Source organism: Choloepus didactylus (genome assembly GCF_015220235.1).
Source record: "Choloepus didactylus isolate mChoDid1 chromosome 25 unlocalized genomic scaffold, mChoDid1.pri SUPER_25_unloc1, whole genome shotgun sequence".
NCBI classification, from domain to species: domain Eukaryota; kingdom Metazoa; phylum Chordata; class Mammalia; order Pilosa; family Megalonychidae; genus Choloepus; species Choloepus didactylus.
Window position 1 is genome coordinate 3,811,518 of NW_023637606.1, and position 112,721 is coordinate 3,924,238.

The 112,721-nt window shown below is 50.3% G+C and overlaps 4 protein-coding genes and 1 long non-coding RNA gene across 8 annotated transcripts in view; 2 read left to right on the forward strand and 3 right to left on the reverse strand.

Moving 5' to 3' along the window:
* The window catches only part of TICAM1 (toll like receptor adaptor molecule 1), a 17,806-nt gene extending 10,118 nt beyond the window's left edge, over window positions 1–7,688 (reverse strand). Inside the window, exon 1 of one of the 2 annotated variants that reach the window (XM_037824265.1) lies at window positions 7,609–7,688. Coding sequence is in view for 1 of the 2 variants with exons in the window: in XM_037824264.1 (XP_037680192.1) it covers window positions 4,305–4,441 (137 nt within the window). In the remaining variant the exon portion in view is untranslated. Of the gene's footprint in view, window positions 1–4,304; window positions 4,876–7,608 lie in introns of those variants that run through there. The other variant, XM_037824264.1, reaches the window with a different exon arrangement.
* A 10,869-nt stretch (window positions 7,689–18,557) lies between these two features.
* PLIN3 (perilipin 3) lies at window positions 18,558–42,635 on the reverse strand. Of its 2 annotated transcripts, none has more exons than XM_037823925.1 (8): window positions 42,570–42,635; window positions 39,507–39,640; window positions 35,956–36,154; window positions 35,699–35,781; window positions 28,214–28,499; window positions 22,378–22,577; window positions 20,831–20,956; window positions 18,558–19,372 (listed from the first exon to the last, which is right to left on the reverse strand). In XM_037823925.1, exons 2-8 carry the CDS (start codon window positions 39,570–39,572, stop codon window positions 19,031–19,033), a joined length of 1,302 nt encoding a protein of 433 aa, XP_037679853.1. In that variant the 5' UTR covers window positions 39,573–39,640; window positions 42,570–42,635; the 3' UTR covers window positions 18,558–19,030. The 2 variants fall into 2 exon arrangements, with proteins under 2 accessions (XP_037679853.1, XP_037679852.1); XM_037823924.1 differs by having other exon boundaries at window positions 18,558–19,375.
* Window positions 42,636–42,754: 119 nt separating this feature from the next.
* LOC119525375 lies at window positions 42,755–56,737 on the forward strand. The gene is made up of 3 exons (XR_005214956.1): window positions 42,755–42,923; window positions 52,475–52,624; window positions 55,660–56,737. It is a non-coding gene; the product is annotated as an uncharacterized LOC119525375 (long non-coding RNA).
* Window positions 56,720–70,936, reverse strand: ARRDC5 (arrestin domain containing 5). Its single transcript, XM_037824060.1, has 3 exons — window positions 70,684–70,936; window positions 68,760–68,965; window positions 56,720–59,679 (listed from the first exon to the last, which is right to left on the reverse strand). Exons 1-3 carry the CDS (start codon window positions 70,934–70,936, stop codon window positions 59,146–59,148), a joined length of 993 nt encoding a protein of 330 aa, XP_037679988.1. The 3' UTR covers window positions 56,720–59,145.
* Window positions 70,937–74,590: 3,654 nt separating this feature from the next.
* UHRF1 (ubiquitin like with PHD and ring finger domains 1) lies at window positions 74,591–110,918 on the forward strand. 2 transcript variants are annotated; one of them, XM_037824059.1, is made up of 17 exons: window positions 74,591–74,741; window positions 76,042–76,203; window positions 85,589–85,849; window positions 87,529–87,689; window positions 89,061–89,276; window positions 100,636–100,736; window positions 100,863–101,049; window positions 101,852–101,975; window positions 102,065–102,172; window positions 103,278–103,382; window positions 103,501–103,607; window positions 104,944–105,106; window positions 105,191–105,328; window positions 106,836–106,980; window positions 107,059–107,216; window positions 108,318–108,416; window positions 110,649–110,918. In XM_037824059.1, the coding sequence occupies exons 2-17, from the start codon at window positions 76,051–76,053 to the stop codon at window positions 110,793–110,795; spliced, it is 2,373 nt and encodes a 790-aa protein (XP_037679987.1). In that variant the 5' UTR covers window positions 74,591–74,741; window positions 76,042–76,050; the 3' UTR covers window positions 110,796–110,918. The 2 variants fall into 2 exon arrangements, with proteins under 2 accessions (XP_037679987.1, XP_037679986.1); XM_037824058.1 differs by lacking the exon at window positions 74,591–74,741 and adding an exon at window positions 75,323–75,402.
* The last annotated feature ends 1,803 nt before the right edge of the window (window positions 110,919–112,721 follow it).

Consider the following 112,721-nt stretch of genomic DNA (forward strand, 5'->3'; position numbering starts at 1 on the left):
CAGATTCCAGCTTAAGTGTACCTGGTTACTCGGCCTGAGCGATGACATTATCCAGTTTTAATTTAACTAACCCTCATTAAACTGGCATGTGGACTCCTGTAGAGAAATGGGGATGGATGGCTTTGCCCATAACGCAGGCACAAGGGAGCAATAAACAGAAAGGCAAAATGCATAGCTTCTCTTATCTCGGTGCCCAGCTCGCTGCCAGCCACACAATGAGGTAAAAACGACGACGATCTTACATTCAGGTGGGACCACAAGCCAGCCAAACATTTTGAAATAATCAAGACAACTATTTGAAATATGGCCCAATATCACCCTCGATGGCATTATCCCTTAGACCAACTTTTCTTCCACCTTCTGATGGCTCCTGGGGACAGTTGTGTGTACAACTTACAAAGAAAAACAAAACAAAACAGACACGTGTTGGCATAAACCCTCCAGCTTTTAACTGATTAAAGGACACAGCTGATAAAGCATGGAGAAGGGGTAATCCTTCCTGGGAGGGGGTGAGTGGGGTTGGCCATAACGTTCTGCCACATGCTGTGTTAGCGTTGTGAGAATTCATCAAGTTCAACACCTATGATTTGTGTCCTTTTTCCATAAGCAATTTGTACATCAATAAAACATTAAAGGAAAAAGAAAGTTGGGAGGCCTGTGGACTTCCTGGCAGCAATGTGAAAATCAAATTATTTCCGTATTAGTTGCCAACACTGAACAAAGGCGATTTTGTATAAAACGCTGGCATTCCACCAAACATTCCAAGAAGAATTAAACCAATCCTTCAAAAACTGAAGAGGAGGGAACACTCCCTAATTCATCTACGAGGCCAACATCACCCTCATACCAAAGCCAGATAAAGATACCACAAGAAAAGCAAATTACACATGAATATCTCTTATGAATATAGATGCAAAAATCCTCAGCAAAATACTAGCAAACCAAATCCAACAGCACATTAAAAGAATTATACACCATGATCAAGTGGGATTTATCTCAGGAATGCCAGATGGATCAACATAAGAAAATCAATTAATATGAACACCATGTTAATAGAATAAAGGAAAAAAAAAACACACACGATCATCTCAATTGATGCAGAAAAGGCATTTGACGAAATACAATACCAGTACTCCTTGAAAAAAAACACTTAGAAAACTAGGAATAGAAGGAAACTTCCTCAACATGATAAAGGGCATGTATGAAAATCCCACAGCTAACATCCTTCTCAATGGTGAGAGACTGAAAGCCTTCCCTCTAAGATCAGGAACAAGACAAGGATGCCCACTTTCACCACTGTTATTCAACATTGTGCCAGAAGTTCCTGCCAGAGCAATTAGGCAAGAAAAAGAAGTAAAAGGCATCCAAACTGGAAAGGAAGAAGTAAAACTTTCCCTATTTGCAGATGTCATGATGCTATAAACAGAAAATCCTGAAATATCCACAACAAAGCTCTAGAGCTAATAAATGAATTCAGCAAAGTGGTGGGGTACAAGATCAACACCCCAAAATTGGTACTATTTCTATACACTAGAAAGGAACATTTAGAGGAAGAAATCAAGAAAAAAATTCCATTTACAATAGCAACTAAAAGAATCAAATATCTAGGAATAAGTCTAACCGGGGATGTAAACAACCTGTACATAGGAAACTATAAAACATTGCTAAGAGAAATCAAAGAAGACCTAAATAAATGGAAGGACATTCCGTGTTCATGAATTGAAAGACTAAATATTGTTACGATGTCAATTCTACCAAAAACGATGTACAAACTCAACACGATCCCAATCAAAAATCCAACACCCTTCTCTGCAGAAATGGAAAAGCCAATCATCAAATTTATATGGAAGGTAAGGGGCCCCAAATAGCTAAAGCTCTCTTGAAAAAAGAATGAAATTGGAGGACTCACTCAAGCGTCTCAATATTAAAACTTATTACAAAGCCACAGTAATCAAAACAGCATGGTACTGGCACAAGGACAGACATATAGACCAGTGGAATAGAGTTGAGAGCTCAGAAATCAACCCCCACATTTAAGGCCAACTGATTTTTGACAAGGGGGCAAAGCCCATTCAATTAGAAAAGAATAGTCTCTTCAACAAATGGTGCTGGGAAAACTGGATCTCCATTTGCAAAAAAAAGAGAAGGATTCCTACCTCACACCTTATACAAAAATCAACACGAAATGGATCAAAGATCTAAATACAAGAACCAGAACTATCAAATCCTAGAAGAAAACAAAGGAAAGCATCTTCAAGACCTTGTGTTAGGAAATGGTTTTTTAGAATTTACACCCAAAGCACAAGCAATAAAAGAAAAAGTATATAAATGGGAGCTCATCAAAATTAAAAGCTTTTGTGCCTCAAAGGACTTTTTATCATGAAAATAAAATGACAACCTACACAATGGGAGAAAATATTTGGAAATCACATATCCTATAAAGGTTTAAAATCCTGAATACATAAAGAAATCCTTCAACTCAACCAAAAAGACAAATAACCCAAATTCAAAAATGTGCAAATGACCCAAAGAAGATATGCAAATGGCCAAAAGAGACATGAAAAGATGCTCAATATCAGTAGCCATTAGGGAAATGCAAAGCAAAACCACAGTGGGATACCATTTCACACTCACATTTCACACCCACTAGAATGGCTACTTATTAAAAAAGGAAAATTACAAGTGTCGGAGAGGATTTGGAGAAATAGGAACACTCATTCATTGCTTGTGGGAATGTAAAATGGTGCAGCTGCTATGGAGCACGGTTCAGAAGATCTTCGGAAAGTAAAGTATAGAATTTACCATCTGACTCAGCAATCTCACTCCTGGGTATAGACCCGAAAGAATTGAAAGCAGGGGCTCAGACAGATATTTGCACACCGATGTGCATAGCGGCATTATTCCCATTGCCAAACCCAGTGTCTATCAACCAATCAATTAACAAATACAATGTGGTGTAGACATACAATGGAATATTATTCAGATGTAAAAATGACTGAGGTCCTGATACACGCGACAACACGGATGAACCCTGAAGGCATCATGTTGAATGAAATAAGCCAAAACAAAAGGACAAATATTATATGATCTCACTGATATAAAATGATAAGATTAAGCAAATTCATAGAGTCAGGATCTAGAATACAGGCTACACAGGGGATGGGGTGAAAGTGGGGAATCGGGAGTTCAGGCTTAAAATGTACAGTTTCTATCTGAGACAATGGAAAAGTTTTGGTAATGGATAGCGGTGATGGTAGCACAACATTGTGCATGTAATCAAATATCTGAATGTGGTTCAAAGGGGGAAATTTTAGGTTGTATATATGGTACTAGAATAAAAAATTTTTTTTTAAAAATTCATGGAACTGCACAACACAAACAGAGAACCCTAAGTTAGACCACAGACTGTAGTTAATAGTCTGATTATAAAAACTTGTTTTTATCAGTTGTAACAAAGGTATCACTTCAGTGCAAGGGGTTAATCACAGGGTGGAATTTGGGAATCCTGTATTTTATACAATGATTATTCTGTAAACCTGCAACTTCTCTAAAAACAAACACACACACACACAATAATTCTGGTGTTCTGGATTCTTTTGACCAAAAAAAAAAATCAACAATCGGGCCACAGTGGGCCAATTGGCAAGAGCTCAGTTGCCCTCCTGCTTGGTTTCCCTGAGTTTCTCCATGACAGGAGACTGCAATGTGCTTGGGAGCCAGCCCTTTGGGCTTTAAATCCCAGTCTGTGAGCTTGGACAAGCCACGTGCCCATGGGTGCCTCAGTCTCTTCATCTGTAAAATGGGTGCAATGCTCAAGCCCTACCTCCTTGGGCTGTCATGAGGTTAAATGTGTCAAAGCATTAAGAACTGTGGAAAGCAGTGCCTGGCACACAGTAGGGCTGTCTGAGCATGACTGAGGGTGATTGCTGCCTGCAGTTAGAGACCCCCATAGTCAAAGCTGGAGGATTTCCACAGAACATGCAATGGAGCCACTCGGGCTCAGAATCTGCAGAATCTTAGCTCCTACCTGCATTCCTGGCAAATACCCCGTCAGTCCTCTCCACCCGCCAGCCTGAACTCAATCCTGGCCTGGAGTCTGCCCCAGCTTCAACTGTCCCACCTCAGCCCCAGACACTGGCCCCTGCCGTGTCTTCCGTCCACTCCCTGTGCCCTGCCCGGCTATCTCCACCGCCTTCCAGAAAACCGGCCTTCCATTGGTGCCACCCTCCCTGCCTGGCCTGTAGGAAAAAGTCCACTCTGCACCCTGAGGAGTGGGTGGCAGGTGGGGCAAAAGAAAAACCCACCCATGGCGGGGGGTGGCAGTTCCTGCTCTGCCACCTGCCAGCTGGCTGCCCCTTTCGCAACCTCGGTTTCCTCGTTGGCACAACCGGCGTGAAAATGGCTGTTGGTGATGAACGTGGGGCTTCCGTGAAGATTCCATGTAAACATGAGGCCAAAGAGTTGACAAAAGTGCCCAGCCCGGAGCAAGAGCTCGACATAAGACGATAGCATAACAATAAATATTGGCAGAATTTACTTTTTTCTCTTCCTCTTCTATATATATATATTTTTTTTAAATTTAACCACGTCTGGAAGAAGGCTTATTCATTTCCTTCTCTCCTCCACCCCTCCGCAGGCACCTACATACGTTTTCTGACAGTCTCTTCACGCAACAAGCAAATAATTATCTAGCACCTACTATGCTAGATATGACACTGTAGATCAAGACGGGAAAATTTCCTGCCTTCTCAGAGTTCACCGTCTACTTAAAAGAAACTATAGACAGAAAGATAGATGACACATAAATAGAATGTTCTGGCAAAGATGGCAACTGTTAAAACTGGAGGATCCGGGTTTCTAGGGAGGGGAGGGTATGTTGGAATTCTCTGTATAGGGTTTGTATTATTTTTGCAACCATCCTGTAAGTTTGAAATTATTTCAAAATAATTTTAAAAGGGGGGAAAAAAGAGAGAGAGAGACAGAGAGAGAGAGAATAGTCCAGGATCATCTCAGATGCAAGATGCCCGTGACTGGGGAGGAGGCAATGGAGGATTGGTGATCAAGGAGGGGCCTTCAGAAAGGGGGTGATGTTTGAGCAGAGCTCTGAAGGAGGCGAGGGAGTCAGGGAGCGATCTGGGGGGACAGCTTTCCTTCCAGGCAGAGGGAACAGCCTGTGCAAAGGCCCTGAGGCAGGCCTGGGCCTGGTGAGTTGGAGGAGCAGCGAGGAGGCCCGTGGGGCCGGAGCAGAGGGAGCGAGGGGGAAAGCGGGAGGAGGAGAGGGCAGGGAGGGGACGGGGCAGGGCGTGCAGGGCCTGGTGGGCCGCGGGGAGGACTTGGGCTTTTTCCCCCCCGAGGAAGGTGGGAGCCATGGAGGGTTGTGGGCAGAGGAGGGATGGGCCCTGACTCAGTCTCACAGGCGCCCTCTGGCTGCTGCAGGGAGGACAGACTGTGGGGGGTGAGGGAGGGAGCCTGGGGACCAGAGTGAAGGTGACTACACTTACACCGGGGGTGATGGCAGTGGTGAGGCAGCAGGAGGAGGCAAGAAGGATGCATGGGGTTTTGGCAGAAATACCTGAGACGAGGAGCGTGTGGGAGGAGCCGGTTTGGGGCCAGGAGGGAGAAATCAAGAGTTGTTTTAGGAATGAGTCATTTGATAAATGCTTGCTCTAGGCCCTGAACAACCTGCTCCCATCCCCTCCCTGTCTTCACCTCCTCGTGCTTTACCCCTCGCTCACTCCGTTCCAGGCATGCTGTTCCTTAAACCCAGCAAGCATGGTCCTGCCTCAGGGCCTTTGCACTGACCATTCTCTCAGCCTGGACACCCTTCCCCAGGTCTCCGTTCAAATGTCACCTCCTCAGCAAGGCCAGCCTTGGCCTCTGTGCTTAAAACTGCACCCCAACCCCGACTCCATACCCTCCACTTTATTTTTCTCCTTCATTTTCTCACCACCTGAAACTCCATAGATTTTACTTATTCAGGTTGTTGAATGAATACGCATCGTTTCCTGCAGGACAGAGCACTACTAGAGCATACTAGCGTATCTGTGGCCGGATCTCCAATGCCCGGCACACAGTAGGTGCTTAATAAATACTCACCACCCAATGGATGGGCGGAGCAGTGCCTGGCACACAGTAAGCACATGATAAATGCTCCCTGATTCCAAACGAGCCTCTGAGTTTTATCTGCTCCTGCCATGGCTGGCACTTAGGAGGAATCCAATCCACAATTTTTGGCTCATTAAGAAAGGTTACAAGAAGAGATGGAAGGTAACGCATGCACAAATTGTATCTGATATATATATACTCATATATATATATATATATATATATACACACACACACACAGGACGGAAGGGGTATTTATTCAATAAGCATTTATTGAGCACCTATTATGTGCCAGTATGTGAAGCAAATGACAGCCCTCCGAGATAGGACCATTTGATGCACTTTCACAGATGCCCAAAGGAAGTAAAAAGTGACTTGCTGCAAGTCACACAGGTGGAAAGTTGGGGGTGGGGGGCGGATTTAAACCTGAAGCGTGGCCCCTCCCTGGGCCTGCACCTGCCAGATCCTCAAAACCCCGCCAGTGTGGAAGCCAGGGACTTTAAACCCGCACATTTGACCCTCTTCCCTCCGCCCTTCACAGCTTCTACTTATCTTTTTTATCATCTTGACGGTGGGCTCCAGGAGGGCACGGATATTGTCCCTATCTCCTGCACACAGCAGGTGCTAAATAAGTGCTTCTCCAAGAACGAATGAATGTCCCTTGCTGGGAAGAGGAAACTGAGTCACAGGCGGAGCCAGGACCCTGCCCCGCCCCCTGCACCCAAGGCTGGACCCGGATCCCCCAGGCCTCCTCCGGCCTGCTTTGGTCACCCAGATGCCTCCCGATCCCCCAAAACCCCTGTTTCAGCCACGGAGGGAGGAAGAGACCAGGGTCCCGTGGTGACGGCCCTGGGCTCTAGAGCAACCCGAGCCCCAAACGGCGCGGCCCGGGCGAGCCCGGGAGAGCCTGGGCGAGTGCAGACTTGCAAGGGCTTGGTAAGAGGGGTGGGTTCCAGGAACCTCAGGAAAACAGTGGGGGTTCGGGGCTGGGAAGGGCTAGGGTGGGCTGAGGGGGACGCTCCCTCCGGGGCAGGGGGGAACTGGGACCCAGAAAGAAAGCACCGAAACCAGCAGGAAGAGCGCGGAACTCTCGGGGAGAAACCAACCGAGAACCTTGGGGACGCATGGGCAGCCCCGCGCCTTAATCGAAACCGTCGGGGAGGAATTCAGGATTCGGGGGAGGAATCCGAAACTTTGGGAGTTGGGGGGAGGTAATGTGGGACTTTGGGGAGAAATCTGGGGTGTTGGGGAGGCACCTAGGATGTCGAGGGGGGCGAATCTGGGGATCGGGGAGGGATCCGGGCAGCTGGGGAAGGAATCTGGTGCGTTAAGGGGAGTGGAGGCTCCGAACACGCGGCGCGAGGACTCGGGGAGCGCCAGGGTGGTCTGGAACCCGGGCGAGGAGCCGCGGGAGTGGGCGACCGGCTCCCTGCAAGCCGGCCTGGTGACCCCCCGGCACCCCTCCAGCACTTCCCGGCCAGCCCTCGCCCCTTCCCCACCTACCCGGCATCCCGGGGCGGCCGGCGGCGAGCCGAGCTTCTGGCGACGGTGCCCCAGGGTGGCGGTGCGCCTAGGGCGCGCGGCGGCTCCACCCCGCGGTGCCCGCCCCTTCCGCGCCCCGGCCCGCAGAGCAAGGAGGCGGGCGGAGCTGAGGTCACGCTTTCGGGGCCCTCCTCCCTCCCGGCCGGGAAAAACCCCCAGGCGCCCCGAAGCAAGGCGCGCCGCCCCTCCAAGGGCTGCGGCTATGGGCGAGTTTGCACACCTCCTGTGCGCGCGCCGGGTGCTGGGGACTCCCGCGGGGGCCCAGCCTAGGGGAGCCCACCATCTGCAAGAATGTGACCTCATTTAAAAATCAGATCATCTCATTTAGCGAGAAGTACTTTCCAGGTAATAAATGGGGGATGGTAGTGCTGGGTGGTTGTGGTTGGCGATGTAGAGAATGGGTGCGGAGCGACCGCCCTGGACTGAGAGAAAGGGCGATCGTAGCCTCCCCGGAGAGGTTTGGGGGCGACGATGAGGTTGGAAAGTGGGTGGCATTTGCGTATCCCGCAAACCCGTTTTTGATCCACAGGGGTGCTTTTTTTTTTTTTTTTTTTTTTAGTGCTAATCTTTTGGGGGACCCTGAACCCGGGGCAAACATACCCAAGAGGCCCGGGATTCGTTTAGGGGGCCCACAAAAATGTTTTCAAATTGTCAAGAAAAGAGATGATGGTAATTCAGCCGCGATTATATTAGTCTTCAAAGCACTCAGCTGTAAAATGTAATTTATTAGGTGTTGTATTACTATTATTTTTTAATGGCAGAAGGGACCCAAGAAAGGGCCTGAGAGCACCATTTTGACAGACCCCTCCCTCTCTGGCAGCCAGGGGAAGTTCTGAGCCTGTTCTCAAAAATACCATTTGCAGGTGCATTTTTTTTTAAAATGCAGGTGCATTAAAAAAAAAATACACGAGGTTACAGGGAATTCCATTATGCTGAAATATATTTATTTATCAAACTATTTTTAAAAAACAACTTAGCGCTGTACCTTCATATGGTTCACCACCTTAAGTGATGAGATGGGCGGGACGCCTGTAAGTGATTTTTCCAGCTCTGTGGCAATGCAATCTGATATGAAAGTATTTGTGGTTTCTATTGGGGACAAAGCCCAGGTTCTGCTCCCGCTCTGCTCTATCGCCTTCATTCATGATTAAGGAACTGGGAAATAGCCACTAAGGGTGATATGGAAATGAATGGGCATGGCCCTGTGCCGATAAAACTTTATTTACAAAAAGAGGACTTGGCACTTAAAAGAAATATCACTTAAAAGAAATATCTAGAATAGACAAATTCATCGAGACAGGAAGTAGATTAGAGTTACCAGGGGCAGGGGTGGGGGGCTGGGGGAAATGGGGAGTTATTGCTTAAGGGGTTCAGAGTTTCTGTTTGAGGGGATGAAAGAGTTTTGGTTGTGAATGATGGTGTTGGTTGTAAAAACACTGTGAATTTGTTAATATCACAAGCGTACACTTAAAATGGGGAATTTTTTTCATATGTAAATGTATATAAAACTGCAATACATTTTTTAAAAAGTAATGAAGTGGATACCAGCATCCTGTGAATTTCCTGCCTGAGAAATATTCATGTTAAGTCTTTACAAGGAGCAAATTATCAGCTAAACCCTGAACAGTGACCGTCCCCCAGGCTCCCAGCTCTGAAACTGTGGTCTTAAAATATACTTTTTACAGTAAAAGCACCCAGGACTTCTTGAAGAAAGGACTCGAGAGCCAGTTGGAAGTGAACTTCCTCAGCCAACGATGGGGCAACTTGAATTTGAAAACTGAAAATAATCACAACTGATCGAAACCTATCCAATACATTTAAATCTGCGAGTTCATAGTAATAGTAATTGAAATTCATCGATCCCCTTTGGAATAGAGAATCATTCAATTGTCTGAAAACTTGGAAGAAAAGAATCAAGCATTTACCCTTTTTCTCTTAGATGGCTTACGATACCAGGTAACCGAATAATGAGTTAAAGGAAACATGTCTTTGTAAAATACTGCAATGAACAAATGACACATCCATGTTAAAACTATAGCATCTGCCCTCCCCCTACGTGGGACCCGACTCCCAGGGTTGTAAATCTCCCTGGCAATGCAGAATATGACTCCCGGGGATGAATGTGGACCTGGCATCGTGGGACTGAGAATATCTTCTTGACCAAAAGGGGGATGCGAAATAAGACGAAATAGTTTCAGTGGCTGAGAGATTTCAAATGGAGTCGAGAGGTCACTCTGGTGGACATCCTTATGCACTGTATAGATAATACGTCTTAGGTTTTAATGTATTGGAATAGCTAGAAGTAAATACCTGAAACTACCAAACTCCAACCCAGCAGTCTGGACTCCTGAAGACAATTATATAATAATGTAGATTACAAGGGGTGACAGTGTGATTGTGAAGACCTTGTGGATCGCACCCCCTTTATTTAGTGTATGGATGAGTAGAAAAATGGGGACAAAAACTAAAGGACAAATGGGGTGGGATGGGGGGAATGATTTGGGTGTTCTTTTTTCACTTTTATTTTTTTATTCTTGTTCTGGTTCTTTCTGATGTAAGGAAAATGTTCAGAGACAGATTGTGGTGATGAACGCATAACTATGTTATCATACTGTGGACAGTGGATTGTATACCATGGATGATTGTATGGTGTGTGAATGTATTTCAATAAAACTGAATTTAATAAAAAAAAAACCAAAACTATAGCATCGATCAAGATTGGTTCATTGATTGTACAGAATATACCATCCTAATGTAAGATGTTAATTGAGGGCTATAGGGAAAAACATTCTGTATCATCTTTGCAATTTTCCCATGCATCTAAACGTGTTCTAAAAAATAAAATTTATTAAAACAAACAGGACCTGACCCACGGGCCATAGATTTTGCTGACCCCTGACGAACAGGCTATCAATATTTAGCTGGTTTCCCTCGACAGTATGTCTTCAAGATTTTTCCATCATCAAATGTAGTCCAGCTTCATTTTTAAAAATTATTGATTTAAATTAGAGAAGTTGTGGTTTTGCAGAACCAGCATGCCTCAAACATAGGATTCCATTACCATCCTATGAGTAACTCCTTACATTTATGTGATACCTTTGTTACAATTGATGAAAGCACATTTTATAGTTTGGACTATTAACTGTAGCCCGTGATTCATCTTAGGGGTCACTGTTTGTGTGTCTGTTCCATGGTGGGGTTTTTTTGTTTTTTTTTTTAATTTTATTTTAGTAATACATATACAGCCTACAATTTCTCCTCTTAACCCCATTAAAATATATAATTCAGTGCCGTTAATGAAATTCACAACGCTGTGCTACCAGCACTACCATCCCAAATAGACTTTACATTTTAAGCTTTAACTCCCTATTTCCTATGCCCACCCCAGCCCTTGGTAACCTGTATTCTAGATTCTGACTCTATGAGTTTGCTTAATTTTATTAGTTCCTACCAGTGAGATCATAAAATTTTTGTCCTTTTGGGTCTGGCTTATTTCACCCAACGTGATGTCTTCAAGCCTCATCCGAGTTGTCACATGCATCGAGAATAGCCTCATTCTTTTTGAGCGGGCTACAGTCTCACTAACCACGGCTGTTGTCACAAATTTATTGAATCCCCTGTTGTTGGACACTCTGGTTGCTTCCACCATGTCCCTGAGATCAGCAGTGCCACACTTTTAAAGTGGTGGGGATTCTGTCTGATTCAGATCCCTGCTCTGTCACTTACTAGCTGTGAGGCAGGACCGAGGGTGAGCTCCCTGTCTGAGTTGTGCCTCGGTTTCCCTCCCCTGTAACGTGGAGATGATAATAGCACCTGTCTCGTGAGGTTGGTGAAAAGATTAGATGATAATGTACAGACAGACTGGGATCATGTGTAAGTGTTTCTCTGGGGCAGCTACAGAGAAAGGGGAACTTTTCGGACATGGGGCAGACACAGTCTCATTCTCATTCTTACTAAGGGCTACTAGATTGTTCTCCAAAGTAACACTCCTTGTTTTCCCTCCAACTGGCAGTGAACAAAAGGGCCTGCTTCCCCAATTGTCACCACACATTACTTTTTCATTCTTAATTCATATTGAAGTTTAATTTGTATACACTACAGCATTTAAGCCTCAAATTGACAGCTCCAACAGTTTTCTAAAGGTGTACACTTCTGAAACCAACACCTAGATCAAGAGTAGATCATTTCCAGCCTCCAGAATGCTCCCTTGTGCTGTTTCTTTGTCAATATCCACCCTCACCCCCCACCGTGGAACTGCTATTCTCATCTCTCACACTGTGGTTTGGTTTCTCCTATTTTTCACCTTCATCTAAATGAAATCACAGGCTATGGATTCTTTTTTGTCTGGCTTCTTTCACTCAACACCATGCCTGTGAATTTATCCCCAGGGTTTCGAGCCATCTGTGATTCGTTTTTTTTCATGGCTGCATAATATTCCACTCTGTGGATCCATCACGATTGACTTATCCATTCCCAAGTTGATGGCCATTGGGTTGTCTGCACTTTGGGGTTATAATGAATAATCCAGAACGTTTGTGTGTGAGTTTTGGTGTGGACTCACGCGTACATTTAGCTTGGGTATAAACCAAGAGTGGGAACGTTAGGTTATGGGCGAGCTGTCCCAGGTTGCTTTTTTTAAAAATTGTGGTAGCACATATATAACATAAGTTAGCCATTTTAACCACTTTTGAGTGTCGAATCCAGTGGCATTTATTACAGTCACAATATTGGGCTGCCATCACCACCGTCCATTACCAGAACTTTTCTGTCACTCCAAACAGAAACTCTGCACCCATTGAGTGATCACTTCCTGTTCCCCTCTACCCCTGCCCCTGGTTAGCCTCAAATCTACTTTCTTTCTCTATGGATGTATCTATTCTGGACATTCCATATCAATGGAATTACACAATAGTCTTCCTTTTGTGTCTGGCTTCTTGCACTCAACACGATGTCTTCAAGATTCATCCATGTTGAAGTGTGGATCACAGCTTCATTCCTTTTTAGGGCTGAGTAATATTCCACTGTCTGGGTGGAGCACATTTTGTTTCTCCATTCATCTGTTGATGGACCCGTGGGCTGTTTCCAACACTCGGTGATCATGAAGAATTCCGCGATGAACATCGCTGCACACATGCTGCTTTGTAAATAAGGGTCTGTCGATTCTCATCCACCTGCCCTTGCTAATAAGAAAGCACAGAGGGTCATTTCAGGTACCCCAAAGCTCCCCCTCACCCCTTTGTCTTGGCAGGGGACAGAGACGTAGAGCTGGTGTTCTCCATGGTTTGAGAACCGTGATGGGAATCAATCTTGGCCCCCAAAAGACAAGCTCCAGCCCTAACCCCTGGTCCCATGCATGTCACCTTATTTGGAAAGAGAGTCTTGGAAGATGTGCTTAGTTATAATGAGATCATCCTGAAGGAGAGCATCCTTATAAGACACTTAGAAGGCCCCAGTCCAATATGATCTTGTCCTTACAAGAAGGCGGAGAGGAGATGCATTTAGACCCAAAGGGAGAAGATGGCGCAAGAAGATGGAGGTGGAGCTGGAAGTGATGGGGCTGCAAGCCAAGGACTGCCAAGGACAGCTGGCCACCCTGGAAACCAGGAGAAGGGCGTGGGACAGGTTTCAGAGGGAGCCTGGCCGTCCCGACACCTTGATCTTGGACTTCAGGGCTCCAAAACCGTGAGACGATAAATTTCAGTTATTTCAAGCCATCAGTTTGTGGTTCTTTGTTATGGCAACCCTGGGTTTCAAGCATTTGTTTCCCTTATCTGCCATTTTTATCCGTCCCTGAAGATGTGACCACAACCTTAGCCCCAGCATGACTTAACACTTGCGTTACAGGAATGAAACACATCCCAGCTTCTACACAGTGGTGGAAATATTTAAGCAGTGAGATGCAGCAGGGGAAGTACAGCCAGAGAGCAAATATTTGGGGCTTTGCGGGTAACATACATCTCTGTCACATATTTTTATTTGTTTGAACACCCTTTCAAAAGGTAAACTGTTCATAGCTCAGGGGCCATACAAATAAAGACCCTGGGTGGGATTTGGCCCGCCAGCCATCCTTTGCTAACTCCTAGTCTAAATGATTTTAGCACCATGCCTGGCCTATAACGAGTAGTAATTAATTAAGCCTCCAAAGGTGGGTTTTCTGTTGCATCTCATTTTGCATTTGCAATTGTGCATTCTTTTTTCTTATAGTGCCCCCACATGGATGATCTTCGGGTTCAACCAAAGTTGGATCCACCCCAATTGTCTTCGTCAACCACTCTGTCCAATGTGGGTGACACATTGAGGACGGTGAAAATGAAAGTGATAGCCACATTACATTGACTGCTTATGTGCACTTTATATCCACCAGGCAAAGGCAAGCCTCTTTACACTCACTTTACAGAAGAAGAGCCTGAGGTTCAGAGAAGTGACCTGGCCAAGTCCCATGGAAAGTGGCAGAGCTGCAATTTTAGCTCAGTGCTGATTTTAGAGCCTGGGTTCTTTTATTCCCCCCATGTCTGAAATGTCTTCCTTCTACCCTTATGTTTAATTAATGATTTGGATAAGTATAAAATTCAAGAAAATAAGTAATTTTCCTTCTGAATTTCGAAGGCATTGCTGTATCGAGTTGTAATTTCTAACATTGTTCCTTGAGAAGTCTGAAGCCATTCTGATCATTTGTATGAACACTGCATTTTTCTTCCTGAAAATTTGTAAAGCATTTTTGGTACCTAGTGTTTTGGAATTGTTTGTTCTGAGCACTTGGTGGACTCTCGGGAAATTATGCTCTTCAGATTGGGGAAATTTTCTTGATTTATTTCACTGAGGGTAGTCTTCTCTCCATTTTTAAAAAATAGTTTTTTAATTTTATTTTTTACTTTTAAAACTGTCCTATTATTATTATTATTATTTTAATTAGAGAAGTTGTATGTTTACGAAAAACCATATAAAAAATATGGAGTTCCCATATACCCCATATTGTTGACCCTTTGCATTAGTGTGCTACCTTTGCTACAATTGAGGAAAGAATATTAAAATCACACTATTAACTATAGTCCATAGTTTATATTAGGTGTATTTTTCCCATTATACCACCCTATTATTAACTTCTTATATTAGTGTCATACATTTGTTATAATTCATGAAAAACATTCTTATACACATACTATTAACCCAGTCCATCGTCCACACAGGGTTCACTGTGTTATACAGTCCCATGTTTTATCTTCTAACTTTCTTTCTAGTAAAATACACAACCCAAAACTTCCCCTTTCAACCACATTCACCAACATAATTCATAAGCTGTTAAATACACTCACAATAACATGTCACCGTCACCACCATCCATTTCCAAATCTTTACCATCAACCTAAATGGATTCTGTACAAATAAGCACCAGCTCCCCATTCTCTACCTCTATTGTACCCCCTGGTAACCTGTACTAGATTCTAACTCTGTGAGTTTGCTTATTATAATTAGTTCATATCAGTGAGATCATACACTATTTGTCCTTTTGTGTCTGGCTTATTTCACTCAACATAGTGTCTTCAAGGTTCATCTGTGTTGTCGCATGCATTAGGACTTCATTCCTTTTTACAGTTGAACAATAGTCCATCGAATGCATACACCACATTTTGTGTATCCATTCTTCAGTTGATGGACAGTTGCTTCCATCTTGGCAATCATGAATAATGCCGCTGTGAATACTGGTGTGCAAACATCTGTTCGAGATCATATGGTAATTCTACACTGAGCTTCCGGAGGAACTGCCAAGCTGTCTTCTACCAGGAGTAAATGATTGTTCCCCATGCCTCCATTTCCCCAGAGCCCAAGCTTTTAACCACTGCTTTCTACCACCTACCCATGTTGGGCTTTTCCCACGTGAGACCTACTGTGTCTTTTGGATGAGTTTCTGGAGTGAACTGAGCAGGCGGAGGGGCATTCAAGAGTAGATCTCAGAGGATCTAGCCCCCGATGCAGGGAGATGAATGGACACGCAGAGTTGCTCAGGGACCTCCGCTCAGGCATTGGGGAAATCGTCTAACCTCCAGGAAAAGGATTGAGGCCGAACTGCATGTCTTGGGTGAGGACAGTCGTGTGTGTGTCATCCCCTCCTAATTTGGCAGACTAAAAGCTTGGGCTTCATGGAAAAGAACCTCACTCTTCCCCTTACAAAGAGACAGAATTTCCTTAGGGCTGCAAGCATATATATACATATATATATTTATATGTATGTATTGTCATTGTTAAGGAAAGAAAAGCCTGCCATCTTTTATCCTCTGAAAGAGGAACTGATACAAAAAAGTAGGATAGATGCTACCTGCGACAAAGAAACAGTCCTCTAATTATACCACAGTTGGCTTCATGACCGTGAGATAATGTGTGCTTAGAGCTGTTGAGGCTGTGGTCATTTGTTACGCAGCAGTAGCTAACTGATACACACTATTTTGCAGATTGGAGCAGTGAAGGCCTGGAGTGGGGGAAACCAGTGAGCTAAGCTCATCCAGCAAGCTGGGGTGCAGAGATAAGGACCCAGACTTGTCAGCCAAGTGCTTGCAGGCTCTGGGGCCAGCCTTCATGGATCCAAATCCCAGTCTTACTACTTACTGAGGGTTTTGAGTAAATTATTTGACCTCAACCTGCCTCAGTTTCCCCATCAATAAAACTAGGAGATTAGTAGCACACACCTCAGAAGTTTGAGATGAGGACTGAGATAGCACCTACCAAGGGCTTAAAACAGCCCCTGGCTCACAGTGGTGCCTAATAAGAGCTTAGCATCATTCAATGCAAAAAGAGATTTGGTACCTGCCAGATTAACGGATCCATTAGGGAAATCTCAGTGACTCACATCAGTAAAAGGCAGGAAAATCAGTATTTGGGATGTAACCAGCTAATTTAGTGGTCCTCAACCAGGGGCAATTCTGCTCCCCAGGCAACACTTGACAGTGTCTGGAGACATTTTAGGTTATCACTATTTGAGGGGTGCTACTGGCTTCTAGTGGGTAGAGGGCAGGGATGCTGTTCAATATCCTACAATGCCCAGGATGCGCCCCCAGCAAAGAACTCTCCAGCCACAAATGTCCATAATGGCAAGGTAGAGAAATGCTGAGATAATGCAAGTTCCAGGTTCTTTAAATACACCAGTCTGCTTAATCTTTGCACTATGTGGTCTGCACTATGATGCCAGATCACAGATGACGACACTGAGGGTCAGAGAGGCAAAGACCCTTGCCCGAGGTCCATCACTGAGCCCAATCCCGCATCGCTGCACAGAACCAAGGAGCAGGGGGCGCCCAATGTATGTGAGTGTACAATAAATATAATGAGCACAAATTCTTACCCTGATGGATGTGGCTTACAACAAGGTTTATAAAGAAGCAAGTTCATTTACTGACTGTGCACCTCCATGTCTTCATCCGTAAAATGGGGATAGTAGTACTTACCTTATGACATTAAGAGAATTAAAAGGGTTTGTGCATGAATTGTTTAGAACAGCTCCTTGGCTGTGGCCAGTACGAGAAGAGTATTAGGTTTTAGTGTTTCCCTCTAAGTAAATATTCACACAGGCTGCGGGGAATTTGTGAGTCCCAGAGGTGGATGAGTGACAGAAGTTCAGGAAACTCTTTACTGGATTCCGTCCAGGGGCAACTTTGGAATCCTCACAGCCTGAATGAATTTCCTATTACTTCTATAATAGATTGCTGAAAATGATGCACTTGTATTATCTTATACTTGTGGAGGTCAGAAGTAGAAAAAGGGCTCTCCTGGGACTCAAGCCAAGGTGTTGGCTGGGCTTGTTCCTTCTGGAAGCTTCAGGGAAACTCTTTCCTGGGCTTTTCCAGCTTCTAGAGGCTGCCTGCTTTCTAAGTCTTGTGACTCCTTCCTCCGTCTCAAAGCCAGCAGCCCAGCATCTTCCAAGCTCGTTGGTTCTGATTGACCCTCAACTTCCACCATCACATCTTCTCTGATTCTGACCCTCCCGCCTCCCTCTCGTAAGGACCCCTGTGATGACATCAGGCCCACCATATAATCCAGGATCATCTCCCCATTCCGGGGTCCTTCACTCAATCATATCTGCAAAGTCTCTTTTGCCATATGTGGTTCCATGATCCCAGGGACTGGGACGTGGGCAACTTTGGGGAGCCGTTGTTCTGCCAACCCCACCATCCCTCCCAGCACACCGAGGAGGTTCTTAGTGTAGGTAAAGCAGCGGGCTGCTCATTTCCGCTGGGCACCAGTGACACTAAGCTGGGAGCCCCAACTCCAGCACTGGGGTGGGGGACTCCCATGCCCTGCTCTTCTCAGCAGCACCCAGGCCCAAATTAGAGAACTCGAGGCCAGGCAACTGCAGCATGAGCACAGTTTCTGGATTGACTGTGGCCCCCAAAAAGGATAACTTGAAGTTCTCACTTCTAGTTTCTTAGCAAGTGACCTTATTTGGGAAGAGGCTAATACAGATAGAATTAGTTAGGATAAGGTGAGCCCTTAATCCAAAGACTGGTGTCTTTATGAGAGAGAGGAAAAGTGGACACACAGAGGGAAGACAGCCGTGTGATGATGGAGGAGGCAGAGACTGGGGTTGCAGCTGTAAGCCAAGAGGCACCGAGGGCTGCCGGAAGCTTCCAGAAGGTAGGAAGAAGCAAGGGTACATTTTCCCCTAGACTCTTCAGCGGGAACAGGGTTCTGCTGTCATCTCAATTTCAGTCTTCTGGACCCCAGAACTGGGAGAGAGCAGATTTCTGTTTTAAACCACCCAGTTTGTGGCGCTTTCATTCGGGCCTCTGACAACAAAGTCGGGCCTCGTCCAAGGCCCAGAAACAGGTGCGGCCACTTCCCTCCTGTTCACACCCTCAGTGAGGAAAAGGGCTGAGAAGAGCCAGAGGAGCCCAGAGAGGCTCGGCTGCTAGAATGAATGAACACACACACACCTTTTACTTCACTGCAAGTAAAATTTATTAAGGCATCATTAGAAACATCCGGCACTCGGACAAGGCTCTGCAGGCAGGCATCAGCCTCTGTCTGTTCTAGCATGCGTCTTGGCAGCTTCCCCGGGCACCCCTGGCCTGGTAAGTCCAATTCTTGGACCATTAATAGAGTCCAAACTCCATTAGCTTAAGGTTGATAGTGGGGCCGTAATGTAGAAAAAAGGCAGTGGCAAATAAGAACCAGACCACTGCTTTTTTTAAAAAAATTTCTTTTTGAAATCGGGAATCTGGAACCCTCACCCTGATGAGTGATGGGAAGAGGCTCGGAATAACGTCTTCTCCAAGCTCGGAGAGGGAGAGGGATGGGGAAACCGGCGCGTGCCTCAGTTTCCCGAGTTAGAAGTTCATGTTGAAGGAGCGGCTGGGGGAGAGCTCAAGCAGCCCCCGAGCCCCCCTCCCCGTCCCTACTTCTTCTCTTCTGGGGCTTTCTCGATGATCCCGGGGGCGAAGGGCCCCACGAGCCACGTGACCGGGGCGTTCTGAGCCACGTACTCGACCATCTCGTCCAGGGCCTCGCGGGCCTTGGCGACCCGCTCGCGGCTCTGCGTCAGGATGGCGCTGGACAGGTCCTGGAAGGAGTGGACGCCGGAGAAGGTGGCCTGGAGGTCCTCCACCTGGCGGCGGGCCTGCTGCGCCTTGTCTCTCACGTGGGTGGGCAGGCCCTGGATTCCGGAGGCCAGCGAGGCACAGGTGGCCTGGAGCTGCTGGGTGACGTCTCGGAACATGGTCAGTGCCTGGGACTCGGCCTGCTGGGAAGCGAGAGTGGAATCAGGAAAAGCTGGCTTCGGGGTCAAGGGAAACAGAAGAGGGGTTCTCCCACCCGCTGCCCTCGGGGATGGCCACTCCAAAGGTGAGACTGTCTTGCACGGTGGTTGGTTGAGTAATGCTGGCTCTTGGATTTTGGAACCATGCAAATATAAACTGGCCACACTGAAAAATGGGTATAGACGTTACTCCAAAGAAAATATATGGATGGAGGGAGGGTCAGCGTTAAACCTGCTTATAATTGTGCCTAAGGGTCTCCCCCTGAGAGCCTCTTTGTTGCTCAGATGTGGCCTCTCTTTCTCTTTAGCTAAGCCACCTTGGCAGGTGATCCTTGCTGCCCTCCCCCCTATGTGGGACCTGACTCCCAGGGGTGTAAATCTCCCTGACAATGCAGGATATGACTCCTGGGTATGAATCTGGGCCCGGCATCATGTGATTGAGAACATCTTCTTGACCAAAAGGGGACGCAAAATGAAACAAAATAAAGTTTTAGTGGCTGAGAGATTTCAAATGGAGTCGAGAGGTCATTCTGGAGGCAACCCTTATGTACTATTACAGATATCCCTTTTTAGTTTTTAGTGTACTGGAATAGCTAGAAGGAAATATCTGGAACTGTTGAACTGCAACCCAATAGCCTTGATTCTTGAAGATGATCATGTAACTATACGGCTTACACGGTGTGACTGTGTGATTGTGAAAACCTTATGGCTCACACTCCCTTTACCCAGTGTATGGACAAAAAGGTAGAAAAATGGGAAAAAAAAGTAAATGAATAATGGGGGTGGGAGGAGGGGTATGGGATGTTTTGGGTGTTCTTTTTTACTTTCATTTTTATTCTTTTCTTTTTCTGAGTAATGAAAATGTTCAAAAATTGATTGTGGTGATGAATGTACAACTATATGATGATACTGTGAACAAATGTTGTACACTTTGGATGATTGTAGGGTATGTGAATATATTTAAAAAAAATTGCACTAAAAAAAAAAAAGATAAATGTGTGATACAAAAGTTGTTGAAACCAAACACAAGAGGCCAATGCTTGGGACAGACTGGGGGAGGCCAGAGAGAGTTCATTAGAAATTATTCCAAGGACCCAGTGGGGAGAGGGTGGAGGTTTCAATGGGATCCTGGGAGTAAGAAGAGGGGGATCCAAGATCCAAAATAAACAAGATCTGGCTTGGAATTTAGCAGGTTGAGACATCCAAATTTGCCTCAAGACTGATTCACGCCACTATCAGGAGTCCCATAGTCCAGAAACAACACCCATACCCAAGAGTAGAAATCAAGACAGGCTTCCTGGAGGTGTCCCTGAGTCCTGAAGGCAGTTGACAGGAACAAGGCTGGATAAAGTGCTCCAGGCAGGTGGGCCCAGCAAGCAAAGGTGTGGTGGAGAGTGAATTTGGTGGCCCCAAGCCACCCCCCGCACTCCTAGAAGGTACCTCCGGCTTGGCTGGGTCAGTCTCGGTCCCCTTGAGCTGCTTCTGGTTCCAACTGAGCCACATCTGGTGTAGCTTCTCCTGACCCTCCACCAGCTTCTGATCTACTCCCTGCTTGACGGTTTCCATCTAGAGAAGAAGAAAGAGCAGCAAGAGAAAGAGGCACCTGTCAGCAGAGATCCCAGGAGAGGTGGGATTCCAGAGGGAGGCTGGGAAGTCCTTCTTTTATCTGACTTATTTGGTCAAGACAGGGGAAGGAGGAACAGATGTTGTTGTTCTCCAACAGTTTCCACTGCTACGGTGAAAAGGTAGGCTCAGTGGGCTTCAATTTAATCACCAACTTGCTCATGCCCTGTGTGGCGGTGGGAAAGGTGGCTGCAAACTCTCTGCAGCAACTCCCATCAAGGGCTAGAGTCTATTTCTCCCCCCTTGTAAGTGGGTTTGGCCAGGTGACTTGCTATGGTCACCGAAACAACAGCAGATCCAGAGTTTAAAAAGCTCTTGTGCACTGAGGCTTCTGTGTACTCTTGCTGCACTGGAAATGAGCCTCAGCTAGCCTGCTGGAGAAAACCACAGGGAGACAGAAACACCCAACCACCAACCAGTGCAACCAACCACTCACCAGCCCAACCAATCACCCGCCAGCCCAACTAATCACCCGCCAGCCCAACCAACCACCAGCCAGCTCAACCAATCACCAACCAAACCAACCAATCACCAGCCAGTGTAACTAACCACCAGCCAGCCCATTTACCAACCAGTGCAACCAACCACCAACCAATCCAGCCACCAGCCAGCCCAAGCAGCCACCAGCCAGCCCAGCCACCCCTCAGCCAAACCAACCACTAACCAGCCCAACCAATTACCAGCCAGCCCATCCAGCAGCCAGCCCAACCAATCACAAGCCACCCCAACCACCAGCCAGTGCAACCAACCATCAGCCAGCCCATTTACCAGCCAGCCCAACCAACCACCAACCAATGCAACCAACCACCAACTAATCCATCCACTCGGCAGCCCAACTACCCCCGCAGCCAACACAACCACTAGCCAGCCCAACCAACTACCAGCCAGCCCATCCAGTAGCCAGCCCAACCAACCACCAACCAATGCAACGAACCACCAGCCAGCCCAACCAACCACCAACTAATCCATCCACTGGCCAGCCCAACCACCCCCCAGCCAACCCAACTGCTAGCCGGCCCAACCAACTACCAGCCAGCCCATCCAGTAGCCAGCCCAACCAATCACCAACCAATGCAACGAACCACCAGCCAGCCCAACCAACCACCAACTAATCCATCCACTCGGCAGCCCAACCACCCCCTCAGCCAACCCAACCACTAGCCAGCCCATCCAGTAGCCAGTCAAACCAACCACCAGTCACCCAACCATCAGCCAACCCAGCCCCATGAGTGAGCCCAGGCAATCCAGCAGAGTCGTGAGAAATAAACTGTTACTGTTTCGATCCCCCAAATTTCAGGTTTGTTACAGAGCAAAGGCTGATACGTCATGCCCTCTGTGTCCCCTACCCCCCAACAGGGCCTCACCAGGCTGAGCGCCTGCGACAGCTGCCCCAGGGCCTCCTGGGCCCTCTGCCTGGTGAGCTGCAGTTTGCCCAGCGAGTGCTCGAAGGCATGCTTCTGCAACCGTGACGACAGCGAGCCTAGGCGCACGAAGTAGCTCTGCTCCTGCCGCTGCTGCTGCACGGATGCAATGTCGAAGCCCTCCAGGGACGTGGCGATTTTGGCTGCAGAGAGGAAGCAGAAAACCCACCGTGAGGCCCGGGGTGTGGGCAGGGCCACCCAGACTTCCCTGGAACCCACGACGACAGGATGCAGCCTCTGCAATCACACGAGCCAAGTACAGACAAGCCGTGAGTTCTCGGGCAAAGGGTGTCTTTTTCCCCAACTGCAAAACAGGGATGATAGAAACTGAACCTCATAGGATGGTGAGGTTTTTAGATTAGAGCGGGGGCCTGTCAACTATGGCCCATTGTTACAGAAAAAGTTTGCTGATTTCTGGACACAGCATTGGGGGTGGGGGTGGGGAAAGCTTTACTACTTCACATGCATTCTTGCTAAAATCTTAACTATGAGGAAGGTAGCATCATCCCATTTTACAGACAAGGAAACTAAGGCTAGGCTCAGAGAGGTGAAGCCACTTGCCCAAGGTCACACAGCTAGGACAGGGAAGGGCAGGATTTGGACTTGGGATGCCCAATCCCAAGTTCTCAGACTGGAGAAGTCTGAGACACTCAAGCGTTGTTTCAATAGCTGTTAAGGAAAAAGAAGAACTATCTGGGCCAGGCATTATGAGACAGCAGGATGGAAAAAAGCTTGTTAATGGTCATTTTATCCAATTTTATGCTGTTCCCTTTAAACATTTGTCATAGTGTAGTTACAAGTTTGAGCCTTGGGAGTAAGGGGCTATGGGTTCGAATCCAGCCCATACTTGCTCACTGGCTTTGTGATGCCCTAGGGCAGGGGCCTGCAAACTACAGCCAGATGCTGCCTCTTTTTGTAAATAAAGTTTTATTGGCACCCAGCTACCCCCATTCATTTAAGTCTTGTCTATGGATGCTTTTGCGTCACGTCATCAAACAGACTGTCCAGCCCTCAAGGCTGAAAATACTATTTGACCCTTTAAGAAAATGTTTGCCACCCCCTGGTCTACCGGGAAGCGATTTTACCCAGAGAGCCTCAGTTTCCCCTTCTGTACAACCACCCTAGCCAGAGATGCCTGAAAAGTGACGTTCAGATTCCCTTGTACCCAGACAGGTACGCAATGAACGTTTAGCTATCTTTATCAGCTATTTATAGCAGATTTTACTGCTTTCCATTTACAGCAGTGATAAAACTTCCTTTCTAAAATAATCCATGAAAGTTGATTTAAGGAAGAATGTCAAGCAACACAGCGTATGAGAATATGTGACCAAGATAAGGAGAAAGATGTGCTTGGGCCAGCCAAGAAAGGCAGGCTGAACTGAAGATGCAATGCAATCTCAATTTTAGCCACATTTTTATGTATCGCCTCTGGGACAGATTTCATTCTAGAAAGAGAAGGCAGCAGGAAATAAAGCACTAAAATCCTACGTGCAGCTATCCCCACATGGGTAAGGTAAACCTTCAGTGAGGGGGATTCGGGTGTTTTGATCAACATTACAGAATTCTGGAATTCTCTAAGCCAGGGGTCAGCAACCTTTTTCTATGAGGAACCCAATAGTACATATTTTAGGTTTTGCAGGGCAGACGCAGTGGCAATGACATAGCTGTGCTGCTGTAGCAAAAGCTACACAGAGATTCCAAATGGAGTTGAGAGGTCACTCTGGTGGACATTCTTATGCACTATATAGACAACACTTTTAAGATTTTAATGTATTGGAATAGCTAGAATTAAATAACTGGAACTATCAAACTCCAACCCAGTAGCCTTGACTCTTGAAGACGATTGTATAACAATGTAGCTTACGAGGGGTGACGGTCTGATTGTGAAAACCCTGTGGATCACACTCCCTTTATCCAGTGTGTGGATGGATGAGTAGAAAAATGGGGACAAAAACTAAATGAAAAAATAGGGTGTGATGAGGGGGATGATTTGGGTGTTCTTTTTTACTTTTATTTTTTATTCTTGTTCTGATCCTTTCTGGCATAAGGAAAATGTTTAAAAATAGATTGGGGTGATAAATGCTTAACTGTATGATGGTACTGTGAACAGCTGATTGTACACCATGGATGACTGTATGGTATGTGAATAGATCTCAACAAAACTGAATTAAATTAAAAAAAAAAAAAAAAAAAAAAACAGCCACTGACAACATGTAAGTGACTAGGCGTGGCCTGGTACTAACACAAGGTTATTTATAAAACCAGGTGGAGATCCAGATTTGGCCTTTTGGCCGCAGAGGCTGAGGATGTCGGCAAGGAGAAGGCCGTCATGGAAGAATCATTTCACGCTGACATTTAAAAAATTGAGCATTAAAAAAAAAGTTGGTGGATCTGTTATCTGGGTGGCTGAGGGTGTGTTGGAGTTCTCCGTATGGATTTTATATTAGGTTTGCAACTATCCTATGAGTTTGAAATGATTTCAAAATACAAAGTTTATAAACAAAACCCAACCCAACCCAACCAAAAACAAAACAAGGTGTTTTTGAAGCAGCCACAATACAGGCTTGTCTATTGAGACAAACATATCCATTCACACTCTCCCCCCCCACACCCCCACAGAGTTCTGCCCTTGGATGTGAAAGGCAGATTTGTTGTTTAGGCCAAGGACAGCTGGCAGAGTCTGGACAAGTCTGAACAAGATCGGAAGGTTGTGCAAGGGGTCACTGCTCTCGGCAATGGGGAGTGTCCCAAAGAGGAAGTGTGTGTGTGGGGGATGTCAGCTCCCCAGATCCCAAGTGCATGCCTAGTTCTATCACGTGGCTGCAAAAGCCCACCACGTCTTTACTCATTGATGGGGACAGAATCGGGTCCCCCACAAAAGACAGATTCAATATCTAACCCCCAGTGTGGGATGGGTGTGAACCCATTTGTAAGTAAGACCTTTGAAGATGAGATTATTCTTTAATGGACTCATTTGTGAAGAGGAGTTTCAAAAATGATATTTAGAGGAGGCCAAGTTGAATCAGGATGGGCCTTGACTCGTAAGACTGGAGGCCTCAGAAGCAGAGGAAATTCAGACACAGCCCGTCAACAGAAACCAGACGTCAAAAGACTCCAGAGTATGAGGCCGATCACCCAGTGATGGAGGCTGAGATGCAAAGCCAAGGAACCCCAAAGACTGGCCAACCTATTGTATGGTATTTGTCCCAGCAGCCCTGGCAAACTGAGACATCCAAGGAGCACCCCTTTATCTTCAGCACTGACGTGCAGAGTTCATCTCATCCTTAGTGGACAGACGTCAGGGACCGGCTGAGAATTTGATCAGTGCAGACCTGGCAGATCTGTGCCTGGCCGTGGCTGCTATCCCTGACCTACCCAAGTCCTAGCAGATCCGGCTCAAGACTGGACCCCTAGCAGACCCCGTTTCCCCTCCTGCCTTCAGAGGATGAGCCAAGAACTGAGCCCAAGAACCTCGGTTTCAGCACTGGTGGTGGTTGATCTGTCCTCTCACCCCCAAAAAAGACACATTCAAGTCTAATTCCTGGTATCTGTAAATGTGATCTTACTTGGAAAATAGGGTCTACGCAGGTGTATTTAAGATGAGGTCATTAGGGTGGGCTCTGACCTGACGTGACTGGTGTTTTCAAAAGACGAGGGGAAGTTGGACACCGAGACACACACGCCAGGGTGAAGACGGCTTGCGAAGTGAACACAGATGTTGGGACAATGACCCCAAAAGCCAAGGGACACCTGGGGCCACCAGAAGCTGGAAGAGCCAGGGAAGATTCTCCCCAGAGCCTTGCCGACACCTTGATGTTGGACTTTTAACTTCTAGAACTGTGAAAGAATAAATTTCTGTTGTTTCGAGCTCCCTACCCCCACCCCGAGTTTGTGGTACTTTGTTACAGCAGCCCTAGTACTTGATATGGACCAGCAGAATTTGGGGTGCAGGAAGGCACGGCTCAGCCAAATCCCTTCCCTCACGGGGCTCAGAGTTGGGTAGAAGAACCCGGGACTGACAACCCGGCTTTGCAAAGGCAGGGGGCGAAGGACAAACGCCACTCTGAAGTCAACACACTCGGCGCTCAAGAATGCCAGCTCTTTCTGGAACATCGTGTCTCACCGGAAAACAAGGAGCTACCAAGAGTTCCTGGGGACTCTAGAGGCAACCCAAAGGAGCGCCCACTGGCCAAAAAATGAGACACACGGAGTGTCGATAAAATAAACGCGATGGCTGGAATATGTCACACTGACCCAAGGGCTCAAACCTTTATCGGAAAATCTCAGTTACCGTGATGGTAACATGGCATTATGAACGCAAATAACCCCTGCATGGACAAAATACTTGAAAAAGAGTTAAAAGGGAAATTTTATGTTGCATATATGTCACCACACTAAAAATAAAAATAAAAAGACCCATGGAACCATACAACACAAAGAGGGAATCCTAACGAAAACTATGGGTGACAGTCATTACGATTATAGTAATATCGGTTCATGAATTATAACAAAAGTACCACATGAATACAAAACATGCATGTTGGGAGGAAGGGGGTATATGGAAAAATTTGTACATCCTGCAAGATTTTTCTGTACACCAACAACTGCTCTAAAGAAAGTAAAAATAAGTAAGTTCAGTTATTGCTTGACAGGTAGAGAGTTTCTGTTTGGGGTCTTGAAAACGTCTTGTTAACGGATGGTGGTGACAACAGTGGATATATTTATTTCTATTAAAGTGTACAATTAAACATGGTTACGCCATAACATTCTTTGAAATTTGCTCTCTGCTTGTTAAGCTGTACTTTGAAAGTTATCGCTTTTCTGTATGTATGTTATATTTCACAATAAAAAATGTAAAAGGAAAAAAATGTTAAGATGGGACATTTGTGCTTGTGTATATGTTACCACAACGTTTAAAAAAAGAAAAATCTTCCAAGAGACCTTTGGAAGATGCTGGTGAACCAACTCATGATGCCAAAATAAATGAAGGGGAGAAAATTAGGTATTTACCCTATTTTTCCTCTATGAACTGTACCTCCAAGATAATCATAATCACAGAGAACTTTCTCCAAGGAAGGATGCTAAGCTAAAAGAGAAATGCTGCTTAGAAGAGTGACACTTTGCAACTCCAAAGGAAAAGAGAAAGAAAGGTAATGGGGAGAAGGAGGGTCACACGTGCACCCCCAACCTGGCTAAAACTCTCGACCCGTGCTCCCCAAAGTTGGCCGGGGCCGAATGGTGGGCAGATGCCCCCTACGATGTCTGGCTATACCCTCAGCCCTCGTGGGCCCTTGTCACCAGCTGCTGGGGGTACTGGAGACTGTGAGCATGTGGAGAATCCCCAGCATGTGAGCAGAAGATGCTATTTACAGGATGTGAGGCCAAGATCAGGATGAAAGGAAGTGCATAGACCTCAAGTAGGACTGGCTGCTTTGGTCTCAAAGGTTTCAAAAGTTTCTCTCTCTCTCTCCGTTCCTGCCCCTCCCCCAGATGCAGCCAGGCCACAGCCTCACTGGACTTGTGCAGCCACCTCTGTCCTGGTCCCCCAGCTCCCACCCAAGCCCCCACCTTCAGTCTGTCCTCCCTGTGGCCACCAGAGGGCGCCTGTGAACACTCGAGTCAGGGCCTGTCCGTCCTCTGCCTACAACCCTCCGTGGCTCCCTAGGGCCAGGAGACCAGGGCGGAGGCGATGATGAGGGGCTGTGGTGGTGGGGATGGGACGGCAGCAGAGCTGGAATCTGGGGGCTGCAGGGTGGTCTGGGGATGGGGCAACACTCACCCAGTTCCTCGTCCGTCATGGGCAGGTGATTGTCCGCCCACTCCTCCGACTTGCCCAGCACCGTGTCCACCCCACTCAGGACGATCTGACCCACGCGGGAGCCCACGACGGACTGGACACCGCTGGCCACCACCGACTTGGTCATGTCCACGCCACTCTGCACCGCGCCCCGGGTCACGTCCACCGCCTCCGACACGCGGGTGGCCACGCTGTCCTTGGCGCTAGACGCCATCTCCCGGGCACCCGATACCTTGGACGACATCAGCTCCTTGGTGTCTGCCAGGACCTATGAGACGGGCGGCATCAGCGTCTCTGTTCTACCACCCATCCCTGCTACCCTTCTCCCGCACACCCCAACCGCCAGACAGGCGGAAATGGGGAGTTCCATCTCCCCGGCAACTCCAGAGCTGGGCGGGTTCAAATCCCACGGGCTCCCCAAAAGCGCTTGGCCCCAGTGTCCAATAAATGTGACCACCGAAAGGAAAGCTACCCCAGGTATGTGACCACTCCAAGCACCTACTGTGTCAGTTTATATGTATTATGTCCCCCAGAAAAAAGCCATGTTCTTTGATGCAATCATGTGGGGGCAGATGTATTAGTGTTGATTACGTTGGAATCTTTTGGTTGTTTCCATGGAGATGTGACTCAATCAACTGTGAGTGAAACGTCTGATTGGATAATTTCCATGGAGGTGTTACCCTGCCCATTCAGGGGGGGTCTTGATTAGTTCACTGGAGTCCTACATAAAGAGCTCAAACAGAGAGCCCTCAGAGCAACTGAAAGTATCATTTTGGAGAAAGCTGCAGCTAAAAGAGTCATTTTGGAGAACGCCATTTTGAAACACAACCTGGGAGCAAAGGAAGAAGACACCGGCCACGTGCCTTCCCAGATAATAGAGGTTTTCCAGATGCCAATGGCCATCCTCCAGTGAAGGTACCCGATTACTGATGTGTTACCTCGGACACTTTATGGCCTTAAGACTGTAACTTTGTAACCAAATAAACCCCCTTTACAAAAGCCAATCCATTTCTGGTGTTTTGCATAATGGCAGCTTTAGCAAACCAGAACACCTACTATGACACATTACACTGGCTGGACACACAACCCCGCAGGTCGAGTAAGTATAATTATAATAATATCCTCTTGTCAACTGTAGTCAAGTTTCTGCACTAATACAAGATGTTAATAATAGAACGATGGGGTGGTATGTGGGAATTCTGTATTTTCCGCCTGATTTTTCTGCTAAACCTACAACTTCTCCAATAATAATAATAAGTAAAAAAATGACCTGAGTGGGGCACAGGGGATTTTTAGGGCAGGACGATTATTCTGTATGACACTCTAATGGTGGGTGCATGACGTTACACGTTTGTAACGCCATAAAACTACTTATCCATCTATACACTGGATAAAGGGAGTGTGATCCACAAGGCTTTCACAGTCACACTGTTACCCCTTGTAAGTAGAAAAATGGGGACAAAAACTAGAAGAAAAATAGGGTGGGATGGGGGGGATGATTTGGTTGTTCTTTTTTACTTTTATGTTTTATTCTTATCCTGATTCTTTCTGGTGTAAATAGATTGGGGGTGATGAATGCACAACTATATGATGGTACTATGAACAGTTGCATTGTACACCATGGATGATTGTATGGTGTGTGAATATATCTCAATAAAACAATTAAAAAAAAACAAACCCATAGAACTGTCCATCACACAGAGGTGACCCTCGTGAACTCTGGGCTTTGATTAATAATCGTAGGTTGATATCAGTTCATCAGTTTTATCAAAGGTCCCACGCTAATGCAAGATGTTAATTATGGGGGAAACTCTGGGGGAGGTGGGGAATAAGACAGGGGAACTCTCTGTATGTTCTGTGCAAACTTTCTGTATCCCTAAAACTGCTCTAAACAATAAAGCCCATTACAAGGCTTAAAAAAAAATGAATCTTAGTGTTGGCTGAACATATGGCCCCATATGCTAACGAGGTCCGTCAGCACTCTGATTCTCAACAGGGGGCAACTTTGTCCCCCTGGGGACATTTGCCAATAACTGGAGATGGTTTTAGTTGTCACCGCCGGAGGGGGGTACTCCTGGCATCGAGTGGGTGAAAGCCAGGGGTGCTGCAAAACACCCTGGGATGCCCGGGGCAGCCCCCGCCACGGAGAATGATCCGGCCCCAAATACCAGCAGTGCCGAAGTGGGGAACCCTGCGTTCAAGAGTGAGCTCCTCAAAGCTAAACTAAAACAGGAAGGACTTTATGCAGATGTGCCAACAACCAAACATGCAGTCTCAGTTTAACGCCCAATTTAAAGTGTTAGCTACCTTGAACTCCCAATAGCAAATGGAAGGTGTGTGGCCCCCAAACAGGGAAGTTTGTTTTGGTCTTATTCTGGGTGCCTGTATTAAAACATTAACCGTCCTCACTCGATACTAAAGCTACCCCGAGTCTTTGGGTGATGAACCCATATGAACCCCACAAATGCCCAAGATGGAGGTGGCTTTTCCGTTCTCTAGGAGAGAAAGCAAGGTCCAGAGGGGCTTGGGAGTTTGTCCGAGATTCCCAGCAGCTAAGAGGCTGAAGGGGGATTTGAACCTGGCATTTTTTGGCTCTGCCACCTCTGGCTTTGTCTGGTTAATGGGACAAGCATGAAGTCAACCACTTTCTCTACAAAGGCCTGGAGAGTGAATATTTTCAGCTTTGCGAACCAGGCAGTCTCGGTTGCAGCTATACAACTCTGACTGGGTGGCGTGAAAGTAGCCAGAGATGATGAAAATGAATTGGGTGTGGTTGTGTGCCAATAAAACTTTATTTTAAAAAGTCAAGCACAGTTTTCTGAAGAGGAAATACAAATGGCCAAAAAACACATGAAAAAATGTTCAGCTTCACTAGCTATTAGAGAGATGCAAATTAAGACCACAATGAGATACCATCTAACACCGGTTAGAATGGCTGCCATTAAACAAACAGGAAACTACAAATGCTGGAGGGGATGTGGAGAAATTGGAACTCTTATTCATTGTTGGTGGGACTGTATAATGGTTCAGCCACTCTGGAAGTCAGTCTGGCAGTTCCTTAGAAAACTAGATATAGAGTTACCATTCGATCCAGCGATTGCACTTCTCGGTATATACCCGGAAGATCGGAAAGCAGTGACACGAACAGATATCTGCAGGCCAATTTTCATAGCAGCATTATTCACAATTGCCAAGAGATGGAAACAACCCAAATGTCCTTCAACAGACGAGTGGATAAATAAAATGTGGTATATACACACGATGGAATACCATGCAGCAGTAAGAAGGAACGATGTTATGAAACATATGACAACTTGGATGAACCCTGAAGACATAATACTGAGCTAAATAAGCCAGGCACAAAGAGAGAAATATTATATGCCACCACTAATGTGAACATTGCTGGGGGAGAATGCAGGGGTGTTGGGCTTCCCCACCTCAATGGTTGCTGATGTGCTCGCAGACATTGGGGACTGGTGGTTTGATGGGCTGAGCCCTCAATCACGGGACTAGCCCTTGGGAAGACGGTTGCTGCAAAGGAGAGGCTAGACCTGCTTATAATTGTGTCCAAGTGTCCCCTCCTGAGTGCCTCTTTGTTGTGCAGATGTGGCCCTCTGTCTCTAGCTAAGCCAACTTGGCAGATGAAATCACTGCCCTCCCCCCTACATGGGATCTGACACTCAGGGGTGTAAATACCCCTGGCAATGTGGAATATGACTCCTAGGAAGGAATCTGGACCCGGCATCGTGGGATGGAGAACATCTTCTTGACCAAAGGGGGATATGAAAGGAAATGAAATAAGCTTCAGTGGCTGAGAGATTCCAAAATGAGCCGAGAGGTCACTCTGGTGGGCACTCTTATGCACACTTTAGACAACCCTTTTTAGGTTCTATTGAATTGGAACTATCAAACTACAACCCAGAACCCTTGAATCTTAAAGACTATTGTATAAAAATGTAGCTTATGAGGGGTGACAATGTGATTGGGAAAGCCATATGGACCACACTCCCCTTTGTCCAGTGTATGGATGGATGAGTAGAAAAACCGGAGCAAAAATAAATAAATAAAAATAAAAATAAAAAAATAAAAATAAAAAAATAAAGCACCCAGTGTTCTTTTTCACTTCAATTGTTCTTTTTCACTTTAATTTTTATTCTTATTACTTTTGTGTGTGTGGTATTAAAAATGGTCAAAAATTAATTTTGGTGATGGATGTACAACTATGCGGTGGTGCTGTGAACAACTGATGGTACACTTTGTATGACTGTATGGTTGTGAATATATCTCAATAAAATAGATTTAAAAAAAAAAAAAAAAAAAAAAAAAAAGTCAAGCAGAGGGCCAGATTTGGCCCGTCTGCTGAGCCCTGGAAGAAACGGCTTTTTACTGAATCCTTTGAAGAAGGAGCGAACCCAACATACAGCGGATGCTCACGGGGCAGTGCCCATTATTCTCAAATTTAATTGCACGATCGGGGTTCTCCAAAAAGTTAGAAAACCAAACCTGGCTCTGTTTTTCTCTTTTGAAGTCAGCGTCCCTGTCAACAACCAGCCCTCTTGCACCCACAGGAATTAGTCTTTTTTTTTGGGGGGGGGGAAGGTGCATCTTCAGGTTTCAACATCAGCACTAAGCTAACTGCACACAGGGACACTGCTGAGCTCACGCTGGCCCAGGTTCAAATCCCAGCTCCGACCACGGTGCCATCCCAAAGATCCCGGGGGAAGGAATCTCAACAGGATGCAGAGCCAAGAGTACCGTGTCCGTCACAAAGACGGGTGCTCTCTGTTGGGTGACTTTGGAAAGTTGTGCCCTGAGCTCATCCCCTTCTATAAATGGAAGGAATGTTCTCCTCGCCCGATATCCACAGGACGGAGAGAGAACGCAAGCCCCGGGCCTCAGATGGTGGCTCACGGGTGACAGTTCTCCTTTCATCCAGTGAACTCGGCAGTTTCCAGCCTCCAGCCCCCAGAGCCCGTTTCCCGGTCCTTGCGTGGGTTCACGTCCTGCCCTCCAGTTCACTGGCTGACACCCTTTCTGCACAAACGGGTTGGGGCTGAACCCTGAGGGTGAAATGTGACCAGGTGGAAGCAACATCTTTATCATGGTCCCTGGTACACAGTAGGTGCTTACTAGCCAGTGTGTGAATAAGCCGCCAAAGGAGGCGTTCTCGGTGGAAAGGCTAAGCAAGCCATGGTGGGGATTGGCATGTCTCACTCCTCCTCCAGGAAGCAAATATTTCTGGTGGGACAAACATTGAGGACTGCTGGTTTGATGTGCTGAGCCCTCTGTCTCGGGGCTTGCCCCATGAAGCTTGTTGCTGCAAAGGAGAGGCTAAACCTGCTTATAACTGTGCCTAAGAGTCTCCCCCTGAGTGCCTCTTTGTTGCTCAGATGTGGCCTCTCTCTCTCTCTCTAGCTAAGCCACCTCAGCAGGTGAACTCACTGCCCTCCCCGCTACGTGGGACCTGACTCCCAGGGGTGTAAATCTCCCTGGCAATGTGGGACATGACTCCTGGGATGAGCCTGGACCCAGCATCATGGGATTGAGAAAATCTTTTTGACCAAAAGGGGGATGTGAAATGAAACAAAATAAAGTTTCAGTGGCTGAGAGATTTCAAACAGAGCCGAGAGGTCACTCTGGTGGACATTCTTATGCACTATATAGATATCCTCTTTTAGGTTTAATGTATTGGAGTAGCTAGAAGGAAATACCTGAAACTATCAAACTCCAACCCAGTAGCTTTGACTCTTGAAGATGATTGTATAACTATGTAGCTTACAAGGGGTGACGGTGTGATTGTGAAAACCTTGTGGATTGCACTCCCTTTATCCAGTGTATGGATGGATGAGTAGAAAAATGGGGACAAAAAGTGAATGAAAAATAGGGTGGGATGAGGGGGATGATTTGGGTGTTCTTTTTTACTTTTATTTTTCACTCCTATTTTTATTCTTTCTGGTGTAAGGAAAATGCTCAAAAATAGATTGGGGTGATGAATGTACAACTATTTGATAGTATTGTGAACAGCTGATCATACACCACGGATGATTGTATGGTATGTGAATATATCTCAAAACAGAATTAAAAAAAATATTTCTGGTGGGAGAAAACTCAGATCTGAGTGTGAGCCTCTGAACCACCAGTTCGCAGGAGAGAGTAGAAATTAAATACACAAACACTCCGTAAGCACCCATCACATGCCGAGACGCAGCACGCTGGGCACTAGGACAAAGCAACAAAGCCACGGTTTGTGCCCTGACGGCGCTGACTTCCAGCTGGGGGAGAGGGGAATGAAGCAGTTGTGTACCAGCTATCTGAAGCGTGTGTCTGTTTGATTGCTTTTCAACAATGTAACCTGTACTCAAATGTTCATAGCCGCGTGATACACGACAGTCACAAAGCAGCAACCACCCAAATACAGATCCACAAAATGGGATCTATCCGTACAGCGGAATATTATTCCGCCATCAATGGGAATGAAGTTCTGATCCAAAAAACTTTTAACATGGATGGACCCTGAAGACAGGCTGCGTGAAGTAAGTCAGGCATAAAAGGACCTACATTGTCTGATTCTGCCAACACGGAAAATGTCTCCAGAACAGACAACTCTATAGAGATAGAAAGGCTTGGTGGACACGGGATGTGACCGATAAAGGGTGCGGGTTTTTCTCTGGGGTGATGACAGTGTTCTAAAATTAATCGTGGTGATGGTCGTACACCCCTGTGGATATACAGAAAGTCACTGAACTGTGTGCTTTACGTGGGTTAATCAGACAGCGTGTGACTTGTAGCTCAGCAGAGCGGTTAAACTGAACAACTGTGCTGTCCGCTACAGGAGCCCAAGCCCCAGCCTGAGGAGCCAGGAGCCACATGTGCTTGGAGGTTGCTGATAGAGAACACTATCCATCATTCCAGAATGTTCTTCTGGACAGTGCTGAGCTAGAAGGACCTTCCTTTGGTGGGAAGGGAAGGCCTCTGAAGGCGTGTGACATGAGCAGAGACCCGAGAGTCTGGTCCTTGAAGAAGGGACAGTTTGTGCAAAGGTCCTGAGGTAGGATCTGGGACTGGTGTGAATTCTATTTCCCTCTTCCGGCCTCCGGAATGAACGTTCCCTGAGGGCAAGGAGCCTGTTTCCATCACTGTGTCCCCAAGATGGAAACTGTATCTGGTGCACATGGGTGTGGACGTTCCTGAACAGTGACGAAGGAGGCTGGGGCGGCTGGTGCGGGACAAGCAAGCTGGCTGATGATGGAGGGAGGTGGGGGGTACAGCAGGTGTACGCCCCAAGTGTGTTCCCCAGGTGTGTGCCTGCATTTTAGCGGATTCCTCTGGCTGCCAGCCGAAGGTAGATTTGGGGTGGGGGAGCACAGGAGAGGCGCCTGGGAGGAAACTGTCCCCACTGATCTCGTCTAACAAAACGGGGGGACCAGCAGACGCACTACCCAGCCAGCTCCGCGTCTCGGCCCTTACCTGCTCGGTCGGCTTCTGGAGGATGGGCAGGTTCTCCTCCAGCTTGTCCAGCCCCTTATGGGCATACTCGCTGGCTGACGCAACTGCAGGAGAAGATGGGGCAAGTCAGAAATCGACAGTTGCCGCCCTGTTTCTGTCCCTACCAAACGTGGGCATCCCTCAGGGCTGGGCTGGGGAATGGACCTGGGTGAGGGCAGACCCCCCCGCAACTGACACAGCTGGGAAGGGAGGCTCCAAGTCCCCAGGGCTCCACTCACTCTGGGGCTCCAGCTTGGAGAGGATGGGCTGGGCCCCGCTGACAGCAGCGGCCGTGAGCGTCTTCACGCCCTTCTCGGCCACGTCACACACGGTCTTGACGTGGGGGTAGTTCTCCTTGGTGGAGGCGTAGGCAGCAGACACCATGTCGCACGTGGAGCTGATCAAGGGCATGTTGGCCACGCGTTCCACCACGCCGGGCTGGGGGCAGGAAGAGGGGATGCTGGGAAGGGTGGGCTGGGGGGCTGGGACGGAAACTCGGGGAGCCCTGGACTTCTGTTTTCGCTCCCGGGTCAGTGACACAGCTCAACTCACATCCAAACCCTGGTTGAGTCAACCAGGAACTTCCTGCCCCACTTGGCGTCTCGTTTGTTTGAATGTATTCTCTACGCCCGATACCCACTGGAGAGTGACAAAAGACAAGACCCCCCAAATCGGATGGCCAACTACAGACCAAAGACCCAATCCAGCCCACCGCCTGCTTTTTTGCTATCGTTTTGCCTACCGGCTTTGAGATATAATCCACGTGCTATAAAACCTGCCCTTGTAAAGCATGCAATTTGGCAGCTTTTAGTATCTCCCACAGAGCTGTGCAACCATCACCGCCACCCATTCTAGAACATTCTTGTCCCCGTAAGAATGAAAAAAACAACTCTGGATGCATTAGCAATCGCTCCCCATTTCCCTCTTTCCCCCCAGCCCTAGGAAAGCAGTCATCTGTTTCTGTGTCTACAGATTTGCCTTTTCTGGACATTGAGCAATATGTGTTCTTTTGAGTCTCGCTCCTTTCACTGAGTTTGCGTTTCAGGTTCACCCACATCGTCGCTTGTATCAAGACTTCGTTCCTTTCTGTGGCTGAATATCGTTCCAACGCCACCTGGTTTTGTCAATAAAGGTTTATTCGTGCACAGCCATCCCCTTTGTGTATGGCTTACAACTGCTTTTGTACTGTAGCTCGAAGGGGCTGTGCAGATCAAGTTTGTGAAGTTGCTGGCAGAAGGATTAGCTCTCCGGGAGTGTCTGAAGGGCTTTGTGTGTTAACTCATTTGGTCACCAGTTCTGGGAGATTGCTTATTCCAATGGTACAGAAAAGGGAAACCGAGGCACGGGTGGGTACGTAATTCACTGAAGGTCACAAAACCAGCAAGCATCAGGCCTCCAAAGTTTAAACCACGAGTCTACGTGGTCTCTCTAAAATTAATCACAAACTTACCTTACAACCCCCCCCACCCAGTTCTACTCCCAGGTATCTATCCTAGAGGCAGGAAAACACCTCTACATGAAGACGTGCATGCAAATGTTGTCAGCAATGTTATTCATAATCATAAAGAAAAGGAAACAATCCAAACGTCCATCAACAGATGAGTAGACAAACAAAAATGTGGGTCACCCATACAATGGAATATTATACAGCCACAAAAAGAAATGTAGCAGTGTGCGTGCCTCAAAAAGTTAAAACATAAAATTACGATATGACCCGGCAATTCCACTCCTTAGGTATCTACCTGAAATAACTGAAAACGGGGACGCCAACGGATACCTGTGGGCCACATTTATTGTAGCCTCAGTCACCAGAGCCAAAGGCGGAAGGAACCCAAGTGTCCGTCAGTTGAAGAACAGAGAAACAAAATGTGGGCTGCCATGCGATGGACTAGTATTCAGCCGCAAAAAGGAATGACATTCCTATGGCTGTAAAGGGGAGGCTGAGCCCACCTATAATTATGCCCAGGAGTCACCTCCAGAGAACCTCTTTTGTTTCTCAAATGTGGACTTTCTCCCTCTAAGCCTAACTCTGCAAATAAATCCATCACCTTCCCCCCGATGTGGGACAGGACCCCCAAGATGAATGAGTCTTCCTGGCGATGTGGGACACGGATTCTGGAAATGAGCCTGACTCTGGCATCGAGGGGTTGAGACTGCCTTTTTTGACCAACAGGGGGAAAAGAAAGTCAACAAAATGTTTCAATGGCTAAGAGAATTCAAATAGAGTCGAGAGGTTGTCCTGGAGGTTCCTCCTATGCAAGCCTCACCAAGATCTGCCAAGTGACCACAATATGATAGACCCAAGTCAACAGTAGTCCCGAAAACCCTAAAGAATACCCGGGTCCCTATCTGAGACTCTATAAAGGTTTCACTCACTAAGTTTATTCGTCAGAAACTTAGATCCTCCAAAGAGCTCCTGTGCCAGCTAAGTGCCAAAACCCAGAGGCAACAGCCTCTTCAAGAACATCAACTAGATGTGTCCCCTTTGCTTATAAAGTTGACACCCCTTTTCAACATGAACAGGTTGGGGGGGTCACTGCCTAGACATCCCTGAAAATGGGGAAAGTGAATAAACTAGAGGAAAGGGTAGCAATAAACAAGGTGGAATTTAACAAAGAATCTCTAACTGAATCTCTATATAATTTTCTTTTTCTTAATTGCTAGGGCACTAGAAAAGCTAGAAGAACTGAAATGGTGGAACTGTAACCCACAACATTCTTTGAAATTTGCTCTCTACTTGTTAAATTGTACTTGGTAAGTTACCATTTCTAGGTACGTATGTTATATTCCACAATAAAAAAAAAAAAAAAAAGGAATGAAATCACAGATAAATCTTGAAGACATTCTGCTAAGTTAGAGAAGCCAGTCACCAAAGGCCAAATATTCTGATTCTGAATGCATAAATCCTTAGAGACAGGAAATAAATCATCGTTTGCCACGGGCTGGGGGAGGGGGCATTGGGTACAGAGAAAAGATGAAAAATATTCTAAAAGTATATAGTGGGGATAGTTTCACAGCTCTGTATATACTAAAAATCAGTGAATTGTATACTTTGAAAGGTATGTGAAATACATATCAATAGTTTTGCTTTTTTGTTTTGTTTTATTAGAGAAGTTGGGGGTTTATAGAACAATCATGCATCAACTACAGGCTTCCCATATACCACCCTATTATTAAACCCTTACATTGGTGGGATACCTTTGTCACAATTGATGAGAGCACTTTTTATAATGGGACTACTAACTATAGTCCACGGTTTAACTTTGGGTTCACTGTTAATGCTGGGCAGTTCCATGGATTTTTTTAAGAATTTTTATTCAAGTACCATAGACACAACCTAAACTTTCCCCCTTTAACCCCACTCAAATATATAATTCAGTGCTGTTAATTAGGTGTACAAAATTGTGCTACCATCACTACCTTATGTTACCAAAACTTTTCCATCATCCCAAATAGACTCGTACCTTTAAGCCTTAGCTAAAGTTGTGTTTTTAAAAGGCCCTTTTTAAAAACTGTATTTAATCAGGACTGGCTTCCTGGAAGATGCTGCTAGAAGCTTCAGTGATGTGTAAGCTTCGGCCCCAGGGAGGTGGGCAGTTTCAGGTCCAGGGCACCAGACAGTGGTTTGTTCAATGGCTATTTGTCTCCCACCCACTCAGAAAGGGACACCCCCCACCCCAGGTGCCCCACGGTGCTGCTGGAGGGTCCCGGGCTCCCTGCCCCGGGGCGGGAAACCTCCCTGGGCCGCAGTCACGGGACAGAAGTGTCCCTGGGCCTCTTCCTGCCTTACCTGCTGCACTGGTTTTTCCGGGCCCATCTGGGTATTGGCGCTATCTTCTGTCCCGTTGGCAGACATGGTCACAGTGGCAGGTGGGCAGGTGCTGTTGTCAGGCTCCAGGGGAAAGTCCAGACCCGAGCTGGGAGCTGAGGGGGACAGAGGGCGGATGGGCGGGGCTCCCACAACCCCCCCCCCCCCGCCGCCTCGGGTCACCCCACTTCTCAGAGCCTGGCCTCTCGAAGGTTGACAAGCACAAAAGTCACCAGGGATCTTGATAAAAATAAGCAGGTGTTTCTGCGGGAGGTGCGGGGTGGGGCCCAAGAACCTGCATTTCTAACAAGCCCCCAGGTGCTGGTCTGGGGACCATATACCCAGAGTGGGGCAAAGTCTGGGGGGCAGCCCTTCCAGGACCCCCCTGAGTCAATACTCCGGGGAGAATCGTATGGTGCACAACCTCCGTAGAAAATGCAAAATCAGAACCACCATGAAATACCGCTTCCCACCCACCATGATGGCTATTATCAAAAATTGGAAATTAACCAAGTGTTGGTGAGGATGTGGGGAAATGGGAACCCTCATGCGTTGTTGGTGGGGATGTAAAATGGTGCAGCCGCCGTGGAAGATGGTTTGGCGGATCCTCAGAAAGATATAGAATTTCCATATGACCCAGCAATCCCACTCCTAAGTGTATACCCAAAAGAACTGAAAGCAGGGACACAGATAGATATTTGTACACTGATGTTCACACCGCAGCATGATTCACAAAAGCCAGAAGGGAGAAGAAACCCAAGTGTCCATCAACAGATGAAAGGAGAAACAAAATGTATCCATCCAGACAATGGAATATTATTCAGCTGCATAAAGGAATGAAGTTCTGATCTGCGCTACAACAAGGATGAACCCTGAAGATATTGTGTTGGGTGAAATAAGCCAGACACAAAAGGACAGATATTGTATGATCTCACTTATGCGAAAAACCTAGAATAAGCAAATGCATAGAAACAGGTGAAGGAAAAAAAAACCACCACCACCACCTCCAGGGAGGACAATTTGCCGACAGCTGCCAAGTATTCCCTTTGACCCAGAAACCTGACTTCTGGAAGTTTCCACACCTCTACTGCCATCTTGGCAGAGGCATGTGTGCCAGCAGAAATAACCTGGATGTCCAACCAAAGGGGACTCAACAAAACAGTGATTATAAGGTACTGGTAAGAGCCAAAAGGTGTTGAAATAGGGCAAATTTTTTTTTTTGCTTGCACTTGCAGAGAATCTTTAAAGAGACAAAGGACACTAAACAGTGGAGGACTTTCAGGGTTGACGACCAGGTAACTGGAAGGAGGGGTGGAAAGCAGGATTCTGACTTTTGAGCCAGGTGGATAAAATAACCAATTCGAAGAAAGTTGAGCTTTTCTAACTCAAGTTAGAGATGCCATGCCTGGGAAGCCCTGCAGATCCATAAAGACTCAGAAATGGGGAGAAGGGTCAAGGGAGGTTGGCCAAGTGAGTCTAAGCACACTGTAGCAGGTGAGATGGGAGCCACAGGTGTGCCCCACTTTGCTGGCCAGGTAAGATGCGGTGGGGACAGCATCCTCAGTCTAGATTCTTGGAGCAAAGCCAGGAGTCCCAACTCTGTCCGCTAACTTGGTCAAGGATTTCTTCTCCCTGAGCCTTGGAGCCCTCCCTTGTAAAATGGGGTAAATGGTCATGTCTGCCTTAAAGGCTGGTTCCCCAGGTGATCCTGGTGCTGCCACTCAACCAGAACCCAGCAAAATGACATTCTGAGAAAGCTTGGGAAAGCTCAGCTCTCAAGGCCTCAACTGCTCCATCTGTAAAATGGGGTAACTTCCTAGCTCAGAATTTAGCCTGGTACACAATAGGTGCTCAGTAAACAGAACCACTTCACCCCACTTTGGCTTCCACGTATAAAGAGGTGAAGCCACCCAGGAATGGGCTTCCTGCTTGCTTATGAAGGTCATTCCCACCCCCCACCCCCACCTAAGAAGTTGGTTACCTGAGTTCACCTGGGCCAGGTGCCAGGTGTGCAGCCCAGCCATGGCCCAGCCTCAATGGGCTGCTTACATCTCCAGCAGCTTGGACACCTGTCCTTCCTCCTGTCCCCTGTGTCCATGATCCGTCCCCCCTCCCCGGAACTGGTTAAACCCAGAGCAGCCATCACAGAACCCAGCACCCCATTAACATCCTGGGGTTCACTGACCCTCCTGCAGCTGTCCCCAGCTGCCAGAGCAAGAGCTTGGCTGGAGTAGAAGTGCCACCCCCACCCCCCACCCCTGGGTCCCCCCCAAGTCCACTTTCTCATTTCAGAGACTGAGCCAAGCCCAGAGAGGGGAAGCCCGGGCCCGGAGCCACACAGCAGTGGGGCCTCAGCCAGGACAGGCTAAAACCCAACTTCAGGAGTTCCCAGCCTGTCCTCAGCCCCGACAAGGGCCCCAAGGACGGAGACGCAGGGGCAGGCTGCTCCCGGGGCGTCTTGCGCAATCCGGCAGCCACACCCCCCAGGGAAGGGGCGGGACTGGCCCGGGACGTGACCAGAGTCAGCTGCGGAGTCAGAAGTTGGGACAAGAAGCCCCCAGGCGACAAAACCATTGGCGGAGGAGGGGACTTAGCTAGGCAGAGGGCCTGGCCCCCTTGAAGACCCCGGGGTGGAGGGGGAAGAAAGGAATTCCTGAGCAGGAGGGGTTGGGACGGGAAGGAAGCTTGCAACCTGCGTTTGCAAAGCAAGCGTCCTTTGTAATCAACCATTTGCAGAGTGTCTGGTTTGGGGTGGGGGGTAAGGGGGACACTTAAGCCTTAAGCCCCGCCTTCATACTGCCACTTTTGAGGGTTCTCGTAACTGCCCCCCCCAATGTCCCAAGAATTGAGAAGCGAGAGGTTAAAAGCCTGAGGCTGTTAGAGAAGTTGGATTTTTGGGGGGACGGGGGAACTGACTCAGCCCAGCCGGGGCAAGAGACCCCTCCCCAGGCCGCAGCCCCTATTGAAGCCCCCAGGAGGGCCCCCCCAGGCCCTTCCTCCCCTGGGGCGCCCCAGGAGTGGGAGCCCCCCTCCCCTGCCACTCACGAGGATCCACGGGGCGTCCAGAGCGCGGCGCCCACAACTCCAAGGCCGGGTCTGACTAGTCTTGGGGCGGCCGGGGGCGGGCTTTTATCCTGCCGGGGGGCGGGGTCCTGGGAGTGACGGACCGGAGGACCAATCCGATCGGGGGGATGCTCCCCGCCGCCGGGTCCCGCCCTCTGCCCCGCCCGCCGCGGGTCCCGGGACATCGCGGCCACTTGTGAAGCCCTGGAGGGGCCCGGCCCGGGGGAGCGCGCACGCCCTCGGCGCCGTGCCCCGGGGGACACCCCAGGACGAGTCCTGATCCTGCCAGGGGCCGCCCCTTCTCCACCCTGGGGGCCCCATGGACTGACCAGGGAGGTGAGTAATGCAGGGTGCGCGGCCTGGGTTCTGGGGGTCCCCCAAGCACCCCCATTTCTCCAGCAGCCAAAGTGAGGCTATGGTAACCCAACGATGGTTGCGTGATGCCCCCTACCCCACGGCGGGCGCGAGAGGATGAAGCCAAGCCGGACCTAGCAGTATGAGCAACTTTTAGCACCACAGCATACGTTTTTGGGGCACCTTCTTCCTGTCGTACTGCATCGTGATTCTCCCAATAAGGTCGTGTTCCTTTATTATTCCCATTTTACAAATGAGGAAACCCATTTTACAAATGTAAAACCCATTTTACAAAAGAGGAAACCGTTTTCAGCCAGCGGCAGTGAGCAGATCTGGACCCAGGCTCTCTGGCTCCTTGATCAACCCTTTCCTGAATCCACCACCGCTTGTAAGTTTCTTCTCCAAAGATTCTTTATCCTCTGTCTATAACAAGATCTCAAATTCAGAAGGTAAATGAGTCCGTTAAGAAAGCCGCAGCGTGCCATGCCAGGAGGGGGCAGATCCACGGGAATTCCAGGCTGTAGACGTGTCCTGCCTCTTAGAAGACCCTTGTGCCAAATAAAACCCAATTTGGGCTGTATCCGACCCCGGGGCCACAGTTTGCAACTTCTGCTGAATTGTGTGTGTTGGGATGGGAACTTGTGAACATAGAAAAAAGCATGTGTCTGTGACTAAGTGCATTTTTAAAAAGTTTTTTATTGTGGTAACATTTAACACAAAATTTGCCGTTCTAACCATTTTTCAAGTGTATGATTCGGTGGCATTAATTGCGTTCGCAATGCTGTGCTACCATCACCACCATCCATTACCAACGCGTTTCCGTCACCCCAAACAGAAACTTTGTGCCCATTAAACATCTCCATACTCCCACCCCCGGCCCCTGGCTACCTCTAATCTCCTTTCTGTCTCTATGAATTTGCCTGTTCTGGGTGTTTCTTATAAGTGGAATCATACATTATTTGTCCTTTGGTGTCTTGTTTATTTCACTCAATGTGATGTCTTCAAGGTTCATCCAAGTTATAGCACGTATCAAAGCTTCATGCTCTTTTCTGACTGAACTCAGTGCAGTTTTCTGAGAGGATCTAGACCAATGCTGGGCAATAGCACTTTATGCAATGTGAGGAATGTTCTAGAATTCTGTGCCATCCAATAAGCCCCCCCAACCCCTACCCTGGCTGTGACTCAATGAAGAACTGAATATTTAAACATAAACACACGTGACTGGTGGCTTCCACACTGGACAACACAGCTCTAAAGGGTCTGGCAGATTCTCAAAAGGGTCTGAGACCCCAAAATGATTAAAAATTAAACTGGAAGATATAAAAAAAAAATTACAACGTTTGCTGCAGGCCGTTTCTTCCTACTCATTCATTCATTCAGCAATATTTATTGAGCTCCTCCTCTGTGTCTCTGTGTCAGACTCAGAGGGGAACAAAATCTTAACCCTGTCCAGGAGACAGACAGAAATCTGAGTTTGAGATCTTGTAATAGACCAAGAGGGTAAAGAATCTTTTGGGAAGAAAATTCCAAGCAGCAGTGGTCTCATGTAGGGGTTGATGCAGGGGTCAGAGAGCCTGGGGCCTGGGCTGTGCACTGCCCCTGGCTGACCCTCTCTGGGCCCAGTCGGGGAGACAGACGGACAATCAAGAAGATAAATGAGTGGAATCTATAATGGGTCAGGTGGTGGTAAGTGCCACAGAGACGATTAAAGCAAGTGTGCCTGGGATCAGTAAAGTGAGGGGAGGCATTTGGGCACCAAACTGAGGGAGGTGGGGGAGGGAGCAGCGGAGAGAGCTGGGGACAAGCATTCCCGGGAGCTGGCACAGCCCGTGCAAAGGCCCTGTGGCAGGACCCTGCCTGGTGAGCTGGAGGAGCACCCAGGAGGCTGTGTGGCTGGAGCCGAGTGAGGGAAGGGAAGAGTGAAAGGAAATGGAGGATCAGAGAGGTGAAGTGACTTGTCCAAGGTCACACAGCTTTGGAGGTCGATGTGCTTGTTGGCCTGCAGCTTCCAACAGGCCCTCTCCAGTAAAACGGATAGTCCCCGATTATGATTTGGAAAATAAATGCTGGTGATTTTGCCCCATGTCTTCCAAGCAATAGGGCCAGATAGTAGTAAGATCTCTGATAGAGGGGGAGAGAGGGCAGGACCACCACGGGGCACCAGGTAAACACAGGGAGGGAGGGTCAGTTCACTTCCCTGGTGTGCAGTCTCCCTTCCTGCCCCAGTCACCTGTACAAACAGCCAAGGACCTTTCCACTGCGCATGTGCTGCAAGTGTGGCTGGGGGAGGGGACACCCTACATTAATGGCTCCACCGCCCCCTCCTGCAGGAAGCCTTCCCTGCTTGCCCGCCCCCAGATGGAGGCCTGGCTCCCTCCCTGGGAGATAAAACACAGGATGTCCAGCCGAATTTGAATTTCAGATCAACAATGGATCATTTTGTAGTGTAAGTTTGTCCCAGGACAGACAACGATTCATTGTTGATCCGAAATGCACATCGAACTGGGCAACCTGCTTTTATTTTCTTTTTTGCTAAATCTGACAACCGTATCCCTAACCCCTGTCCCTTTCTCTGCCCCAGGCTTGTTCTCCTGGAAGGCTCTGTTACCACCCCTCCCTGCCTCCCACAGCCCCAGCGTGGGAAGTAGGAGATGGCTGCTGTTTTCGGAGCTATTTTGTTACATATTCAGAGGCCTGATTGGCCCTGTTTTCTGGATGAGGAAATTGAGGCTCAGAGAGGCCAAGTAACTTGCCGGGCGTCACACAGCCATAAATTGGTGGCCACGGGATTTGAACCCTGCATTATTATTTGTCTCCAACCCTCCTCCTCTCCCCACCTCCACACTCCACCCCTCTTTTAGTGGGAGGGCTCTGAAAACTCCAGAGTTGTTCTATTCCACCAAAAGGGCTATAGGGGCAGGGGAGAGTCAGGCCAGTGTTTCAAATCCCTGCCCTCTGACCTTTCTGTCAGTCTATCCATCTGTCCGTTTATCAAGCAGCTCCTCTTATGTATGAGCCAGGCCAAGCCTTCCTGTGAGGACACAGCGATTAACTGGATGTTCAGTCTTTCAAAAGCAATTATTTAGCACCTACTGTGTGCGAGGCCCGTGCTGGGTGGCCCCGGGGACCCGGTCATCACCCCAGCCTTTGCCATCCACTGGGTGGCAGGCCTGGGGTCAGCAGTGTCACCTTAAGATTTTCATGGACCCTTGACACTTTTGTTTTTATGCTCCCTTCACCCCCCCATGCAAAAAATTAAAAATTATCTTTTATGACTGCATTGGTATAATGATAAAAAATGGTCTAGGCTGGCTTCATTTGTATATATTTATTAGTGTTATATTTATTTGTTCTGTTTTCTTTTTTTAAGAGGGAAAGGTGTCTTTTTCTTGAACCTTATTTGGGGGAGAGTAGGGGTACAGTAGAGAGTCAGGGTGCTTGAGGGGGGGTATTCTGAGTTTAAGAGAAATGAAAATTAAAACATTTCTCTGGTCTGATGGATGAATGAGCTCTGGGGACCAGAAAGATGAAATGAAGGGGGATTGGGGCTGTGATGGAGGGTGCACATGCGCGGTGGGGCTCAGAGGAGGCGCTGGTCCCAGGTGGGGGAGAAGGGGTAGTCCTGGAAGGCTTCCAGGAGGAGGTGATGTGTAAGCAAAGATCTGAAGGGTGAAGGGGGGCAACAGCAGAGAGCTGTTCCTGGCAGAGGGAACGGAGGCTGGAGAATAGAACATCAGATGGAGCTGGATGGCCTAGCAGGGGCCAGGGTAAGAGCATCTTCAGGGCACTGGGGAGCCATGGTAGGTTCTGGAGCAGGGTCAGGTTGGAGCATTTGAAAGCTCTCTCAGGCCACCCTGTGGATAAAGGTTTAGAGGGGACAAGACTGGACAATAAGGAACCTGGAGAAGGAAAACGAATCCACCTGCTTCAGCTAACTATTGAAGACAAGGAAAGACATAGAAAGGAGGCAGGAAGTCATTCTGGGCAGAACAACATTCCATCTTTCCGAAGTATTTATTAAGCACCTCCTGAATGCCCAGCCAGGGATACATCAGTGAGCCAGACAGATAAATGCCCTGCCTTGCGGAGCTGGCATCCTGCTGGGGAGAGGGACTGATGTAAAAACTCACATTAGTATATGAAATTGTGTATTTGAAGGAGATTCAGGGTATGGAGAAACATACAGCAGGAAAGGAAGATGGGGCACTTCGCAATTTTAAATAGCCCAGGCAAGGGAGAGACGTCCCTGGGAGGTGACACTTGAGCAAGAACCTGAAGGAGACAAGGAGGTGAACCGTGCGGCTCTCTGGGAACCGTGTACCCTGGGCGTTGGAAACAGCCCGTGCAAAGGCCCTGAGGCAAGCCCAGGCCTGGCGTGTTGGAGGAGCCGCAATGAGGGAGGCCCATGGGGCTGGAGTGGAGGGAGCCGGGGGAGAGAGGAAGGAGGGGAGGGCAGGGAGGGGACGGGGCAGGGGGCACAGGGCCTGGTGGGCTGCAGGGAGGACTTGGGCTTTTCTTCCCTGGATGGGAGGTGGGAGCTATAGAAGGTTGTAGGTAGAGGAAGAAGGGATGGGATACAGGTTTGGGCAATGGTCCATGCCCTGAGGCCGGAGAAAATGGAAATTCCAGTAGGGGGAGGAGAGAGGGTTGGGGATTTGGGGGTCCAATGGAACCCCACTGGGGAAGGGGCCTAAATGACAAGCAGAGGCTTTTAGCCTTTATCCTGGGAGCAGTGGGGAGCAGCTGTTGGATCCGAGCAGGGGAGGGCCTTGGTGAGGTCTCTGGGGAAGAAGTGGTAGAACCGGTGAGCCGCAGGGAGGGCAGGGTGGGGGGGCAGACTGCGGGAGAAAAATATCCGGGTCTGCAGGGGGTGGAGGGGGCAGGGGGAAAGACTCCAGAGGGGGCGTGGACAGGCCAGAGTTCAAGAGATGAGGCTGTCTCGGGCCTCTGGCTGGGGTCTGGGGAGCAGACAGATGATGGGGCCACCCCTGAGCCAGAGACCCAGCAAGGGAGCAAGTTTGGGGGGACGTAGGGAGCCCCCGGCCAGAGGGCTTCCGTATTTAGCAAAGAAAAATCCGGGACACCCACTGAAATGAATTTCAGATAAACAATGAATTTCAGATAAACAATGAATATCATTTTTTTAAGATAAGTATGTCCCAAATATTGCATGGGACATACTTATCCTAAAAAAATTATTTGTTTCACTGCGTGTCCTGAAACAAATGCAGGACACCCACCAAACTGAATTTCAGATCAGCAGTGAATCATTTTTTAAGATAAGTATGTCCCAAATATTGCATGGGACATATCCTAAAAAATTGTTTGTTTCACTGCATGTCCTGAAACAAATGCAGGACACCCACTGAAATGAATTTCAGATCAGCAATGAATCATTTTTTAAGATAAGTATGTTGCAAATATTGCATAGGACATAGTATCCTAAAAAAATTATTTGTTTCACTGTGTGTCCTGAAACAAATGCAGGACACTCACTGAAATGAATTTCAGATCAGCAATGAATCAGTTTTTGAGATAAATATGTCCCAAATATTGCAGGGGGCATACTTACCCTAAAAAAATTATTTGTTTCATTGCGTGTCCTGAAACAAATGCAAGACACCCATCGAAATGCATTTCGGATAATGAATCATTTTTTAGGATAAGTATGTGCCAAATGTTGCATAAGACATACTTACCCTAAAGAATTCTTTGTCTCACTGTCCATTCTCTGTTTTCTGGCAACACAGCCTGGCCTGCCTGCGTGTACCCCCCACGTGGAGGCTCCGGCCACTGGCTGCACGGGATGGGCTGGCTGGCTGTGGCCCGGTGGTCAGCAGGCAGGTTTTGTCTAGGCCTGGCCCGCTCACCACGGGAAGCCGGGGGTCTTTTAATGTGCAGGCCATGGCCCGTCCCCACCCCCTGGCCCGCGGTGGCGCCAACTGCCCGCTGTGCCCTGTGAGGCCGATGGCAGGCTGGGGGGAGGGGAACAGCCCTGAGACCCCCTGTCCCCTCATCCGGCCCCTCCCTGGCCAGGCAGGGCCACCGGCCACCCCCCAGCCCTGGACAGATGCCCACCGGGTGCTGCGTCCATGTGGCTGGCGGGAAGGACAGTGGTGGTGGCCTGTTCAGCTCGCAGCCCGTTCCGTGAGGTCCTGTGGGCAGAGCGGGCAGATGTCCCTGGGGGATCGGGGCAGAAAGAAGGACAGAGGCCAGGGGTTGCCCCCACCCCAGCCCCCCAAACACCCCCACACTGAGAAGCCTGGCCCGGGCATTCAGGCCCCCCAGTGCCAGCTGCCAGGATGTGGCTGTCACGTTGGCGGCGAGAGAACACGCCGTTCTTGGCTTTCCCAGCTGCCTCTTTGTTCTCGGGCAGAGGTGGGGGGCTGTTGCCCTGGCAACACCCCCCCCCAAAAAAAATAAAAAAATAAAAAGAATAGACGCTGGAGGTGAAAATCGGAGCCACCTCCAGCCAGGGGGTGCTGGCCACAGCCGGAGGGGGGGGTCTGCCACCTGGGTGGCGAAGGAGCCCCCTCCCCCCTCCTTGGGGTTCATATTTCCTGAGTGGTGGGGGGTGATCCGGGCACCCCTTGGGAATGGAATGCTGGGGGTGGACGTTCCCAGCGGGCCCGACTACCTCCGTGGTCGCAACTGCCGGGTGGGGGGCTGCAGCTGGCACAGGCGGCTTTGGTTCGGGGTTGGCGGGGAGGTTATTTTGGGGGTGGCGGCGTCGGAGGGCAGGAAGTGGGGTGGCCCCCAGCTGCGTTCCCGTTGGCCCACCTGGCGCGTTGGGTACCCCACAGGAAGCGTCCCCAACGCCCGTCTGCGCCACCCTCTGAGTCTGGGGTCTCGGGGGGAGGCAGGGAGCCGGTGGGGAGGGTGTGGGGGCCGCTGCTGGGCCTGCAGAGTGGGGCAGAATCTTCCAGAACACTCCATCAGGGGGGAGAGTTGAGCGAGCGCTTGCTCTGACTAAGGCGGCTGATTTTTCACATCTGTTCGTTTCCATCCGGCGTCTGCAGGAGGGAGGCCCCACGGATGAGCCCCCACTTTACAGCTGGGGAAACTGAGGCTCAGAAACGGAAGCAAATACCCAAAGTCACGCAACAGGTGAAGGGCGGCATTTGTTGTCAGATGTGTGAACGCAGGTCTCTGGCTCTCTAATGTGGACGGAGAGTCTCCACTGGGGGCTCACCTGTCCCCCACCCCCAGATGACATTGGGCGGTTGTCTGGGGACACGTTTGGGTGTCACTCCCGGCATCGAGCAGGCGGAGGCCATGGATGTCGCTCCGCACCCTTCGGTGTCCTAGACGGCCCCCGCCACACAAATTGTCCAAAGTCCAACAGTGCCAAGGGGAGAGACCCTGATCTAGACGAAACTGCTGTCCCCGTTTTACAGATGAGGAAACTGAGGCCCAGAGAGCTACTTTCTGATTCCAGAGCCTTCCTAGGTACCCATCACCCCTGGCTGCTTCCATATCCGTGTTTTGCAAGGGAAGCTGAGGCCCAGATGGAGAGGATACATGCATTAACAGTCAAATCCAAGCCTCAGCTCCGGCCCCTCTGCTCCTCCGGGGTGGATCCTTCTTTTCATAGATCAAGCGTTCCGTGGTGATACGGTGTCCAGGATGTGGGCTCAGACCACCCTGGGTCCCCAGCCCAGCTCAGTCACTCACTGCACTGGGGACCCCTGAGGGTGCCGAGTTAGAGCCCCCTTCCTTCAAAGCTGAGGCAGTACAAATAGCCACTGTAGCTCACAGAGAGGCAGACTGAGGGCTGTGTGACCCCAGACAAGTCGCTGCACCTCTCTGAGCCTCCATTTCCTCCTCTGTAAAATGCAGGGGATAAACACTGTCCCGGATTCTTATGGGTTGAATCATGTCTTCCTAAAAGGTGCATCAGAGTCCTAAGCCCCTTGCCCGTAAATGTCACATTCTTTGGAAATAGGGTAGTTGCAGGTGTGACAAAATCAGATGAGGACATGGTGGCGAAGGGTGGGTCCTTGATTTGTTCTAGCCTCTAGAACAATAAATGCCTGTTGTTTTAAGTGCCCCCCCCCCACCGTTTGTGGTGCTCTGTAACAGTAGCCCCAGGGAACTCAGGCACTAACTCATGGGTTATGAGAAGATTCGGTGAACACGATACACGGAAGGAGATTTGCGTGCCTGGTATGCAGTAAGCGCCTATAAAGGTTGGATGTTACGATTTTATTATCACGGAGCCCTTGTTCATATGCTAAGCTTTAACCTGTTCAAGTAGGCTCAGCCTTGGAGTAACAGGCACTTGTAGACCCATTTTGCAGATGAAGACTAAAACCAGAGAGGTTAGCACTTGCTCAGAGAACCACACAGCTTGTAGGCACGGCCTGCTCTCAAAAGTCAGAGACAAAGGGGATGAGGCCAGACGGACAAATGTTTGCCAGGGATCAGCCACCTTCCAGGCATGGATATATATATAAAGAAGAGGTACAGAGGCCACCCTGGGGTGATAGCCTGATGGGAAGACATGCAGTGATTTCAAGCGGTGCGTGATTCGAGGGAGATAAACAGAGGGATGTGTTAGAGATCAGCTGGGCATGGCTCTGTTAAATATCAGGGAAGGCCTCTCTGAGCTGAGGTCTGCAAATGGGTATGTGGGGGGAGAGAGTTCCAGGCAGAGGGAACAGCCAGTGCAAAGGCCCTGAGGCAGGCCCGGGCTGGCGAGTTGGAGGAGCAGAGAGGAGGCCCGTGGGGCTGGAATGGAGGGAGCGAGGGGGAGAGCGGGAGGAAGGGAGGGCAGGGAAGGGACAGGGCAGGGCGTGCAGGGCCTGGTGGGCTGCAGGGAAGAGGTGTGCTTTCCCCCCAGGGGAAGTGGGAGACGAGGATGGAGGGGACACACTGATCCAGGCAAGTGATGATGGAGGGCGGATCAGGGTGTCAACAGTGGATGAGGGTGTGAGCCTAGAAGGACTTTTTTTCAACTTTATTTTATTAGAGAATTGTAAGTCTACAGAAAAAATCATGCATAAAATAGACTTCCCATATATTCCCCTATTATTAATACCTTGCATTAATGTGGTACATTGTTACAGTTGATGAAAGAATATCATTATAATTGTACTATTTACTATAGTCCAATGTATATATTATGGTTTCCTGTTTGTGTTGTACAGTCCTATGGCTTTTTTAATTTTTGTTTTTTTAATACAGTTTTATTGAGATATATGCACACACCCTACATCATCCACAGTGTACAATCAGCTATTCACAGTACCATCACATATAGTTGTGCGTTTATCACCAAAATCAACTTTTGAACATTTTTCTTACTCCAAAAATAAAAAAACAATAATAAAAGTAAAAAAGAACACCCAAAACATTCCATCCCACCCATCCCACCCTATTTTTCATTTAGTTTTTTCCCCCATTTTCTAGGATTTTTGAAGGTGGGTCCCACAGGATTTGCTGAGAAATTGGGTGGTTTAAATAGGTCCACAAATTCTTTGACCTACCTTGAAAAGGTGGAGCCTGGGCTTGATGACTTGCTTTTCGCACAGAGAATCTGGCGGATGTGACTGTGTGTGATTTCTGCAACTAGAGGATAAGAGACATCGCAACTTCCTCCCAACTCTTGGTCACTTGCTCTGGGGGACGCCAGCCACCATGTCGTGAGGTCACCCAGGCAGCTCTGTGGAGAAGTCTATGTGGTGAGTGACTGAGGCCCCCAGCCCCCAGCCACACAAGGCAGCCATCATGGAACCAGCTGCTCCAGCCCCCAATCGAGCCTTCGGCCAATGCAGCCCCACTAACAGCTTGCCTGAGACCCAGGAAAAACCCCCGGCCGGGACCACCCAGCCACGCTGCTCCCAAATTCCTGACCTTCAGAAACGGCGAGATAATAAATGTTTGTTGTTTTAAACCACAGTGTTCTGGGCTAACTTGTTATGCAGCGATAGCTGACTGATACAGGGAGGGTGAGAGAAGGAGAGGTGTTGAGCATGACTCCGAGGCTGAATTTAGAAATGACGGTGTGAGGCTCCCAACACACATAGGATGGAGTCGACACCCAAGAATGGTTATTATTAAAGTTCTTGCCAGCCAAGCTCCAGTGACACAGAGACCTGTAAATATAAGCCTCTGTGTTCTAGACCATCTCCCTTTGCCCTGAATCCCCCCTTCTTTCTTCCCTCCTGTCTCCAAAACTACTGACTAAATTCCCCATCCAAAATTCAGGTAAGCAGTGGGAATCCACAGCGGTTAAAACCACAGGTTTTGGAGGCTGGAAGAAGTGGTTTTGAGTCCTGTCTCTGCAGCATGTTTGCTGTGTGACCTCAGGCAGGTAGAGACACCTCTCTGAGCTTCAGTGCCCTGAGCATTGGGAGCTGCCCACGGGGAGTTGCCAGGGGATTAGATGAGATGATGCAGTGTTGAGGTTTGCTAAAACCACCAGAATGCAACATACCAGAAATGGATTGGCTTTTATAAATGGGATTTATTAGGTTACAAGTTTAGAGTTCTAAGGCCATAAAAGTGTCCAAACTAAGGCATCACCAAGAGGATCCCTTCAATGAAGAAAGGCTGATGGCATCTGGGGTTCGTCCGCCACATGGGAAGGCACATGGCTGGAGTCTGCTGGTTCTTCTCTCCCAGGTTTAGCTTCTGGTTTCTGTTGCTTTCTCCAAAATGTCTCTGGGTTTCTGTCTTAGCTTCTCTCTCTAGCTCTTTGTGTTCTTGCTTGTTTCTCCTACGGCATTTATCTCTAAGCATCTGGGGATCCTCTCTTAGCTTCTCCGGGGCAAACTGGATTTCATCTCTCAGCTTCTCTCCTGGTTCTGGTTTCAATAGCTGTCTCCAAAATGTCTCTGAGCATTTACTCTCTAAGCATCTCTCAGCTGTCTTCAAAATGTCTCTACCTTTTATCCTCTCATAGGGGATGCCAATAAAAATGATTAAGGCCCACCTGGAATGGGCAGGGTCACATCTTCATGGAAACAACCTAATCAAAAGGTCCCACCCAAAATAGGTTTGCTCCCACAAGAGTGGATTAAAGGATGATGGCTTTTCTGGGGTACATAACAATTTCAAACAGGCACATGCAGATTCATCAGGCCCAGAGTAAGTGCCCAAGAAATGTGAGCTAGGATTGCTATTTTCATAATTTGATCAGCAAACCTCTCTTAATTGCGTTCTGTGTCGCAGGCACTGTGTTAGGTGCTAATCAAAGAATGAAGTGAAGTCTCAACACCAGTAACTCATGATCCAGGGCTGGGCTGTCCCGTTATGGTGGCCACCGTGAGATGTGACTGGTTTGAATTGAGATAACACAGCTGACTGCAACGACTTAGTAAAACAACCACAACAACCACCACCACAATAAATAATAATGTAAACTATCTCGTTAGTAACACATTCTTCATTTAAAAATATTAATTCCATTTTGAAATGATCATATTTTGGGTATACTGGGTTAAACAAAAATAAATTACAAACGTTCATTCTGTCTTTTCCGTTTTACTTTGGCTAACACGACTACTGGAAATTTTTAGACGCCATAGGTAGCTTTCATGATAATTCTATCAGACAGCACCAGTTTGGAGGAAGAGAAAAGTGTTAATCAAGAAATTCCAGAAAGAAAATGTTCAAATGCATTTGTGGAATCTTCTCAGGGAAATTCAGGGATAGCTTCCCCAAGAAAGCAATGTTTGAACTAAGACAGGAAGGATTTGGGGAAGTTTAGGCAGAAGGGATGGATAGGTGTGCCAGGCAGAAGGAACAGCCTGTACGAAGGTGCAGCAGTGGGAGAAAATGTGAAAAGAACATGGAACCAAAAGGCAGCCAGTGTGGCTGAGGCCAGTTGAGGCCAAAGCGGTGTCATCCCAAGTGCACTTGAAAAACTCACAGTATCATCTCTCAGTTCAGCCTCGGGGGCATTCTTGGCACCCCTATTTCTTGCATCTTCCCTGTATCAGTTATCTGTTGCTATGTGACAAGGTCATCTGTGGCCACCTGGAGTCCCGGTCCCCCAAATATCCGAGGGTCTCCCATGAATGCAGCTACTAGTATGATCAGGGTAGATTAGTGGTTCCCAACCCGGGGTGATTCTGCCCCCCAGAGAGCCATCTGGCAATATCTGGAGACATTTGGGGTTGTCACAACTGGGGAGGAAGTGCTATGACATCTATTCCTTAGAAGCCAGGGGTGCTGCTCGTCATCCTATAAGGCCCAGGACAGCTCCACACAACAGACAGCTGTCCGACCCCAAATGTCAATAGTGTGGACAGGAAGAATCCCTGGTGCTAGATCATCCCTAATTTCAGTGGGGGGCGTTTATCGATCAAGGTTTATTTCTCGCTTATGCAACAGTCCAATGCAGATGGAGTTTCCTGGGCAGCTGTCCGTCAACCGGCGACTCAAGAGATCCAGGTTCCTTCCATTTCCCAGCTCTGCCCTCCTCTAAGCCTTCTGCAGTGAAAAGGGGAAAGAGAGAGCAAAGCTCACGTGGGAGGTTTATGGACCGGAGGTGACATATCACTCCCTCTTCTCACATCCCATTGGCCAGAGCTCAGTCACATGGCCTCACTGAGGTGCAAGGGATATTGGGAAATGTAGTCCAGCCATATGCCCGGGAGGAGGAGGGAAATGGTTTGCTGAAACTTGAGCCATCTGGTGCCAGGTTAATATTGTTCTACAAGTTTCCTTAACATATTTTGGCTCCTGTGTTTTCTCTTTACTCTGTCTACAGGGTCACTGGAGTGATTTTCAAACATGTTGCTCAAATCCTCACCCTCCGTCCCGTCTCCAAAGTAGAGCTCGTCAAACATTTTCCCAGAGGCGGTAGGATGGAGTCCAGTGTCCTTGGCCTAGTGTTTCCATATTTCAAAATAACGGGCAGGCAGTGAGATATGGGTGCCTGCGGGATTCGACCTCGAGGATCATCCACACTTTAGGAGTGTGAGAGACTCTGCCTGGCATGGCTGGAAGGCTTCCTGGAAGAGGAGGCTTTGAAGCAAAGCAGAAGCCAAAAACGGTCAGAGAGGTGGGAGGAGAATGAAAAATGTGCGTGTCAGGGAAGTCCAGGGAAGAGGACATTTTAGGGAGGAGAAAATGGCCAGCTATAGCCGTGCTGCAGAGAGATTAGAAAGCTGGCAGGAGCTTAGGGTAAGGAAAGAAGGGAGGCTCTTTTTGGCAGAACAATGCAAGTAGTGAATGTAGAAGTCATAGGATTAGAAAATCATTTTGCAACCATCAGTGTAATAGCTGATTCAAGCAACCAGTATCCTTGTATGCAAAAACCATTGGGTGAAAGTTGCCGGAGGCCAGGATCACCACACAATCCCCAAGTATCCTCCCCGTAGATTGCCCATCAATTTCAAAGGGGGAAAAGGCACTTTTGCAATGGCGAGATGCTCATAGATTGATGCTCATAAGATTGGCAAACGTAGGATGGGAACAAACAACACCACTTGCCTCTTAATACATGCACTGAGAAGGACACAAGGTTACTTCTGAGATCAGGCTGCCAACAATGCAAAACTTGAATCAATTCCTGAAATGTCAGTCCTAGTCCGGATTGGGGGACCCCCTCTAGCACAGCTGGCCTGAATCCTTGAAAAACATCCGTCAGGAAATGCACAAAAATGTCAGGGAGACTGCTGTAGGTTAAAAAGGAGACTAAAGAGATATTGAAAGAAAATGCAACGTGTGATCCCAGATTGAGTCCTGGATTTCTTGTCCCTCATTCTCTTCCAACCCCCTCCCCCCCCAAAAAAAAAATACAAGTTATCAAAGATATCTTGGGACAGTGATGAAACTTGAACATTGACTGTATATGAAATGATAATATTGCATCAGCGTTAAATCTCCGAGAGCGATGATGATATTGTGATATATTTAGAAGAGGTTTCTAGTTCTTAGGCTATACAGTCAAGTGCTAAACATGTAGCAGTGAAGTGGGAGGAAGCTGCAACTTCCTTTCAAATAGTTTGGGGGAGACAGAAAGGAAAAAAAACAAATAGGGCAAATGTCCACCATTGGTGAATTTAGGTGGAAGGTACCGGTGCCTTGTATCACTCAACTTCTCTATAGGATTTGAATGTTTCCAAATAAATGTTTAAGAAAATAAAATAAAGGATGAGGATGGAGACTTGGAGGTCACCAGGGTGGGGATGGGGAACTCAATTGTTGGAGAAGCCAGGCTGGGCATTTGACGGCAATTGGGAAGGAAACAAATAATAAAACCATAATTAGTATTTGGCAAACGCTTGCCCTCCTAAGCACATTTTATGTACTAGCCCTTTTAAACTTCTCCAAATCCTACTGGTGAACAAGATTGTCATTTCCAATTTTACAGATGGGGAAACTGAGGCCCAGACCACTTGTCCCAAACCTAGAGATACCACTAGTTTTGCCCCCAATTCCTGGGCTCAAGCCACCCCACCTCTGAGGGGCAATCACTAGCTGTTTTATGATCCATTTCTGATGTCTCTACTGCCCAAGACAAAGCAGAGCTCTGACTGCTGCTGTTACACGTTCAGTCAACAAACATTGGGGGAGTGGGGCAAGGCCAGGGCCTCAAGCAGGACTCTGCTGTGGTTCCCCCCCACCCCCACCTAAATCCCGAACCCCGAGTCTTGGAGCAGAGATGGACCCAGGGCTTTGCAATGCATGTGATCAAGAGTGGATGCAGGAAGTAGAGCAGGGGAGCCCAGTGGAGGGTGAGGCATAGCCGGAGGGCTTCCTGGAGGAGGCAGGCTCTGCTGCTTTGAAGAAAAGAGAAGCCAACATCCATGAGCACAGACACCGTGCCTGGCCCTAGTTCTGAGCATGTGGGGATGGCCTGGACTTGCCCTGCTGAGCCTTGAGGATGCTCAGATTGGGGCCCAGGACGTTAGGATAGAAGAGACGACCCAGCCACCCCCCTATAAAAAGCCTTTTTGTGTGTATCTGGGAAGCAGGGGCCGCGGTGAGACTCCAGCCCTGGGGTTGGATCCTTTTGTCCACTGCAGAGGGAAAATCACATCCCCGGGCCAGCAGACACTCATTCCAGCAGTGATCCCCACCAGGAAGCTGGTACCCCCATCCTGACCAGCTCTTGCAGAGTAGCCCTAAAAACATGGTTAAAAGTGGGGGTCCAGGCCAGGCCTCTGCCAGTCCCCCCAAAATGAATTAGAGAAAAATAGACATCTGCGCATTTGAGCCCCTCCACAACCACTCCCCAAATTAAAACCAAACTGGGGTGGAGGTGGAGTTCTCTAGTAGCCGGTAAGTTTCTAGAATGCCTCAGGGCTGCCATTTAAGTGCATATGTTTTCTGGCTTGATGGTTTAAGGAAGTGCTTGCAGCCTTGGGTGTGACGTGAGGTGCAGGTAAGATGCAGCCCAAGGGAGGCTGAGAAAATATCTCAGAGCCATTAACCCAAGAAGACACTCTCTGGGCCCATCCCTTCATTCCCGACCTTGCCAAGCCTGGCAGGCCAAGGCCAGCTGTTTGGCTTTTATTTCAAGTGCGGGGGGGACCTTTGGAGGGTTTTAAAGTGCTGGAGTGACTGGCCCTGATATGTGTTGAAAGAAGAGTCTTCTAGTTGCCCCATGAATAGAAATTGCCAGATTAAAAAAACAAAAACAATACCCAAAATGCCCCGTTAAATTTGAATCTCAATCAACAAATGCTTTTTTTTTTCTGCATAAGTATATCCCAAATATTGCATGGGATATACTTACACTAAAAAAATAAGTGTTCGTCTGAAATTCAAATTTAACCGGGCATCTTGGATTTTTCACTGGCTAAATCTGGCAATCATATTTGGGGAGACAGAATGTGGGGGTGCAGGCAGGGGCTGGGAGACCAGGGAGGAGGTGACTTAACTGGTCCAGGTGAGCGAGGATGGGGGACAGACCTGGGAAGGAAGCAGAGGAGATGCTGATGGATGGGACATGGGGCGGAGGACTTGGACTTTTACCCTGAGTAGGTGGGAGCCCTGGAGGGCTGTGAGCAGACACTGGACTTAACCGGACTTAGTAAGAGGCCCAAAGACCTAGCTTCGAGGCTCAACAACAACCTGACCCCATACAGTTTCTCTTTGTTGGTTCCCTTTCTCCCTTCCCATCCTTGGGATGACATATTTGGGGACAGGAGGGTCCGCAGCCAAGCTCATCCGACGCTCGTCTGAGCCACGCGTGAGGGCCGAGGGCCGCTGGTGACATCTGATAAAGCTTTTAATATTTAGAAGTTCAGGCACTTAATTCTGGTGACTGGGGCTCAGGGTGGCAGTTCTCCTCCAGCAGCTGGCCACCTGCCGAATCTACAGGGGAACTGGTGATGATGATGGGGACCCTGGCCTTCACGGTGGTGAGGGACCAGGGCAAGTGGACGGTGATGGCCAACTCGTACCGCGTCTTCATGATCTCGCCGTCCGGCGGGCCGCTGCTCAGCGAGAGCACCAGGGGCAGCTGGAAGGTGCTGACGATCTTGGTGGCGTCGAAGGGTGGGATCTGGGTGTTGGCCTCCTGTCGCAGAAGCTCGCTGCTCTCCGTCCGTGTCCGCCACTCCTCCTTGGGTGTGAAGCCCTCATATTGCACGTGGGCATAGAGGGCGAAGACGACCGTCTTCAGGCACTTGCTGGTTTGGTTGTTGATCTCCGTCGTGAAGATGAGCCTCTCTCCGGGCTGGAAGACGTTTTTGTCCATCTGGATTTGCAAGCAGATGGTGCCCTGGCTGCAGCAGTTACAGGAGATCTTCTTCTCCGTCTCCACGAACAGGGGGTTCTAGAAGAGGGGGGCAATGGAGAACCGTGAGGGATTGTGGCGACAAAATCCACCCACCTGCCTGATGTCCCACCGTTAGGGCTCCTGCAAGCCCCGGGGGCTTTGGAGATTCTCCTGTTGAGACTGAAAAGACAAGGACAGTTAAATGCAATAGATGATCCTGTAGTGAATACAATGATGGAAGAGAGAGGGCCCAAGAGGACATCCTTGGGACAGTTGAAAAGCTTGGAATATGGACTGTAGGCTTTACATCCACGTTAAAGTTCTTGAACTTGTAACTGCACTTAAGGTGGTTACACAAGGGAAGATTCTTGTTCTTAGGAAATGTTCAGAGAAGTATTACATGTTCAAGGAGCAAGATGTATACAAACTGCACTAGAAGGTTTAGAAAATAGAGAAAGAGAGATGGATAGATAAATAGAGATAGATATGGATAGATGACGGATGGATGGAGAGAGAGAGGGATAGGGATGGGGAGAGAGAATGATATAGCAAATGTGGCTATATTGTATTGATTTTTTATTATTTTTGTGACTATCTTGCAATTATTCCAAATTTAAAAAGTTAAAAAAAAAAAAAAAAAAAAAAAGAGGCCGTAAGGCAGTCTGACACATGGGAGGTTTGTGGCCAAAACACTAGAGCCATCTCTCAGTTTCCTGTATTCAAGGCACTTTACCATTCTGAGTATGGGTTTTTTAATCTGTAAAATAGCTCTAAGAAGTCAACTAGACCCTGGCTTAATCCCCACCTCCATTTTCCACTTGCTGTGTGACCTTGGGCAAGTAGCTTGACTTCTCTGAGCCTTGTTTTTAGGTAAAACAGGAAATGTCTTACAGTTGAAGCCCAAGGCCTAGGGCTTACTCAAATATTTCAGACTGCAGGCGGGAAATTGTGGGCTCTGAATTATGAAAAGAAAACCATGGAATTGACCTTATGTAATATGTTTAAAGAATGCCTTAAAATGCAGTGTTAAAGTAGTTTAATGAAAACCTCAAAGAATACCCAGATCCCTATCTGAGACTCTATACAAGTTTCACTCACTAAGTTTGTCAGAAACTTAAATTCTTCAGAGAGTTCCTGTGCCAGCTAAGTCCCGAAACCCAGAGGCAACAGCCTCTTCAAGAACATCAGCTAGATGTGTCCCCTTGGCTCATAAAGCCGACACCCCTTTTCAAGATGAACAGGTTGGGGGGGGGTCACTGCCTAGACATCCCTGAAGATCGGGAAAGTGACTGAGCTAGAAGAAGGGGCAGCAACAGACAAGATGGAATTTAACAAAGGATGATGAATACTGACTATTTATATAATTTTCTTTGCCTTAGTTGCTACGGTATTAGAATAGCTAGAAGGAAATCATTGAAATGGTTGAACTGTAACCCATAGCATCCTTTGAAATTTGTTCTGTAGCTACTTGTTAAATTGTAATTTGAAAGCTATACCTTTTTGTATATATGTTATATTTCTCAGTAAGAAAATATCTGAAACTGTGGTACTATAACTCACAACAACTTGGGAAATTTCCTATATATCTTCCTGGTAAATTATACTTTGAAAGACATCACCTTTTCGGTATGTATGTTATATTTCACAATAAGGAAATAACTGAAACTGTGGAACGGTGACCTATAATATTCTTTGAAATTTGCTTTCTAACTACTTGTTAAATTGCACTTGGAAAATTATCACTTCTATATATATATTATATTTGACAATAAAAAACATCAAAAATACAGTGTTAATAGAAATAGTCAACTGCTAGATTGCAAATCAAGTCACATCTATATTATATTTAATGTGTGGTTTGGGTAATATTTTATTTTTTATTTCTGGGTAACATTTTAAAAGATGCTGTTACCAAGATATTGGAATGCCTTGCTCCCCACTTTTGCTGGTTTCTTCTGTCTCCTTCCAGAGGAATTTGATACTTTGACAAATGTTGTGGAAGTATCCTTTTGCAAGTAGTTATATCCCCTTTTGTCTAAACAATTGTAAGCACACAGAAAAGAATAGTATAACAAATACCTCAAGCTGGAGCCAGTTTGCATCAGCTTGCAAGAGTTGGTTATATACTTCTTTTTCAATTTCCTCCCAATTTCTCAGGTTGGTAGTTTGCAATTGGCAGGGTGGAAGTGTTTACACCAAGGAAATTGGCAAACGCTACAAATTGGGGCTGTTACATCCCCACCCCCCCACTTTCCCATCTGGTTGTTAATCATTTACTAGCTCATCCCTGCCACGTCCCTTTCTGATTTACAATTTCACTCTATTTGCTGTTTACATCCGAGTCAAATCCCCGTCAGACCCCTGCCCAGTCCCTTTGCCCACTCACCCCTCCGGGAGGTAACTATTATCTTGAAGTTGGTATTTATCATATTAATGCATTTTTAACTTGACATAGTTATAATGAAATACAACAAAGAGAGAAAACCCCACAAAACAGATGTTAGTAAATTAATATAAGGCCAACTCTCTTATAAACTCCACCCAAGTCATGGAATTTTCTCCCCAAACCCCTGGTGAACCCCATCCCAATCCCAGCCCCAAAATGCAACCATCCCAAATTGAACAGTCACCATTTGCTTGCTCGTACACATTTTATTCTGTTACTACATATATATGCAGGAGCGTAAACAAGATACATTATTTCAGGGGGAAAAAAAACATGGAAAGAATGAGCCTCACCATATCTATCACCCAGTTTAAGAAATAAACCATTACTCCCGTGGTATGAAATCTTGTGGGTTCTGTGCGCCCTGCTTGACATCTTCCCCTTCCCCTGTGTACCTTGATGTTGTTTAGGAATACAGCTATTTGCCGTGGATGCGTACAGTATCGTATTGCAAATTTTAATACTTTAAACAAATGGTACCAAGCTGCACGTGTTCTCTAGCAACTTGTTTTTCTTGCTCAGCATTATGTGTTTGCAATTCGTTCATGTCCCTGCCTGCCATTTTGGTTCATTTGTTTCCACGATGGCAACTGAATGCGTTGCAAAATAATTAATTTATCCGTCCATCCTTTCTCCCCTCAAAGATGGACTTATATGTGGTTTCCCTGTGTTTGATATCATAAAAGTGCTAATAAGGAGCCTTCGGAAGACATCTTTCTTGGGCTTATATGCAAAAGTTGCGCTAGGGCAGGGGTGGGCAAATTTTCAGTGTAAATGCCAGATAATAAATCTTTTAGGATTTGTAGACTGCATATAGTTTTTCTCTCTTCTCTTCCTCCCCCTCCTTCCTCTTTTTCTCCTCCTTCCCTCCTATTTCTTCCTCAGTCTCCTCTTCTTCCTTTCTACTTATTATTGCCTTCTGCATCTCCTGTCTTCTTTCTTCTTTTCCTCCCCTCTTCCTTTCTCTTCTCTCTTCTTTCACCTCCCCACCCTCCTCCTCCTCCTTTTTGTCCACCACTGCTCACAGTAAAACATAGATTTTAATAGTGTAACACAAAGAACATATATCTATATTTACATTTACATCTATGAAAGAGAGATAAGTTTCATAAAATTGCCCTTGTGCTTATTTTTGTGCCCGCTGATACTTTCTATTCCACACTATTCTATTTGTTTAAAAGTGTTGGCTGCAACCCTCTGAATTCATTTTTCTTTTATTTTCTGTCCTATTTTCTATTTACTCTGTTCATTCTCTTCTCTCATTTTAAAAGAGTTGGTGGCAACCCACCCGCCAAATTTGTTTTTTGATCATTGTTATTCTGTTCTACTTATTCTATTGTTTTCATTTTTAAAAAAGTTGATTGCACATAGGATATCACATCTGGTGATGAGCCTGGACCTGGCATCGTGGGACTGAGAACATCTTCTTGACCAAAAGGGGGAAGGAAATGAAACACAATAAAGCTTCAGTGGCAGAGAAACTCTTACACACAATATAGACAACCCTTTTTAGGTTCTAATGAATTGGAATAGCTAGAAGTAAATACCTGAAACTATCAAACTGCAACCCAGTAGCCTTGACTCTTGAAGACGATTGTATAACAATGTAGCTTACAAGGGGTGACGGTGTGATTGTGAAAACCTTGTGGATCACACTCCCTTTATCCAGTGTATGGATGGATGAGTAGAAAAATGGAGACAAAAACTAAATGAAAACTAGGGTGGGATGGGGGGGATGATTTGGGTGCTCTTTTTAACTTTTATTTTTCACTCCTATTTTTATTCTTTCTGGTGTAAGGAAAATGTTCAAAAATAGATTGGGGTGATGAATGCACAACTATATGATGGTACTGTGAACAGTTGATTGTACACCATGGATGACTGTATGGTATGTGAATATATCTCAATAAAACTGAATTTTAAAAAGTTGACTGCAATGCACCAAATTGCTTTTATTCTGGTATTTTCTAGTTTAGTCTCTTCTTTCACTTTGTAAAAATGTGCTTGCAACGCACTAAATAGATTTTGCAACTCACGGTGGGTCATGACCCACGGTTTGGAAAACACTGGCACCCCGACCCGGTCTGATTTCTTTCCTTTCTGAGACCTTGGGCTGACCCCTGACCCCTCCGACCTCACCTCCCAAACCTTGCTTCTGGCCCCTTCGTCACCTCTCTTCAACCTTCCCACGCTTCCCCTCCTCTTGCAGAGCTAATGGCCGGCAATTTCTTGCTAAATCCCTCCAGTTCTTATTCGAAAATTCGTCCCATTCGTTAGGCCCCCGCGAGTGTTAAGGCCTCTGCTGCCCTAAGTCAAGCCAAAACCCTCAGTTCTGCCCTCACCCCGAAGGAGGTGCCAGTGGTGACCCCGTGGGGTGGGTTGGCCAGGATGCCTGATCCCCAGAAATGTTGGGGCGCAAACCCAGCTTTGCTCAGTTCTTGGCTTTGGGGCTTTTGGGAACCCCATATTCCTTTGGTATATAAAAGACATCGTGAGGACTCATTCATTCAAAATCCTTTCATTCATTCACTCATTCATTCATTCGGATTCATTCCTTCAGATTTAGCATCTAGGAGATGCCAACCTTAAGGGCAAAGACCAGCCCAATCCCTGTCCACACAGCAAGGGGGCTGTGTGGCACAAAGCTGGGGGTGGGGTGCGAAAAGAGAATTCGGGGAGGGGTCCCTCAGAGTTCATGGCTACGAAGCGCCTCTGGGAAAAGCCAGTCTCCCAAGGGGCACTTACTGTTTGAATGCACGATCAGTCACATCTTTCTAAATTTTAAAAATGCAAGGACTGGCTGGGATGTGGCCAAATGGGGACCCCTCCAACACTGCAGGTGGGGGCTGCCTGGGAAAACAGCCTGGCAGGTTCTCAAAATGTTAAACGTGGTGTCACCCCATGACCCAGCAATTCCAGTCCCAGGTATAAAGCCAGGAGGCGGGAAAACACCTGGCCACACAAAACCTTGAGTGTATTCATTGTAGCATCGTTCACGACTGCCAAAGGATGGGGACAATCCAAGTGTCCAGCAACAGATGGATGGACAGACAAAATGTCAGCTATCCATACACTGGAATATTATACAGCAATAAAGTGAAACCAAGGACTGATTCATGCTACCACGTGGAGGAACCTCAAAACCACGATGCTGCGTGAAAGACATCAGTCACAAAAAAATGCCATATTGTAGGATTCTGTTGATGTGCAATGTCCAGATTGGGCCAGTGCACAGACAGAAAGTGGATTCGTGGTTTCCAGGGGCTGGAGGGCTGGAAGTTGTGAGAATGAAATTAAGTTTAGCTTTCACACAGAATAGGTGTGCCTTGCAGGGTGGGGCAGTTAAGAAATTGGCAGAAGGTCAAAAAGACAAACTGTAATCCGCAGTCAGTCCCCCTGCTTATCCGCCCACTATCTACTATCCTTGCAAGGTGGAGACTCAGGGTAGAGGTTCCCAAAATAGCCTCATAACTTGTTACCAAACTAGCCCAGACTGGCTCTAAAGAGGCCTGGGCATACCCATTATAGTCAGGGGTGGAGATTTGTTCCAACAGTTCCTAATGTTGCAAATTTGCCAGGAAAACCTATTTCAAATGTTTCCAATTTGGGCGGGCTGTATGTTTCAAATTTGCTGGGCTAGTTAGGCTTGTCGAATAGAATGTAACCTCTGAAGTACCCAGCCAATGGAGAAACAGGGGAGGGACTTGCAGTTAGGTATAGGGAATAAATACTGCTGGGTCTATTGCTCTGCATGCCAACCCTCACATTTGGTTGGGTGCCCGTTCTTGCAAGACCGTGAATAAATTCTTTTCTTCTCCACAATCCAGTGAGCATTTATTCCTTTTTAGGAATAGTGTTTGTTTCTCACAGAGTGGGGAATGGGGAGTGACAGCTAATGGGGATGGGGTGTCCTTTGGGGGAAAATGTTCTAAAACTTGATTGTGGTGATGGTTGCACAACTCTTTTGACTATATGACAAGCCATCGAATTGAACGGTTTGAAGCAATGAATTGTCTGGTCTGTGAATTATATCTCAATAAAGCTGCTAAAAAAAATGGAGTGGAGGGGGAAGGTTTCGTGCCTTCTGCTCCCCAGCTACCCCCCCAGGAGGCTGCCTCTGTTTCTGGTGCCTCCTTGCTGAGATGTTTGTTACATCTGCAAGGAAGTTCGCTGCCTTTTTTTTTTTAGCCTTTTTTTTTTCTTTCTTTAGCACCAACGGTGGCACATTTTATACACACTGTTCTGCTTTATTCACTCAACACCGTGTCTTGGGGATTCTGAGCTGGAGAGCTGTTTCATTCCCCTCTTCTCCGTCTTTTTCTCTTTTTTATAGTCATAGAATATTCCTTTGATTGGGTGTCTGGGACATTTAGGCTGTATCCAGGGTTTTTTTTTGTTTTTGTTTTTGTTTTTGTTTTGTCTCTATAAATAGGACTGCAAGAGGTCATGTCACTCACACGAGAGAATATATGCGGGAGAAATTTCTAGAAGGGAGGTGGCAGGGGCAAAATGCATGTTCATTTTAGTTTTGATAGACGTGGCTAAACTGTCCTCCTTGGGGGTTGTAGCAATTTATATACCCAGGGCAATGCAGGGGAGTGAGGACATTGCTTCTGAGCAGGGATCTGGAGGATGCGATGGAAGGATGGGGGGTTGTGCCAGGCAGAGGCACAGCCTGTGCAAAGGGCCTGAGGCAGGTCCGGGCCTGGTGTGCTGGAGGAGCAGTGAGGAGGCCCATGGGGCTGGAGCGGAGGGAGCCAGGGGGAGAGCAGGAGGAGGGGAGGGCAGGGAGGGGACGTGCAGGGCCTGGTGGGCCACAAAGAGGACTTGGGCTTTTCCCCCAGGGAAGGTGGGAGCTATGGAGGGCTGTGGGCAGAGGAGGGATGGGCCCTGACTCAGATGTTCCCAGGCGTCCTCTGCCCACTGTGGGGAGGACTGAGCGAATGTGTGGGCAAGAATCTTCCTCCTTCTGGTGTAGCCTCTCTCCTCATTCCCCTGGACCAAGTACATTCACCTCCACCCTGGTCCCCTGACTCCTGTCCTCTCCACACACAGTCTGTCCTCCCCGCAGCAGCCAGAGTGAGCCAGGTTGACCCTCCTCTGCCTGCGACCCTGCATGGCTCCCACCTTCCTCGGGACAAAAGCCCAAGTCCTCCCTGCGGCCCACCAGGCCTTGCACGCCCTGCCCTGTCCCCTCCCTGCCCCAGGGCCTTTGCACCGGCTGTCCTCTCTGCCTGGAACACTGTCCCCTAGATCTCCCCGTGGCTTTTCCACTCCCTTTTTTCAACTCTCTGCTAAAATGCCACCACCTCCAAGAAGCCTCCCTTGACCAGTCTGGTTAAAAAAAAAAACACTGAGTACTGGAAAACAATGCACACTGTTTTCATTACTCTCAAAACCTAGCTGTGACAGATAATTCCCAGTTACCTCCTCTGTGTGGACCCTGAGCTAGAGTTAAGTGCTTGCAGAGCACAAGATCCCGGCCAGGAAGTTCTATTTTTATTCCCATTGTATGGATTGGGACACTGGAGGCCTTGCAAGTTGCTGACAGTCGCCCGAGGCCATGCGGCTAGTGAATGGTCTCGGGGTGGGGATCTCAAGCCCCGACGCCTGAGTTCTACCCCGTTGCCTGAGTTCTCCCCACCCCCATTGCCTCTGCACTCTAGCTTAGCTCTGAAAAGAAGCCTAGAGAGAGGGGACAATAGGGCCCCAGGCCCAAGGTCACACAGGGAGCAGGTGGCCGGGCTGGGCCCTGAGCTCAGGCCTGCTGATCTCAAAGCTGGTTCCTCCCGCCAAATGATGTCCCCGGAAGTTGGCCAGGCCAGAGGCAGGACAGGCCACTACGCAGATAATCACGCAGCGGCCATGGTCAAGATTTACAGGGCCTGTGCCCCGTCCCAGACCTGGAATTGCAGTAAGTCCACTCGCTGGTCCTCCGGCGGCCTAGGAGGTGACCACTATGTTTATGCCCATTTGACAAATGGGGAAACAGAGGCACGGAGAGGCAAGGTCCATTGCTGCAGGTAGAAGGGGGCGCCGGGATTTAAACCTGGGCCTTGGAAACTAGAGCGTCAGCCTTCCGGCCACCCAACTCAGCTGCCCAGAGTCCCCAGGGGGGCGAGACGAGAGCTTGGCTGCACCCGCCCTGACTTCCGGGTCTGCACCTGTCTGCCCAGGTGCACCGATGCGACACAGCCCTTCCTCCCCTTGGGGCTGAGCCCCCCGCCTCCGTGCCCTGGCTCCTTGGGGGGCACAGTAGCCACTGTTTGATGGCCCAACGCTCCTGGAGAGCCCAGAAAACCATGGTTTTGAGGTTTCCTCTAAAACTTGGTTTCCGCAGACTTTCTCCCACTCAGTGCTGTTGACGTTTGCAGCAGGATAAGTCTTTGTTTTGGGGGTCCATCTCGTGCATTGTAGGGGTTTGAGCAGCATCTCTGGCCTCTATCCCCAAGATACCAGAAGCATCCCAGCAGGCATGACAACCACAAATGTCATCAGATGTTGCCCATCGCTGCCTGGGTGCACAGAATCACCCCCAGTTGGGTCCACCCTGGTTTCTGACTCACCTTTTGTGAAATGGCTGGGCCTGGGGGGACGCCAACCCCCTTCCCTTCTTCCCCATCCCCTGCCCATAGGCATCGCCTGTCCTCCTGGGGAGATCCCCTTCCCCTGGCCCACCCCCCCTTGGTACCTGGAATGACTTTTCTTTGTGGAAGTCCGAAGTCCCTTGAATCAACAGGTATATCCTCTGCTTTGCTAAAATTTGCTCCCGACCCATGCAAGAGGCTTGTAGGAAGTAGAAGATGTGGCCAATTTTGCTGGTGAATGTAGAAGGAAGCCTGGGAGGTAAGTTGAAATGGAAGTCAAAGGTGTGGCTGCCTGCACTTAACCAATTATCTGAAAGCAAAACACACCGACGCCATCAGAAAGTTCTAGAATCCTTCCTTCCGTCCTTCCTTCCTTCCTTCCCTCCTTCCTTTCCTTCCTTCCTTCTTCCTTCCTTCTTCCTTCCTTCTTCTTCCTCTCTTCCTTCCTTCTTTCTTTCCCTCTCTTTTTCTTTTCCTTTATTTATTCTTTGGGTAAGGAGTTGGGTTACTGGTTTGGCCTTTCTGTTCCGGAGTTAGGCTGAACTTCTCCTTTTAGAGAAACTTCAACATGTAAATATTACCTAAATATTAGGCCTCGGCTGGGCTTGACAGGGAAGTGCTGTGGCTGGGGTGGTCACCCCAAAACACGGACATGGACTTGCCCCACCCCAGTTCTGGGCCTGAAGAAGTTGAGGTTCATGGACACCTGCTGTTTGCTATGTGTGGTTTAAGGAAGTGTTTTACAGCACTGAGCAGGGCAAACGAAAGCCCCTTCCCTCACAGAGCTGGCCCTTTGGTGTTGGTATACAGTAGGCGCTTAATATTTGTCGAATGCCTGAGTGACGTGCGAGGACAATGAAGTACCCTCTAAAGCCGTCCTCATTTCTGTGACACCCCCACTCCCTTTAGTTTCTTTCTTGCATTTTTCTGAAACCCTCTCATTTAATCGAGAACTTTCTGTCTGTCACCCCTCACCAGGTGGCAATCCCAAAGAAACTGGGGACCGGGTTTTTCGTCCATTGCTGCATCCCCAGCACCTGCATGGAGTTTGTGTACAGTGGGTGCTCAATAAATGTTTGTTGAATAAATGAATGAAACCGCCACAGGCTTCGGGCTGATGCATTTGAGGACAAATTCAGTCATCTGGAAACATCAAAGGTGGTACTTAATGCTGGGAATAGAGTGTGTGGGGGGTGGTAATTGAAATAGCTAACATTCACTGAGCACTTACTGTATGCCTAACTCCATTCGAAGCTCTTTGCATACTATTAAATCATTAAGTCCTCAAAACAATCTTATGAAGAAGGATTTTTATTAACTGTTCCCATTTTACAGAGAGGTTAACCGAGGCACAGGGAGATGACACAATTGCCAAATATTAGGGTCTGGCATGTTGCCATTTGTCCCCCAGATATCTGCATGGCTGGTCTCCTCCCATGACTCAGATGTGCTCAGGCGTCACCTCCTCGGACAAACCTATCTAAAATAAAAGTGTCACCCAAGTGCTGGCCAAACCTGCTTCACTGACAAGTATCTGGAAACATCCCCATAAACTCAGTTTGGAAAGGACAGAGTTCCTAAGTGGCTCAGGCAACCTGATGTCTGCGTAGACTTCAGACCTCACCCTGGTGGCATTGGGAAAGATCTCCCCTCTCTTCTGCCCCCAGCCTCTTTCCCTGCTGACCACAGGTCCCCTTATTTTGTCCCCTTGGGAGGAAGATTTATCTGTAAAATAACAAGACTGGCTTCTTAGGGGCCTCTCAAAAGCAGTTGCTGGAATAAGCAGAGCATTTTCCAAGGGGACTACTTTGAACTGTCTTCTTGAACATCTGGGTCCTTTCAGCTTCTTATCAAAGCCAGTCTTGTTATTTTCGTGTTTCAAGTATCTGATGGTCATTGTTTTACATGGTTTCCCTCCTGGGGATGGATCAAGCCTCCACCCATTTTTGATCCTGGGGTTTGTTGATTGACTAACAGATGTGTTTACCACCCAGACCCAGGTTCATGGCTAGGATTGGCTCTCCTTACCCTCCAGTGGAAATGTCTTTGTCTTGTGCACGTAGTCTGCCTCGTTGTTGCAAATTATGTCTCTGCTATAATCGCGGGATGCCCCGGTTTCTTCGTTCCACTCAACGTAACCCCTTCCCACAAGCTCCACCTTCACTATAGGGTCCACCAGGGTGCTATTCAGGATTAGGATCACCTGCCCTTTTATGCTGGAGCCAGCCAGGTAGACCACATCCCTGGGCAGCGCTATTTCGATCGACTTCACCACAGACATGGGGGTTGGGGTGATGGAGACACATCCTCCCCCCTCCCCCCGCCACTGAGATTCCCAGTGCCTTGGCCCTGGTGAGGTCACCCATCTGTGACGTCACTCCAGCCAGGGTTCCGAGAAGGGGGACCCCATCGGCCAGGAGAGGAGACGAGGCTGTTGTCTGGGGCAGGTGGCTGCTAAGGGAGCTCGTGGACTTCAGTGTTTCGTGAAATAATAGCCTGACCACTTTTTTCTAGGAGATAACAAAACAAAACAAAACACAAAAGAAAAACCCTGAAAACCAACATTTCTGCCTTGTAGGGAATGGTGTTATCATGTCAGGGATTTGGGGGCCTCTTGGAGAATTCTCCCAACCCCTCTATTGAGGTGGGTATCATCAGCTCCGTTTGCAGACGAGGAGCAAGAAGCACAGGAGATGAACCCAAAGGTATTTTCTGCGCTATGCAATGGTCCCCAAACGTGGTGTAAGTACCTCTTAGAGTCACACATTGATTTTGGGTCATAAGGAGGTAATCATTTTTATTTTAACGGCTCTGTATTCATACCAGTCCATGTTAGAAAAAAAATGATAAATATGGCTATAACGAGGAACCTGATTTGGACTAGATATGCTCAGGGCATCGTGTTCAACTCAACCACTGATAACTATCATGGAGCACCATCTGATGGGGAGACCCTGGCATTTCTCCAAATGCCTGCCTCTCCCCCACTGGATGGGAGAAGACCTTCCAGAGTGGGGCCTCGTCCCAGGAAGCTCTGTGTCCACCAGAGTCTGCCACCAGGGCCTGACTCAGATAAGGGGTTCAATAAAAGTTTGTTGAATGACTAAATGACCTCTGGGAGTGTATCATTTTGCAAAAGGGAAACGGAGACCCCTTGCAACCTGGTGGTTACTCCTGGTGCCTGATTTGCACACGAGCCAGTGCCTAGCAGGAGGGACACAAAACCTGCAGAGGTGCTAGGAAGTGTCCCCCCTCAAGCTCTGCCGACCCTCATCCACTGTCTTTGCTGTATCTTGCTGTGTTTTATGTGATGTCTTTGTGGAGATCAACGGGCTTGTCTCCCTAATGGGTTTATGCTTCTTTCTGAGACATCTGGCATAATCTTTTTTTTTTCATTATGGAATATAACATATATACACAGAAGTGATAACTTTCCAAGTGCAATTTAACAAGTAGTTAGACAGCAAATTTCAGAGTGTTATGGGTTACAGTTCCACTGTTTCAGTTATTTCCTTATTGTGAAATGTAACATATATACAAAAAGGTCATAGCTTTCAAATTACGATTTAACAAGTAGCTATAGAAGAAATTTCAAAGGATGCTATGGGTTACAGTTCCACCATTTCAGTTCTTTCCTTCTAGCTATTCTAATACTCTAGGGACAAAGAAGAAAATTGTATAGAGATCCAGTATTCATAATCCTTTGTTAAATTCCATCTCGTCTGTTGCCACCCCTTCATCTAGTTGAATCACTTTCCCAAACTTTGGGGATGTCCAGGCAGTGACCACCCTAAATTATATTTGTTCATGGCATAATCTTTTATATGTATTTATTAATTATAAACCCAAGCAACCCCTCTGAGGCTCACGCCTCCAGTATGATCAGAGAAGCAAGGCCTTTCATTGCTACTCCTTAAGGTCTTTTTGGCAGGGAAATCCAGACACCTCCCTCTATGTTACTTACCTCCAGATTCCCAAAGAGCCTGGGCTGGCTGTGATCTCCTGCCTCAAGTGTACCAGAAAAAATGATATTCCGTCTTTCAGCTCTGTTGAGTTTTTGCAACAGCAGGAACAAATAAATGACGTGCCCTCGCCAGAACTCTGATGGGTTCCTGTGGCTGCTGTTTTAGATTTGGAGGATCTTTCCTTCCTGATGAACTCAGGTAGGGCTGCTTAAAACCTGCCCACATCTGTGACATAGTTTACATCTGGCTGATGACTGAGGGTCCAGAAATGTATTCGGTGGCACCAACCGAGTCGTGACATTGGAGAAAGTTAACATCTGCACCTGGACGTCACAGTATGGGGGTGTATTCATTTCCTAAGGCCGCTATGACAAATGACCACAAACTCAGTGGCTTAAAACAGCACACATTTATTATTCTGAAGGCCAGGAGTCTGAAATGGGTCTTATGGGGCTAAAATCAGGGTGTTGGCCGGGCCGTGTCCCTCATGGAGGCTCTGGGGGAGAAATGGTTTCCTTGCCCTTTCCAATTCCTGGAGGCTGCCCACATTCCTTGTCCTGTGGCCGTGTCATCGCAACTTTTGCTTTCACCATCAGCTCTTTTTCTCTGAGCCTCCTGCCTGCCTTTTAGGACACAGGGATTACATTGGGCCCATTCGGATGATTCAGGATGATCTCCCTATTTTGAGATGCTGAACTTAATCATGCCTGCAGAGTCCATTTTGCCATGTCAGGTACCCTATTTGCAAGTTCCAGGGGTTAGGACCTGGGGGGTGGGTGTCTACCTCTTGGAGAAATAAGAACATTAGCACAGGTGCCAAGCCGGAATCTTCCTCGGCACAGTGCCAGAGGAATCTTGTACCAAACTTTAAGTCAGAGCTCCTTGCTTTCCTGCTCCCAGCCTTCCCATGCTGCCCACTGCTCTAAAGGGAAAGACGGAAATCTTCCTGGTGGCCAGCAGAGTCTTAGATGACACCCCTCGGATCTCATCCCCTCCCGCCTTCCCAACACCAGCGCCTCTAAGCCTTTTCTTGCTTGGGAGCTCGCCCTTCCCACCTTGTCTGAGCTCAGATATCATCTTGGAGGGGCGCACGACATCCACTCTAAGCAGAATATCCTGCCCCTCCCCATCCCCATGCAGGGGGACACTGGTCACTCTCCGGCCATTTGCCTGTCTCCATAGCTCCAAGTATTATCCGATATTAGGTACTTTGTTTATTCATTGTGTCAGGAATTTTACCCTCTCGGAGACCACAGACCTGCCTTGGACTGCTGGGTTCCCCGGCTCTGGGCACCCTGTCTGGCTCAGCGTAGGTGCCCGCTCTAGGTCACTGTGTGCCCGCCAGGGCTGGCCAGCGCCAAGCAGACGGGCGGAGGGGGCAGGGCTACCCTGCTGCCTGGACAGCCCGAGAAGGCGGGAAAACGAGGCGGGAAAACCCAGCAAACAAGCCCTGCGGGTGGGTGGGTAGGGTGGGGAGCCCTGGCGGGCCCTGATGCAAGTTAATGGGGCTGGGAGCCATCGGGCCGGCCACTGGGGTGCAGGCAGTCTGGTGGGGGTCCCCCCATATCCTCCTGCGGTATTTAGGCTTTGATTCCGGCCTTCCCTGCCCTACTGGTCACTGCGAACCCGGGAGGGGGAGAGCGGGAACGTACTTAAGAGGCCAGGGGGTCTCTACCCTGGGGGCGGGGGGTCCCCAGGGCTCCTGGGGGGACATGCATTGGGGGGGGTCCAGGTCCCGCCACCAGGCCCCGATGCACGCTGGGCGCGCCCAGCAGAGCGCGCAGGGCTGGGCGGGGCCGGGCCTCGCTGGGCGGATGGGGGGGTGGACAGAGGCGGGGGCGCCCCCCACCCCCTTTCTTGCTTCCCGCCACTGCGGCGTCCAATCACGGGGCAGGCGCCCGCCCTCGGCGCGGCCTCCCGTGGCCCCGCAACTCCCAAACGCCGAGTTTTCGCGGGAAAAAAATCAGAGCAGCTGGCAGCGCGGCGGGCAGCGGTGGCCGTCCGGGCGCTCCGGGTCGCACGCAGGTCCGCGCGGGCTCCGGGCCACGCACGCGGCGACCTTGCCATCCCCAGCCGGGCCGGGCGCGCAGGCAGCGGAGCGGAGCGGGGGCGGCCGGCCAGGTGAGCCGCAGGGCGGATCGGGGTGCCAGCCCGGGCCGGGCGCACCGGGGGGCACCGGGCGCGGGGACCCTGCAGAACTTTCCCCAGCAGCTCGCGACGCGCGGCCGACGGGGAGCTTCGCCGGGGCTGCCCTGCCCCGCGGCCCCGGGATCAGGAGCTACCCCGCCCGCCTGTCGCTGGAAGTCGCCCCCGGGCATCCATCCCGGCCCCGGGGCAGGGGCGAGCGGGGCGTCGCGACCGCCCCCAAGAGCACAGGGTCTCGCGGGCCGGGCCGGGGGGAGGGCCCGGCGAGCCGCGGGGGAGTATGTCAGGCTCCGCGCCTGCGCGCGGGGCTCCCCGCGATTCAATTGTCGCGCCCGAGCCTGATTTCGCGCGCCCTTAGTTCCCCGGGCGCGTCTGGGCCAATGGGGAGCGGGCGGGGCGGGGCGGCCCGGCGCGGTGGAGCCAATGGGCAAGACGGCTAAGTGAAGGGGGCGGGACTTGGCGAGCGGGGCCCCTCGGCCGGTCCCGGCGGTGGGGGGTGGGCGTGGGCTCGCTAGCGCGGCCCGCGCGGGCGGGGCGGGAGGGGGCGCCGGGGCCGGAGGTCGGGGGGTCGGGGCCCGCGGAGCGTGAGCCGGCGCGGGGGAATCCCTTCGCGCGTCCCGGCCGCCGCAGGGCTGAGGTGAGTTGCGGCGCGCGCTGGGGCGGCCGGGACGGGGCGCCCCGTTGCCATGGCCACCGCGGGGTCGGCCGCGGCGCGCACGCGCGGGGGGCGGCGGGAGCGGGCGGCCCGGAGGGGTCCTGGGGCTCGCGGACCGCGGGTGGGGTCCCCTTCCCACCCTCTCAGTCACACTTCACAGACTTCCCCCGGGACTTCTAGAGTTCCGGCCCGCGCCGGACTTTTGGGATCCCCTTGGCCGCAAATAGCGATCCAAAGAATGAATGAACGCGCGAACTTGGCCACTCACTGTTCCTCCGGGCGCCCTTGGCCGGGTCCCACTCTGACCGTTGGTGTTTTCTTCTGTGAAAGGGGCGGGTGGGTTGGACTGGAGTGGGGGGGGGGTCCGAGATCCCTTTTGCCCTCCACTGATTTCCCTTTCGTCCTCCATCCTCAGTCGTTGCCAGTCCACAAATGCATTCACAAATTGTTCATTTTCGCTGCCAGGCTGTGGAGCCAGATCTAGCAGGCTTTGGGAACGGTTGGGGTCGGGAGGACGTTCTGGGTGTCCCCTGGTGTTCCCCCGATGGGACAAAAGCAAACCATGGCCCAAGGATGGCCCCTGGGTGACGGAACTGACCGCCCCCTCTCTCCCCCACCCAGCACACCACCATGTGGATCCAAGTTCGCACCATGGACGGCAAGGAGGCCCACTCGGTCGACTCGCTGTCCAGGCTGACCAAGGTGGAAGAGCTGCGGCGGAAAATCCAGGAGCTGTTCGGCGTGGAGCCCGGCCTGCAGCGGCTCTTCTACAGGGGCAAGCAGGTAAACCGGCTTTGTTCTCCTCTGGCCCGGGCACCGCGCCGCAGCCGCCGCCAGCCGCCACGCTCCCCACCCCCTCGTCCGGTCCGCCTCGCAGCTCCCGGAAGGAGAAGTCCACAGAAACCTCCGATGCCTGGGAGAGGAACAAAGGCTGGGGCCTGCGGACTGCCGGGCAGGGCGGGCAGCTGGCACTGGAAATCTGTGGCCCTTCTTGGGCTTTTGAGCTCCCTTTTGTTTCTACAGGACTCCCCAGGAAATAATTTCTAGAGAAAGGAGTTGGAGATGGCCAACAATGCTGATGAATTTAGAGGCAGGGCCTAGAATTGTCACTCCGATGGGTCAGAAAGGGCAGGAGTTTTCTTTAAAACACTCGCTGGTGGTCCAGGGCCTGTGCCTGGAGCGCATCAGACTGCAGGGGCTCTGTGTTCAAGAAATTTGGATGAGCTGATTCCAGGACCGGAGATGGCGCTTTGGGAACAGCATTTCCGCCACTCTGAGTCTGCTTTCCCAGCGGGCTGCTGTGAACGGGGGGCGTGTCGTGAGGTCCCTGCTGGGCTGTCGGTCCCCTTTCTTTGCTCTCTCCCTACGTCCTGGTACCGTTTAAAATGGCCACGCTCGCTTGAACAGCCGCTCCCCGCTTGGGATGCTTTGCCCAGTGGCACCCAGCGGTTTCCCTTGGTTATGGTGTCGCTGGACAAGTGGGATTTCCTGGGTGGGATGAGGGGGCACGAGAGAAGGCGTTGGTCCTGTCTGCTAGGACCATCTTGGAATCGGATGGACTGAAGGGACAGGGGGTACACTCTGTAGCTTAAAACTAGTCCGTTGGGCTGTGTACGCCCCACTTTTGCTGTGGTGGCAGTTTGCACTGGGTGCTGCTGCCCCCTGGTGTCTAGATTGCAAAACACGCGCTCTGAGCTCAGCCAGGTTTTTGGGGGGGGAGTGTGTGTGTGTGGGTTGGATGGGAGGATCCTCTGCTTCTTTGAAATGAGGCGCGATGATTAATTTCTGGGGCTCGTGGCGCCCTGGAGACCGTCCTGTAAGAGACGTGATGACTTAGATGCCTGAAGAATTTGGGAGCGCCTGCCCTGCTTGGGGAGGTGAACCGGATCCTGCAAACTTGGGGATTTGACCGTGCAGCCACGTGGCTCGGCAATTCCGCCGGGTCGGAAGGTAGCAGTGGCTGCAGGAGGAGGCAGGGCTATGAAGCGAGCTCCCTGGGTGCTTTCTTCCTTCTTCCTCTTCCGGCGGTAGCTCATTTATGTGCCATCCGAGCTGATTTTGCTTGGTCTATTTATCTGGTCCATCAGAGGGGCCTTCCCTTTACAAATGGTTTTTGAAAACCTCCTGCGAGTGCTTACACTGAAGTCTCCTCACTTGCAAGGCAGTGAACATTTTTGAGTCCCTGCTTTATGCTTACCAGTGTTTGAACTTCTACATTTCCTCCTTTTCCCCTAAATATTAATTATGAAAATTTGCAAACATACACAAAAGTCGAAAGAACTGAGGACACTTAAAATACCCGCCACCTAGATTTTTTTTTTTTTTGCCATTGGCATTTTGCTTAAATTGCTTTATCATTTTTTTACTCTCTATCCTTGCCTCTCTCCGTTGATCTGTCTTATTTTTGGGGGTGCATTTTGAAGTACGTTGCAGACCTCACCCAGTAAGTGCCACCCGTTAAACATTCAGCGAACCCATTGTTAATTAGAATTTCATATTGGTTAATAGCAGCTTGGGTTTTTTAGAGGTAAAATTTTATGTATAGTGAGACGTACACATCTTAAGCGGACTGTGTGAAGAGTTCTGACAAGTGTCTATACCCGTGTAACCCAAACCCCTGCCTGCCTTCATTTGCAATATATTTGACCCGTACAAAAACACTTGTCACTTCCGTGTAAGTCACAAAGCAGGAAAGTAACCCAGGCACGGCCGTGGGCATTAGACGCATACATCATAAACCGCCAGGATGTCACTGAGGGGGACGCCTGCCGGGAGGAGAGCTGGGATTTGAACTCTGGACTCCAGCTTCCGAGACTGAGGTCTTAACCACCACCCCACATTTCTTCTCGCGGTGTAATTTTTTACAGAGATAAAGAGATCCACGTTCCTACGTAACCAGTAGAGCTGCCCCGTCCTTCCTTCCCCATTTGGCTGCTTGGTGAGGCCACATCGCCCCGCTCTGTGAGGAATGTGTAGTTGTTTCTCTTTTTTGGAGAAGGAAACCACGCTTCAGAGCTGATGCAATTTCCCCGAGGTTGCCCAGCTGGGAGGTGGCAGGGCCCCAAAGAAACACGGACTGGGAGGGTGGGGGGGGGAGGCACAAAGCAAACGCGTTGTAGCAGGTCACGCCTGCTCGTGGCCTGCCTTAATGATAGATGTAAAGCAACCATTTCCAGCGGGTAGAAGCCAGGCTGTTGTTTTTGCAGAATGTTCTAGAAAGTGTCCGCAATCTTTTTTATTTAGCCTGAAGTCCGCCATGAGATCAAATAAGAACATAAGGGGAACGCAGTTGGGTCTCCGTTCAGGATCTGGAAAGGTCTTGCAGCGTCTTGTTTGAAGTCCACTGCGCTGGCGGTTTTGCCGCCCAGTTGGTGGGGATGCAGGGAGTCGAGTGGGGGAAGGGACTTTGGGCGGCAAGCCCGGGCTGTGCCAAGGCTGGAGGCATCTGGCGCCTTTTTTTGGGGGGGTGGGCGGGGGATGGGAGACTGCTCATGAAAATAACAATACCCGTCTTCCGTGGCATCTTTAGCAGGCTCGGGTACGAGGCTTTGTGCTTTACCTAATCTTCTCAAGTCTGGCCAGTGACTCCCTGTCCTCACCTTTCAAATGGGGCTGATTGTGAATTCTGCAAGGGCTCCCGGGAAGGGCTTAGGATTCCATCAGCTCCAAGTTTCCCACCTCAGCACTGTTGACATTTGGCACCGTCCTGGGCCTTGTGGGGTGTTGAATTGCTGGCTCGATGCCAGGAGCTCCCCCCCCCAGTTGTGACAACTCAAAATGTCTCTAGACACTGCCCCATGTCCCCTGCGGACGGCGTCGGGGGGAGCAGCCTCGTCCCCAGTTTGCTTTAGAGAAATGGCTCTGCCAGGCACGCGTGCTCCAAAGGCTGAGTTCAGAGCAGTCGAGAAGCGGTGCCCTGAGAATGGCCTTGCGGGGGTTAGCTGTGTCACAGTGTGACACCAGGTGTCCCTGCCGGACTGGCCTTTTTGGAATGCCTGCCTGTGTTTCCCTGGAGTGGGGAAGGGGGGTCAGGCGGCAGATCCGATGGGTTCCTCCTGGAGAGACCCGTCTTGCAGGCTTCCCCACCAGGAGGCACACACTGTGGCCCTCTGTCCCCAGGAGAGCTCCCAGCCAGGGGTCAGCAGCATTCCACAAAGCGCCCGGTGCATGGATTTGTGGCTTTGCAAGGGGGGTCCTTCCCCTCTGCTAATGTAAGCCCAGGGGTGTGTCTGTGTGCCGATAAAACTTTATTTACAACAACGGGGGTGGGCCTTTGTTGGCTAGTTGCGCCCCGGCGCTGTGCTCCAGGCTCCACTGTCACGTCCAGGTTTCACTCTCAGGAACAGGGCCACTGCGGAATGTTCTGGAACAGTCGGTCTAGCGCTCTGTACCGCAAATTGTTTCCTAGGGCTGAAGTTGTCAAACCGTTTGGCTCAGGATTTGTTGAACTGTGTCGAAATGGTTAAAGACCCCAAAGAGCTCTTATTTACGTGGCTCACATCTATCCTTTTGTACTGTCTTCAAAATTTAAATTAGAGAAAAACCGAAAACGTGAGAACACACTTAACATGCATTCCTTTAGGCGGCAGAATGGTTGCGCCACGCCATGTCCTGGAGCCTCTGAAGACTCCGCCTTGCCCTCCGGAGACAAGAGTGAGTGAGACCAGTGATGTCTGGGTTTCACTGTGACCCCCCTTGCTGACCCCCCGAAATGCTGCCTTAGGACACATCCTCAGCTGTGGTCCCGCCGGGTTAGAAGACAGAGTTCACTTGTCCCTGCAGATTCATGGTCTGTGTGCAGGGACGTGAAGCCGGGGGTTGTGCTTGTCCTCGAGCTTGTCCTCCACGTGCCGTCACTCTGCTCTTTTCTTGCAGAAGTTAGGTCCCCTCCATCCTTGCCATTCGTTTTTTTTTCAGTCGACATAAAATTCACATAATCTCAAATTAACCATTCTCGAGCGTGCAGTGTAGGATCAGCAGCATCCAGCTCAGTCACTGTGTTGTGCAGCCACCACCTCTGTCTGGTTCCAGAACATTCCACCACCCCAAAAGGAGACCCCGTGCCTGCCAGCAGTCCCTCCCCGTTTCCTCTCTCCCGGCCACTGCAACCGCCACTCTACCCTCTGTCTCTTGATTTTCTTTTTGTGGACATTACGTGTAAAGGGGCCATCCAGTATATGGCCCTTCAAGATGAGATGGGCTTCTTTCGTTTAACAGAATGATTCTGATGCTCACGCTGTAGCGTGTGTCGGAACATCATTTCCTTTCTGTGGCCAAAGAGGACTCCTTTAATGGACGACCACATTTTGTTTCTCCGTTCATCTGTCGGTGGACACTTGGGTGGTTTCCACCTTTTGGCTATTGTGGACAGGTGTGTATCTGCCCAAGCTTTTTTTTTTAAGCTTTACTTTGAAATAATTTCAAACTTACAGGACGGTTGCAAAAATAATGCAAAACCTATACAGAGAACTCCACCCACCCCCAGATCCCCAGATCCCCCAACTTTTAACATTATGCCACATTTGGTGTATCATTTTTTCTTCCTCCTTCCCTCCCAATCTCTTCCCTCCCTCCCTCCCTCCTTCCTTCCCTCCCTCCCTCCCTCCCTCCTCCCTCCCTCCTTCCTTCCTCCCTCCCTCCCTCCTCCCTCCCTCCCCCCCTCCTCCCCACCCTCCTTCCCTCCTCCTCCCCTCCTTCCTCCCTCCCCTCCTCCCCACCCTCCTTCCCTCCCTCCTTTCTCCTTCCCTCCCTCCCTCCTTCCTCCCTCTTTCTGTCCTTTCCTCCCTCCTCCCTCCCCTCCCTCCCTCCTCCCTCCCTCCTCCCCTCCCGCCTCCTCCCCTCCCTCCTCCCTCACTCCTCCCCACCCTCCTTCTCTCCCTCCTCCCTCCCCTCCCTCCCTCCTCCCTCCCCCCTCTCTCCTTCCTTCCCTCCCTCCCTTCCTTCTATCCGTCCGTCCATCTGTCCATACATCCATCTCCTTGTCTGTTTTCGGAAACTTTGAGGAAGTTGTGTACATCGTGCTCCTTGCACCCTTAGTAAATGCTTTCCAGCTGCATTTCCTGAGACTGAGGATACTCACTTATGTAGCCACCTTAAGTGCGGTTATCAAGTTCAGGTCTTTTGATCTTGTCCCCCTCCCACCGTGTTGGGGGATCCTGTGCCGACGATTTTCTTCCCTCCCATCTGTCTGTCTTTCTGTCGTCTTGCACGAACAGCAGGCTGCTGTGGGCGCCTGCGGCTACGCCATCCAGCCCTTAAAAGGTGCTCTCTCCTTCCCCAGCTCAGTTCGGCCCACCCCACACTCCTCCAGCCCCCGCAGCCAGTCTCTGCTCCCCACCGCCCACCTCTCCCCCAGATCGCCGTCTTGAAGCCTGGCAGAGAATGGCTGCTTGTCACATCCAGTGGCCTTCACTCCCTGACGCCCTGGAGAGCGGATGAGGGGCCAGACCGTGGGAGCAAGCGGTCAGCAAGGAAACCTTTTCACCTGGGTTCTCAGCAGGCACCTGCGGGCTCAGGTAGCGAATTACGGGTGGGTTTATTTAGGTTTTACACCATCTCCCTCCTACCGTCACCCCCAATTTCCCTCCTAAAGCTGGCCTGTCCCCTTCCAGAGGCATTCTGTGCCTAGCCAAACAGGTCTGTGCACGTACGCTTTTTAGAAAAAAAAGCAAAAAAGAAACCTAGGGACCAGCATACCGTAAGTTTTTCATACACTCTTCTTTGCCCAAAGTTTTTCATTTGCCGTCTTCTCAGTGGTGGTTTCCTCTCAGCAACCTGGCTTCCCTGTTCTTGGGATAGCTTCACGGAAGGCCTTTCGTCTGCATGCACCGCAATTTACTTAAATAACACTGGGACTTTTAAGTTGTTGCCATTTGGGGTTTTTTGGGCTAGTAATTGCAAGGTTTTGGTGGCCGTCCCTGCACGTGGGTCTTTATGCTCATGTGTTTATAAGTGTAGCCACAGGATGAATTCTTAGGGTTGGGGTTGTGGAGACAAAAGGTAGGTATGTTTTTTTAACTTTTTCTTTTTTCACTTCTAAGCAACCTATTATCATTGTTAGCTAGGATTATTCAGATATGAAGTATTTTTGCTAATTTTGAGTTGTCAAAGAAAAAAACACCCGTAGGTAATTTTTGAACACTGAGCTGAGTTTTCACTCGCAGTAATGCATAAGGCAAAGGAGATTAGCTTTCAGAACAACCTATGAGCTTAGAAAATATGGAGATGACGATATTTACTGTTCGTATTATTGCATGGCGGGTGCAGTTACCAGCCTCAAACCCCATTTTTGTCTTTGATGATTAATCCACGATGTTCCTCTTTTTTGCAATTTATCTCGTGGTGTAAGGCTTTCCGATGGCCCTGTAATGCCACGTAGTTGTCTCCCCCAAAGAGTTTTTACTCGCAGTAAAGCATAATGCAAAGGAGACCTGCTTCCAGAACAATCTGTGAGCCTCCCTGCCCCAGCCTCCCCTCCCTGGGACGCGGCCAATGTCTGAGCGCTTGTGGAAAACAGACGTCCGGCCACGGGGATCCTTCCTGGCCTCGGCTCGCCCCATGCTGGCCTCTCCCCTGTCCAGGTTGCTTGGTGGTCTTGCATGCCATCCCCCGACCCCTGGAAGGCCCTTTGGGGCTGCCTGCCAAGCTCTCACCTGCACTTCCTGCATCTCAGTGTGGCGGCTGCTACGCTTTACTGCTTGTCCTCTGAGCTCGTCCATCGTGCCCCTTGATGGTGCATTTGGGAGACCCCTCCACCCGGGCCGTGCATAACCATCCTGGGTGGACGTGCAGTATTCCTTTGCAGGAATGAGCTCAGCTCCATTCCCTACCTGCAGAGAAGTGGATCATTGACCGTGTCTTGCTCACAGGTAACACTGCCACAGCCTCCGTTCCTGGCTCCCTTGCCCACGTGTGTGCATCTCCAGCTCCGTGGTTCTCATTCGGGGGCACCTCAGCCCCCAGGAGATGCTGAATGAGGGACCAGAGGCATCCGTGGCTGTCACAGCTGGGGCGGAGTGTGCTATTGGCATTGAACGGAGGGGAACACCAAAGACGTGGCTCAGGACGGCCCCTGCCACAGAGAATGGTCCGGCCCCGATGTCAGCCCTGCTGGATTGGGGAGCATGTCACCCCAGGTGTGAGCATCTTGTTTGTCCTTTGTAGGCCCAGTTGACCCGCTACCTGCTGGCTTCTCTGTTTCGATGACCCCAGGGTATGTGATTTTTCTCTCTTGTAACACCCTGGCTAGTTGTATGGCATGTATTCCCTTACCACACAGTTCACCCATTTCAAGGATAGTGTCCAGAGGGTTTTAGTGTAGCCATAGAGTTGTACAACCATCACCACCATCAAGTTTAGAATGTTTCCACCCCTCCAAAAGCACCCCCATACCCTTTAGCAGCGACCTCCATATCCTGCCCTCTCCGAGCCCCTGGCAGCCACCAGTCTCCTTCTGTTCCTGGGGATCTGCCTAGTCTAGACGTTTCATCTAAACGGACAACACGCTAAGTAGCCTTCTGTGTCTGGCTTCTTTTGCACGGTGTGATGTCGCTGAGGTTCATCCGTGTCATGGTGCGTGTCACAGCGTCCCTCCGTTTCATTGCCGAGTAATATCCCAGTGTGCGGCTGGACGACAGTTTGTTGAATCCATTCGCCAGCTGCCGAACCCTTGGGTCCTCCCACCCGTGGACGACTGTGACACATGCTGCCGGGAGCCCGAGCGGATGAGGCGGCCTGTGTCCTGCTGTCCCACTCGTGCCGCGTCCACCCGGCGCCCCGGCTGTTAGGGGGCTGGTGCCGAGCCTCCCTGGCCCTGGTCTCCTGGGGGTGCCTGGAGCAGTGTGGGGTGTGGCAGAGTTTCTCACTCCCCACTGTGTGGGCAGGAGGGCTAGAGGTGGGTGTCGGTGGGCTCTGGCACCCCCACAGCTGTCTGAACATCGATGGGCTCAAATGCGCTTTCCTGGGGGAAAGGGGGTGTCATCATTTCCTTTAGCTTCTCCCCACTGCAGCAGAGGGCCTTGGCCCTGGGCTCGGCTTTCCCTCTGACTCCAGGCCCTGCCGCATTTAAGTAGAGACGAATCCCTGTTGCCCTCTGACCTTTGAACCAGCAGGTTGTGGGGAACGCTGGGGAGGAGGGAGGGTAGCTCTTGGGTAGCTCTCTTTTCCCTCTCGTCTTCCTTCTCCTCAGGGTGCAGGTTCTCACCCACGGCGACTCTGCCCGCCTCTGCCCTGGGGACATGGGCTGTGTCTGGAGGCATCTCGGGTTGTCACAATTGTTGGGGGGAGCTGCTGGCCTTGAGTAGGGGGGAGCTCAGGGAGGCTGCTCAGCATCCCCCAGTGCCTTGGATGCCCCCACCCCAGAGAAAGATCTGACCCCAAGAATCAGCCATTGCTGGTGGGATGGAGAAGACCTTAGGCTCACCCAGGTAGTAAAAACACACATAAGGGACAATTCCTGAGTGCCCTTGGGAGGTGGCACAGGTGACAAACTCCTTCCAGCCCCTGCTGCACCCAGCATCCAGGAGCAACTGTTCGCCGCAGGCCCCCAGTCCCCGAGGGCTAGCGGGGTTCGGGTGGAGGATGTAACAAGAGAAGACTGTAGCTAACGGATCCCAGAAGCCATCCTGAGGGGGAAAACGTTTGAGCCGGAGCTTGGGAAGTAAATGTGGGTTGGGAGCTGCGTCTCCTTCAGTTTGTACAGAGCAGGGATTGTCCGCCTCGGCATGACTGACGTTGGGGCTGGATCCTTCTCTGGGGCGGGGGCCATCCTGGGCGTGAGACGGTGTTGAGCAGCCCCCTTGGGCTCCCCCCACTCGGTGCCAGCAGCACCCCCTACCCCCAAGTTGTGACAACCCAAAGTATTTCCAGACACAGCCGAGTGTCTCCCCGGGGGAGAAATCTGATTGAGAACCAGTGAGAAGGTGATACGTGTTTATTCTAGAAGAAATTGTAAGACCCCCTTCATGGAGGTCAGGGACCTTGAGGGAGGGCCGTCAGGAGGCTGTCGGGAGCGGGCACGTCCCCCTGGGGGTGCTCTGGGCATTGGCATCTTGTAACTCAGCCTGGATGGCCTCCTGCACCAGGACCGAGGACAAAGGACACTGGATCCGGCAGCTGCTCCGTGACGTTTCGTGGGCAAGTGTGACCTTCCTCTTGGCTCTCTCTGCAGATGGAAGACGGCCACACGCTGTTTGACTACGATGTCCGCCTGAACGACACCATCCAGCTCCTGGTCCGGCAGAGCCTGGTGCTGCCCCCCGGCAGCAGGGAGAAGGACTCGGAGCTCTCCGACACGGACTCCGGCTGCTGCCTGGGCCAGAGTGAGTCGGACAAGTCCTCGAACCACGGCGAGGCAGCCCTGGAGAGCGACAGCAAGGCGGGCTCAGCGGACGAGGACACGTGGGACGAGACGGAGCTGGGGCTGTACAAGGTGAGGCTCCCGGCGGCCAGTGTGGGTGGACGCTCCCTGCCCGCCTGGTGTCCGCACGCCCCACTCGCCCCCGTCGTCTGCCATCCGCCCCGCCATCCACTTATTGAACACATGCCAGCTCTTGCGCCATCTTTGGCTGGCGGCCTTGGTCCTGCAGTGAAAATTGCCCCGAGTCACTTCTAGAAGCTTCCTTGGGGAAAAAAACAGTACTCCAGGGATTCCTTTCTTTTACTGAGGTGAAATTCACAAAGCGTAGACTTAGCCATTTCAAAGCAAACCGTCAGTGATATTTAGTCCATTCCCCATGTTGTACAACCACCACCTCCATTTAGTTCTAGAACCTTCCATCACCCCGAAAGGAAACCCTGTGCCCATTAAGCAGTCACTTCCCATTCCCCATCCCTGGACCCCTGGCAACCGGCAATCTGCTTTCTGTCTCTATGGGTTTTCCTATTCTGAGCATTTCATGTAAATGGAATCATACAGTAGGCAGCCTTTTGTGCCTCGCTACTTGCACTTGGCTTCTTGTTTTCACTGTTTGTCCATGTTGTAGCGTGGCTCAGAGCTTCTTTCCTTTTGGCTGAGTAATACTCCACTGCGTGGCGGGACCACATTTTGTTTCTCTACTCACCAGCTGAGGGGCCTTTGGGTTGCTTCCACCTTTTGGCAATTGTGAATTATGTGTCTTTGTGCCCCCATTTTGTTTGCATGTCTAGGGGTTTGTTGGAAAGCAGAGTTGTGTGTGGGACGCCTGGCCTGCAGATGTCTTCTTTGGCCCTTGCGGTGGCTATAAACTTTTGGAATTCACTGCCACCATCCAAGAATCAGGGCGTTTCGCATAAAGATCCGGATTTCCAACTTCTTTTGCAATACGGGCAGCTTGGGTCTCCCTGGGCCGTGTTTTTCCGCAGCAGCTGTGGTGGAGCCGAGCAGCAGTCACCCCGTTTGTGTGACATGCATGTTCTCTGCTCCCCTACCGTCTTTGCTGGGCCTACCTCGCTCTTAGAGTCAGTGGCTCACCCGGGAGCAATTCTGGGGACATTGGGAATGTCTGGAGGCATTTTTGGTTCTCACAACTGGAGGGCAGGAGAGGGGTGGCTCAGTTACCTTATTCTCTCAGTTCTAGAGGCTAGAAGTTCCGGAGGTTCTAGGGGCTAGAAGTCCAAAATCCAAGGGCTGGCGGGGCCACGCTCCTTTTCCTGCTTCCTCCAGCTTCTGGCAGTGGCCGGCCATCCTTGGCGTTCCTTGGCTTGGAGACTCGTCACTCTGTGTCTGCCTCTGTTGTCACACGGCCTTCTCACCCGTGTGTGTCTTCCGTGTCTTTGTGCCTCTTCTCTTATGAGGACGCCAGTCAGTGGATTCAGGGCCTGCCCTACTCCAGTATGACCTGTTCTTACATAATCACATCTGCCAGGAGCCTGATTCCAAAAAGGTCACGTTCTGAGGTGCTGGGGGGCTGGGATGCCTTTTGGGGACACCATTCGGGTCCTCACCGGGAAGTTGCTGCTGACCACCCCATGGTGTGCAGACGGCCCCTACCCCAGGGAACGATTCGGCCCCCAGCGCCAAGAGTGCTGTGGTGGGAAGCCCCGAGACCCCGTGCTGTGAACGCCACGTGCCCGAGGGCCAGATGTCCCCTCCCCGGGCGGGGATGACAGCGCCCTCCTGCTCCCCCTCAGGTCAACGAGTACGTCGATGCCCGGGACACGAACATGGGTGCCTGGTTCGAGGCCCAGGTCGTCAGGGTGACCAGGAAGGTGCCCTCGCGGGACGAGCCCGGCAGCTCCAGCTCCAGCCCGGCCCTGGAGGAGGACGTCATCTATCACGTGAAATACGACGAGTGAGTGTCTCCTGGGGCTGGCCTGGGCTCTGGGAAGTCTCCTGGGACGCTCAGGCTCTTAGTGTCTTAGGTGGCTTCGGGTGTCCCGGGCCGGAATTCGGGGCTCTGTCTTGGGGATGATCTGGGGATCTGGGAGGCCCCATCCCTGTGCTCCCCTAAAACACACGGGCCACCCTCGCCCACGAAGATTCCTGTGGCGGCCCAAAGCCAGACGAGAACTCTGCCCTGATCGTGTAGCTTGGTCCTGGCTCCCACCCTGATTTTCCTGTTTTGTTGTATTCATATCATTTATTACCATGTGAAGCTGTGAAAACCTCTTATTTATTTGTTGTCTCTAAAGCTCCAGTCACTGTGCCAGTCTTGATGCTTTATTGAGTGTATATCGTGTGCCAGCCCCTCGCCAGGCAAGCACAGGGGATGCAGGTCGCTGGGCACAGGGCCAGTATACCTGCCCACGCCGAGCTCACGTTCCCGGGGGTGTAGGGGCTGTCGTGGGTTCCCATGGGGTCCCCCGAACTGCCTAGAACCGTGCTTGGTCCACAGGAAGTGTAACTTTTAAAAAAAAATACTGGTGAGGTCAAAGGAGAGAATCCCAGTAGTTGCATTCACATCTTGGCTGACGCTTGGCAAACCTTTTTAAGGCCTGAGGGCCAAATCCGGCCCACTGCCCAGTTTTGTAAATAAAGCTTTGTTGGGATGCATCAGCACCCGTTTGTCAACATATTGTCTACAGCTGCGTTCTTGCTTGTAGCAGGGGAGTTCAGCAGGAATGACAGAGCCCTTCCCGCTCAAAAAGCTGAAAATACTGTCTGGCCCTTTTTGGCAAACATTTGATGGGCCCTGATTCTGGCGGGTTACTAGGGATAATAACAAACCCCAGGCCTTACCATTAATCAGAATAAATTTGGGGTTGCCCCTCAGGGTTGAGGTTCAACTTTGTTACTGGTTTCTTTTAGCCCTATTACTTTCAGCCTTTCGATGGTGGGGTGGGGCTGGTGGAATATTCCTGTGTGTCTAGAACAATGACTTCCTATTGCGTTTGCGTATCCAGGTTATTGTATTGCCGTAAGATCATGTAAGCCCTTCTACAAAAAAAAGCGTTTAAAAATGCGTTTCAGTACATGTGAGTTGAAAAAAGTCAAAATTTCTTCCCTTCCGAATTTCCTCCTGTAATTGGGGGGGCACCTTCTACACCCATGTGTCCTTGACGTCAGCAGGGGAGGTAATCGGGGCAGTGACCGTGCACCCCTAGGATGAAAATTATCCCAACCCAGGTTGCAGGAATGGCCACCTCCCTCCTGGAGGGAATGAGGGTCTCCCGTGGCCAGGGGACCCGGTGGTGACGGGATGTGCCGGGCTGTTCCCCCGCAGCTACCCCGAGAACGGCGTGGTCCAGATGGGCTCCAGGGACGTCCGCGCCCGTGCCCGCACCCTCCTCAAGTGGCAGGAGCTGGAGGCGGGCCAGGTAGTCATGCTCAACTACAACCCCGACAACCCCAAGGAGCGCGGCTTCTGGTACGACGCCGAGATCCTGCGCAAGCGGGAGACGCGGACCTCGCGGGAGCTCTACGTCAACGTCATGCTGGGGTGAGTGTCTCTGGCCGGCTGGGCCCCCCTCCCTGCAGGCTGCCACCTCCCCGCTGTCACCAGCGGTGGTCGCTGATGCGCCCGGGAGCCGTCCCTGAGCCCCAGGCCTGGCAGGCCCGGTTCTCAAGCCTCCTGCTCCCCCTTTTGTGCTGGTTTTAATTTTGCCGAGAAGGCACTGCATTCAGATGTGGGGTTCAGATTCAGAAAGCGTCACCGAGCAATGGCTCTCTGCCTAGCATGTGCAGAAGCCAATACCCTGCCCCCGGGATTTTGAGAAAAGAGAGTTTGATTGCGAGGTCGACTGGCAGGAGACAGCAGGCCAGGCTCAGCTCCGTCTTCTCTGATCTGGGAGTTACGGGAGGTTTTCTGGGAATGGGAGGCGGTTGGTGGGGACGGAAGTGGGCAGGTTTGACTCGGCCTGGTCCCATTGGTTCATGCTAGAGCTGTCCCTGTGTGGTAGAGTGGATTTTAGGCTGGATCTTCCTTGTTGAAAGGCATCTCGCATTCAATTTACTTCTGATGTCAACTTGTCCTCCTGATCTTGGTTCCGAGGGAGGTGGTGATCTTTGTCCCTGCGTCTCAAAGGTCTTCTGAAGGACGGGTCTGTTTCCTGTGCACGCTTGGGTTATATGACCTGTGGTTAAGCCAGCTCAGAAGAACAGGTTACCAGAACAGAGAACATCCCTGGCCAAACTGGTTTGCCTGCCCCTGCTTTCAGAAGTGCCAAAGGCTACACACGGATCTGTGTCCCAGTCACCCAGCTTCTTTTTCTGGAAAGAACGCTCTTATCCTTCCGGGGATGTTCTGTGTGTACATAAGCGCACGTTTGCAAACACAGAAATAAACCAAACGCAGACAGGGACAGTGTCCTCTCTGTTAGGGGTCGGCCAGCTGCAGCACACAGGCCGTGTCCAGCCCATTGCCTGTTTTTGTAAATAAAGTTTTATTGTAACCCCACCCTGCACATTCGTACATATCCGCTATGGCTGCTTTGAGGTGAGAGGGTTGAGTTGAATGGGTGTGACAAAGTCCGGATTGCCTATAAAGCCGAAAATATTTACCGTGATTCACCATCCGGCACTTTGCAGAAAATGTTTGCTAAAGCCCTGGTCTGCTTGCTTTTTGATTTGACAGTGTATCTCCGAGATTGAGCCATACCAATATCTGACAAACTTCCATGATATACTTTTTTCACCCACCTTAGCAAGTGTCCTTTTGTGTGTGTGTATATATATATATATATATATATATATATAATTTTTTTTTTGCATCTTAAATACATACAAATTTAGCTTCCAAATTGGGATTATTGAGATATAATTTACGTCACCCAATATCATTTGAACCGTACAGTTTGATGTGTTTTAGTAAATGGGTCATGCAGCCATCATCATAATCCATTATTTTGGGGTATGAATTTTTAAATTTATTTATTTTGGTTGTGATAAAATACACATAAAAAATCATTCTAACCATTTTAAGTGGACAATTCTTTGACGTAAAGTATATTGTCAATACTTTGTAGCTTTCACCACTGTCTGTTTTCAGATTACTTGCATCCTAAGCCGAAACTCACGCTCATTTACCAATAACTTCCCATTCCCTCTCTCTACTCCTGGTAACTGCTCTTCTGCTTTCCGTCTCTATGAATTTGCTTCCTCCAGGTATTTCACGTATGAGAAAGCATACAATATTTGTTCGTCCTTTTGTGTCTGGTTTATTTCACAAGGTCCATGCACGTTGGAACCTTATAGCACAGCTCAGAACTTCATTTCTTTTTACAACTGAGTAATATTCCATTGTCTGGATAGACCATATTGTGTTTCTCCGTTCACCTGTCAGTGGACACTTGGGTTGCTTCCACCTTATGGCGATTGTGAATCGTGCTGTGCTGAACATTGGAGTACAAGTATCTGTCTGAGTCGCTGCTTAGAGTGCTCTCATGTGTATATCTCGGAGTGGGACTGCCAGCCATTTGAGAGTTCGCTCTTAATTTTGTGAGGAACCACCAAACGTTTCTACAGCGGCTGCACCACTGTCCATCCACACCACCAGTGCCCAAGACTTCCAGATTCTCCACGTCCTCGCCAGCACTTATTCTTTTCCATTTTTTAAATAAGAGCCATCCTTGTGGTTGTGCAGTGGGGTCCCATTTTAGTTTTAATTTGCGTTTCTCCGATGGCTAACGACGTTGAGCATCTTTTCTTGTACCTAATGGCCATTTAGGTATCTTCTTTGGAGAAGTCATCATCCAGTTTTAAAGCACTTTTAGCTCCGCAGCAAGTTCCCTTGTGCCTGTTTGCCTTTAGTCCCCTCACTCCCTCCTCCGGCCCCTGCACCCCCTGCTCTGCTCTCTCTCTCCAGTTTTGCGTTTTCTAGAACTTTCACAAACGTGATTTACACCTCCTGTAGTCTCTGCGTCTGTCTTCACTGCGTGTGTTTTTGGAGTCTGTCTGCGCTGTTGCCTGTCCTGGTGGCTGGTTCCTTTCTGTTGCTGAGGCAGACTGGACTGTTCCGTAACCTTCTTAGGAGCCGAGATGGAAAACTCCCCTGCCGGCAGCATCTACGTTGCTCTCAGGGTTTCCCTGTTAGGATCAGAGCTGCTGGGAAAACTCAACACATGCTTTTGTCATCTCGTGCACAAAATGCACCCTCAGTTTCTCAGCAGTTAAAGCCTGGGGCCCGTGGGATGGACGTCCAGTCCCCAGCAGTGGCCACTGGTGCCCTGGCCTGCCTGCCACCATCTCAGCCCCATTTGTCTTAAACTCCTCGTCCGCCTGCCTCTGCCCCATCTCTTCCCCTCCCACACTTGTCCTCCTGGCAGAGTTCAGCTCAGGCCTCGCCTCTCTGGACTTTTCCCAGCCTTTCAGCTTAGGAGTGAGCATAGCCCCTCCCTTTTCAGCCTCCTGGCCCCCCAACTTTGTGTTCTGCCACCTGCTGATAACAACGGTGGCACCAGGGGAGTCAGGCCGTGGAGGACGCAGCTTCTAGGCAGAGAAGTCACAGCGTGAGATGTGGAGAAGGTGCCTCTGGGCCCTTAAGGACCCCCGGCTGTGAGAGTCCCCTCTGCTGGTCATTATGTTCAGTGTGTGTTCCTTACCGAGCAGAGTAGATGTCACACGGTGCACGTCATTTATCGAGTGCCCTCTGCCTGCTGAGACCTGTTCTGGGTGTAAGGCGAGTGCGGAGCTGCCTGGCCTCGGCTCTGTGGACATTTTGAGCTGTGTCAGCATTTGCTGTGACAGGCCATCCTGGGCACTGGAGGGGGTCGGGCGGCCCCCCGGCCTCCACCCACTCGATGCCAGGAGCACCTCCCAGATGTGAGTGTCCCCCAGAGCAGGCTTGTCCCCAGTTGGGAGCCCTTGGGTCATCGCTGTGAAGAAAACCAAGTTCCCACCCCATGGAGCAGTGAGGCTGCTTGGCGCCGGACAAATAAGGAACCTACTACAGTGTTGGGTGCGATAGGGGAGCAGGGGTGAGAACGAGGGGGTGTGGGAGGCAGTTGGGAGGAGCCTCTCGGAGGAGGTGGCATTAGATCGGAGACCTGAAGGGGGAGAGAGAGGCAGCCGCTGGAATATTGGCCTCGGTGTCGCAGGCACATGCAAAGGCCCTGGGGCGGGACTGGCCCTGGAGTGTTTGTGGCCGATAAAGGAGGCCAGTGGAGTTGAGGGAGGAAAGGGCAGAGCGAGCAGAGGCTATGGAAGCCTCCGGGCATCTTTCAGGGCATGGCCCTGCCCCGGTGAAGAGGGTTTCCCGCACGAGAGGGGCGCGATCTGTTCTGGGATTTAGAATCCTTGTTCCGGCTGCCGGGCCGTGGTGGGCCGCAGGGGGCAGCCGGGAGACCCCATGGCCTGTGCCTCCGTGAACCCTGACCGACTGTGGACTGGGAGCCGCAGAGTCCTGGGGCACCCCTCGAGGGCCCACCCTGGCCCTCGGAATCTGGGTTCCACCCCGTCCTGCATGGGTGAGGACCGAAAGGGGCAGAGCCTCCTGCCACCCAGTGGGGCCCCGACTGGCGAGTGCCCAGAGCCCCAGGATTCGCCTCCCTCCCTTGGGCCAGGTAGTCCATTGCCTCTCTGGAGACCACTCAGCCCGGCCCTGGGGGGAAAGACAATCTGTGGCCAAGGGGGTGCGGCCGTGTGTCAATAAAACTTTTATTTATAGACACAGGCAGCTCGCTGTCCTCAATACTCTAAACACGGACACAGCACCCCGATGAACTGCTATTAACCCATCTCTTAGCACTTGAAAAGATGCATATATGTGTGGTTTGAACATACAGAAGTAGTTTTTGAGCTGGGGTCCTATGTAAGAAATTCAAGGGCACAGCTGAAAAAGAAAACTGCCGACAGCGGGAACCGGTTGGTGACAGCCCTTTAACCATCGGCCCCTTTCCTATTGGAGAGAGTCCTTTGCCACCTCCCCTTTGATGCCAGGACGCACCGCAAGGGTGACAGGAATATCCTAGAGTTGGTTATGGCGATGGCCGTACCTCCCCGTGAAGGGACTGTACAACAGACTCTCACACACGTGAAATGAGCGAATTTCATCGCACTCAGGCCGTTTAAAAAACCCAAAGCCACCCCACGACTCGAAACCCAGAAATCCCAGCATCACGTGGAAGCTCGCTTCCAGATCTCTGGTCCGAAAGCAAACCTGAAGGTAGAGATGGGGGGCAGCCCCTCGTCCTCCCGTCCTGTTCAGCGGTGTCGCCTTTGCCGAGTGTTTAGAAGGAAGCACTCTGCAGCAGGAGGGCGAAAACGGTCCGTATTCAATGACCCTAATGGCCGAGAACAGGTTCAGCGGCTCCCAAGAGAAGGATTTACGCTGAATATTTCTGAACGTTATGTCTCAGACCATCTGCTTTTTCCAAAGCATGTGCGGGGCACGGGTGCAGCAGCCTGCTTTGCCAAAACCCAGACCCCAAGTTTTAAATGTGGATACACTTAAAGCAGAGCGCGGGAAATGGGCTCGATCTGGGGTAAGAAGCAGAGATTTGGTTGGCATTTGGGCCATTTACGGAGTGACTTTGTGGAAGTCCTTCCCTCTCCCTGGCGTCGACTTCTCTGTGCAGCGGGGGCTCCCGGGATCCAGGGTCCCCAAGGCAGACGCTCACAGGGGACAGGCAGGGATGAAGGTGACGAGAGCACACGCACCCTGGTTGTTCAGACAGGTGGCTGCCACTGGTTCCGGCTTATTGGTTCTGGATGGGAATGTCAGCTGGTGTGCTGGTTTGAATGTATTATGTCCCCCAAAACGCCATGATCTTTGATGTAATCTTGTATGGTAAGACATATTAGTGGGGATTAAGTTGGAACGGATGTTTCCATGGAGATATGGCCCACCCAACTGTGGGTGATGACTCTGATTGGATGATTTCCATAGAGGTGTGGCCCTGCCCATTCAGTGTGGGCCTTGATTAGTTTACTGGAGCACTGTATAAGCTCAGACAGAAGGAGCGAGCTTGCCACAGCCAAGAGGGACACTTTGAAGATTGCACAGGAGCTGAGAGAGTAGCTGCAGATGAGAGACAGTTTAAAGACAGCTGTTGAAAGCAGACTTTTGCTCCAGAGAACCTAAGAGAGGACAAACGCCCCAAGAGCAACTGAGAGTGACATTTTGAAGAGGAGCTACAGTCTAGAGAGGAACGTCCTGGGAGAAAGCCATTTTGAAACCAGAACTTTGGAGCAGATGCCAGCCACATGCCTTCCCAGCTAACTGAAGTTTTCTGGACGCCGTTGGCCATCCTCCAGTGAAGGTACCTGATTGCTGATGTGTTACCTTGGACACTTTATGGCCTCAAGACTGTAACTGTGTAACCAAATAAACCCCCTTTATAAAAGCCAGTCTATTTCTGGTGTTTTGCATTCTGGCAGCATTAGCAAACTGGAACAGTCAGGATTTACCAGGCCTCCAGTTTCTGTGAGAAGGTAGACAATCTGGATTATTCCGTGAAGTCAGATTTTTGAATGTTGGTGACTGGTTTGGATTAAAAACAACAACAAATGAGGTGGGGGCTAAACTAGATCTGCCGGTGGGATGGTCACCAACCCCGCCTGCCACTTGGCAGCAGCCGGACTTGGGAGATCCCGGCTGCTGTCCAGCCTTCACGTTCCAGGAATTTCTAGCGTGTGCTGCTGAGTTGAAATGAGGAGCCCACTGGTTAGAGGCTGCATGGTTATATTGTCAGTTCTGGCAGAGTCAGAAGAGGAGATCGAAAGCTTTTTGGAGTTGGGCAAGCTGGGTTTGAAACCTCCTTCCCAGTTGTGTGACCGTGGCCAGCTCACATCTCAGTTTTGCCTCTGTTGAGTGGGGACAGTGGCATTTAAGTATGATAGTAGAGGTCAAGATGAGGTAATCCATGCAAACACATAGTTCAGGGCCTGGCACCTGGTGGCCTTGTGCTTCGTGTTAGTGATTGTATCAGTCAGCTATTGCTGCGTAACAAACTGCCACACACGTAGCAGCTTAAAGCAACACCCGTTTAGTATCTAGCTGTTTCTGTGGGTCTGGAGCCTGGGCTGGGTCCTCTGCTTAGAGTCCTCCGGTACAGCAGCCAGGTGGCAGGGCTGTGTTCTCATCCGAGGCTCGACCGGGAAAGAATCTGCTTCCAAGCTTGTGTAGTTGTTGGCATCATTTAGTTTTCTTTGTGGTTGAAGGATTGAGGGCTTCAGGATTTTGCTAAACTCTCCAGAGACCACCTGTAGTTTTATTGGTTAAATGCAAGTCACACGTGAGGAGAGGGGGCTGCACAATGTGTGGATTTCAGGAGGCTGGGGTAACGGGGGCCCCCTTGGACTCGTAGACTGTGTCTGCTGCAGCCATCACAGCGGGGAGCTACCACAGGCCCTCCTGTGTCCAAGCACTTGGCAGAGCTGTTGCCAGGACTGAGAGAGGCTGTGAGAGCCATGCCTTGGGCCAGAGGCAGTGTGGAGAGAAGGAGGATCACTGCCTTTTATTGCTCTGAATAGCTAATAATCTCGCTCGGCTCAAGACTCAAAAAGCAAATCTCCTTCCTACCATTGTCCCCGACTCCTTGATTCCCCCTTGTAGCAGAAAATGGCTTTGCTAATGCCCCATGGACCGTCCCAGGCAGTGGGAGTATGGCAGAGAAAACGGGCTTGCTGACTGCGCCCCCTCGCCCGATGGTGCTGGAACCTTCTTCCTGTTCAGCCGTACACATCTCCCGCGTCCTTCTGAGGGGACGCCGGTGGGAAAGGGGAGGGGTCCGGGGACCGGGTGACCTCCGTGCCTGAGGGGCAGTACCGCCCGCTCACAGGAGGGTCAGGGGATCCTGGAGGATGGTAGGAAGGGAGCCCCGAGCTGGGTACCCACCCGCTGTGAGCTCTCGCCCAGGGCTGATTCTCGATAGCCAAGTCAGGCATTGTACAAGATGCCGTGCGATAGGGACGTCTCAGTGCTGTCCTCTGGAGGGTGACAGGCCTTAAGATCGGGGGCAGTGGGACACCCAGGGCAGCCGTGTCCCAGTGCTTGCTTTGTGCAGTGCCAGAAGCTGCCAGCAACCTCCAGCCCTGACTTGCAAATGCAGAGTCTCCATGTCAGCTCATCCGCGGTGAACGGCTGTATACTCATTCATTCATTTTAATGAAACTTTATTTTACCATCATTGGAGGTTCACACACATTTGCAAGAAGGGATTCCGTGTGCCTTTTATCCAAAGGATAGCATCTTTCAAAGAAGTCAGTGTCACCTCCAGAAAATTGACATCGATGTGTGAAGGTACGGAACATTCCCTCCCCACAGGGGTCCATCCTATGGCCCTTTTATCGCCGTGCCCACCCTCTGCACCCACCCGTCTCGGACCCCAGGCAGCCGCTGACCTCATCTCCATCAATGCAACTTCGTCATTTCACCAGTGTTAGGTAAACGGAATCTTACAGTCGGTGACCGTTCGAGTTTGGCCTTCCACAGTCAGTGTTTCCTGGAGAGTTGTCCAGGGGCAGCAAATTTCATCCCATTTTATTGCTGGGTACTTTCCATGGTTTGGACCATGATTTGTGTAACATTGGGGTCGTTTCCGGTTTTTGGCTGTTACACACTAAGCTGCGGTGGCCAGCCATTCATGGACAGATTTCCCTGTGAACGTGAGTCTTTGTGTCCCTGAAGTAAACACCCAGGAGTGCAGTGGCCGGATGGGATGGTAACTGCATGTTAAGTTTTATACGAAATTGCCAGACAGCTTTCCAGAGTGATTCGAGCCGTTCTGCATTCCCACCAGCAGTGCCCGAGAGATCCAGTTCCCCCACATCTTTGCCAGCATTTGGTGTTGGCAGTTTTTTAGTTGCGGCATTCTAGAAGCATTCAGTGATCTCTCATTGTGGTTTCGATTTGCATTTCCCTAGTGGCTGATGATGTTGAGCATCTTGTCAGGTGCCCATTGGCCGTCCCACCATCTCTGGTGAAATACTGGGTCGTGCCTGCTGCCTGTTTTCCAAGTGGATCATTTAGATTTTGGGTTGTTGAGCTTTGAGAGTTCTTTATATATTGGAGATAGTAGTCCTTTGTCAGAAAGCGTGTATTGCAAATATTTGCTCCCAGTCTGCAGCGTGTCTTTTCATCCTCTTGCCAGGACCTTTCGCCAAGCAAAAGTTTTTAATTTTGATGAAGTCCGATTTATACATTTTTCCTTTCATGGATTGTGCTTGTTTGCTAGAGACAAGTCCCCCTTTTCTTGAGAAGGCCTTTTCCTTCTTCCTTTCTGAAGAGTAGCTTTGCTGGGTATAGAATTAAATTCATTTCTTTATTTTTTAAAATTTAGATTTAGTTTTAATAAACTGAAGTTTTTTGTTTGTAAAATCTCAAATGTTATTGTATATGTAGGGTACCTGTCAAGTATATGATAAACCGACACGTGGGAGTCCACAACCCCCCCGAAGAACCAGAGCAATACTACCCCTTAGTGCTCTTCCGAATGTTGTGTATGTCACTTCTTTTAAAAATAGTCGTGGCCACTTTAGTTTTGCTTGTTTTGAACTTTATAAACATGACATCAATAAAATGTCAAAAAGAGAATGGGTAAATGACGGACATTTATCCCTCGTTTATTTGGAAGAGTCATACAGCTATTAATGGCACAACCCCGCAAATCGACTTCAAAAAAGTAATGTTCCAAAAAAAAAAAGCAAGCTGCGGAAGTGTGCCTACAGTATTATTTTATTGAGAGCCTACTAATTTTTTTTCATTATAATTTAAAATTTATTGAAGTGAAACATACAGAAAATTGCATCAAGTATAAGAATCCATTTATTTTATTGATAATTACCCAAGAATGTGTTCTGATTTTATATATATTTATACATAGATATGAAAAAAGAATTCAAGTGACATAGATAAAGCAGAAGGCCCCCACGACCCCACCCAGCTTATTTTCCTCTTCAGTACCTCTTCCCAGGCATTTTCCTGCTCATGTGCATACCCAGGTACCTAAATTAAGACAGTCCTCTTTTTTTTTTGGTGGGTGTCAGTAGCATTAACAGTCTGGAACTTGCCTTTCTCCCGCAGCAATAAGTCTGGGGAAGTTTTGCTTCTATGCCGTTCATTTTTGCCGTGGCACACAAACTATTCCGTGATTCGTGGCCACTCGCCTCTACTTCCCGATCCCCTGCCAGTGGACACTTAGGTTGTCTCCTGTTTTCCCGTACTGAAGGCAGATCCTAGTGCCCCCCATATCTTGTGCACATGTGTGTGTGTATTTCTTCAAGGCAGAGCCCAAGAAACGGAGTGGGGTGATGGGCATTTTAAATCTCCCTGGGGAGTCTCGAGGTGCTCCTGGGAAGGTGGAGTCGTCCGTTTCTTGTCCCTTGAACTTGCCATCCGTAGAAGGGGCGTTACCACGATGATCAGAAACCCCGGTGTCTTTTCGCCTGCTCTTTGGCCGTTTATTTCTATCTCCTTGTCTGTGAAATGTCTGTCTGCCTTGCTGTCGGGTTGGTTGCTCATTCCTTACTGATCTTAGGAGGTTTCTGATATATTCTGGCTGTTGGGCTTTTCTCCAGGTATGTTGCAAATATTTTCTCCACGTCTCTTAACCTTGTTTAGGAGATTGTTAAGGGCGGGTGGGTGGGGGGCAATTTAATTTTGTTATTTATTTTTACTTTTGATCGTGGCAAAACTCAAACGTTCAGCATTAGAGAGAAAAATGTACTGAACCCAGATGACATCACTCAACGTCAGCAGTTGGGAGCTCAAGGCCCATCTCGTTTCGTCTCGTCACCCCCCCCCCATTATATCGAGGTCGCTCCGAAGCATCGAATCATTTGTTCTCTAAATATTTTATTACCAAAGGAGGGGCTCTTTTAAAAAATGCAATTTTTAATAATGTAATTATAATGCCATTATCACTACTTAAAAAATTATCACTAATTTCTTAATAACTCCTATTCAGCTGTAGTTCAGTCTAACAGTCATCTGTTTTTTTTTTTATTTCTTATTTTTGGTCTTAAACAAGTTGTTTGGTCAGGTCCACAGATTGCAATCGGTCAGCAATTAGCTTTTAAATCTCTTATTCTTTAGATTTCTTGTCCATCTCCTTTTTCCTGTAGCCTCCAACTGATTTGTTGAAGACACCTGGCCGTTTGCATCTCCCTGGGTCATTTTCTGCATCCTTTGTCCCCTGGGTGTCCCACAAACCGGTGGAGAGATCTGCAGTTGCACTGACCCCATAGGTGCGAATCACCTGTGGCCACGGGGACCTTCAAATGTGGCTGTTCCAAATAGAGATGTACTGTCAGTGTAAAATACGCTGAGGACTTTGGAGAGAAAAGAATGCAAAGTAGCTCAGTCATTTTTTAATACTCGTTACCTGCTGACACCATAACATTTTGGGCATCCATTGAGTTACGTAAAACATTTGAATTAATTTCACCTGTTTTTGCTTCTTTCCTGTGGGTACTAGAACATTTAAAATCACCTGTGTGGCTCATTTATGTCTCTGATTGGATGTTGCTGATGTGGATGTTGGATTGATCATTGGGGGGCATTTTAATTTATAGGAGCCTTTTTATTTTGACATAGGAGAATTGATCACACTTTGCCTTCATGCGTTTTGCATGCTGGCCCTTGCTGAACACGGCTTTCCCTCCCAAAGGCTGAAACTTACTCTCTTAAAAGCACTGTGTAAGGAAATTCTGGTTTTTGTGCTGGCTTCATCTGGTGTCCGATTCGGTAGGATTTTAATCCACAAGGCGAGTGGCGCTAAGCTTATGCACAAGGCCCCTCGTGGCCTTTCTCTGATATAATGAGGCCCAGTGGTCTTAGAGTGCTTGTTAGGTGGCAGAATCCGCCAACATGGTCTGCGGGATCAGGCAGCCGGAAAGTTCTAACGGCTCGTCTCCCTCAGGGATGACTCCATCAACGACTGTCGGATCATCTTCGTGGACGAGGTGTTTAAGATCGAGCGTCCAGGGGAAGGGAGCCCCGTGGTGGAGAACCCAATGAGAAGTGAGTTCGGATCCTTCCGTCCGGTCTCGTCCGCATCGGGCGTGGGTGGCGGTGGCTGGGAGCTGCTGGCCCCTGGCTGGCCCGGCCTGGCCGGCGCTGACCGCCCTTGCACGTGTGTGTGTGCAGGGAAGAGTGGGCCGTCCTGCAAGCACTGCAGGGACGACGAGAGCAAGGCCTGCCGGCTTTGCGCCTGCCACCTGTGCGGGGGCAAGCAGGACCCGGACAAGCAGCTCATGTGCGACGAGTGCGACATGGCCTTCCACATTTACTGCCTGTGCCCGCCGCTCAGCAGCATCCCCGACGAGGACGAGTGGTGAGTGGGCCGCCCCGGGGGAAGGGCGACATTGGGGCCAGATCCCAGAGGCCCGGGATGGGCGGGGAGCGGAGGTGGGTGAGGGATCCTTCTTGTGTTCTGCGTGGGGGCCTGGGTCTCAGGATTGCTGCAGGGGAAGGGGACTCGGCAGGTGGGAGGCAGAGGGTGGGATTCTCGGCCCCTCCTGGAGAGCAGGGCTCCGAACCGCTACGTTCTTGGTGCTCATACCATACTCGTCGGCGGATGGAGGGGTCTGGCTGTACCTGGCTGTGCTCCCAGGCCCCTGTGTGAGCGGACGGATTTATTCCTGGCTGTAGCTCTGAGCGGGAAGGGGGTTGCTGTTATCTGAACCCCCAAGCCCCCCACGGAGATGGGGAAAGCGAACCCACAGCTGTGAGAAGGCACTTGTTGAATTTCCCCTGCCTTTCCCACGCCGTCATCGCCATCTGGTTCTCTCTCGCCATCGGGAGGAGCTGTGGGATTCTAAGCAGGGGAGGGGCAAGACTCCGCTGCCCCCCAGAAAGTTCTAGAATTTTCCAGATCTGCACCAGCCTGGTCGCCACCCGCTGCACGTGGCTACCGAGCACTCACATGTGCTAGGGTGACCAAGAAACTGGGTTATTTAATTTTAAGGCATCTGAATTTTAATATAAGGAGCCGCGAGTGGCTAATGGCCCGTCGGGGCGAGGTGGGAAGGGAGCACGGCAGGGGGCGAGGTGGGAAGGGAGCACGGCAGGGGCAGGGAGGCCGGGGGCGACCACAGGCTCGCGTCCCCCCAGGCGTGACATCCGTGCGCTCGCAGGTACTGCCCCGAGTGTCGGAATGACGCCAGCGAGGTGGTGCTAGCCGGAGAGAAGCTGAAGGAAAGCAAGAAGAAAGCCAAGATGGCCTCAGCCACGTCGTCCTCGCAGCGCGACTGGGGCAAGGTGAGAAGCCCCCGGCGCCCGCCCGCCTGCCCGCGCACCCTCCTCCCACTCCTGTTCACGCCGGCGTCGTGTGTTTCCGGAACGGACAGGGCATGGCGTGCGTGGGCCGGACCAAGGAGTGCACCATCGTGCCATCCAACCACTACGGGCCCATCCCGGGCGTCCCCGTGGGCACCATGTGGCGCTTCCGAGTGCAGGTACCGCGGCCATCCCGGGGCGGGGGGCGCAGTGCCCGTCTCCTTGGGGGCGGGGGAGGGCGCCCGGGGACCCCCATTCCGGGGAGAGGGGCTTCGGCCTGTCGTGGGAACAGCTCCCGCCTTTTGCTGTCCACCGGGGCTGGGGACCCTCCGCTAGGGTGGATCTGACGCCTCGACGGCATCTACAGTCGGGTCTGGAACATTCTCTGGGGTGGGGGCGTCCTGGGCACTGGGGGGTGTCGAGCAGCCTCCCTGGGCTCCCCCCACTCGATGCTCCTGTCAGAACCACAGATGACCTCAGATGTGGCTCGGTGTCTCCTGGGGGATGGAATTGCCCTGGGGTGAGGCCTCAGGGGCGTCCACCGCAGACGGCCAGGACTGGCCCAGGAAAGGGCCGCTCGGGGGGGCCCCGTCTGCGTCTTGTTCTCGGCAGCCCGCCAGGCCCCGCTCCCGCCAACCGGGGCTCCTAGGTTTTTATTGTGGAGTGAGTGACGGAACCGGGAGCCTGCCCAGTGGACGGTGGCTTTTATCATCCTCCTCCTGCACCGTTATTGTTTTTTAATGTCTTCATTTTGAGATCATTTCAAACTCACAGGACAGTTGCAAAACTAATACAAAACTCATACAGAGAACTCCATAAACCCTGGCACCCAGACACTCAGACTCTCCAACTTTTAACAGTTGGTCACATTTGCCATGTCCTTCTTTCTGTCTGTCTATCCGTCTGTTTATTTTCTAAACATTCAAGAGTAGGTTGTATATATCATACTCCTTGAACACTTAATAATTCCAAATCGTCATCTGACCTTAAATGCAATCCCACAAGGCCGCTTTTGCTCCATTTTCCGGATGGGAAGGGTCCCAGCTCGCATGGCCAGGCCCCCCGGGGGCCTGAGGTGGGGCTGGGAGGGAAGCCAGCCCCTTTCGTGTTGCCGCCCGGACATGGGCCGCCCTGGAAAGAGCTTCTCATGATGGGCGTGGTGTGGTGCCACGCAAGGGCCGTGCGTTTGGTGTCAAAGACTCCTGGCCCGGGGATGGGGAGGGGATGCTTTTCTCTAATAGTTTTTTCCGGAAGGCCTCACTTACCACTGGGGGGTGTTGGCAGGTCAGCGAATCTGGCGTGCACCGGCCTCACGTGGCGGGCATCCACGGCCGGAGCAACGACGGGGCCTACTCGCTGGTGCTGGCCGGGGGCTACGAGGACGATGTGGTGAGTGCACTGGAGGCCTGCCCGCGCCTGTGTGTGTCTGTGTGTCTGTCCTCGGTGGACACTCACAGACAGAGCCCCCCCTCATGCAGAGCCGTCACCCCCTCCTTCTCTGTTCCAGGACCACGGAAATTTTTTCACGTATACGGGCAGTGGGGGGCGAGATCTTTCCGGCAACAAACGGACCGCAGAACAGTCTTGTGATCAGAAACTCACCAACACCAACAGGTTTGTGGGAAACGGTTTTCTTGTGTCCTCCGCGGAGGTGGTGGGTTCCCTCGAGGCTGCCACCTCTGAAGTTTGGTTGCTGGGAGGGCGCGGTGGGATGTGGCAACACTGAGCGTTTGTTTCTTCCCTTGTATGTGAGCGGTTCACATGCACTCAAGCCAAAACTTTTCCTGTCGCTTTCCGGGCTGCAGGGTCTCTGTTGAACAACCCACTTCTGCCCTTTGTTCGCAGAAGCAGCCAGAGACTGCACGGAAGTGAATGGATGAGGCCGTGTGCCAATAAAACTTTACTTGTGAAAGCAGGCAGTGGGCTGACCTCTGGACTAAAGAGTTAGCTGGCAAATAATTTTCAGACTGCAGGGTGGGGAAGGAATTTTTAACCATAAGAAGCATCCTAAAGCACAAAAGGAAAGCCCGAGAGAGTTGGAGATTAAGATACTTGTATCTGTTAATCTGGGTAAATAAAATTAAAAGGCAGAATGACTATCAGTCTCGTTAAATAAATTATATCAGTTAATCCCGTAAATAAAAGTAAAAGGCAGATGACTATTTGGGGGAAAAGTTTGCAACAAACTTTACCTGGGATGGTCATGGAATCAGTAAGAAAGTAAGTAAATAAGTGAGAAAATCTCCAATAGGAAAAAAAAAGGGCATGCAAATAACTGAAAAAAGAAATGCAATTGGATAACCAGTATAAATTGTTCAATTTTGGTATTCAAAGAAATGTACATTTTAAGCCCTCGTGAGATACTGTTTATTGCCTTTACAAAAAATTCTAAAATGTTCATAAGTGCCAGGGAAGAGGCTGTTATCCCACCGTTAGTAGAAGTATCACTTGGGACCACCTTCTGGAAAGCTCTTTGACTATATGTACGAAGAGCCTTACAAATGTTCTTAGCCTTGACCCTATAATTCCATTTTGAAAAACGTGTTTCTCGAGCATGGGGAGGTGACAGTTGTACATGTAGCCCTGTTTATCATACGAACAAAATATCAGTAACAAAACATCCAGAAAAGGAAAGGGTTGATCATTGTCCATTGGTCAGTTGGAACATTTTCATTTCTGTGGCTGTTCGAGATCACGTTTCCAGAAGATATTTAATGACGTGGGGAAATGAATGCTCAGAATAAAACGGGAGGTGATAAAATCTGGACCCCAAACCAAAATTCCAGTAAATAAAAAAAAAAAACCATGTGTGCAGAGAACGGCTGCGTGGCCTGGGCGTTCCTCGGGGTGGCCCCTGCGGGGACAGATGGACCTCCGGTGGGTGCGTCCGGCGTCTGCACCCTCCCCGGCGCCGCCGCCCTCACCTGGGGCCCCCCCACTGTCCCTGCAGGGCGCTGGCTCTGAACTGCAGCGCCCCCATCAACGACCGCGACGGGGCCGAGGCCAAGGACTGGCGGGCAGGAAAGCCGGTCCGCGTCGTCCGGAATGTCAAGGGTGGCAAGCACAGCAAGTATGCTCCGGCCGAGGGCAACCGCTACGATGGCATCTACAAGGTGAGCCCTGTGCGTGGGCCCCTGGGCCACCCTCTCTGCCCAGGACCCTCCCTGATGTGCCCCCCCCCGCCTTGCCTCCCGCAGGTGGTGAGGTACTGGCCCGAGAAGGGCAAGTCCGGCTTCCTCGTGTGGCGCTACCTCCTGCGCAGGGACGACGAGGAGCCGGGGCCCTGGACCAAGGCTGGGAAGGACCGCATCAAGAGGCTCGGGCTGACCATGCAGGTGGGCGGCCCGGGCGGACCTGCCCGAGAGGGACTGTGGGCTTGACATCCCTCCAGGGCCGGGCAGCGTGGGGGGCCTCGGAGCACCTGGTGACATGGCGCTGCACCTGGCGTCTCCGGGACCCCACGTGATTTCGAGGCTCCAAAGTGGCCACACTTCGTGCTGGAGCTGGGGGGTGTCGGGAATGAGCAGAGAACCTTTTCTTTCTTGTGTGTCATTGTCTTGGCCTCAAGAGCCAGATGTGCTTATTCCGCTGATTGGTAGCAGAGTTCACTCTGAGTTAATTTGGAAGCTGGTCTTGGCTCTCGCTTATCTTCTCTCCTCTCGGCCCCCCACCTCTTAGTACCTCCAAAAAAGCAGAAACAAACCAGCAAAACTGATAGAACGCAGGCAGGTGCAGGTGTGAAGGTGAGGGGGGGTAAGCCCCCCGAGCAGCCACATCTTGGAAGCAATGGAATCTTCCATGAGTCTGTCCAGCAAGGAGTGCAGCTTTTTTGCACTGTAATTGTGGTGTTTTCTGTTCATTACGCACATTGCTATACAGCAAATAGATCAGTGTGGGACTATTTAAGGAATCTTAATTACTGTGGAGAATCTGATAGCTCCGTCCCCCTTGGGGTCACATGGGGTTGCCTTTTGAACACAATGTCTGTGCAACGGGATTTCAGAAGCCGAGGAGCTGGGAGGAAAAAGCGGTGGGCGAGCGTCAACTTCTGGTGGGGATGGCGTTTTTATTTGTGACTTAAATCTTTGTTGCAACATAGCGTTGCTAAGGAAGGTTGAAGGTTCTTTGACGGAACATTGGAGAAATCAAATCTGATCGTGTCTTGGGGAAGGTAGGGCGGTAATCAAATACTGCCTCTTACAGGACGTTGGGGGGGGCCACGAATCATCGAAATCAGGGGTCGGCAAGCTCAGATGCACAAGCCACCGTGTCCGGCTACCTGTTTATAAATAAAGTTTTATTGGCACATGGCTGTGCCCATTCATTGCCATATCATCTGTAACTGCCTTTGCTACAGCCGGCAGAGTTGGGTTGCCATGACGGAAACGGAAAGACCCCGAAAACTGAAAACATTTACTCTCTGGTCTTCTCCAGAGAAGGTTTGCCGACCCCTGATCTGAATAATAAAGAGAATAAGAACGTCTCTGCTGGATAGGAAGCGAAACACTCCATGCCCGATCTCAGTGCAATGCTTAGTAACCTCCGTCCTGGGAGGTGGCTGCTCTTAGATCCCCTCAGCCACCGCCCCCTGGTTAAGTGAGCGGTGATGTCTTAGCGGCTGAGCTTGGAGCGGGCAGCCGGGGCTTCCAGGGCATCAGGCAGGAGGGATCTACGTGTGTGGGGTGGGGTTGAGAGGAGGATGGGGGCTGGGAGGGAGTGAACAGGGTGGGTGGCCTTGGAGACCTGGGCTGGGGTGGCAGGTGGCGGCGGGATGGTCCTGGGGTCTGAGCAGATGCCCCCGCCCCGCCTGCCTCTCACAACCGTCCCTTTCCCCCCTGACAGTATCCGGAAGGCTACTTGGAAGCTCTGGCCAACAAGGAGAAGGAGAAGGAAAACAGCAAGAAGGAGGAGGAGGAGGAGGAGGAGGAGGAGGACGGGGGCCGTGTCCCGTCCCCCAGGAGGGGCAGGAGGAAGCGGAAGTCAGCAGGTGGGTGTCTGCGTGGGCACCACTGTCCGCGGCCGGCTCGGGCGGCACGAGCGCTCACCCCGGCCTGCTCTGTCGCAGGGGGCGGCGAGGCCAGCACTGGGTCCCTGCCCGGGACCCCCAAGAAAACGAAGGTGGAGCCCTACAGCCTGACGGCGCAGCAGAGCAGCCTCATCCGGGAGGACGAGAGCAACACCAAGCTGTGGGGCGAGATCCTGCAGTCGCTCAAGGACGGGCCGGTGAGTGGCGTGAGCGGTGTTCCGGATCCTTCTGCCCCTGGCCTTTGGGGGACGTGCTGGCCTCGGGAACTGGCTCTCCTCAGGTCACTCTCAGCCCAAACCCTTCCAGCGCCCTCTGCGGTCACTTGGAGTGACATCAGATTCTGCCCGCGGCCCTTGCCCTTTTGCCTCCTGTAGGAGTTTCCTGTTGTCGGCGTAACAAAGGACCGCAAGTGTCGTAGCTACAAACAGCACACACTTATTGTCCCACAGTTCTGGAAATCAGGGGCCCAAAGTGAGCTTCACGGGGCTGAGATCAGGGCTGGGGGCTCGTTCCGGAGTCTCCAGGGCAGACTGTTCCGCACTGTCTCCAGCTCCCAGGAGCCTCCTTTAGCACTCACCTTGGCCCCGTGGCCCCCTGGACGCCTCTGATGTAGTCAGACCCCCTCTGCCCCCTCTCGGGAGGACCCGGTGATGATAACAGGCCCCCCTGATAACCCAGGATAGTCTCCTCTTCGCAGGAGCCGTCACTTAGTCCCATCGGCAAAGTCCCTTTGCCCCGTGCAGGGACATTTGCAGGTCCCGGGATGAGGACCAGGGCATCTGGGGGGTATGACTCAGCCGAACCCCTGCCCCCGGGCCTGTCTGTTCACAGGTGCCCTCCTTGGGGGGCCTTCCCTGGCCCCCTGAGTCCCGAGCAGCCCCCGTCCACCCCTTGGCTGCCCTGCTTTGTGTCCCCCCAGCGCTTGCTCCCAACTGTGACATTTGTCTCTACTTGTTTATCTTCTCCCCCCTCCCTGACTTGGCTTCAGGCTCCAGCAGGGCAGAGCGTCTTCTGTTTTGTTCCCTGCTGGGGCCCCAGCCCCGCGAGAGCATCTTTATTTGTTTATCTGTATACTGAGGGAATTGAGAGCCACACCTGAAGAGACCTTGTCATAAAAAACCCCGTCGGGCCTCCGAGGCCCGGGGTCCGCTTGCTGCCAACAGCTTGTTCCCCGGCGTCCCGCTCGGCACCTGCCCGGCCTGGCGCTTCCCCACCCCGGATCTCAGGATGAACTCCCGGCGGGCGAGGACCCCACTGCGGGCCCGGATGGCTTCACGGACGCGTCCCTCTCGTTTCAGCGGTTCCTGAGCGCCGTGGAAGAGATGTTTCAGTGCATCTGCTGCCAGGAGTTGGTTTTCCGGCCTGTCACGACCGTGTGTCAGCACAATGTGTGCAAGGTGAGAGCCAAGACGCCGCCGGGGACCCGCGGTGTGGGCTGGCCCTGTGCCCTCCACCAGGGTCCAGCATGGCCTTGTCCCCGCCCTGTGCTTTCCAGCCCCACCGGCTTTCTGGCTGGTCTCTCAGCAGCCCAGCACTCGAATCCTTCCCTCCCTCCCTTCTTCCTTCCCTCCCTTCCCTGAAACCTTCTCCCCCAGCCTGCGGGGAAGATGACAGACACCTGTGACACGAAGTGTGATGGGGGTTGGGTTTGGAAGATGTGAGGTGCCGTCCCCTAGGGTGGGAAGGAAGGCTTCCTGGAGGCGGCGGCGTGAACCTGCTGTCTGCAAGGAGCTGGAGTGGGTTGGGGTTGCAGCACCCAGGTGGAGGGCTGGCACACGCAGAAGCCTGGGGTGAGGGCCAGGCCGCTCCGAGTGGCGGGACCTGCCGTGGACATGGGTGCTGGCAAGGCAGGCTGGACAGGGGGCTTTAGACCCAGGCCGGTGGTCGGGGTCTTAGGAGGGAAGCAACGTGACGGGTCCGGTGGTTTCTGAAAGCCACATTGGAAGGGGGTGACGCTGAGCCAGACCGGGCTTGTCGCAGCTCGGCGCTGCTGCCCTTTGGGGCCGGTTGATTCTTCATGGGGTTGTGTCCCGGGCACTGGGGGGTGTTGAGCAGCCTCCCTGGGCTCCCCCCACTTGATGCCAGGAGCACCCTGTCCCCCAAGTCGTGACAACCAAAGCGTCTCCAGACCCAGCTGAGTGTCCCCTGGGGCAAAGTCACCAGATGGGAAGTGCTGGTTTCTCCGCAGCGTCCTGTGGCCAGAGCTGGTTGGTAGGAAGTTGTGATCAGTCCAGATTGACAGCTTGGCAGGACTGTGGTCCCCCGTCTCTTGATCTCCTTCAGCCTCTGATCTGCTACTAGTTTTGCCTCCAGCGTCAACCCCAGATCCCCCAGATCTGCTTTCAGACAGGGAAGGGTGCCTGAGGGTATGCAGAGATCAGGCCCTGCCCTCTCCCACCCCGGAGCAGGGTCCTGGCAGAAAGAGTGAGGGGTGGCCTTGGGGACAGTGGCCCTTGGTTGCCCTCAGTGGAAAGGAGCTCACCTCCTCCTCCTGGTGGTTTTGTTGCTGAGATTGAGTCTGCAAAGGGCCCATTTCTGTTTCCAGGTGGGCACGGAGTGGGTCAGCCCATTGGTGGAGGGGGTGGGTTTCGGGGGGCACGTTTGGGCCAGGTCTGCCTGCCAAGCACCCAACAACACGAAGCTTCTTTGGCGTTCCAGAACCCGGCATCTTGGGGCAGTCCGTCTCGGGTGCCTCGGGGGTCCCGGGGAGTGGGGCTGCCACCAAGGGGTTTCAGGGGTCCATGCGTCTGTCCCGGCAACTACATGCGAGGGGCTTGGGGAAGATCTCTGGGGCCCTCCACTCTGCTGGCCCAGGGACTCACGACTGTCAGGCTTCACGTTGGAAAATAATGCAGGAGTTTTTAAAAAATCGAACAGAAGCCGCAACCTCCATGAGGCCGTTCGGTGGACTTTGGCGTCAGTAGCATTTTCCACTAGGGGACGTCAGCTCCTTCCCCGGCTTACCTGGGCCAGGTGTATGCACACACAGGTGTATCTTGTGAGTGGCCTGTGGAGGACTGTGTCTTCCCTGTCCCCATTTGGGAAGTCGCGGTTTTGAGAGATGGCGGCCGCCTGGCCTCGCAGCTCGGCCTTTCCCTGCTCCCCCGCCGGCCCTCCTTCCCCCAGACATCACGAGGTTGGAGAGGAGTCCGGACTCAGAGTCGTGACTTGGTGTCAGGCCCAGTCCCTTCCGTCCTTCCCTCTTCTCCATCATCGTGTTTATTGAGCATCTGCTATGTGGCAGGCACGATGCTCGGTGTCGGGAGGGCGGATGGGACACAGCCCCAAATCCCAGGGGCCATCTGGTGTGTTCTCCAGAATAAGATGATTCTAGAGGACAGCAGGTGCCTCAGGAAGCAGTGAGGGCGAGGCCGTGGGAATGGCCGGGGGAGCCCCTTTAGCTACTCCCAGGCCGTCAGAGGGGGCCCCTGGAGGGAGGTGACAAGCTGAGGTACGGCGACAAGGCGCGGGTGACTGGGATGGGTTGGGGAGCCTCCCGAGGGACCCCGGAGCCTGAGTTGAGACTGGACATTAGGAGGGGCCCGTGGGCAGCCCCCATGGCGGAGGAGGCTGGAGGGACTCCCCACTGGCCCGGAGGGCCCCTCTCACCTGCCCACTCTCTCCGGCAGGATTGCCTGGACAGATCCTTCCGGGCCCAGGTGTTCAGCTGCCCGGCCTGCCGCTACGACCTGGGCAGGAGCTCCGCCATGCAGGTGAACCAGCCGCTGCAGGCCATCCTCAACCAGCTCTTCCCTGGCTACGGCAATGGCCGGTGATCCCCAAGCACTTCCCGCCGCGCGTCCTGCTAAAACTACGATGCGTCTGACAGGGGCTTCGGCCCTTATTTTTTTGTCTTTAGTGGGCTTAACTTAAACCCGTAGTTGCCGCCACTTCCTAAAAAGGCTTGTCTTCCTTTTTTGTGTTTTTGTTTTTTTTTTAACCTATAAATTTTCAGGAATTTGTGTGTTATGGCTAAAAAAAAAAAAGTTGGACTCCTCAGTGTGTGCGTGCGTGCGTGCATGCGTGTGTGTGTTTAAATATAAAGCCTGCAATTTATCAGCAAAAAAAGTTTTTCTTCTTAAAAGATGGAATTACATGCTTCTTGCCCTGAAGGCTGCTTAAACATCCTTGACCGATACCAAGTTCTCAGAAGTTCTCGCCACCGAGCAGGACAGGGGCTCGGCTGCCTAGAACAATCTTTGCCAGGTCCGTGGGCTTGGCCCCGAAGGTCAGCAAGCGCTTCTCCCCGACAGCACTCTCTCGTCCCCAGTCCAGCACGACAGCTCCTGGCCGCAGCCTGGGGTGTGGCCCAGCTGTCCCCCAAGAGACTGGCTGTGGCTGCCGTGGAAAGGAAAAGCGAAAACCTCCTAACTCAGCCCAGTGTCCACGCGTGTCTAAAAGCCACCCCCCTGCCGGTTCGCTTTCACGTTTTTAAGATCCAAATGACAAGTCCTCTTGTCCTCGTCGGCAGAGTTGTTGGGGGCGTGCACAAACTACCTCAGCTAGCCTGGTCTCTCCCCTGGGCCTGCTGTCCGGCCGGATGCTGTCTGATACGGAGCGCACAAAGCCATTGTCAAGTGCCTTTAGTTCTACATTTTTGTGTTTTTTTTTTTAATCTTTTTAAAGAAGGTGCTCCTTTTCTTGTTTTAGCACTGAAACATTCGAAACTGCCAACCAGATTCTGGAACTGGTCAACCTGTTCTTCTGAGCACTGGCTGGGTGATTGGAGGTGCTTTGTTTGGGTCTCACCGATCTTCGGAATTGAATTTCCAACCCAACAGTTGTGAGCTACAAGGTTTTTTTTTTTTTCTTTTTTGAATAAACACTTTTTCTACATGAAATTTTTTTGTAGTTACTGTATATGTACCAAGAAAAGTGTAACTTAGGGTTTATTTGTGTTTTTTTTTTTTCTTTTTGTAATTTTTGGAAACGTTTGTTAATTTTTCTAACTTTACCAAAGTTTACAGCTTATACCTCAACAGAACAGGGATATTTTAAATCACACAACTGCAGACAAACTGGAGCAATGTTGTTTTAAAAGGTGTTTTCTTTTTTCTTTTTTTTTTTTTTTTGTCGTCCTTATTAGATTGTTATGTATTAGAGGAAAAAAAACTCAGTAAAATCTTGTGTAGCCTTTTCTAAAATGTTCAGTTTTTGTCCAGAGTTTAGATTTTCGGAATAAATCTTTTACAGATGCATTTGATTGTGTGTTGTGCTCCTTGAAGGTTGCTTTGTTGCTTATTGCGCTTCTGTACTTATTATTTCATTTTCAGCTCACAAAACCCTGGGATACAGACCAGGCAGATAGCATCTTCCCCACTTTACAGATGGAAAAACTGAGACCCAAAAGATCAAAGTGGCATTGTAGCTGCCAGCTCAGGATGTGCCACCCCTTCCCTTGTGCTTTTTCCTTTACAGTTCAAGGCAAACTATAGCTTGCGGAGTTCAGTTGGGTCCACGGCCTTTTTTTGCCAAATCAAGTATTATTGGCAGACAGCCACGCCCATTCGTTTACAGATAGTCCATGGCTGCTTTGGCAGCACAACCAAGCATCCTGAACAGGTGCGACAGAAACCATCTGGCCCACAAAACTGGAAATATTCAGTCTCTAGGCCTTTATGACAAAGTCTGCTGACCCCTGCTTGTTAGAACTTTCTGGAATGATGGAAATGTCGTATCTGTGTTACCCATATGGTCACCAC

Coding starts and splice junctions, on each gene's coding strand:
- PLIN3 (XM_037823924.1), bottom strand. CDS start 39,572: ATGTCTGCCAACGGGACAGAAGATAGCGCCAATACCCAGATGGGCCCG. Junction 36,155..39,506: donor CGGAAAAACCAGTGCAGCAG/GTAAGGCAGGAA, acceptor TCCTGCCCCCAG/CCCGGCGTGGTGGAACGCGT. Junction 28,500..35,698: donor TCCAGAAGCCGACCGAGCAG/GTAAGGGCCGAG, acceptor CCCGTCTCATAG/GTCCTGGCAGACACCAAGGA.
- ARRDC5 (XM_037824060.1), bottom strand. CDS start 70,936: ATGTCTGTGGTGAAGTCGATCGAAATAGCGCTGCCCAGGGATGTGGTC. Junction 68,966..70,683: donor AAAGACATTTCCACTGGAGG/GTAAGGAGAGCC, acceptor TTTTGCTTTCAG/ATAATTGGTTAAGTGCAGGC. Junction 59,680..68,759: donor ACAAAGAAAAGTCATTCCAG/GTACCAAGGGGG, acceptor CCCCTCTTCTAG/AACCCCCTGTTCGTGGAGAC.
- UHRF1 (XM_037824059.1), top strand. CDS start 76,051: ATGTGGATCCAAGTTCGCACCATGGACGGCAAGGAGGCCCACTCGGTC. Junction 102,173..103,277: donor TGTGGCGCTTCCGAGTGCAG/GTACCGCGGCCA, acceptor GGGTGTTGGCAG/GTCAGCGAATCTGGCGTGCA. Junction 105,329..106,835: donor GGCTCGGGCTGACCATGCAG/GTGGGCGGCCCG, acceptor CCCCCCTGACAG/TATCCGGAAGGCTACTTGGA.